The sequence below is a fragment of the Mustela nivalis genome (assembly GCF_964662115.1).
Source record: "Mustela nivalis genome assembly, chromosome: 17".
In the NCBI taxonomy this organism is placed as follows: domain Eukaryota; kingdom Metazoa; phylum Chordata; class Mammalia; order Carnivora; family Mustelidae; genus Mustela; species Mustela nivalis.
In genome coordinates this window covers 10,961,408-11,102,180 of record NC_139036.1, presented here as the reverse complement: position 1 = coordinate 11,102,180, position 140,773 = coordinate 10,961,408, and the positions used below count along the sequence as shown (strand labels likewise).

The window sequence follows — 140,773 nt, the reverse complement described above, 5'->3', positions numbered from 1 at the left end:
AATTACTTTTGATTTAAGTAACCACATGTCAGGTGTATCTACTGTATCCAACAGAGCGGGCAGAGGCAATCTGCCTGGAGATCACCTCCGTCCCAGGTCCTGAGAGAAACCCTAAGGAAAACCTTGTCTATATCCACTCTGCCTCCAGCATTTCCTTTCTGACACTTCTGTAAACAGATGGGGATTTTTTCCCCACACCAGGTGGTTCTGTAACACCAGCTGGGTGTCCTCAAGTGTGACTCAGTTCAAGTGTGACACTGTCCACCTTCACGTCCCACAGGTTAAGGGCTCAGTCCCATGAGACGGCACTCTCCACTTCAGATCCGGTGACCATGTAGTTGTCACCTTGCTCTGACCGACCAGCTGTAAACCGGAGATTCCGTGATCCCTTCCTTAGGTTTGATTGATTTGCTGGAGTGGCTCACAGAACTCAGAACAGTCTCCTTGCTAGGTCACCGGTTTATTACAAAGGATGTTGAAGGACACTCATGGTCGGCTGGATGAGGGCACCCCAGGGGGAGGTCCAAAATGGTCCCAAGCACAAGAGCTTCTGTCCCCTTGGACCTTGGGGTACAACACTTTCTGAACCCCATCCTTTTGAGCTTAATGGAGGCTTCCTTACACAGGTACAATTGGTTAAACCATTGGCTCTTGGTGATGGAACTCAATGTCAGGTCTATCTCCCCTCCCCAAGGTTGGGGTCAGGGGATATATAAGTTCCAACCCTCTCATCCTATAGCTGGTTCCCCTAGCAGCCAGCCGCCATCCTTAGCTTATCTGGGTTGGGTTTTGTGGAGGTTTTTTTTTTTAAGATTTTTTGTTTATTTCACAGAGAGAGAGAGAGATCACAAGTAGGCAGAAAGGCAGAGAGAAAGGGGGAAGCAGGCGCTCTGCTGAGCAGAGAGCCCAATGCGGGGCTCGATCCCAGGACCCTGGGATTATGACAAAGGCAGAGGCTTTAACCAACTGAGCCACCCAGGCACCCCTATCTGGGGTTTTTCAAAAAATCACGTCTTGAACAGAAACTCAGGTATGATTGAAAGAGGTTTGTATGAATAACCGAAGACATCTATTTCAGCTTTGTTGTTCTGAAGCCATTTCTGGAACGGAGGACGAAAACCAAAGATTGTAACAAAAGTTGCCTCTGTGGCTCTTATATGGGAAATGGTAAGGGTTTTAGGAGCCCTGTGCTGGGAACCGTGGACAAAGACCAATGTATATTTCTTGTGATAAATCACAGTATCACAGGGGCATAGAGAGAAGGCTGAGGAACCTTGACTCTTGCTTGTTGTCAAGAGAGAGAGCCACCCAGCCGAGGCAACCGGAGTGGAGAAGCCAGAGAGGAGGAGACAAGCCGGGGCTGTGGGGGCGTCCACGCAGCCTGTGCTTCGAGCCCCTCAAAAGCAGAGCCCACTTCCAGCAGTGACCTCCGTCCGTGTCCCTTCTCTTCGCTCTGCAGCCTCTGCCTTTTCCATATGATGGTATAAAGATAATTGAGGCGGGGCGCCTGGGTGGCTCAGTGGGTTAAAGCCTCTGCCTTTGGCTCAGGTCATGATCCCAGAGCCCTGGGATCGAGCCCCACATCGGGCTCTCTGCTCTACAGGGAGCCTGCTTCCCTCTCTCTCTCTCTCTCTGCCTGCCTCTCTGCCTACTTGTGATCTCTGTCAGGTAAATAAATAAAATCTTAAAAAAAAAAAAAAACTGAGGCAAGAGAGGGTGTAAAACAATTTGGATACTCAGAGGACCTCACTAAAACTACCGCACACACTCTCTATGATGGGAATCTTCCTGAAGGTGTGCAGTGTTTGTCCGCTCTCGTGCAAAACATACCTGGGCTCTTCGTCCTCAAATCACTCTGGATCTGCTGGAAAATAATGAACCTGAAAGTGTTGGCTTTTCCCGCTTTGAATCACGAGCACTGCCTCCTTGTGAAAGTGCGTTGTCTCGCCATGGGTGTCTGTGATCCCCAACCGCACAGCCAGCTGCCCACTTGGAGATGTGCAAAAGCCAGACACTGCCGTCAACTCACTTCCTGTTGTCCTGGTGGTACAGGGCCCCGTGGCCCCTACCCACAGGGTTGTACGTCTTCCCCCTGACAGAGGATGCTGTGATCAGGGACCACCCCTGTCCGATTGTGGAAGACTGTGGGTCTGTGAGATTAATGGCACAGCCCAGGAAGTTCAGAAAGCAGGAGCTGTTCCGTTTCCCCCGGTGGAAGTAATGAAAGCGAGTCAGTTGGACGTCAGTGTCAAGTAGGGGGTTTCTGATAAAACTAACAAGGATGTCTTCGAAGACATGAAAGAGATGGGAGCTACAGATGGGAGGTTTGGGCATTTTTTTTCTCAACAGAAAGCAGATTTATCTGTCAGCCCATGAAACTTCCACGTTTCTAGTCAGATTCAAGTCTTAGAATGGAGTGTTTTCGTGTCAGTGTCTGAAAAGAAGTTTTTTTTTTTTTTTTTAAAGATTTGATATATTTATTTGACAGAGAGAGACACAGCGAGAGAGAAAACACAAGCAGGGGGAGTGGGAGAGGGAGAAGCAGGCTTCCTGCTGAGCATCGGGAACCCGATGCGGGGCTCGGGGCTCAATCCCAGCACCTTGGGACCATGGCCCAAGCCGAAGGCAGACCTTTAACGACTGAGCACCACCCCCCAGGCACCCCTGAAACAAAGTTTTAACATGAGAGGAGAAATCTGGACTTGGGATGCTTTCTGCTGTCACTTTTAGGTGAGGTGGTGTCCTGCTAGTGGGGCCAGTGGCAGAGAGCTCTATTGGGGGCTTCCGCTCTCCTGCCGCAGGAAGGGCTCAGGCCCGCAGGTTTCGTCCTGGGCACACTCCCTCCTGCTGCCCATAAGTGGCAGCTTTCTCCCCCCGCCCCCGGCCTTCTTGCAGAGGCCTGAGACTGTTGCAATGGAAGAATTAGTTAACAGTGCTTGCTCATAATAGTCTATGCAGGTAAATGTGTAAGTGAATGCACACTTAAACACTATGGCTGGAATTGAAAATCGGTGCAGCATTCTATTTATTTTCTTAAGTAGGCTCCATGTATGGTGTGGGGCTCGAACTCACGACCCTGAGATTGAGAGCTGCGTGCTCCAAGAACTAAGCCCGCCAGGTGCCCTGGCGGACGCCTGGGTAACTCAGTGGCTTAAGCCTCTGCGTTTGGTTCAGGTCATGATCTCAGGGTCCTGGGATCAAGCCCCGAATCAGGCTCTCTGCTCAGCAGGGAGCCTGTTTCACTCCCCCCACCCCACCCTCTGCCTACCTCTCTGCCTATTTGTGATCTCTGTCTGTCAAATATTTTAAAAAATATATTTAAAAGAAAGAAAACAAGGGACCCCTGGGTGGCTCAGTGGGTTAAAGCCTCTGCTTTCAGCTTGGGTCATGATCCCCGGATCCTGGGATTGAGCCCCATATCGGGCTCTTTGCTCAGTGGAGAGCCCGCTTTCCCCTCTCTCTGCCTTCCTCTCTGCCTACTTGTGAACTCTGTCTGTCAAATAAATAAATAAAATCTTACAAAAGAAAAAAGGAAAGAAAGAAAACAAGTTGGCATGGCCTATCAAACGCCATGACTTCTGGAATAGTGGTAGCCACAAAACTGGCTTACAAACCCCCTTTCTCCTCAACACTAACACAAAAGAGACAGCTGCCACAAGTTTGGGCTCGGTAAAGGACAGCTCAGTAAAGGACGGCCTCAGTTAAGTGCTGCTAAGAGCTCCTGTCTCCGCAGAAGAGAGAGCAGTGTTATGGAAACACGCACAGGTTTCCAGTTCATGCCCATAAACTTCCCTTAATTTGGAGGAAGAGGGCTGGTGTCTTGGGTGAGATGACCACAGATCAGCAGCTTTCCCAGGCGTAGACCACAGCCTGCGAGAAAACGTGCACTGCCTTGTCTTTTCTGTTTCTCTGTGACGTGGTACCTAGAGCAGAGAGTTTGCATCTGTATGAAGGCAGAGCCCTCCACCTTCAGGAAGCAGATGTGTACCCAAGGACAGAGGGTGAAGGCCATGGGGAAATGGCCGAAGAGATAAAATTATGTATCAAATCCAAATGCGTAAAATCACAGAATTCTACTGGGGAACATAAAACATGATTACTTAGAGGAACATGACTGTCTTGATTAAACTTAATATACCAATCTAATTAAATTTTAATCTCAAATGAATTATGGAGGGGAGGAGGCATAATTAAGTGATTCTTAAGTTCATCCAGGTGAGGAAACATCAGAACAGCCAGAAAGTGTCTCAGGAAGGAGCTACGAATCAGAGCTAACTGTGGAACGTGCCTTTAGAATTCTAGGGGGAAATGGTATACAGCACCGTGATGAAACAAGTCTTGATCCACAACAGAATGTGTATGTCATAAGTTGTGACAGAGTAAAAAATAGCTCACAAATATTTATCTTTGATAGTCAGGAATCGTTAATTTCATTTTAATTATAACCTGCCAATCATTTTCTTCCTTAGACTGAAACACTTGTTTGCATATTTGACTTAAAAATCTAAGTGTTTTGGGGCACCTGGGTGGCTCAGTGGGTTAAAGCCTCTGCCTTTGGCCCAGGTCATGATCCCAAGGTCCTGGGATCGAGCCCCGAATCGGGCTCTCTTCTCAGCGGGGAGCCTGCTTCCTCCTCTCTCTCTGCCTGTCTCTCTGCCTCCTTGTGATCTCTGTCTGTTCAAATAAATAAATAAAGGGGCGCCTGGGCTGCTCAGTGGGTTAAGATGCTGCCTTCGGCTCAGATCGTGATCTCAGGGTCCTGGGATCGAGTCCCGCATCGGGCTCTCTGCTCTGCAGGGAGCCTGCTTCCTCCTCTCTCTCTCTCTCTGTCTGCCTGCCTCTCTGCCTGCTTGTGATCTCTCTCTGTCAAATAAATAAATAAAATTTTTTAAAAAATTAAAAAAATAAATAAATAAAATCTTTTTTAAAAAGAATCTAAGTGTTTTATAATAGTAGATCATCTATGTGGGAGTGTCATGTAGTGTTCTTTCCTGGCAAAAGCTTTATGTTTTTATATTTATTTTTATTTTCTCAAAAGCTGTGTATTGTTAGTTGATAATTCCAGTCTTTGTCCTCTTAATCTAGAAAAAGAATCTCCTGTTGGCATTTGAAGCAGCCGAAAGTGTAGGCATCAAACCCAGCCTGGTAAGTATCCTATTTTATATCCTTGTGAAACTTTGTTCTACCTGTAGGAGAAAGAACTTTATGCCATCTACTAAACAGTTTCTTACAGAACATTAAAATCCCTTTGCTAAAGATCTGTTACTCGTGATCCCTAATATAAAAATATTCATGGGACATCTGGGTGGCTCAGTCCGTTCAGCAGCTGACTCTTGATCTCAGCTTGGGTCTCTGTCTCATGGCTGTGAATTCAAGCCCTTGGTTGCACTGGGTGTGGAGCCTACTTAAAAAAAAAAAAAAATTTTTTTTTTAATTCAGTTAGTCTAACCACACATGATTTAGGGTTTTTTTCGAAGATTTCATTGTGGATAAATTTCATTTCTAGAAGCACAGTGGGATGAATTATTAAAGCCCTGTTGTTCAAGCCACCTAGAAATCTGGATAAAATGTAATTATAAAAATATCAACCCATAGCTGCGGTCTGAAGAAAGAATGGGAAGTGGCCAGATGTCAGAAATTCAAAGAGAAGTGGAAACCAGGGCCATGAAGCATAAACTAAGACTTTGGCAAGCCTCAGAAGTAGGTCTGGGAGTGCTGGTAGAGGGCTCATAACAAAATGGGTTCCTACCTAATGGGTATAGCTTTTATTTAATGTCCACACAGGAACAAGAGACGAGGCACTGAGTTCCCATAAACAAAACAATAGTACTGAGACCCTTACATAAACCCAAGGTCACAAAATTAGTTCTTCTTAGTGAAAGGGGAATTAAAAAACCTCTACCTGCCAGTCAAGGGAAATGATAAGGAAGCTTGGTTTCCACCTTCGTTTTGTGTGTGTGTGTCCAGAAAAAGGAAAATCTGCAAGAAAAGAAAACTGGGCCACATGAGGTTTGGAGTTCAAATTTATTTCTGTGCTCTAAGAAGCCCCTAACTTATACTAGCTGAGGCACAAAGCTTCTGGGCTAGTGGTACAATGGCCACTGAAAATACATTCACAATCCAAAATTACAAAACACTCAAGAAAATGATCTAGTTGTGCTAGTCAGCAGCTAGACCAGACAAGAAGATCATCTACCAGAATGTGGGATAATAAAATAATAAGAAAGAGACTGTAAAAGACTATGTTTAAACATACTAAGGAGGTAAAAGAGGGAATAAAAATCATAGGACTGTGATAATGTTAAGGAAAAAAAAAGATTTGTAAAAAGAATCAAATGAAACATCTAGAAATGAAAATTAGAAATTAAAAAAGCCCCAGTTGGATTGAAAACCTGATTAGATACAGCAGAAGAGAGAACTACTGAGCTGGAAAATAGAGCTAAGGAGATTATCCAGAACATGAAACAGACATTTAAAAAGTAGAAAATAGGAGCACCTGGGTGGCTCAGTGGGTTAAGCCTCTGCCTTTGGCTCAGGTCATGATCTCAGGGTCCTGGAATCGAGCCCCACATTGGGCTCTGTGCTCAGTAGAGAGCCTGCTTCCCTCTCTTTCTCTCTCTGCCTGCCTCTCTGCCTAGATGTGATCTCTGTGTGTCAAATAAATAAATAAAATCTTTAAAAAAAATTTTTTTAAGTGGAAAATAGGGGCACCTGGGTGACCTAATCATCAAGCGTCCACCTTTGACTCGGGTCATGATCCCGGGGTGCCAGCATCGAGCCCCACATCAAGCTCTCTGCTCAGCAGGAGGCCTGCTTCTCCCTCTCTCACTCCCTCTGCTTCTGTTCCCTCTCTCTCACTGTGTCTCTTTCTGTCAAATAAATAAAATATTTTTTAAATGAAACATATAATAGAGGAATTGTATTAGTATGTATTCAAATTCAAGAAATGGGGGCAAGGGGTGGGGGTTGTCTGGTTGGCTCAGTCTATTAAGCGTTCAGCTCTTGATTTTGCTCAGGTCATGATCTCAGGGTCATGAAATCCCTTCTGCCCTTATCCCTGCACACACACTCATGCACATGTGTGTTCTCTCTCTCTCTCTCTCAAAAAATAAATAAAATCTTTTTTAAAAAGACAAATTCAAGAAATGGAAAATCCAACTAACAGTTGCTTAAACCATAAAGCTGTTCATTTTATTTTTTAATGAGAAGTCCAGTAGTTGTTTCAGGATTGGTTCATTGCTCAATAGTGTAATCAAGGACCCCAGAGTATGTCTTGTTAACATTCCACCATCTTTAATCTGTTGACTCTTTGTCCCCATGTCCTCTGTGGTTGAACATGGCTGCCAAGCTCCAGACTTCACTCCCATCTGCAGGGCAGGAAGGAGAGGGAATGGATAGAACAAGTTCCTCATAGCTTTCCCCTTTGATAAGGAAATCAGAAGCCTTCCCAGAGTCCCTCGGGTAATTGGCAGTACTCTGTTACATGGCCACCCCAGCTGCAAGGGAATTTGAGAAAGTAAGCAATTTATATTCTCCTTTCATTTTAGTGGGAAGCCTACAAGGGATAGAGAGGTTGGCCATGACTATTAGATTAACCAATAGTGTCTGTTGCAAAGCTTAAGAGCATGGAAGATAAAATCAAGACAATTTCTAAGCCCCGTGGCCAGTGGGAATTCCAGAAGAGGGAAGAAAGAATGGAAGAGAGAGTATTTGAAGAAATGGTGCCTGAAATTTTTCCAGAAAGATTAAAGACCATAGATTCTTAATGAACCTCAAACATCATAACAGAACTGGAAAGAAAGAAAGTGAAGACAGAAAATCTATAAATAATTTCTACTAACCAGTAATAAAAAGACAACTTAGTAGAAATTTATCAAAGGCTAGAATACACAAACCATGAGTGGTTCATAAACATTTCAGATGTACAGTCTCATCAGTGATGGGGAAAATCCAAGCAAAGTCAGATTGAGACTCGGGTCTGTCATCCTCAGTGGATGTAGGGCATCTGAGGAATGAAAAAGCAAAAGTACAGCCATTCTAGAAACATCAGTACTATGAACAGCAGTAAACCAGTATGTTTTAAGCCAGAATGTTTAAATCAGTATGTTTAAACCAGTATGTTTAAACCAGAACAGTTTTCTAAAGAAATGCAAGTATATTTTTTCTTCAAATACTAAATGTAAATATTTCTCCAAAACTCACTCAAAATGAAAAAGAACCATACCCATTAATTAAATTGAATTCAGGGGTGCCTGGCTGGCTCAGTGGGTTGGGCCTCTGCCTTCAGCTCAGGTCATGATCCCCAGGTCCTGGGATCGAGCCCTGCATCAGGCTCTCTGCTCCAGTTGGGAGCCTGCTTCCCCACTCCCCCGCCTGCCTCTCTGCCTACTTGTGATCTCTGTGAAATAAATAAATAAAATCTTTTAAAATCAATTAATTAATTAATTAAAAATGTAATCATGTAGATGAAAAAATCCCAGTAAGGCTAAGATCTGTGAAACTTTTTTAAGAACCAGATGTCCCTATCATGTAAATAAGAGGTTAGAGGTGACATATATGTCTGGCCAAGATGGAGCAAAAGGGACCCCTTTTTACCTTCCCTTCCGAAATGCTGAACAGCTAACAAGTAACAACAGCTGATTATTTATTTATTTATTTATTTATTTATTTTAAGATTTTATTTATTTTTTGACAGACAGAGATCACAAGCAGGCAGAGAGGCAGGCAGAGAGAGAGAGAGAGAGAGAGAGGGAAGCAGGCCTCCTGCGGAGCAGAGAGCCTGATGCGGGGCTCGATCCCAGGACCCTGAGATCATGACCCGAGCCGAAGGCAGCAGCCCAAACCACTGAGCCACCCAGGAGCCCCTATTTATTTATTTTAAAGATTTTATTTATTTATTTGCTAGAGAGAGAGCACGCCCAAACAGGGAGAAAGCGGCAGGCAGAGGCGGAGGGAGAAGCAGGCTCCCCTGCTGAGCAGGGAGCCAGATGCAGGGCTTGATCCCAGGACCTTGGGATCATGGGATCATGACCCAAGCCCCAAAGGCAGATGCTTAACCTACTGAGCCACCCAGGCATCCGAGCAACAGATAATTAACGTAAGGAATCCAAGAAGAAAACGAGAATTTGTTAGATGATAGTACACACAGAATATGGTTTTCTTTGTAGTGCTACAGCTGACATTTGCTTCTTTTTTAAGTTGACATCTTTTCCCTACTTTGTATCTGACATAAGGCAGGAGTTAGTGCAGGCTAGGAATGAGATCATCTTGTTGAACTAATTGTTGGAACCGGCAGTTTCATTTTTACAGATGTCTGTGAGGAGATACTGACAAGCATAATAATTAATCTCAGAAGCATTTAGGGTTGTTTGTGAGCATTTTAACCAGTTTGTGCCATCAACAAAACAGAAGCTTCCCGCATTATGAAATTTGCTTTGCAGTATCTTGACGTGGATTGAAAAACAGTTCTTAATTACACATGATGCTTCCAAAATATACACAGTCAGGATTGGCAGCAGTCATAACCCCAGGTCTTTGGTCAAGATCTATTGTAAGATCAGTGAGGTGGGGCGGGGGTGGGGGGAGGGGAATCACTCACAGGTGTAGATCCAAATAAATACAGGTTTCTGGGGATAGCATATTAGCAAAGATGAGATTTTTTTTTTTTAAATGAAAGCTCGACCACGTTCTCCCAATTTTAGAACACATTCCTTCTCAGCCACAGTGTGACAGCGAAGTTTAGCCGACCATATCACAAGGGTGAGCAACTCCTCACTGAAGAGGTGAGAGGACAGGTGGCCATTGCTGGAAGGACAGCCAGCATGCGTGCGTGTCCCCTAAGGGTTGATGTGTCTGTATCCTGGAGAAGGGAAGGCCCTCATGCTGAGTCCGTAGACTGGGAGGGTGTTGCCTGTTGAGTAAGCCAATCGGACAGCCAGTACACACAGAGATCAGGACAGGGAGGTCTTTACCACTCAGGATTTTAGGAGGATATCAGAATGATTCCTTAGGCATAACTCAGCCTGCCCTGCAGTACAGATTTTATGAAGGGTACTTAGAGTTGATTTAATAGTATAAAAAATATTTGTTCATGTTTACATGCCCCAGGCATGTTCTTTTGTTGTAAGATTTTATTTGTTGATTGATTTAGAGAGAGAACACGTGAGCAGGGGGAGGGGAATTCCAAGAGAGAGGGAGAGAGAGAGAGAAGCAGGCTCCCCACTGAGTGCAGGGCCCAATGCAGGGCTCGGTCTCAGAATGCCTGAGCTGAAATTAGGAGTCGGACACCTCACCAACTGAGCCACCCAGGCACCCTCGGGCATTTTCCATGTGTTGACTCACTGCACCTGACAGATGCTCCTAAAGGGGGGGAAACTAAGGCAGGTGCGGTTCCATAAAAGGTCACACATTAGTGACTAGCAAAGGCAAGAGTTGATCAAGCAGGCAGGCCCTCTCCAGAGCTCCATTTTACCTCCTCCATGATCCTGTATCCAGGACAGCCATGCCCTCCTTTTGGGCTCTTCAGGCACGATAGCACTGTATAGCCCGTGCGGTGTTATACTCTGAAATATCTGATTGTAGGATTTATCTCCATCCCCCAAGACCATGAGCTCCCAAGGGCAAGAAGCCTTATCTTTTTTTTTTTCAATGATTCTTACTGTGATAAAATAGATATAATATGATCCAAGTGTCTGCCACTTGGTTAATACCACACTGTCCTGATTCATACAACTTGATAGATCGTGAAATCAAGTCTCAACTTTATTCTTTTTAGAATTTCTTTGGTTGTACCTTTGCTTTATAAATTTTAGAATTAGTTTGTCAATACCTACCTCCTTCCCCTTCCCCGGAAAAAAGCCCAGCTTGCTGGGATTTTGATTGGGATTGTTTTGTATCTATAGACCAGATTGGGAAGAATTGACATTTTGTCAATATTCTGTCTTCCAATCCATGAACATACAATAATCTCCATTTATTTAGAGCTTCTTGATTTCTTCCATCAGTGCTTTATGGTTTTCTGCATATAGTGTTTTACAAACAAGTTTTCTTATTTATATATATCATTGATATAGATGCATATATGTCCTTTTTAAAAATTTAATGCCATTTATATGGTTTGGCTTGGTTTCACATTTTAATTGTCCATTAATGGTATTATAATAGGAAAGTATTGACTGAGATCTTGCTAAACTTGCATATTAGTTCCAGTGGGTTTTTTGGTAAATTCTGGAGTGTTTTACATAGACAGTCATGTCATCTGCAAACAAAAACAAGTTTAGTCCTGCTCTTCCAATCTGTATGCCTTTTGTTTCTTTTTTTTTTTTTCTTAAGATTTTATTTATTTGAGAGAGAGAGCATGAGAGGGGAGGTCAGAGGGAGAAGCAAACCCCCTCTGAGCAGAGAGCCCAATGCGGGACTCAATCGAGGGACTCCAGGATCATGCCCTGAGCTGAAGGCAATCATTCAACCAACTGAGCCACCCAGGCGCCTGCTTTTGTTTCTTTTTCCTGCCTTATTGCATTAGCTAGAACTTTTTTTTTTTTAGATTTTATTTATTTATTTACTTGATACAGAGAGATCACAGTAGACAGAGAAGCAGGCAGAGAGAGAGAGAGAGGGAAGCAGGCTCCCTGCTGAGCAGAGAGCCTGATGCGGGACTCAATCCCAGGACCCTGAGATCATGACCTGAGCAGAAGGCAGCAGCTTAACCCACTGAGCCACCCAGGTGCCCTTAGCTAGAACTTCTGGTACAGTGTTGAGTAGGAAAGGTGAGAGAAGACATCCTTGCCTTGTTCTTTTCTTCTGATCTTAGTGGGAAAGTGCTCAGCCTGTCTCCATTAAGTATGAGGTCAACTTTTGGGTTTTGTGTGTATCTTTTATTAGGTAAAAGAAATACCCCTCTACTTTTCTAGGTTTTGAGTAGTTTTTATCATAAACAGTGGTTGAATTTTGTAAACAGCCATACCTCATTTATATTTCACTATCTTGAGTTTCACGGATACAAAGGATTTTTTTTTCTTTTTTAACAAACGGGGTTTTTTTGGTTGTTTTTTTTTTTTTTTTTTACAAAGTTTGTGGCAATCCTGCATCAACCAAGTCTGTCACCTCCATTTTGCCAACAGTATGTGCTCCTTTCTGTCTCCATATCACATTTTAGTAATTCTTGAAGTTATTGTTTAAAATTATATTTACCATTATTATGTTTGTAATGGTAATCAGTCATCAGTGATTACACCTTGCTAAAAGCTTAGATGATGGTTAGCATTTTTTTAGCAATAAAATATTTTTTTTTTATTTCTTTCCAGCGTAATAGTATTCATTGTTTTTGCACCACATCCAGTGCTCCATACAATCCGTCCCCTCTCTAATACCCACCACCTGGTACCCCGATCTCCCATCCCCCGCCCCTTCAAAATCCTCAGATTGTTTTTCAGAGTCCATAGTCTCTCATATCTTTTAATTAGAGAATGTGCAGTTGACCCTTGAACAGCACAGAAATTGGGAGCATCAACACCCCCATGCTGTCGAAAATCTCTGTATAACTGTTGGCTCCCCAGAAACTTTGCTAATATCCTCCTGTTGAGCAGAAGCTATACTGATAATATAAACAATCAAGTAACAGATATTTTATATGTTTTGTATTTTACATACTATATTCTTAAAGTGAGGTAGAGGAAAAATGTGTTTTAGAGAAAATCCACTGACAGTACCATAGTGTAGTTATCAAAAAATCCACACGTAAGTACATCCACAGGGCTCAAACTTGCATTGTGTGAGAGACCGATGTACATTGTTGCATTTTTTTAGATGCTGTTGCACACATATTAAGCTACAGTATAATGTAAACATAACTTCTATGCACTGGAAACTCAAAAATTCATTTGACTTGTTTATGCTGTGTTTGCTGTATTGTGGTGGTCTGGAACCAAACCCACAAATACCTTCATGGTACATGTGTAAATGCTTTTTCTGCATCTGTTGATACAATCATATGATTTTTCTTATTAGGTCTGATCATATGAATAACATTGATGGATATTAAACCTGTCTTGCATTCCTGATGTGAGCCCCACTTGATCATGATTCAGTTTGCTAGTATTTACTGTGTCTGTGTGGGTAGCTTTCTTATGTCCCATTTCTATCTGGTTTGGTATTAGGGCAATGCTGGCTTCACAGAATGAGTGAGGAAATGTGCCTCTCTTCTGTTTCCTGGAAAAGAATGCGTAGAACTGGTATTATTTCTTCCTTGAGCATTTGGCAGAATTTGCCAATGAAACCATCGGGGCCTGGTGCTTTTTATCTTGAAAGGTTTTCAGCTCCTGATTCAAATAAATGTCATGCATCCTCAAATTTTGGGTCAGGCAGCAGCCTCTCCCTTCTCTTGAAATGTGCTACAGTGTATCTTCAAACATGTTTGAATGTGATGTTGATAATGTACCAAAATAGTTTTAATGTTCTTATTGTCGGGTTCGGGCATATGAGGAGATAGTCTGAGCAGAGCTGTGAATATTGACCAGAATCCTGTGTCCTCTCTGAGATGGAAGACACATCCTTGTCAGTAGCAGGCTGGTCATGTTTTAGCACAACCAAGAAGCAAAACTTATAAAATATATTTAGGGGTCATGGAAACAAAATAAGTGGCCAGTGACAGGTCTCATTTCTGTCACCACCCAAGAACAGATGTGTTAAATAAGTTCAGGCTTGCTTTCCCACCACATCCCTGCTCCTGGATTTGCATCAGAGTACTTTCCTACTGTTCTCTCATGACCACAAAAGAATCCAAATTCAACTGCAAAATGAATTATTTCATACGCAGAGTGGCAGACATTTCAGGAACATTTGACTGTCTGCTTGCTAATCACCTGTGAAACTAAGGGAGAAAGAACAAAGAACAATGACAACAAACGGGTCTAACACTTAATTCTTAGAAGACAGCACTTGCAGGTTCAGTTGGTTCAAGGCTCTTGTGCTGGTCCCATTCGTGGGCATTCATCTCAAGCCATGAGTTCAGCAACACCCCACAAAGATGCGTAACACAAATTCTGTAACGTGAGGAAGTGAACACAGATGACACGTCACGTTGGATGTCCTGTTGGTTGTGGGATAGCTGTCCCTGGACTGTGCCCCTCGACTACTAGGACCACCAGCAATGCAGCACAGCAGCCTGTGCAATTGTGTGTGGAAAACGTTAGGCAGAAAAACACAGAGGGACACTGGAGGTGGGGGGAGGCTCCGCTGGTTGAGCGTCCAACTGTTGATTTCAGCTCAGGTCATGATCTCAGGATGCTGAGATCCAGCCCTGCATTGGGCTCCATGGTGGGCATGAAACCTGCTTGAGATTCTCCCTCTCCCTTTACTCCTCCCACCACCACCACCCCCAAAAAAATAATGAAATAAAAGCACATAGCATACAATAGTTCGTCCACGTGATGGAAGCAGGAAAACATAGGTGTACATTCCAGTATAACTTAGAAAAGCGGCCCTCGTTCTACGATAATGGAGTTATGGATGACTTACTCTTTACAGAACTTTTCTTAATGCTGCCGTGTTATTAAGATAAAAGGGGCAGGAAGTCATGTCTAATGTTTTTTAAATGGGACAGTATCTCAGGGTCCTGGGTGGCTCAGTCAGTTAAGCGTCTGCCTTCAGATTAGGTCATGATCCCAGAGTCCTGGGATCGAGTACCACATTGGACTCCCCACTCAGCAGGGAGCCTGCTTCTCCCTCTCCCACTGACCCTCCCTACCATGCTCTTTCTCATTATCGTTTTCTCTCTCAAATAAAATCTTTTAAAAAAATGTTTTTTAAGGGACAGTATCTCCTGATTAAATAGGAATAAAACTCTTTTTCTTTTAACTAATCCCATTTAACAAGATTGTCTACACTTTCTGTCTGAGCAGGTGGAGGAGGGTTTCTTGTTTTGTTTTTGTTTTTGTTTTAATTTTTTATTTGACAGACAGAGATCACAAGTAGGCAGAGAGGCAGGCAGAGAGAGAGAGGAGGAAGCAGGCTCCCTGCCAAGCAGAGATCCCGATGTGGGGCTCGATCCCAGGACCCTGAGATCATGACCTGAGCCAAAGGCAGAGGCTTTAACCCACTGAGCCATCCAGGCACCCCTGGAGGAGGGTTTCTGGGCAGCCCCCACCCCAACCTGGATCGGAGCACCTTACCTTTGTGGGAAGGGGGTGGGGGTCTGTGGTGTCCCCAGCATGACCTCGTCTTTTCTCGTGCAGGAGCTCAGTGAGATGCTGTACACAGACCGGCCTGACTGGCAGAGCGTGATGCAGTATGTGGCCCAGATCTACAAGTACTTCGAGACATAGAGCCAGAGGGCCAGAGAACAGCCGGCCCCCGGCCTGCAGCTGGTCCTCCAAGCACCTGGTCACTTTCCACCAGCTCGGCTACATCCACCGCCTGCCGCACTCCATCCGGGGGCCCAGTGCACAAACCAGAAACTGAACTGGATCCCACCACGCCCCCGCTTTAAGTCCAGATGCATTTGGAATGTGGGCCAGGGAAGCTCTGCTCCTCAGCCTTGGCCTTCCTCCTCCCAGCCCGGGCTCCGTCCACCAGAACCGGGTGGGCCATCTCCGGTCACATGGAGCGACTTCACCGGTGAGCGGCTGAGGTCTACCACCAACAGCACTTACAAAGTAGTCATCTTTTTTCTGAAAACCCAGGCTCCTGCCTTTAGAAAAACTCTGCCCTCGCCACCACCCACCCCGTCAAGTAAGAAAACACCCAACAAAATGCAAAAAGACCAACCTTCGCTCTTGCGCCCCCTGGCAATACAGGAGCCCTGCCTTTCTTGGGGAATGTGCTTGTGTGCTCGACAACAGTTGTGACACCTAGAACTTGATCACGCTTCTTAAATATTGCTGTCACCTATGGGAATCTGTGGATGGAGGAGCGGAGGTGTGAGAATCCCAGGCAGCCCCTGGGTGGCTGGCTGCGGTGTTCCCTCGGGGTGGCTCGCAGACAAGTATGCGTCTCTGTGCTTGCACGAGCTCACACTCAGAACACCCTCCCCACCCCCCCACCCCAGCTGAAAGGGAAATGTCAGCCACTGTCACCCCCTCCCTTTGTGTGTCGTCGTAGTCGCCCCCCCCCCAACTTAATCCCTATTCCCGTTCTCACACACACTTTGGTCCCCGGTGCCCACCCAGGTCCTCGTGTGTTTGCACGTGCAGCCCCAAGAGCTGTGTATGTCTGGGAATACCGGGCAGACGGCAAAGGTAAACGCTATTTCAGCTCCGCGCCTGGTTTTACTGCCTCATCGGGCCCTTCGGGAGGCAGGACCGAAGCAATCCCTGCGGGGTGGGCAGAGATGGCTCCAGGTCTGCGCGCCTGCTGTCGCCCTTAGAGGCAGCAGAGCTAACTGCGGGCGGGCGGGGGCGAGGGGAGCGCCCTGGGCAGGTGTTCTTGTTGGGCACTCGATGCGCATGACCTAGCGGGTGAGGATGCGGGTCCCCTGCGGCAGTCAGGTGACTCACCCCCGCCCACCACCTGCTGATGCGGGGGCCCCTCTCCCACAAAGGGCGTCGCTGACGGCAGGCGTGGAAGAGGCGTGGCTCAGCCCCTCCCTCCGGACCACCTCCAGCTCTGCGCAGGGTCCGGCGCTCCTCGGGGAGGGTTACTGACCCGCTTCTCGGTGGCCGGTGGTCAGAACCTCTCCGGGGAGCCGGTTCACAACGCACCCCCCGCCCTTGGCTGCCCCAGGAGAGGAGAGACCATCTTTGATCTCGCTCCCTAGCGCCGGGTGGTGAGCACAAGTTGCTGTTGAGCAGTTTGGGAAAGGTGACACCACCACCACCACCATCACCCCGCCCCCGGCAGTGGCTCCTTTGTTTCCACATGGGAGTCGGAAGAACAAATGTAGTTTACTCTTTCCTGATGCGCACACCCAAGTGGAAGGTGCTGCTTGTGTTGCTTCAGGCATCTGGCTTTTGTTGACCTCACTATGTGTCTTCATCACCCCCCAGCTTCTGCCCTGCTCTCCAGGGGGAGGTACCATCCAGAGGAGTGGTTGTGTTTGCTCTGGGATTATGGCAGGGCTGATGTGGGAGAGGAGAGGCCCTGGAAGTGCTTGGGGTACCTGGAGGGGGGTGTTCAGAGCTCTTGGCGCTCTGGCTTTGTGATTGCTGTGAACAAGTCAGATGATCCCGCTCTGGGCCAAGCACTGGCTACCCAGCGGTGGTGGTCCCCTTTCCCCTCGCCCTGTGCTGGAGCCTGCTCCCTTTAGGGGAAAAAGAACGAAAGAAATGTATAAAATAAAGGCTGTGTGCGATTTATTTTTATAACTCAAAGAATCTCCTTGACTACCATTTTCTTTGCGGGGGGGGGGGGGGCATGCTTCTGGAAGGGGAAGCATGTGTCCTGCTCACAGAAACAGGTGGTGTCGGGGTCCGATCTGGCCCTGCAGTCCTGGGAAAGGGACAGAAGATGGCTGGGCTGGGGGACCAGGCCTTCCGGCATTTGGGGGATCTGGGGGTGCTGGGCCACTGGATGGGGTTTTTAGATCTGTTTTTAGCTGGAGCACTGGGAGCACAAGGTGAATGTGGAAATTGGCTCAACAGAAAACAGGGTCCTGTCAGCCCATTGTGCCGTTTCCGGTTTTCTGTCCTGAGGCCTGTCGTAGCCACTTTTGTTCTTGTCTTCCTTCAGCCAGGAGTCACTCAAAGTGATGTGGTGGTTCTGCAATTCCCTTTTAAATATATATATATATATATATATATATATATATATATATATATATATACTGTTCTTCTAGAAAAGACAGATGCAAAACGCAAGACCCAGAAGCGTGGAGTTCTTTTAAAGACCTAGAGAGACATCCATGGTTCTCGTGTCACTGTGAGATCTTCCAAGGACGGGAGCTCTGCTCCCTTGGGCTCGCATTCTGAGGAACCTGGCAAATGCCCACTTCTCTCGTCCTATTCCCTTCTCACTTCAGAAATGAGGTTAGTCGCTGGTTTTTGTTCTTCATTCAGCTGTTGTCTGTAGCTTTTGTTGAGACCATCAGAAGCATCCCAAAGCGATTAGCATCTGGCGGTGACAGATAGCTGCGGGGTTCTCCTCCCTCAGAGGACCCCAGCTTCTCTGAAGCTCCCCCTTCCACTTCCCCATTGCGGGGGAAGGCAGGCGTCTCACTGGCCTGCGGAGAGAGAGGACCCGGGCCCTTCTTGGCACACCCATTTGCCAGATCCTGCAGGAGCTCCTCCAACTCCCAAGCTCGCCTGCCATTTTGAGATAGCCCCCGAGGACATGCAGTAAGGGACATAGAGCCTAGCTGCCTTTTTAAAAAATATTTTTAATAACCCCTTTGCCCAAGCTCCCTGGGGGTTTCACTTTTCTTGACCCAGGTTAGACTTTGGCTAAGTCTGGAACATCCTCTGTAGCTCCCTAATTTTAACTATGTTGGTGAATGTTGCCTTGTTTCTGCAAAGAACACGCCCAGCATCGTCAGGACATGACATGCCAACACGGATGTATTTAACTATTAACATGGACACCTATGATGTATGACTGTGCCATATTTCTAATAAATATATTTTGTTTCGGTCTGATTGTGAATTTTTCCCAGTGACATTGACTATTCCTCTTTTGTCAAAATGCCTAAGCCTCCATTCCAATTAGCACCTTCTTTTCTGATTCCTTGTTGGGCCGTGGTCCCCACTGAGCTGCTCTTGCCGGCGTTACTAGAAGTTTCTGCAAAGTACTGGGGTCCCAATGGCTTTTCTGCCTCCTCACATCTGCAGCCCTTCTTGCTGGGACTGTGGTCACTTGGGAAAGTGACCGTTCAGGGCCGACACAGGGCGCTGCAGAGTGTGCAGGTGAGCCCGGACTGGGCCTGGAAATTGCAGGTGTGGATGGCACCAAGATCAAGGAGGCAGAGTTCATATGAACCTGAACAGACTTGGGATGCCTTGTACGTTCAGACCCTGGAGCACTATGTGTGCCCATGGCTCTTCAGGCATCGTGGGAGGCCTCCATTCTCTGGTGTCTTAGGTGGCCACCCACCAGAGAGGGGAAGGGAGGCCACCCATCCTCACCCAAGAATCTTCACTTCTCCCTTCTCCAGAGGAAGTTCCACCATCCCTGGCCTTTGTCTCCCATCTTCTGAGAATAGCAGGCTCTGATAAGGACTTACCATGCATGGAGCCAGAACAGCAGCCACGACTCGTTTTCCTCCGTGGGCTCTCAGGGGATGGGAGAAGGTACCAGGTCCAACAGCTGATTACCGGCAGCCGCCTTCAGTGACTCAGTCTGCACACTACACACATGCACATGTGTGCACGCATGCACATATGAGCACACACACAGGCATTCGATGGCCAGCATCTCAGTGCTTGCAAACTGATCCCTCCCGGAGTTTGGGGCCCACCAGGAGGGTTCCCATTCTGTGAGACTGGACCCCTCTGAAGGAAGCACAGCCCCCAACACTCATGTCCTGTGCATTGACACAGCCCATGTGTGTGTCGAGTCGGGTATGAGGCAAGAGGCTCCATGCTGCCTGACACAGTGGCCTCTGCTGTCCCACAGTCGGTGGCCGGTGGTTCTCTGCAGCCGTGGAGACTGGGATCCGGCCTCACACAGCGGCCCCCTTCTCTGCTTCCAATGCTTCTGCTGTCTGTCACTCGGTCCCCCTTGACTCAGCTCCCTGAAAGCCAAGACACATCCTTATTTGCTCATGACACGTTAGCCTCTTGGGTAATTACCACAGGGTAAGTCATTTGATTTCATTGATTCATTGGTGGAAACCTCCAGCTGCCACGAACTCTCTCTTCAGTTTGGAATTCCTCCTTGAGCTCTGGGGGCCAGACGCCTCGGCACCCAGCTGGGTTTCAGTGCTAAGCCTGGTCTCACGAACAGTCCTTTCCAGCATTTTCCAACGTGATGGTAAAAATCCCAGAACTACAAATGGAAAGACCCTGGGGAGAAACTTGAAACCCGATCGAAGACCTTCGTCATTTTCCCTTCTTTGCTAGCGTTGTGTTTGTGACTGACAATGCGTTTCCAAGCAGAATCTAGCCTCCCCAGCTTCTCAAATGAATGCAGTCTCATTTAACCCGCCTGCCCTACCAAGATCCCAGTGAGGTCGTTCTAGATTATAAAAAATATGCCATAAAAGGATCTGGCCTGGACATCTCACAGGGCTGGCCGCAGAGCCCCGTGGCCGTTCCCACTTGTCCGAGTGGGTTACTGTTTATACCACTCCTTGTGCCATTACCCTTGTATCAGAAAAACAGAGCAAAACAGAGAGGGAACCTGGGAAAAGTTAGCCACACAGCGGCCCTGTACCACTGCACCTGACCTCACAAGGCGTGGCCACCTTTTGAAAAGCCTTGTCCTAGGGGTGCCTGGGTGGCTCAGTGGGTTAAGCCGCTGCCTTCAGCTCAGGTCATGATCCCAGGGTCCTGGGATCGAGCCCCGCATCGGGCTCTCTGCTCAGCGGGGAGCCTGCTTCCTCCTCTCTCTCTGCCTGCCTCTCTGCCTGCTTGTGATCTCTCTCTGTCAAATAAATAAATAAAATCTTAAAAAAAAAAAAAAGAAAAGAAAAAAAGAAAAGCCTTGTCCTAGAAGACACATCTAGCCAGAGAAGGAACCTTGCCTGAGAGGACACATCAAGGGCAGGACCAAAGCAGAGTCTCAGACCTCCTCAGGCCTCAAGGACCTGTTGCCAGGAACAGTCCTAGGCAGACCATCCCAGCTACAAGGATGCTCGTGGCTGAGGAAGAAGGAGCCACACTCCATCCTGGAGAGGCATGTTACACTCACGTGTAACTCCCACAAAGTCTAACATGTCTGTTTGGCCGGGGGTGGGGTGGGGGGAAGGTAAGGTTAAAAAAAAAAATGTGACTCTTGCCACCTGCAATTCCAGCAAGTGACTGTGTGGCCCAGAGCAAGTTTGAGGCACAGGACGGGTGTTGTTCCCTTCGACAGGCTCAGTTCCTGTGAACCTCCCTTGTAGGGGAGTCTCAGGACGGAATGCGACTTCAGTGTTCCAGGCTGTCTTGGCCTGCTTGCTGGTTTGTTTTGGATACAATATGGCCCTTGGATCAGCAAGCCGGCTGCTTCAGAAGATGCTCTCCTCCTCCCTGGAGGAAAAGGACCAGGTTGGGCTCATTTGAGAATTTATAGATGTTCAGATGGGATCTTCTCAAGGGTAACTTTGACAAAAAGAGATTTCCAAAATTTTTTTTTCATTAAAATTTTTTCTTTATTTTTTAGTCATCTCTACCCCCAACACGGGGCTCCAACTCACAACCCCAAGATTAAGAGTCACACGTTCTTCCGACTGAGCAAGCCAGGACCCCCTGAGATTTCTAACTTCTTTTTTTTTTTTTTTTAAGATTTTATTTACTTATTTGACAGAGAAAGAGAGGTCACAAGTAGACAGAGAGGCACGCAGAGAGAAAGGGGGAAGCAGACTCCCCACTGAGCAAGGAGCCCCAGTGTGGGGCTCAATCCCAGGACCCTGAGATCATGACCTGAGCCGAAGGCAGAGGCTTAACCTGCTGAGCTATCCCGGTGCCCCAGATTTCCAATTTCTTTTTTTTTTTTTTTAAGATTTTATTTATCTATTTGACAGAGAGAAATCATAAGTAGATGGAGAGGCAGGCAGAGAAAGAGAGAGGGAAGCAGGCTAGGCTCCCCGCAGAGCAGAGAGCCCGATGCGGGGCTCGATCCCAGGACCCTGAGATCATGACCCGAGCCAAAGGCAGCGGCTTAATTCACTGAGCCACCCAGGCGCCCCCAGATTTCCAATTTCTATGCTGACTTCAGATCCTACCCAAGAGCCGGCCCTCTCGAATTCAGGCCTTTCAGGCCCCAAGGAAGCATTTATTTTGTGTGTCTCTCTCCCACCCCCAACCTAAAGCTGGGGTCAAAGTCCTTTCTCTGGTGCTGAGCCCCTAACTTGCCTTTGCTACACCATCGTCTTAGTCTCCGATTGCTACTCTAACAAAACACCACAAACTTCGCGGCAGTTTTTCTCCCCACCACCGTCTTGTGTGTCCTCCCATCAACCAATGAAACCTCTCTGTACTTCCCAGTTATAATTACCAGCTGATTGGGGCCCTGGTTTCCATGGTGGATCCTTTCACGGGTCACTAATCAGCCTGTAGTTAGTGCCCATTGTTCAGGTGCCTGTCCCTGGCTAATCAGCCGGGGCCAGGCATCCTGTGGGACCTGCCTAAGAACGAGCCAATCCTTGTGCAGATGACAGCTGTCTCCCTCTAAATGCAAGCACACTGATTCCAAGGGCTTAGGACACCACTGAACGAATGAAATCCTAGGTCATTTTGCCAGGAGGAAACCGAGGCACAGAAGGTAAAATAACCTGCCGGAGATAGCTCAGGGAAGGCAAAATAAGAATTTGAACCCAAACGGTCGGCCCCAAACCCGGTACTTCCCATTCTTACTAGGTCCTCTGCCATCTGCCACCAGCCACAGGGAAGGAGGAGCGTCATGGGGAGCCCTGGTCCCTGGGAGGATGCGATTTAGTGCATCTGCTGTGATTCAATTATTTGAAAAGCAACAAAATATTTCCTGTCCCTTGAAGTTTAGAAATCAGCTCCTGTATGGAGATCTCACATGTTAAGATAACCAAAAAGAGTTTACGTATATATTTTTTCAATGGCGACAAGGATCACGTTTAAATTCAGGACGTCCACATTCAAAGACAGGTCAAAAGCCTTTTTCAGAACCCACCTCCAAACCCCCCCCCCCCCCCGGGTTCTAAACATTGACCAAAATGGGGTCTCCTGCCCCCGCCCAATCCACCTCTGGCAAAAGGGAACAGAGCAGTCTCCCGTGACCGGTCCTAGAAGAGGAGGGGGTCAACCTCCCTGACACAGGGTGCCCCACACCTGAACGGAACTGGAGCTCCGTGAGCCTCAAATATCAGGGGTCACTGAGAGGACACCACAACATGCCAACGTCATTGCACGAGGGGGCCTCAAGGGGGCATTCCTGGTGGCGACAGTGATACCTTCTGGCACCTTGGGATCTTCAAGAGATGTGTCCTCAGGGTTCCCTCTGAGCAGCCTGCCCAGAAGCAGGTAAGTGTGAGTGACGCCCATATTCACCGGGCAAGGTTTGAATGTGCACGGGACATCCCCTCTGTCCTCACAACCACCCGGGAGGTGGTTTCAGAGGCACCTGGAGGGGCCAGGCCATCTGCTTCCCACAGCTGCACCTTGCGGGGCTGAAATGCTGACACCAGATCGGCCTGAGGCCCACCACTGGCCGGCCTGAACCAAACACCGAAAACGGTGGAAACGAGCGAGATGCCTTCCAGGTGGTACTGGGGGGTCCAGGTGTGAAACGGCTCCTGCTGACCAGGGATCCCCTAGTTGGGGGAAGCTGGAGGGGCCTACCCCGGGGCAGCAGCTCTGCGGCCTGGGGCCGTCTGCCTTGCCCAGCCCACGCTGGCGGCCTATAGTAGCATCTCCATTTCCAGAGGGACAGTCCCCAGAGGGCAGTGCTGACAGGGGTATGTCCTTATTTGGGGATGGCTTTGCTCTTTTCCACAGGAATTGGAACAAAGTGGCACTTGGGGTTGTGTTTGTGTGTGGGCTCTGACCTCCAGCATCCCGGAGCTCCCGCCCTGAATTCTTTCTTGTCCAAGTTTTGGTGACTGCTTGTCCTTGAGTCCAGGAAAGAGGGAGGGAGGTCTACATGGAGTCCAGGAAAGAGGGAGGGAGGTCTACATGGGCTGATGGGCAATGAGCCACTGCCACCGTCATTTTGTACCCTTCTTTCCCAGGCAACAGGGCTCTGCGAGCCCCCATGACCCAGGCCAAGCGTCAGACCTCAGCCCCAGTGCAACTCTGCCTCCCACCTCCACGTCCCCAACACTCTCCCCCCACTGCCGCCTTGTCCCCTGGGATTCCTCCTGCTTAGTCTCCTCTAGGGGGTCCTCTTCCTTCCTGCCACTTCCTGCTTTAAAGTCAGCTTAATCCTGTCCGCAGGTGGGGAGTTAGAGCCTTGCAATGCTGCTTCTACTCCCCCACCAGCAGGGAAATGAGGCCCAGGGCATCTCAGGGCTGCGAGACTTTCAACAGAATTTCTTCTGCCAGGCCCCGGTGAAGGGCTGGGGCGGTCTGGTCTGTAGGCTGATGAGGGTCACCAGATAAATTACAGGGTCCACTCGGTGTCTTGCTTCCTCCCCCACCCAGATTGTATTTATTTATTTATTTGACAGAGAGGGAGAGCAGGGAGCCCTACGCCCCCACAATCTCAAGACCCTGAGGTCCCGACCTAAGCTGAAGGTAGATATTTAACCGACTGAGCCACCCAGGCATCCTTGCATTTTTTTTTTTTTTAAGTGATCTCTACTCCCCGCACATGGGGCTTGAGCTCACCACCCTGAGATCAAGAATCTCATGGTCTCCCAACAGAGCCAGCCAAGCACCCCCGGAGCTTTGCATTTTTATTGGCTCCGTGGACAACCCGAGGCCAGGCAGCGCTGAGGCCTAGGGGAAGCGGGGCCCCAAGCCACCTGGAGGAACTCCAAGCAAAGGAATCTCCCACCCAGAGTGAGCCAAACCAGAAGGAGCCCTGGTCCGCCGTGGGTGCCTGGCCTGTGTCCCTTCCTGGTGTTCAATGGGAAGGTTCGTTTCTGCTCATGCTGGTGCGAACCTAACTAGTAGCTGTGAACACCTGCATTTCCAGGCCGTCTAGCTTTTCCACCTGTCCCATCTCCTCCCCGGGAAGGAAAACGTACCACCCGGTCGCACAGCCACAGCCGCTCCTTGGAGGCGCCTTGTAAATGCCCAGTGGGCTTTTGGAGGCCACGTTCAGAATCAGTTTGGATGGCCTGACTCAGCAGGTCCAGCCAAAGCCTTGGACACAGCCTCCTGAGGCGGTGACAGTCACCTGAGTGATCCCTGCCCCTGCCCCTGTCCCTTACCTGTCTGACTCCTGCTCGCCGTAGGGTCCCCTGAATAAGGTAAGATCGCCTTCGAGAAGCATTCCCTCAACCCCGATTAAATCACATCCCCCTGGGGCGCCTGGGTGGCTCAGTGGGTTAAGCCTCTGCCTTCGGCTCAGGTCATGATCTCAGGGTCCTGGGATCGAGCCCCACATCGGGCTCTCTGCTCAGCGGGGAGCCTGCTTCCTCCTCTCTCTCTGTCTGCCTCTCTGTCTACTTGTCATCTCTCTGTCCAATAAATAAATAAAATCTTTAAAAACAAACAAATAAATAAGTAAAGCCTTTTTATAAATAAATCATGTTCCCCTGAAATAACTTCTCAGTGCAGCCTTCGTTTTTCATCTAGGATCACTGCCAGATGGACAGCAAATCCGGCCAGGGGGGTCATTTAGGGGTTCCTATCTGTACCTACCTCCCATGCACTACAAGGTATCCCAGGCACACTGGAGGGACAGGGAGCATCTGGGGGTGGGTAAGGGGCCAGCAGGTATGCACGGAAAGGTGGGAGGTAGAAGGTAAGGCAGGTCTCTCTAGGCTGGGGTGGGAGCCAGGAGAAGGCTGGGACAGCCGGCTGGACATAAGGGTAGGGAAAGACCGAGTTTCCCCAGCTACCTTTAATAAAGCCCTTTCTTCCTGAAGGGACTGAGTGAATTTGTTTAGACAAGATCAGGTGTATTTCAGTGCCCAGATATTTTCAATGAGTCTGAGCTTGAAATCCTTTAAGCCTGGGTTTTGGGCTCGTTCCCATAGCAAACCCACACAGCCCCTCAGGGTCTCAGAGCCAAATTTGAGGCCATGCCCTTCAAGACTGATTTGAGTTCTTTTATTTTGAAGGCTTCCGTGTTTCATTTGAAGTCTTGAAAATGCTTAGAATTCCACATTTCCCTCAGAACCCTCACCCATGATAGTTGTATATAAAAATGGTGCCTTTCCCCATAAAGACCTTCGAGTGAGTTTAACACGCCGGGCAGTTTCATCATCTCATCATGGAGATAAGCCCTGTGGTGCTGAGAACCCTGACCCCTGAGGACGGGAGCCCAGCTGGACAAGCACCAGGCCAAAAGGGTGAATCACGGATTGCCCAACAGCTGGCATTGGGAGACAGAAAATCAGGTGGTGCATTCGTAACTGACCTCAGAGCCCCTCTCAACACATTTCTGGAAAGGTTCTCCCTGGAGCGGTTCAAGCACGGCAATAGGGGAAACCAACACTGGGCTCCAAGAATGTGTGCTGGCCTTCTATTCCCAGACGGAGTCAGCCAGGAATCCACAAGAATGTCATCGTCCATGGCCACAGGCCCGGAGGATTCTCCTCCTGCTTCCTACAGTCTGCAAGACAATGGAAACTTGTTTCCCGGCAGAGAGCAGGCAAGGAGAGCCAGGGGATTTGGCAAACCTGGATCAGACCTGGCATCGAGCATCTTCTAGGTCCTGTTCACAAGTTAAATCAACACACGGCGGATCCTCCCCTTTTAGGCCCTGAGCGTGTCCTGCAACGTCAGAGAGGCAATGAGGTCCCCGCTGCTAGAAACCCCTGTGAGTGGCTTTGACACGTGGTACCCCTCATCATCATCACGTCCGTTGAAATGGAAAGTCCTCCTGCCACAAAACCCGAAGCTGAAAGATCCATTTCCTAGAGTTGTGTCGATGCTAGTAGTTTCAAGTGACCTTGTTGCAAAAACAGGTGTTTGGTCCAGAGAATACCAAAAGCACAAAGAAAATTAAAAAATCTCTTGACATCACAGAAAACATGTTTTACCGAAATTAACATCTTTTCAGTATTTTGTTGGGGTGCTGATGTATTGATGTATCAGTTAGGATTAAGTCAAGCTGCAGGGATATAGATCTGAAAAATACTATGTTGGACAAGATTTAGAAAAAAGAAAAAAAAAAAGCTTACTTATTTCTCACACACACACAAAAGACGTCCAGAGGTAGAAAGTCCAACAATGTTATAGCCATAAAATGATCAGGGACCCAGGCTCCTTTCCACTCTGACATCCCAGAGTGGATGGCATTTGTCCTCATGACTTAAAACGGCTGTCAGAGTTCCAGCCATCACAGCTGTATTCCAGGTGGGAGGATTAAGGAAGACTTGCCCTGTCCCCTTGAAGTCTTTCCAGAAAACCTATGAAACACGGTTTATTTCATCAGGCCAAATTTAGTCCCATGGCTATCCCTAATTGCAAAGGAGACTGGGAAATGTAGTATTTTAGGCAAAGAGTGGTTAAGACTGGCCAAAAATTGGGACCATGTTACAAAAGAATCAATATTGTGTGGGCCCCTAGAAGCCTCGTGACAATGTATATTCTTCTGCATCTTAAAGCTTAAGTCCCTGGGCATCCCTCAGTGGCTTAAAGCCTCTGCCTTTGGCTCAGGTCATGATCCCGGGGTCCTGGGATTGAGCCCCACATTGGACTCTCTGCTCAGAGGGGAGCCTGCTTCTCCCTCTCTCTCTGCCTGCTTGTGATCTCTGTCTGTCAAATAAATAAATAAAAAATAAAAAATAAAAAGGCTTAAGTCCCTGAATAGGTTCAATAACTTACTTTTACTTGGTTCAAAAATTAAAAAATATGAAAAGATGGAACAATGAAAACTCCCCCAACTACTCAGTATCTCCTCCCCTCTCCGTGCAAATGCGCACGGATAACCATGTTATCAGTTATTTTGTGTTCCTTTCCAGAGTGCCATGCGTGTACAGGCAAATGGAAATAGTATTGTATCTCCTCACCCACGCCCCACCCCTGCTTTTAACCCGAAAAGTGCATGCTCTGTGTATTGTTCTGTATCACGCTTTTTCTTTTCCCTTCCTATAGTGTCTGGAGACATTTCCCTGTAAATATGTGGAGAGCATTTCTCACTCTGTTTCTGCTGTCTGGTCCTCCATTGTACTGGGGCAGCATAAATTATTTACCTAGTTCCCACTCAGCCCTATGATCTATCCTCCAAACAGAGACACTTTTGAAAGTGAAAATGGGGTTCTCTGTGATTCGTTATATAGAACCAAAGGTGTACACTCTCCCAGGCAAACTGGGACATAGGGAACCCCCATAGGTGACGAAAAACATCGGGGTTGTCTCCAGTCTCTTGCAATCGATTACATCAATGCTGTGATTATTCATATATACGTGTACAGATAGGTTCATCTGCGTAAGTTTCAAACGTGTAATTTGTAGGGCCAAAGGGTACACGCATTTGTGCTTTGGACAGAAACTGCCAAATTGCCTCTGTAGGAACTGGGCGGGCTTCTCCCATCAGTAAAGGCGGAGGTGTCTCTTTAACCCAGGCTGGCGCACACAACAGGTTACGTATGAGATCTCGGGATTTTTGCCCATCTGATGGAGGAGAAGTGGTATCAGAATTTCATTTTAATTTGCATTATTATGAATGAGCCTGGCTGTGCTTTGAAATCCTATTTGCGTTTCTTTCTGTGAATTGTCTTCTCTTATCCTTTGCCCCCAAGTCTCACTGAGTGTTTAGAAATCCTATCTTGGAGATTTTTATATGTTAAAGAACAATGTTTGCAATTTGAGATGCTAATAGTTTCCCCCAGCTGGCCAGTTGTCTTTGGTGCTTTGTTTTTGCCAGGCAGAGTTTTAAAATTTTTTATCTTTTCTTTTGTGCCTTTCGGTTTTAAGTCAAAGCTTGAAAGTTCTTCCCTGGCACAAGGTTATAAAGGAGTGCTCCCACTGGGGCCCCTGGATGGCTTGCTGGGTTAAGCCTCTGCCTTCAGCTCAGGTCATGATCTCAGGGTCCTGGGATGGAGCCCCACACTGGGCTCTCTGCTTGGCAGGGAGCCTGCTTCCCCCTCTCTCTTTCTCTGCCTGCCTCTGCCTACTTGTGCTCTGTCAAATAAATAAATAAAATCTTAAAAAAAAAACAACACAAAGCAATCTTATCAATAGCCTAACTTCTAGAAACCCATAGACTCAGGTTCCTGGAATCCTAACATCACCCTCCCCTCTAAGGGATGTGGGGAACTAAGGCAGAAGGGAATGTAGATAAAATTACATATCCTTATAACCTGCAGCCCGCTGACAAATACTTGAGATAAGCAGAGTATAATATTCCTCCAGGAACTCCAAACCGCCTTTTTTTCTTTAAGATTTATTTTTTATTTTTATCTTTTTGAAAAGAGAGAGAAGGGGGTAGGAACAGGGGCAGAAGCAGAGGGAGACAGAGAATCTCAAGCAGACTCCCCACTGAACCCTGAGCCTGACAAGGGGCTCGATCTCCGGACACTGAGATCATGACCTTAGTGGAAATCAAGAGTCGGACGCTTAACTGACTGAGCCTCCCAGCCCCAGCCCCAACTGTCTTCTTGTCAATACCTTGCGAGAGAAAAAACACCTTAGCTTGATGGCGGCCAGGCCTCCAGGATCCTAGGAGTCTTCTGCGGCATCTGACAGTCCTTTTGGAAACCTCCCTTTGTCCTGTAAGGGCCTATTCAGCCAGAACGGCCCCACCCCGGTTGAACTGCCATTTTGTTGTAAAACTTAAATTAACTTTTCCCACCCCCCACCCCCAGGGGAACTTACTTAAAAGCAAGTCCAGGAAACCAGTCCCACGTAACAAAGTCCAAATACAAGGGTGGGTCTGGCCAGGTGGAGGTATTCAATCAGTGGGTGCCCATACTGTCTCCTAGCTACCAAGGGGTATGGGCCCCCACCCTTTGGGAGCCTTTTGGCGCCAATCCTAACCAAGGTGTGATAGGCTGGTTCAAATGTCTACTAGGGTAAATTGTAATTTAGTTGGTCGCCTAGCTAGCATCACTGTGGAGTTTCCTGTGTGTGTGTTACAATCTTATTGGCCACCTGTGTGTGTGGCCAGGCCCAACCACATGGCCTGTGCTCTATAAAAGTTAGTCTGGAAAGCAGGGAGGGGTCGTAGCCCTCTCTGTAAGAGGTGCGGCCCCGTCTGGCAAGTCTGGTTCCTGATGCTTGGCGCAAAATAAAGCTTTGCTTGACCTTCGCTTTGTATCAGTCTCACTCCTTTAATCAAAAACCCATTACTGGGGTACCCAATTTTGGGGGGACCCAACAGTCCTTACCTCCCCCAGCTCCAAAGTACATATTCAGTCACACTGCACACCCCCAGTGCACTCTTTCTGCCCACAGGGCCCTGTCCCCGTGCTTTAATAAAACCACCGTCTTTTGCACCAAAGACGTCTGTCTTGGCCATCAGCTCCAACATCAACACTTCAAACCACATCACTTGTAATCTCCTTTGCAAAAGTATAAAAACCAGGTAGATTTGAGGTAAAGCGTGGGAGGCAGGAGAACTCACTACCTTATCATTTGAGATAGCTGGGTGCGTTTGGCTCTGAATAAGCAGTAGTCCGGTGTTTGTTTTCTTTACTTCAGTGCTTTTCAGCCTCACATTTCTGAGCAACCCTGGATTCATCTGCAAATGTTCCCCAGGGCTCCTCTGTGCCAGGCAGAATGCCAGGTGCTGCACATACAAGAGTGAGTAAGGCAGACTCAGCTGGGGTCCTTTTGGAGTCAACCTTTTGGTAGGGGAGGCAGATGAGAAACAGAAGAATGTACAAGATAACATGTATTGATAAGCACCAGGAAGAAAAGCCGTGCAGAGGGAAAGAAATCTAGCGCCCCACTGGGGGCAGGTGCTCTCCTAGGAAGGTTCTTGGTAGAAAGATTCTTTGCGTAGGTGATAACATTTGAACAAATACCTGAAAGAGAGGTGAGGGAGCCATATGAAAATGGTTGGAAGAGTTTTGATGGGCTAGGGGGAACAGCACATGCAAAGGTCCCATGGCAGGAATATGCTAGCTGTGTTGGCTTGGGCCGGGGGGGAGGGGGGGTGCAGAGCTGTGTGTGTGTGTGTGTGTGTGTGTGTGTTGGGGACATAGCAGGAAGGCCAGTGTGTACAGCAAAATGGGTAAGATGGCTGGCTGGAAGAGATAGGTAAGAACCTCCCAGTCCTTATCACAAGTAATTGGAGGAGGTGCCTGGGTGGCTCAGTGGGTTAAAGCCTCTGCCTTCAGCTCAGGTCATGATCCCAGGGTTCTGGGATCGAGCCCCGCATTGGGTCCTCTGCTCAGCAGGAAGTCCGCTTCTCCCTCTCTCTCTGTCTGCCTATCTGCCTACTTGTGATCTCTATCAAATAAATAAATAAAATCTTTAAAACAACAAAAAAGAAGTAATCGGAGAGCTTTGAATAAAAGTGTAAAAAAATAAAAGGAAATAAAAGAATAAAATAAACCTGGCCAGGAGGTCCCTACAGCTCAGGTGAGAGGCGAGGGAGCTTAGGCAGGATGATAGCGGAAGCAGGGAGACCTGGAATAGGTTTCAGGCAGGGCAGATGCACTGGACTCAGATGCTGCCACTGAGAGAGAGGCATCAAGGATGACCCACGGAGGTGGGAACTCGGCCCTTGACCACCCCTGGCACCGGATGCTGAACTGGAGACTCGGGAGAAATTAGGAGGCAGGTTGGTTGGGAAAATGAGGTCAACAGGGAATATAGGGGTCCCGAGCCCAGGAGAAAAAAGAAAACCGTGGTTGCGTGGTTTCTGGGGTCCTCCGATGCACAACAGCCGGAGGGGCTGGAGGAATCACTGGGGGAGCCCCTGGGGGTAGAGGACTGAGAGCCCCAAAGGCTCTGGGTGCCGGGTCGGTTGGGGGGTTGGGGTGGGGGCGGGGCCTGGCATCTCCTAAGCTGGAGCGGCTAAGGAGTGACCACGTGACCGACGCTGCCCGCTGAGCTGGCAGGATGCGCCTGCGCACTGGCGCCAACATGGCCGGGGCACTGGCTGTGACGCGCCATGCGCTGCTGGTGGCTGTTCCAGACTGTGGGTGAGCGGGAAGGACACTGGCACCAGCGGAGACCCTTCTTTGGAGCGGGACAGAGAAAAGGTGAGATGGCTAGAAGGGCACGGTGGGGTCAGGGAGGGTTTTTTCTTTTCTTAATTTAGACAGGAGACCACACATCTCGATGCTCTTGGGGGACAAGTCCGGAGCAAGGGAAAATGTGGGGGTGCAGGGGGAATGGGGGCGGTGGCGGCGGCAGCGGGGCCCCAAGGGGCAAGACTGTGCCTGGGCGCAGGGCAGGCAGGGAAATCCCGCAGGCATTGGGCGGGAGCCAAGCTGTGGGGACACACGTGGTTATTCCACAGCTGATGCCAGGAGGGCAGGTGGAGGTGGGGAGTGGTTGACAGAGGAAACGTCTGGAAGCCTGCACGCAGTGGTGGGAGCAGAGGTTCTGGAGCCCGGTGGTGTGACTGAGGGGAGCGCACCGGGATGGCGGTGGCCCCAGTGGCCCAGGTGGCTGGGAGACAAAGAGGGGTGCGGAGGAGGCAGAGCCCATCTGGGAAGTGGGCAGAGTGGTCCGGAGATAAGCATGTGACCGCAGTAAGAAGGGGTGGAGGGTGCTATGGTCAGAAGCTCACTTTTCCGAGGGAAATGCTTCCTTGAAAAGGGGAGGGGAGGAATATCCCTAGGGAGTTCAGAGGGGAACTTGGTCAGCTTGGGTCCTCTGGGATGCAGGAGAAGGGAGAGGAAATTCGCCCCCTTCCAGTGGGAGCTGCAGGGCAGCAAGTGAGGGTGGGGAGCCGATGCCTCAGAAAAGAGGTCAATTTTCTGGCATTTTCTGGTGATACCATGAATTCCCCGGGGCCTGGGGAAAATTTGAGGGTCAGAAAGTAGTGGACATTCGGTTCATTTGACAGAATGTTTTGAGCCATGTGGAGATCACAACAGTGTGGACCATGAGATGGGAATGTACCTCAAATCTGGAGAGTCAGGAGCACTTTCCAGATAGGAGTCTGGAGTGGAATTCCCAGACAAGCCCAGGAGCACTGGGTGGATCCCAAGAGGAGCCTGGGCTATAACATCCATCACCAAAGAAGATACTGAACCATCTGCCCACCCCCTTCCAGCAGCATTACTCACTACAGCTGGAAGACAGGCATTCCAGCCAGCCAAGCCAGCCATGGAATATTACTCAGCCCCGAAAAAGGAAGGCAATCCTGACACACATTCCAACAGGGATGAACCTGGATGACATTGTGCAAAGTGAAATAAGCCAGTCAACAGAGGACAAGGACTGTTTGATTCCACAGATAAGAGACACCTGGAGTCATTCGATTCCTCCAGACAGAAAATCAAAGGGTGGTTGCTAGGGCTGGGGGGAGGGGAATGGGGAATTAGACAGTATCAGTTGGGGAAGATGAAGAAGCCCTGGAGATGGAGGATGGTGATGGTTGCGCAACATGCCAAATGGATTTAATGACCCTGAGCTCTGCACTCAGAAATGATTCACATGGGGCCCAGCGGTTTAAGTGTCTACCTTCAGCTCAGGTCATGATCCTGGGGTCCTGGGATGGAGCCTCACATTGGGCTCCCTGTTTGCCGGGAAACCTGTTTCTCCCTCTCCCACTCCCCCTGCTTGTGTTCCCTCTCTCTCCAATGAATGAATAAAAAGTAATAAAAAAAAAAAAGAAAGAAATGGTAAAAAAATAAATATTTTATTTATTTGACAGAGAGATCACAAGTAGGCAGAGAGGCAGGCAGAGAGAGAGAGGAAGAGAAGCAGGCCCCCTGCTGAGCAGAGAGCCAGATGGGGGGCTTGATCCCAGAACCCTGGGATCATGACCTGAGCTGAAGGCAGAGGCTTTAACCCACTGAGCCACCCAGGTGCCCCTTTGTTGTTTGTTTTTTTAAAGTCAGTTTGGGGAACCCAAGTCTACTTCATAGCACTGTGGCCACACATGAGATCAGAATCTGTCTCCTGGCCCCCAGGTCTCCATGAGGGGCTCTGGCCAGAGAGGAGGCATGAGGGCCCCCAGGGAATCCCTGGGTGGGGGGCTGCTGGTGGGTCCCTCTCAGAAAGGACCTTTGCTTACTCAGTGCCACACTGGATCTCACCCGGAGGCATCTCAATTCCCAAGGGTGGTGATTTGCATTGGGTGGAGCAGAGCCAAATGGGCAGTGAGCTTAGCTTGGGGCTCAGCAACAAGCCCACATTCTCACAAACAGCAGGCCCCAGCACTCTGATTATTTTCCTGACCTCAGACTCAAGAGCCAAATCTCAAAACTATCATTAAAATGTCCAGATTTTTTCATTCAGGGAAAATAGTGTCTGCCAAACTCCATAATATTCACCTGGAGTGTTCAGCTACAGCGCCTGCTGGGAACCTGACAAAGGAGTCTGAGCTCCCAGAGAATAGGGTCAAGAACAATCTGATTAACAGTAGAGGACACGCCCTGCCAGATATCAAAACATTCCATAAAGATGCCATACTTTTGTTTTTAAACATTTTATTTATTTGAGAGAGAGCACACTAGGTGGGGGAGGGGTAGAGGGTGAAGCAGATTCCCTGCTGAGCATGGAGCTGGATATGGGACTGGATCGGGGACCCAGGGATCATGATCTGAGCCCAAGGCAGACACTTAACCCACAGAGCCACCCAGGTGTCCCAAGATGCAGTACTTTAGAGTATCATACCACTGAGGGAGGAGGGGGGGAAATAGATTACATTAATCAGAGCAGTCCAGAACCTGCTTAAGGACATCCCTTAAGTACTTTAAGTACCTAAGTACTTAGGACGGGGAACATGGGATCTGAGCAAAAAGGTGTTTCCACCCATAGGGAGAAGATAGAAGAGGACCCGGCACCACAGTGGGGGTGGGCACCTCGCAGCTGGGGTAGGGGAGGGGAAAAAAAAAGCAAATTAGATTCTTTTTTTTTTTTTAAGATTTTATTCATTTATTTGACAGAAATCACAAGTAGGCAGAGAGGCAGGCAGAGAGAGAGAGAGAGGAGGAAGCAGGCTCCCCACTGAGCAGAGAGCCCGATGCTAGGCTTGATCCCAGAACCCTGGGATCATGACCTGAGCCGAAAGCAGAGGCTTTAACCCACTGAGCCACCCAGGTGGCTAGGCGCCCCTAGCAAATTAGATTCTTTTTTTTTTTTTTTTAAAGATTTTATTTATTTATTTGACAGAGAGAGATCACAGTAGACAGAGAGGCAGGCAGAGAGAGAGAGAGAGAGGGAAGCAGGCTCCCTGCTAAGCAGGGAGCCCGATGCGGGACTCGATCCCAGGACCCTGAGATCATGACCTGAGTCGAAGGCAGCGGCTTAACCCACTGAGCCACCCGGGTGCCCCGCAAATTAGATTCTTAACTGAGTAAGACACAAAAACCCAGAACCCATAAATGGAGAAACAGACTGACCCCTTTAACTACATAAAATGAAAAACTTCGAGTGCCTGGGTGGCTCAGTTGGTTAAGCATCTGCCTTCGGCTCAAGTCATGATTCCAGGGTCCTGGGATCAAGCCCCACATCGGGCTCCCGCTCAGCGGGGACCCTGCTTCTCCCTCTCCCTCTGCCTGCTGCTACCCCTACGTGTGCACACTCTCTGTCAAATAAATGTTTAAAAAAAATATGACAAAAGATGCCATTACCAAAAGTAAAAAGAGACTGAGAAGAAAAATTAACAGTTCATAGCAGGCAATACATAATGTTCACTACATAATAACTGATGTACAAAGAACCCCTAAAAATGGATAAGACAAACTGTCCAGTTGAAAAAACTAGATCTGCAGGCAGTTCATAGAAAAAAGTGCAGAATATGGGGCACCTGGGTGGCTCAGTGGGTTAAGCCGCTGCCTTCGGCTCAGGTCATGATCTCGGGGTCCTGGGATCGAGTCCTGAGTCGGGCTCTCTGCTCAGCAGGGAGCCTGCTTCCCTCTATCTCTCTCTCTGCCTGCCTCTCCATCTACTTGTGATCTCTCTCTGTCAAATAAATAAATAAAATCTTAAAAAAAAAAAGTGCAGAATATTAGTAAAAATCGGGGCACCTGAGTGGCTCAGTGGGTTAAGCCTCTGCCTTCGGCTCGGGTCACGGTCTCAGGGTCCTGGGATCAAGCCCCACATCAGGCTCCCTGCTCAGCGGGGAGCCTGCTTTCCCTCCCTCTCCGCCTGCCTCGCTGCCTACTTGTGATCTCTCTCTCTCTCTGTCAAATAAATAAAATCTTAAAAATATATATATTAGTAAAATTCACAGGAAACGACGTTACTAGAAAGCAAAAAATTGTAAGACAATGCAGTGATGATATATCCATTTACTTATCAGGCTGGAAGAAATAAAAAATTGATAATGTTTGATTTGGGCAAAATTACACAGAGATGGATACACAGGACCTTGGGACTGTGACCTGAGCCGAAGGGAGAGGCTTAACCCACTGAGCCACCCAGGCATCCCTACATGAACGTTTTTTAAAAATATTTTATTTATCTATTTGAGAGAGAGAGAAAGAGGGGTGGGAAAGAGAGTCTGAAGCAGACTGCACTGAGCACAGAGCCCAGTGCTGGTCTAGATCTTGGGACCTTGAAACCACCACCTGAGCCAATGCCAAGAGTCTGATGCTTAACCAGCTGAGCCACCCAGGTGCCCCTATATGACCCTCTTAATACAGTGTTCCCAGTTGTGGAAATTTACCCCACTTCTGCTCAGGAAGAGCTATAGACAAGGGTAATGGAAAAAATTGCTTCTCTCTCTCCCTCTGCCCCTCTCCCTGCTCATGCGCACTCTCCCTCTCTCCCTTCAGTCAATCAGTATGGAACAATAGGTACTAGAAGGACAAGGACACATTGTTCTCAGAGGAATGTCCGTAAGATACGGTGTTGAAAACAGGCTTCTTAAAGTATGGGTCTACTTTTGCTCTTCAGAAATCTGTGTTTATGTAAGTGCATATGCTCCATTTCACTAATCCCAGATCCCATGTCTTTTTCACATTGTAACAGGATATGTCATCACTGGTATCTCTGATTATGTCATACATGGCACATGTATGTATGTTTGTATGCACACACAAAAATCTCTGGAACAATACTCAAGACCCAGCTGGGGAAGGGTAGAATTCGGGAGGTTGGGAGAGGCGCTTTTACCATCTGAAACACTTCTGTAAATTTACCTCTGTGCTGAGAGCTTATGTCATTTTTGCAATCTATAAAACCAAAACATTAACAACAGACCCAGCAGACTTGGCCAGGGCCAGCACCACTAGATTTTATCCTGAGCCCACAGTTTTACCTTCCCACCCTGCACAACCTTTATGCTTAAGGGGTGGCAAGTCTGTTTCCATTATCTTCTCTTCCCCCAAACCCGAGCTGTCACTTCAGATGCCAGAAGAGCGGAGGGGGAGCCGAAGAGAGGCTGGAGCAGGTGCTGGCTCCCCTACTGTGTTCTCTTCTGCTTCCTACTATTTTCTGTGCTGGGCTCTGATTACTAGGAGGTGGGAGGGGCAAGAAACCTTAGAGGTCATTGGATGTAACCTTGTCATCTCAGGACTGAGGAAACAAAGGCACAGAGAGATGAAGCGGTGGTCCCGGTCCTTCCACAGAGCTGGCTGGCTCCATTCTAAGCTCTGGCGTCCCGGCATGCTTTGTCTTCCAAGAAGTTCTGTCTGAACGGCTGAGCCAAGAACTAAGATTTCCTTGACCCAAAACATCTCTAGCTATGAATTCCATAGGACTCTTTGCTGTAGGTTCCAGAAAAACATGGGCCAACGGTGGCTTATTCCTTAGGGACAGTTCTAGTTATAAGTTATAAGAACAGCTATAAGAACAAGAAAGCCAGAGAGAGTTGCTCTTGGGGTCAGTGGGGACGTTCAAAGAGGTGTTTGGGGACCCACGCTGTTTCATCCATCTTTGTCCCATCACCTTCATTGTGTTGGTTTCCACCTCCTATCTGTTACCTCATGATCACAACATAGCTGCCAAAGCTCAAGAAACACATTGGCATCCAAAGCAGGAAGGGAAGGAAGCGTTGGAAAGGGCATGGCCTACTCCCCTTGCATCCTATTGGCTAGAGTTAGTCATGTGACCACCCCTTAGGGCAATCGCTGGCAGAGGGGAAAGGGATCCTCTGATAGGCTTAGACCGGTCACGGCTCATCCTCTGAGGCGTGGCTGATTCTGCCAGACTGCGGATCTGCTGGCGACCCAGAAAGGGGGGTTATTGCAGCAGAGTTAGGGAGCAGCGCAGCAGACATCTCTTTTAAAATTCTTGGTAGTGATGGTACTGAGCGCTTGGCTTGAGGTAATGCCCACCCTTCTCCTGGGAGCATGAAGTAACTAACGGTTATAAATGGAGAATGAATAGCTCAAATATGCAGCGAAGAAACGATTAATGGATTCTAAAATTTCCTGAGCACTTTCAGCCTCCTCCCACCATGTGCTTCACAAACCGCACTGGTGAAAAATGACATTTTCCACCTGAGGTCTCTGAAGTCAGCTACAGACACAAGTGCCTCATTTCAGATAAAGGAACTGCAGAAGTCCCCAGAGACGGGATACAGGCTTGCAGCTTGAGCATTTGGTGGAAAATAGAACAAGCTTCCCAGAAGAAAGATTGAAGAGGCCGGAGGCTCACAGGTGACAGGAGGGAGACACGGTCAGCCTGCCTGGGGCCAGAATGGTGACTGTCAGCCTTATTCCTGGTCCTCCATGCCCTGAAGGAAAGGTGCTTAGGCTGGAAGGGTACCCAGTGCGCTGGTGCTGCACCCAGAGGAGAATGAGCAGAATTCGGCACAATTTGGGGGCCACGCAGGCAGGAAAGAAAAGAGGAGGGAAGTAGGGTGTCCAGATTCCATTTCCATGTTATCTCACCAGACATCTTATCCCTGGAGCCCAGTGCTTCAACCGCCCAGCTTTCCTAAGGGCCTGAGCCGGAAGTCACCCCGGGGGCAGCTCTTCGTCCTGTTCCAGAAGTCCTCCCTGGCATCCTTTCTGTGTAACCGGAGATCTGATCTCCTTAAAGTCCCCTGATATCAGAAAGAAACCACAGATCTAAGAAAACCTTCAGTGGCTTTTTCATTACTGAGGATCTGCAGGGAGATCTGTCTTTGCATGGGGCAGATGTGGGCATTGCCAGGAGGGCAGCCAGAATGCATATGAACCTAGTTTCAGAGACAGCTCTGCCACTCACCGGCTATGTGTGGTGGCTCTGGGCAAGGTCAGTCAGCCTCAGCCACTCACCTGTCTGCGTAGCAGCAAGTTACAAGCTATGGGGCTTGTTTTTGTGTATCTTCTTTGGAGAAGTGTCCGTTCAAATTCTTTGCCCATTTAAAAAAATTGGATTGTCATTTTGTCATTGAGTCGGAAAAGTTCTAGATTCTTGTAAATCAAATACATGATTTGCAAATATTTTCTCCCAATTTGAGGACTGTCTTTCACTGTCTTCATGATGCCCTTTGATGTACAAAAGTTTTAAATTTTGATGAAGTCCTGTTTATTTTTTATTTGGTTGCTTGGGCTTTTGGTGTCATATCTAAGAAATTGTTGCCTAATCCAAGGTCACCATATATATTTCTATGTTTTCTTCTAAATATTTTTATAGGTTTTGCCCTTATGTTTAGGCTTTGGATCCATTCCTTTATGTAGGGTATGAAGTAAGGGTCCAACTTCATTCTTTTGCATGCGGCTATCCAGTTGTCCCAGCACCATTTGTTAAAAAGGCCTTTCTTTTTTTTTTTTTTTAAGATTTTATTTTTATTTATTTGAAACAGAGAGAGAGAGAGAGATCACAAGTATGCAGAGAGGCAGAGGCAGGCATAGAGGAGAAAGCAGGCTCCTCGCTGAGCAGAGAGCCTGATGCGGGCCTCGATCTCAGGACCCTGAGATCATGACCTGAGCCGAAGGCAGAGGCTTAACCCACTGAGCCACCCAGGTGCCCTAAAAAGGCCTTTCTTTCCCCCGTTTATTGCGATGGGACCTTTGCTGAATATCAACTGACCATAAATGTAAGGGCTTATTTCTGGACTCTCAGTTCTATTCCAGCAATCTATATGTCTGCCTTTGTGCCAGAACCACCTGGTCTTGATTACTGTGGGTTTGCATTAAGATTTGAAATCAGGAAATATCAGTTCTCCAACTTTGCCTTTTTTCCCCCCAAAGATTGTTTTGGCTATTCCAGGTCCCTTGCATTTCCATATAAATTTTAGGATTAGCCTGTCAGTTTTTGCAAGGAAATCAGCAAGTATTTTGAAAGAGATTGTATTGAACATATAGATCAATTTGAGTAGTACTGCCATTTTAATCAGATTTTTTAAGTCTTCAGATCCATGAACATGGGATGTCTTTCCATTTACTTAGGCATTCGTCAGTTTCTTTCAGTAATGTTTTATAGTTTTCATTGTAAAGTCTTACACTTCTTTAGTTAATTTTATTCCTACAAATTTTATTCTTTTTTATGCTATTTTAAATGGAATTGTGCTATTTTTCTTAAGATTTATCTATTTATTTTTAGAGAGAGAGAGAGCAGGAGCAGGGGGTGGGCAACAGAGGGAGGGAATCTTTCAAGCAGACTCCCTGCTGAGTTGGGAGCCTGACTCAAGGCTTGATCCCACAACCCAGGAGATCATGACCTGAGCCAAAACCAAGAGTCAGACACATTTAACCGCCTGAACCACCCAGACACCTCAGTGTGTTCTTTTTTTTTTTTTTTTTTTTTTTTTTTTAAGATTTTATTTATTTTTGGGTGCCTGGGTGGCTCAGTGGGTTAAGCCACTGCCTTCGGCTCAGGTCATGATCTCAGGGTCCTGGGATCGAGTCCCGCATCGGGCTCTCTGCTCAGCAGGGAGCCTGCTTCCTCCTCTCTCTCTCTCTGCCTGCCTCTCTGCCTACTTGTGATGTCTCTCTGTCAAATAAATAAATAAAACCTTAAAAAAAAAAGATTTTATTTATTTTTTTATTTGACGGGCAGAGATCACAAGTAGGCAGAGAGGCAGGCAGAGAGAGAGAGGAGGAAGCAGGCTCCCTGCTAAGTAGAGAGCCCAGTGCGGGGCTCAATCCCAGGACTCCGGGATCATGACCTGAGCTAAAGGCAGAGGCTTTAACCCACTGAGGCACCCAGGAGCCCCTGGAATTGTGTTCTTAATTTCATTTTGGGGATTGTTCATTGCTATCAAATGAAAATACTGTTGGCTTTATATTTTTGATAAGATACCAACCTTGTATACTACAATGTTGCTAAACTCATTTATTTGTTCCAATAGTTGTTTTTGTTTTTTGTTTTTGTGGCTCTCTTAGAGTTTCTATATTCAAGGTAATGGCATTTGCGAATTGAGATATTTTTACTTCTTCCTTTTCAGTCTGGGTGCCTCTTATTTCTATTTATTTATTTTTTAAGTAAGTCACCCATGTCACCCAAGATCAAGAGACATGATCTACTGACCGGGCCAGCCAGGTGCTCCCCCCTCTCTTATTACTCCTTTTTATTTTTCTTTTTGCTTTACTGTCCTTCCTAGAACCACCAATGCAATGCTGAATTTAAGTGGCAGGAGTGAACATCCTGGTCTTGTTCCTGATCTTAGAGGGGAATCTTTCAATCTTTTACCATTAAATACACTATTGGCTATAAGTTTTCCAGAAATGGCTTTTATTATTTTGTTTATTTGTTTATTGAAAGAGAGGGCATGGGAGCGTGAGTGGAGAGTGGGGCCATAGGAGAGGAAGAGAGAGAATCTCAAGCAGATTCTGTGCTGAGTACAGAGCCAACACAGGGCTCAGTCTCACAACTCTGAGATAACAACCTAACCCAATACCAAGAGTTGGCCACTCAACTGTCTGAGCCACTGGGCACCCCTAGATGGCTTTTGGTAGATGGAAGAAGTTTTCTCCTATTTTTATTTTTTCATTCTGTTGATCGTTTCTTATCATGAAAGGTGTTAGATTTGCTTTTTCTGTATTTATCAATATGATCATGTGATTTTTGTCCTTTATTTTATTAGTAAGGTGTATTACACAGATTGATTTACTGTGTTAAACCAACCTTGCATTCCTTGGATGAATCCACTTATTCATGATGTATAATCCTTGCTATGTTGCTGGATTCAGTTGTGACTTGAGAATTTTTGTATCTGTATCCATAAGGCCAATTGGTTTGTAGTTTTCTTGTTATCCCTTTCTCTGGGGTAGTATCATCTCATAGAATGAGATGGGATGAATTTTGTGAAACTCCCTTTATAAAAGTTTGTCAGGATTTTTATCATTCTTCTTTAAATGTTTCATAGCACTTGCTAATGAAGCCATCTGTGCCTGGACTTTTCTTTGAGGAAAGGTTTTTTCATTACCAATTAAGTCTCTTTACTTGTTATAGATTTAGTCATATTTTTAAAATTTTTCTTGGGTGATTTTGGTGGTTTGCATTTTTCTAGGGATTTGTCTATTTCATGTAGGTTATCTTTTTTTTTTAAGATTTTATTTATTTATTTGACAGACAGAGATCACAAGTAGGCAGAGCAGCAGGCAGAGAGAGAGAGAGGAGGAAGCAGGCTCCCCGCTGAGCAGAGAGCCGAATGTGGGGCTCGATCCTAGGACCCTGGGATCGTGACCTGAGCTGAAGGCAGAGGCTTTAACCCACTGAGCCACCCAGGTGCCCCTCATGTAGATTATCTTATTTGTTCATACATAATCATTTACAGTATTACTGCATACTCCCCTTTATTTTTGTATAGTTGGTAATAATGTCTTTTTTTCATTCCTAACATTAGTAAATTTATCTCTCCACACACCCCTCCATGGATTTCCTGTGTTCATGAGAGTTTTAGAGTAGTATGTGATCTGAGACTTTTGCCCCGTGATAAACGACAGGGACGTTAGTTCCCTTATGGGTTTCAGTGTCATTGTGTGAGCAAGGGATGCTTGCAGTAGTGGCAGCCTTTTTGTGACCATGAGGCAATAAACCAAAGATGAAACACGGCAAAGCCAAAAGGCGGAGATAGTCTGGGTCTTTGACAACATCTCTAGGTACTGCACCTACCCTGGGGCCGTTCCAGATGGCACCTGATTCTCTTCTGGCATCTTGGGCAAGATGGAGTAGGAATGGGAGATAAGAGAATGGGAGTCGACCTCAGTTCACAGAGCATCACTTGGTTCACAAAATGTGAACCCTTCCACTTTGACCAATTAAAGACATATTTGGGTATCTAGGACTCTACTCCTAATTTATCCAAATGCTCCCATCACTGCAGTAGTTTCCAAGGAGTCTAGAAGCTACAGGTGGTCACCTGGCAGATGATTCCTCCTGCCCCTATATAGCCCAACCCCTGTAAGGTAGGTATTATTATCGCATCTTACACCTTAGAAACTGTGACTTAGGTTAATTAACTTGCCCAAGGTCAACCTCAGAGTTGGAAATCAAACCTGGGTTCTCTGCTGCCGAGACATGGGCTCTGTTCACCCCGGTTGCCTTAGAATTTAAACCTCGTGACTTCCTCAGACTCCACCTTTTCTCCTGTTTTCTCAACAATTGACTTTGCCATTACTGCAACCCTCAAGGACCAGTCCCAGAGTGAGTTCCAGACTGGGGTTAATGGAGTCAGGATAATTCAATACGTTTCCTGTGAACTTGGTGAAGAGAAGGGGGGTGGAGTGAAGGGCGCTGTGCTGGGTGGGGGCTGGGTAGGGAGAGGAAAGAGAAGAGGGAGGCTCCGCCGCTGGGTGTCCGGAGGTGGACACCAGTCATATGTAACACAGCAGGTTGCAACGCAGGTGGGGCTGGGACACAGCCGTGCATGGCGTGGGCACCCTTCCTGCTTGGGTGATTTGGAGAAAGTTTCCTGAAGGATGCTGGGCTCTAAAAAAGGGAACTGGGGATTCCAGGCACAGAAAATGCTGGAGCTGAGCCCAGGGCCTGGAGGCTGGAGGCAGTGTGGACGGGAAGCACTCACAGCGACTGGCTGGCGTCTGTTCTGCTGTCTCCTCTCCCTTTGCCAGCTCTCCAGCTACTGCGGCCAGATAACGCCCCAATCCATCATCCCTCTGCTCAGAGCACACCTCCCCTCCACCCCGGGGGCTGGTGCCCCATACTTCCAGGAGAACAACCTAGCACTCCATCCTTGATGCTGAAGCTTTCCCTGCTCAGGTAGTCTTCCTTTCTCCACTCTTCTGAGCGTGGCTGTTCCCGATCCAGCCTCTTGCCCCCACCCCTGACTCCTTCACCCTCCCCCACCCCCACTTGGATAAATAAGTCCCTTGATCTCTCCAAGGTTCCTGTTCACCATCTATGCAGTAACAGTAGTTTGTGTCAAGTGCTACCGGACGGCGGTGGGGGGGGGGGGTGCGGTGGAGAAGGTGGTATCAGATTTCCAACAGCCAGGGTATGGCATTTGCATGTTATGTTAATATTTTAACATAAAATCAAGGTTTTTGTGCTTTTGTTTTTTGTTTTTGTTTTTTTCATTATAGAAGTAATAAAACCTCCTGGAAAACAGGGGGGAAAAAAGAATCCTTTATAATAACCTCGCCCATCCAAGACACCTGTGAATACTTTGGGAAAATGTGTTGCCCAGTACAGAGACGGAAAGCACTGGTTATGACTGTTGGAGGCTGAGGGCCTTTGCTGTTGTTCCTATAGCTGTGCTGAGATGTAATTCACATACCATACAGTCCGCCCACTTAAAGTGCACAGATCAATGGTTTTTCAGTATATTCACAGAGCTGTGCCGCCATCACCACATTTAGAATATTTTCATCACCCCGAAAAGAATTTCTCCTCCCTTTATCAGTCACCTCCATGAAATGGCTAATGGAGGTGACTTGCTTATGATTATTTTGCAAGCATCTTTTCTGTTTCCTGACCATCTTTTTTAACGACCTTGTCTGGTGACTACTGGCAAAGGGTTTGGGGTCAGGGAATGGCAAGGCCAGCTATGTTCTAGAATGATTGTGTTGGTGGGACCCAGGGCAGAGGTGAGGGAGGGATGATGGGAACCACCTGTGAGGAGAAACCGGCTGGAGACAGGGCATTGGGGAGAGGAGACGGAAAGCTCTGGAAGCAGAATTGGTAACACAACTGATTTGGATGCAGGGAAGGATGAAGGAGGGTGAGGGCATCCTTCCTAGAGTGGAGAAGGTGGGTGGTGAGGTCAGTAACCGAGTCCCAGAAGGAGAGGGCACAGGTTTGGGGCAAAGATGAAGAGGAGCTTGATTTTGGACTTGCTGGATTTGGGGAGCTCAATAGTCTGCAGTGGGGTGCTCAGGCCTGGCACTCAGGTGGCACTTGGGGCCGGGGTAGGCTTGGGAGATATGGGTGTAAGGACCATGGGCGACACCTTGGGAGTCTGAGTTCAGCCAGGGTGGGCGTGAAGGGCAAAGAGAGGGCCTGGGGAACTGTGGCATGGGGGTGGGGTGGACGAAGGACTTGGACCATGCCGCCGCCGAGAGCGCAGAGGAACAGGTGAAGCTGGGGAGCCTGGCGGGTGCAGGGAAGGAGCGGCGCACAGCCGCACTGGTCCAGAGCCATACTTGCTGTCGGGGTTTCGCGACCCGAAGGGATGGGTCAGGTGGGAACGTCTGAGTTCGGGCCCCTCGTTCCCCCCACCCCGCCCGCTGTGGCATGTCGTCCACTTTGCAAGGCGGGCTCTGCCTGACCAGTTGCTCAGGGTTTGGGAGCGGGAGGCCCAAAAGCTTCAGGTCCTCAATGCGCCAGAGCTGTTGGTGGAACGGCTGGGGCGTGGTTGGGGGGACTGGCGGGTGCCCGGGGCGGAGTCGGGTCCCAGTCTCCTGGGCGATCCGGGCTCTGCTGGCGCTGCGCCGGTTGGCAGACAGTGCAACTGCTGGGGACACACCCACGGAGTTGGAGCCCAAGGGAAAGTTGGGGAACTTGACTTTGCCGGAGAGCGCCACCACACGACGCTTTGGGGACCACGGCCCTTGCCCCCGCGGGCGCTGCCGAGCCCCGCGTGGCCCCGCGCGGGGGCAGAGGGGTCCACGGCCCAGGAGAAGGGGCGGTGCTCCGCCGAGGGGTCCGAGACGGGCGGGGGCGCCGGCCAATGGGCGTCGCCGCCTCCCCGCGGTCCCGCCCCCGGAATCCCGGGTCCCGGCGCGCTAGCCTGGCAGGTCAGACGCGAGCGGCGGCCGCGTGGTGCGGGCGCTCCGGCCGTGCCCGGCGGGGCCCACGCGGCTGCCCCGCGCCCAGCGAGGCCCGGGTAGGCGACACAGGGGCTGGGTCGGCCCGGCCATGCCGCTGGAGGCAGAGGACGCGCTGTACGTGGCGCTGGAGCTGGCCATCGCCGCGCTGTCGGTGGCTGGCAATGTGCTGGTGTGCGCCGCGGTGGGCACGTCGAGCGCGCTGCAGACGCCCACCAACTACTTCCTGGTGTCGCTGGCCGCGGCGGACGTGGCGGTGGGGCTGTTCGCCATTCCCTTTGCCATCACCATCAGCCTGGGCTTCTGCACCGACTTCCACAGCTGCCTCTTCCTCGCCTGCTTCGTGCTCGTGCTCACGCAGAGTTCCATCTTCAGTCTCTTGGCCGTGGCCGTCGACAGGTATCTGGCCATCCGCGTCCCGCTCAGGTGAGGCGCACGGCGTCCCCGACCCGGGGCTCCGTCGAAGTCCCGCAGAGGAGCGCCAGCTCCAGGTCCCGGTTGCTGGGTGGCGTGCGCGGGGCGCTCCGAGCTCCGGTTCCCAGCCTGGAGGACGCCGGCCATTCCCAGAGACACGTGCGCCCGGGCTGCCCAGACCCTCTCGGTGCCCGGGGCCGGTTCCCCCGGATGCTCCCCCGGATGCACACGTGTTTTAAGGGGCTCTGCGTAGGGACGGCTCTAGGAGTTCTGCGGAGTGCGGTCTCCGGTCGCCGGCTCGCGGAGGAAACTTCGGGGAAAGCGCCACCCCCAGCGGGCAGTGGGGGGCCAGGGCGCAGGAGGTTCGGTGATGCTATCTTCTCCTCTGTGGCGAAAAAAAACGGTTTCCTCCCCCGAGCCGCCCGCAACCGAGGCTGGGGTCCAGAGCGCGCTCCCTGAATGCTGGAGGTCGGGAGGCCGGGGAGGTCCCAGGACGCTGGGACTTCGCATTGTCACAATGGACACTACTCAAGACCCAACTTAAGAATGCCAGAAAACGAGGGACAGGCCGACCCGGGAGTAGAGTGGGGTGGGAGGAGGACCCAGCTAACGCTAGGGAACGTTAGAAACATCCGTGCCTTCATGCTGAAGGGTGACCCAAATCACCTCCGGATGATTTTTTTTTTTTTTTTAAAGGTTTTATTTATTTATTTGACAGAGATCACAGGTAGGTAGAGAGGCAGGCAGGCAGAGAGAGAGGAAGGGAAGCAGGCTCCCTGCTGAGCAGAGAGCCCGATGCGGCTCCATCCCAGGACTCTGGGATCATGACCTGAGCCGAAGGCAGAGGCTTTAACCCACTGAGCCACCCAGGCGCCCCTGGATGCTCTTTCTTAGAGTCAGAGTGCTGCCGGGTTGGCCAGTACGCACAGCCTTAGAGCACATGCCCATTGTGTACCCTTGTTTACCTTCCACTGCCCTGTCCCAGCAGGCTGGGGAAGCGCCAGCAGGATTTCAGAAAACCTGAGGATTTATGGGTGGTCTCTTCTGCCCAGTGAAAAGATGTAGATTGGGCGGGGGGCAGTCAGCAAGGGATAGGTGTGTGGCAGGGGAGGGTGAGAAGCGCCCCATTGTAGCTGATGATGGAATTCAGTCAAGCACTTGAGAGCAGGAGTATCCAGGAACCTCAGGGCCGACTGATATTATTTACTGCCTACCCTGCCTGGGCCCTTTTGGCATTTCTGAGTTGGGTGAGTTTTGGGTCTCTTTGGTTTTGGAGCTGGGAAGGGAAACTGAGTCACGGGAGCAAGAGGGAAGGGAATGAATTTATTGGGTACCAACTGTGTGCCAAGTCTGAGAAGTGGTTTATATTATCCTTTTATTCTTTCATTTTTTTTTTTTTTTTAAGATTTTATTTATTTATTTGACAGACCGAGATCACCAGTAGGCAGAGAGGCAGGCAGGGAGAGGAGGGGAAGCAGGTTCTCTGCTGAGCAGAGAGCCCGATGGGGGGCTCGATCCCAGGACCCTGGGATCATGACCTGAGCCGAAGGCTGAGGCTTAACCCACTGAGCCACCCAGGTGCCCCTATTCTTTCATTCTTTAAAAAAAATTTTTTTTAAAGATTTTCTTTATTTTTGACAGAGAAAGAGAGAGCGGGAACACAAGCAGGGGGAGTGGGAGAGGGAGAAGCAGGCTCCCTGCCAAGTAGGGAGCCTGATATGGGCCTCGATCCCAGGACCCTGGGATCATGACCTGAGCTGAAGGCAGACGCTTAATGACTGAGCCACCCAGGTGCCCTTATCCTTTCATTCTTGCTGTAATTCAGAGAGTAGATACTGGTACCTGCGTCTTATAGATAAGAGGGGTGGTGGCTCTGGGAGATTAGTCTTGCTCAGGGTGATGCGTCTGGAATGAGTGTTGGAGCCAGGACTGGTGCTCAGAGTTGGCACCGTATTCCCGCTGTGCCATCAGGCTGTCTTACAGGGCTGTGTGCGGCATATGTGTTTGGGATGTGGCTAGAAAGCACATTGCCGTTTCCGGAAGCAGGATCTGTCTTCAGTCAGTTGGTGGTTGTAAGGGAAATGTGTTGGAGGGCATTGGCAGGGAGAAGGCTCCTAGAAGCCTTTTAAGTGGGCAGACATGTTGAACTTCGTAGTTGTGGGTTGTGTCCTGGGTCTCAGTGGGAACAGGAACCTCCTGCTCAGCTGTACTGGGGTCCGATCTGTGTTTCTGGGCCTTTCCACCTGCTGCTGCCCTTGGCATTGGACCAGGAGGCCTCATGCATCCCATTAGATGACAAAACCCTGACATTTCTGAGGCTTGGGACAGCATGGTACAGCCTCTTAGGAGTTCCCTTTCTGCCTCTTGGTCTTCATGTTGGTGACTTGATGGCCTTTGGGCCTGTTTGCATGCCGCAGGCAGTCAGTCACAGGCTCCCAGCCTGAGCTGCCCCTTTAACAGAAGCCCCTTGGCTTTGCTCCAGGCTAAGGCCCAGAGAGACCCCAGCTCACCAGGAGTTACTGGTAGAATCCCTTGTACCCCGCGGAGCAGGAAATTCCATAAAAGTTGAAATCTGTTAGTTCTTGTCCTGGTTTGTGTTGGGCGGGGACTTGCAAAAAAACGGGTGTGGGTGTGTTAAGGGGGAAGAAATGTGAACTGCAGGCCCCTAACTTCTCCTTTGCATTTGCCTAGGGCAGGAGGGGAGACGCAGGTGTAGGATGGAAGGAATGGTCAGTTGGGAGGAGAGCTCATCCCCTTCCTGCTCTCCTGGTAGGTCCACGAGAGTTCAGAGGTCTGGAAGAAGTGTGTGCCAGCAGCCTCATCTCCCGCCCCAGGAAGGTTCCGGCATCTGACCTGTCCCTGGCACCAGCCCCCACCCTGGTTGGGTGGAGAGTGTACAGGTTTTCAGGGCTCCTCTGAGTCCTGCGGGGAGGATCCCTCCGCTGTTAGCACTTCCTGCTTCTGGAGAGCAGGCCCAAAGGGATTACAGGGCCCTACTGGGCCCTACTGAGTCAGAATCTCCGGGGTGCGATGTAGGGGGGCAGATTCCAGTGGCAGGATCTTTGACTGCGGAACTGGCAAGTCCTCGGACTTGCCCTTGGTTCCACCCAGGTCATGGGTGTGGCAGGCTCTACCAGCCTCCCTGCCCCAGGGCTCTGAGTGCGAGGCCTGAGCCTGCCGTAAGCATAGCCCAGGGCCACAGAGATCCCAGGTCCCACCTGCCATCCAGTTGCCAAGGTGTTTAGTGACATCGCGGAGATCACAGTGCAGAGGGAAAGGGCAGCCCCAAGGTGATGCTGGGCACAAACATGACAACTTTGGTGGGACTTGAAAAGGAAGAGGTCTGCGCACACCAGGCACGGTTTCCCGGGCCTTCAGACTGAAGGGTGTCCACACACACAGGAAAGGCCACTTCCTCTAGTTCAAGTCCATGCAGTTCTGAGGCTGGCCCCAGCGGAGCCAACCTGGTGCAGTCATGGGGGGCAGCACACAGCTGAGCTGGGAGGGCAGGCTCCCCTGCTTGGGTGTATGTGGGGTGGTGTCTGCCCTCAGCTGCTCCCCCCACCCCTGCACTTCATCCTCTGGCCATTTCTGGCAGGAGCATTTCCTCCTCCCTAATCTAATCCTGTTCCCCTTGGGGCCACAGCCCCCGCTGAGCTGTGGGGGTGGGGGGGTGACTGTGATTCACTTCTGTCTGGGGGCCTTCCTGACCCTGCTCCAGGGGTGTTGAGTCTTGGCTAGTGGTTTTCCCAGCGGAGCTGAAGGAGGGTGTTTTCCTGGGTGTGCTCAGGGAAGGGGGCGTGGTGTGTCTGTCTGTTCTGACCCTAGACCCTGACCCTGGGGTCAGCCTCTGTTCCCTTTGCCACCTGGAGGCCTTTTCTCGGTGCCACCCATGGCCAGTTTGGGAGGTAGCTGTTGAAGATGTCTTAGCAAGACTGTGCCTTGGGTGACAGTGTGGCTGGCACTGAGCTGCCCTTAGCTGACTGAGCTGTAGGGTAGGAGCTGGCAGAGGATTCTGAGTGTTAGTGTTTTTGCAGAACCTTTTTTTTTTTAAAATGGACCTACAAATTCCATGGGAGACTCCTCTGCTGGTCTTTCCTTCTGTTGCTTCCAGAAGGCTGTGGGTTGAGTGGTGGCCCCCTGAAAGGTGTCCCAGAACCCGTGAACATTACCATGTGGGAAAGGAATGAATATTACTTTCCCTGAATCTTGAGAGGAGGACTTTTTCTTGGATTATCTCTCTGGTAGTCCCTAAACGCTGTTGCATCCTTAGAAGACCCACAGACCTACAGAGAGGGAGGACGAGGCCGTGAAGGCGGGGCCCGGACGGACGCAGCCATGGCGGAGGGATGCTGGGAGAAGCCGGCAGCAGCGGGAGAAGCCTGGGGTGGCTTGGGGCCTCTGGCGGGGAGGGAAGCCATCTGTAAGGGGAGGATGTCCTGAAATCCACTCTCTGCTCCCCTGTAGCCGTTCTCCAGAATGCTGCCAGACGGGGGGATTGGAGCCTTAAATCGGATCGCCTCGGCCCCCTGCCTGACGCCCTGCTGTGGTGCCTTGGAGTAAAATGTCAGAGTGGCCCCCGGGCCTCAGTGGCTCTGGCCACCCCGCTTGTCCCCTCCCTGCCTTACCCACCATAGTCCCACAGGGCGGCTTGTTTCCCTGCCTGGTGTGAAGAGGCTTCTCCTGGCCACTGACTGCATTTATCATGGACTCTAAAGCCCTGAAATAGGTCTTTACCTGGTCACAGCTGATGGTCTCTTTCTGCCCCGAGCATGAGCTCTTTGACTCCCGGGAGGGGCTTGTTCTTAAATTCCAGGCGGCAGTACTGGGCCCAGTGCCCAGCATGGGGGAGGCACCGGTATTTTGGGTGCACATGTGAGTGACCATGAAGAGTGTGTGTTGGGGGAGGGTCCCAGGTGGCAGATGCCGCTAATGGGCAGAGCTGTCTGGTGAAATGGTGTCAGAAAAAGGATGGTCCGATAAGTTTTAGTAGAAAAAAAGAGGGGAAGCCATCCTCTGAAGGGCTCTGATGGGTCTGATGGGAGGAGAGGCGCTCAGAAAGCCGGCAGGTGCCGTGGGTGAGGGCCCCTTCTGGGATAGCAGCACGCATAGTCCTGTGACCAGCCTCTTACCTACAGAAGGGAACACGGCTCTCAGGACTGGTGGGAAAGTCACCCGGGACTAGGGCAGAAGGACTTGGGTGCTCCTCTGCCATTGTGAACCCTCCTCAGCCCTGAGCTGTGATTTTTAAACCAGCGGCAGGTGCAACATTTGTCTGAGTCTGAGCCCATGTCCCCAGTTTGGCTATTGTGGACATTTGCTGCTAAAAGCATTCGGGTGCACGTGTCCCTTTGGATCACTACGTTTGTATCTTTGGGGAAATACCCAAATACCCTGGGTCGTAGGGTAGCCCTATTTTCAACTTTTTGAGGAACCTCCATGCTGTTTTCCAGAGTGTTTTCACCAGCTTGCATTCCCACCGTGTAGGAGGGTTCCCCTTTCTCCACATCCTTGCCAGCATCTGTCATTTCCTGACTTGTTAATTTTAGTCATTCTGACTGGTATCTCACTGTGGTTTTGATTTATATTTCCATGATGCCGAGTGATATAGAGCACTTTTTCACGTTTCTGTTGGCCATCTGGATGTCTTCTTCGCAGAAATGTCTGTTCATGTCCTCTGCCCATTTCTTGATTGGATTATTTGTTCTTTGGGTGTTGAGTTTGGTAAGTTCTTTATAGATTTGGACACTTGTCTTTTATCTGATTTTTCATTTGCAAATATCTTTTCCCATTCTGCTGGTTGTTACTTGGTTTTTATTTTATTTTATTTATTTATTTATTTGTCAGAGACAGAAGGAGAGCGAGCGAGCGAGCACAGGCAGACAGAGAGGCAGGCAAAGAGGCAGGCAGAAGCAGAGGGAGAAGCAGGCTCCCCGCCGAGCAAGGAAACCGATGTGGGACTCGATCCCAGGACCCTGGGATCATGACCTGAGCCGAAGGCAGCTGCTTAACCAACAGAGCCACCCAGGCGTCCCTGTTACTTGGTTTTTATCGACTGTTTCCTTTGCTGTGCTAAAGGTTTTTATCTTGATGAAGTCCCAGCAGTTCCTTTTTGCCCTTGCTTCCCTTGCCATTGGAGACATGTCTAGTAAGAAGTTGCTGTAGCCGAGGTCACAGAGGGTGCTCCTGAGTTCTGCTCCAGGATTTGGATGGATTCCTGTCTCCCATTTAGGTCCTTCATCCACTTTGAGTCTATTTTTGTGTGTGGTGTAAGGAAATGGTCCAGTTTCATTCTTCTGCCTGTGGCTGTCCAGTTTTCCCAACACCATTTGTTGAAGAGACTTTTTTCCATTGGACATTCTTTCCTGCTTTGTTGAAGATCAGTTGACCGTAGAGTTGAGGGTCCATTTCTCGGCTCTGTATTCTGTTCCATTGATCTCTGTGTCTTTTTTTATGCCAGTACCATGCTGTCTTGATGCTTATGGCCTCGTCACAGAGCTTGAAGTCCGGAGTTGCAATGCCCTCGCCTTTGGTTTTCTTTTTCAACATAGCTGTGGCTATTCGGGGTCCTTTCTGGTTCCATACAAGTTGTAGGATTATTGGTTCCAGCTCTGTGAAAAAAGGTGATGGTATTTTGATAGGGATTGCTCTGAATGTGTAGATTGCTCTAGGTAGTGTAGACATTTTCACAATATTTGTTCTTCCAGTCCATGAGCGTGGAACAAAATTTCCATTTCTTTGTGTCTTCCTCAATAAACCAACCAAAGAAGGAGAGGATCTGTGCTCAGAAAACTATCCAAAACGCTTGATCATTTCCTTATTTCCTCCTTTCTCTGTTCTTTCCTTCTGGGGTTTGTAACCCAAGTCTTCTTCCCATTCTCATGGAATTCCCCTCCTTGACTGATCTTGTCTCTTAATTAAAATTCTCTTGCATTCCAGTTTTCAACACTATAGCTTTTTAGTCTCCTCTGCCAGAATTCCTTGACTTTCCCTCCCTAGATTCCCTATTTTTTTTTTTAATTTGAGCATTCATATTTTTACTTTTGATTTGAGGTTAATTTTTGAGTTGCCTTTGAAAAACCTTTTTTCAGAAGGTTTTGGAGTCACGTAGTTCAGACTCCTTCACGTGGCACAAAGTATATGTCATCGGAACCTCTTCCCACCCCCCTCCTCTGTTGTGAGGTCTCACGCTGCAGCTTGGGGAGAGGGGAGAGGCCGAAGGGGGTCCAGAGACGAGAGGACAGTGACCGGAAGTGAGTGCAACAGCCCCCAAAGCTGGTCCACAGGCAATTTTCCCCTTGATTTCCGTTCCTCTCGTACATCCCATTCTGGTACCTGCAGGCTGCGGGGTTGGAGTCTCTCTTCCTGGCCCTCTCTGTTTCTGATGTAGGGCCCTGCCCCATCCTGATGATCCTGCCTGCCTTCTGCTTTCCAGAAACTCCTTAAAATCTCTGGTTTGTGGGTATCACCCTCCACTTCTATTTTTAGAATTGTTACAAATTATTTTCTGTCTGTGTTTCTCTACTGTCTTGTAAATGGGATTTTCTGAGAAGTGAAAATTAAGTGGAACCTGGAACTTGAAGGCCTCTGCCATCGGCTCGGATTGTGTCTTGTGTCTCGGCTTGCTGTCTTGGTTGGATGTTGGGCGTGAGGAGAAGGGAGGAGTCCGGGGTGACCTCGAGGTTCGTGGGCAGCTGGGTGGCCCCGACCCCCGACACGCAGGGGCTTTGGGAAAGCGCACAGGTTATGGTGGAGCGGTACAGGAGGCGGCTGAACGTGGAGCCTGGGGCGTGTGGGCCGGCAGCCCTTCCGCCTGGCTCTGGACCTGGCTCCTCTAGCTTTGTGTGGGGTCCCACCCGGTGCAGTTCCCCAGCCTCTGGCCGGGCAGCTGCCTCTGCAGGCTGTCTGCTTCGCTGAACAAATTCATGCTCTTCGTCTTGCTGAACCCCACCTTCTTTGGTTTAGTGACCGTTTTGCTCCAGTCCTAGTCCTGCCACCCACAGACTTCCTGGAGCAGCTTTCTGCAGATGACATCTCAATTTCCAATGCTCATTTCAATACCGCTATCAAACCTGCTCTTTTCTTCTAATTAAAAAATTGGGGGGAGGGACACCTGGGTGGCTCAGTCAGGGCGTCTGTCTTCGGCTCAGGTCATGATTCTGGAGTCCTGGGATCGAGCCCCGCATCGGGCTCCCTGCTCAGTGAGGAGTCTGCTTCTCCCTCTGTCCCTCCCCCCTGCTCATGCCCTCTCTCTCTCTCTCTCAGATAAATAAAATCTTCAGAAAAACTAAAGGAAAAGGTTTCCTATAAAATTTAAGTCAATAATTTTTTTAAAAGATTTTATTTATTTATTTGACAGAGAGAGATCACAAGTAGGCAGAGCAGCAGGCAGAGAGGAGGAACCAGGCTCCCTGCTGAGCAGAAAGCCTGATATGGGTCTCAGTCCCAGGACCCTGGGATCATGACCTGAGCCGAAGGCAGAGGCTTAACCCACTGAGCCACCCAGGCATCCTTAGTCAATAAATCTTTACTTAAGGAATTTTATATGTTACTCTTCCACTGCCAATCACCTAAATTCCTCCAAAGTCAGAATCATGATCTTCAAAATAGCCCCTTTTAGAAAGAGCTTTTGGGGCACCCGAGTGGCTCAGTCGGTTACGTGTCTGACTCTTCATTTTGGCTCAGGCCATAATGTCAGGGTCTTGGGATTGAGCCCCATGTTGGGCTCTGCCCCAAGTGTGGAGCCTTCTTGAGGTTCTTTCTCCTTCCCTCTGTGCCTCCCCCTGCTTGTGCATGTTCACCCGCTCTAATGAATGAATGAATGAATCTTTTGTTTAGTCCACGGTTGTCACTGTCAGTCCACAATTCTTTCACTTGGGCTGCTTTGATCTCCACTTGAAAATGGATGTACTTCAGAAATTCCCCACCTGTAACCTTTGGGACCCACTTTCTTGACTTCAGGGTCACGTTTAGGGTCAGAATAGATGGCTCTACCTGGTTCTCTATGTCAGACACTCCCTAGACTGTCACATCCTAGAACTGCACAGATTGTAGGGATCCACCAGTGCCTGGGGTTTAAACAGTGTGACTGTTAGGTCTTTCATGGTTTTAGATGATTGAAGTCCTGTAGTTCCTTCCCACGATCTAACACATAGTTCTGTGAATAGCGAGACCACATGCATTCTGTACGAGGCCTTTCCAGCGATGCAGGTCTCTGGAGAAGGCCCCATCAGGATAGACCTCAGCTGCTTTCTTTCTTTCTTTGTTATTTAACATAAAGAACTTTAAAGCTTTATTGAAAGATGTTACTGAACAGGTCCTGTCAGTTGCATTTTGCAACGCCCCCCCCCACCCGCGACCTTGGGTTTCTTAAATCCTTCCCCAGTCACTTCTCTTTGGTGCTATCAAGTCTACCATCTACTTTCCTGTCTGGTCTCTCCGCTTCCAGGCTTGCCCTCCTGGCCCTGTGGCGGTCTTTCTAAAACGAAAACCTGACTGCCCCTCCTTCCTTTACCTAATACTCCCAGTGCCTTACTATAAGTCCCAGTGCTCTCACTGGGTGAATACTGTCTACCTGATGTTATGTCCGTTTGGATCTGTCACGTGAGAAGGCGGGCCATCTCCATGTGTCCCACTGTTGGCGTGTCAGCTCTGATCACTTGGTTACAGCTGTGTCTGCCAGTGCTCGTCACTGTAAGTGTATGTTTTCCCAGCGATGACTCTTGCCGGAGTCCGTTATTACCATGTAAAATGGCAGTTTTCTTTCTCTTCATGCCATCTATATCAACTGGTATCCTTCATTTAAAAAAAAAAAAAAAAAGAGTTTTACCTTTTCTCTGCTCCATTATTTTTTAAAATATCAGAATGGACATTTTAATGGGATTTTATTTTCTTTCAATGGGTTCTAATCCTTTTGTGTTTTTCATTTTGATGCCCAAAATGAGCCAATGGGAGCCCACTCAAGTTCACTTCTAGAAGTGTTCCCCTCAGTTTTTTTTGAGCACTTCCGTACTTTTTGTCACAGAAAGGTTTTTCAAGCCCACATTGTATTTTCTGGCTTTGGAATCAGGCATTTCCCCGTGGAGCCCTGTTTCCTTTCAGTGAAAAATGGTATTTAGAAACCAAGATTTGGATCGGTGTCCTCACTGCCACCAGAGCGTCCTTTCTTCTAGGCCCTCACAGTGGAAGAAGTAGGAGATATTCCCTTTTTTGAATAATGAGTTGGAACTCTTGCTTACAGGAGAATGCCACCTAATTAATGTGTAGGAATGCTTGCGTTAAGCAAATCATTTGGCAACTAACGTAGTAATAACTCGTTCAGGCAAGAATCATCAATAGCTGCTCAAACTCATTGGTGAAAGTCTGATGAGGAGTGAGATACGTAGTCTCGAAGTATCTGTTCCAAGATAGCTGCTAATTACAACGGGACACATGGTTACAGTGGAGAAATCTGGCAGACGCCACTGTAATGAGGTGATCCAAGCTAACATCACCAGTAATGGGATGCACCGATGTTACGTGCCTCCTGACGTCCATATAGAGGCTGATGCTTTTGACAATTAATGTGCTATCTGTAGCAGTATGTTTCAACCCTAGCCATGGGAGGATACTTTATGGGGGTCCTTTTTTAATTCTTTGGTTTGGTTTCAGGCAGGGACCCCTTCTCTTGGGGGGCTCTTATTTCATTTGAAAAACAGAGTCTGGAGCCCAGCAACCACAGGCTGTCCCTGAGTCCTCACGGATACCTGAAAACCAAAATGTGAGAGTCCCCCAAAAAACAGCCTCCAAGGTGACCTCTGGGAGACCTGGTCCTGGTCCCCATCTTTAATCTCAGTGGGTTTGAATCACCATCAGACCACGGTAGACTGTCTTCTGGCCATAGGAAGCTGGTGGGGAGTACTGACAGCTCTCTTTTTGGCCACCTGCGTTCTTCCTCCATTTTTCTTGGGTTACTGCAAAGGACAACTGGGATTCTGTCCAGCCACCTGTACATTCAGCAGTGGGCATCTCCAACCCCTGGGTTCAGATATGTCCGAACCTGCTAGAGTAGATGACAGAGCTGCTTCCCACCCCGCCCCCTGCCCCAAGAGCCAGAGTTGCTGAGGGTCCTGGCCTCCTCCAGAGGGTAGGCTCTGGGGACCACCGCTGTCACCTGGCGGGTGGCCAGGCATTGTCCTTACATCGGGCTGCCCCCCACACTAGAGCTAGGACCGTCGCAGATGGTGGGGACAAGGCAGATAACCCTTCATATATTTACCGCAAATGGGCACCGAGGGACCTTCCTGCTCATAGACCTGAAGTTCATGTACACAGAACCAGATGGTGTCTACCCTTTTCGTGTAAGAATGGTTTTACGTGTTTCTCAGATGTTTGATAGAATTCGTAGGTGAAGTCAGCTGGGTCTTCAGTGTTCTTCGTGGGAAGCTTTAATGGCTATGGAATCTACGTCTTTAGTACAGACAGCGCCATTCGAATTCTCCCTTTTCGTTTGGTTCCGTGAGCAGGGAGATGGCCCTCTCTGAAGGTGGCCTCTCATGAACCAGGGGCTGAAGCCGAAGCAGGGCTCATTCCTGTGTCCCCTGCTCTGAACTTGGGAGGAGAGACCAGAGTCCCCCTCTCTCCTCCCAAGTTCAGACTCCTGCTGAGCACTCGTGTTCCTGGCCCACGGGGGGCGCTGTGGAGTCCGCCGTGAAGGAGGCAGAGGCTTGCCCTTAAGGTGGAAAGAGACACACATTACAGTGATGAGAGTTTTGGGGAAGGGGCGCCGTGGGGATCGCAGGGTCCCCAGGGAGCACGGCGCTGTCCTGCAGGACGATGAGTCTGGTTCCTTGTGAACCTCCATGATGGGAGCTCGTGCACGTGTCATGGGTGAAGAGTGGGGGATGCTGGTCCCCGTGCAGACTGCTTGGGTTCATCTGTGGTTCGGCCCTGGTGAAAGGGCTTGGGGTTGTGGGATACCCTTACAATTTTCAGCAGGAAAGGAAAGCTGTGTTGTAGGAGCCCAAAGGGGAACGAGGAGGAAGGAAAAAACCAGCAGTGCCTGCGTCTGGGCCTGCTTGCTCCGAAAGCCGCCCCTGGGCTGGGGCCAGGCTGGGGCCCCCCTGCGCACCACGCCCCGCTTTGTAACAGCTCCGACCAGCTCTCACCTGCCTCGTTCTGGCACTTCGCGGGCCTCGCTCTAATGCAGGTTTTGCCAGAACCTCCACTAGATTTGTTGGGTGCGTTTTTAATATTCATCGTGGTGGCCTCCAGCCCCACCAGGCTGCCTGCCCAGGCGCTCTCAGATGTTAGTGCTCTGGTTACATTTTGTAGGTTTTGAGGGGTCCGTTCTAACCCGACTTTGATTCACGTCCTGTTACTATTCATGGGCACTTTTAGAGAATACGAAGTTTTCCTGATAACGTATATACGTATACATGCTTGAAGGCAGAAATGTCTATATTACAGAGGAATGTAGTTTGCGAGCTGGACAGAATATAAAGGAAAAAGTCCCTAAACAAAGAGTAAACAATTTAAGAACCAATGACAACTCCATGCGCATCTCCCTAGAGCTGTGGGTCCATAAGGTGCTCCGAACACCTTCTCTCTGTGTTCAGAGCCCAGCAGTGTGGGGGATGGGTTCTGTAGTCACTTCTGTCCCCATTTCTCAGATGCCAGAGCGCAGACTCCGTACAGCCCGCAGCCAGTGCCCAGGGCAGTCGCTCGAGGGCATCGGCTGATCTCCACCCCCCCCTCCCCCCAGCCGGGAATCCTGATTTCCGAGGCCGAGAAGGCAGTGGCCTGGTCTGAGCAGAGGGCGGCCCAGTGCAGAGGGAGGAGACCCTGCCCCAGAAATAGGCCAGCCCTTGTTCTGCAGAACTTGGCGAATCTGCCTTGCATTATGTAACCTCAGTGGCCACACTGTTCCCTTTGTTGAGTCCCTCCGTGTGACCGATTTTCTGTCAATCTCCTTAGCTAATGAGCCCCTTCGAGGGAGAATGGGTGGGTCACAGCCCAGCCTCCCTCCCAGCAGAGCAGCATAGCCGCTTTCCAGAGCGTGGCCTTTCCCAGAACACGCCTTTTGTGTGGGAGAGAATCGCTCCTGCTTGTTTGGAATAATAAAGCTGCTCACGCTTCCTTCAGTTGTCGCTGCATTTTGCTGACACCTCCCACTTTTGGGGCCGATGTCCATCTTCCTTGGCCTTACTCTTGTGCTCGGTGCCCCCCACAGCCAGGCAGAGACTGGCATAGGGGCAGATGGAGGCAAAAACTTGACCCCTGCCTTTCAGGAATGCTTTGGGGACACACGCATGCACATGCACATGTTGAGGATGTTGTGGGAGACCCTGGTGTAGAGGGAGGAAAGCATGGGCTCCGCAGGCCGGAGGGGCCAGAGAACAGGCAGGCATTCTGGAAAATGAAGGGCCGCAATAGCTGAAGTAGGAGGGGAGAAGTCGGGAGGAGATCACTAGAAACTTCGTGAGATGCCAGGGAGCCCAGGGGTCATCCCTGGGAACATCCTGCCCAGGGCGGGGACACCTGTCGGCTCTCTCCAGCATCCCTGACGGTCTCCCCCCGGGGCCTGCACCCAGGCATGGGTCTCATGGACACCATGTGCCACGATGGCGCTGGAGCGCCTGTGCTAAACGTGCTTTTTTCTTTGGAGCCTTCTCGTGGGTCTGGCTGTTCCTCCGGCAGAGCAAAGGAAGTCTCCATGCTGCCATGCCCGGAGCCATGTGGCAGCTCCGGCGAGGGCAGACCTGTCCAGGGAAGAAAGAGAAGCCGTGGAGCCGTGGCTGGTTGCCCCCGAGGTGGGCCTGTGGCTGAGTGACTGGCAGAGGCGGGAGCCGGGACTGGTGAGACGAGCCATCTGGTCTCAAACTGGAAAATGACTACTTTTGGCAAAACCGGAGTCAGGTTAGATAGAGTTTGTGTCCTGACTGCAGTTCAGGGCAGCAGGCCAATAACAAGCTCTCTGAGCCTCGGTTGCCATGTCAGTAAACTGGAGAGGGTCCAGCTGTGACCTGAGAGCCACGGTCTGAGCATGATGGGTAGGCTGCCTGGAGGAGGTGTCAGCTCAGCAGCACAGGCTCAGTGTCAGGGCTGAGGGAGCAGGTCTGCAGGTGCAGGACTCCAGAACATTGCTCATGGGGTTCAAAGTCCGCCCGAGAGGGAAAGGATTTACCAGTTGGGGGAAATGAGGGAGGAAACCTTGTTTTAGATGAAGAAAGTTTTAAAGTGTTAAGTACTCAGGGCGCCCGGGTGGCCCAGTCTGTTGGGCATCTGCCTGCAGCTCAGGTCATGATCCCAGGGTCCTGGGATCAAGCCCCGCATTGGGCTCCCTGCTCAGTAGGGAGCTTGCTTCTCCCTCTCCTTCTGCTGGTCCCCCTGCTCATGCTCTGCCAAATAAATAAAAAATAAAATCCTCAGAAAAAAATTGCAAGTACTCTTGGTATATTAAAGATGAAACGGAGATGTGGCTTTACTCTCCACTTTAGCTGAGTATTTTAGGGCCTCAGAATAATTCCACAAATTCTCAACCCTGCAGTGCTCTGTACATTCCCTGACTGACTGGACCCAGTCCCGCCTCTTCTTCCCAAGCTCTCCATTCCCTGGGCCACTGCCAGATACCTGGGTCTTCTCTGACCTCTTCTCCGGACGTTCCCTCGGCCACCTGGCCTTGACTAAGGCGGCCCCCCAAGGACATGGTTTCCCTTATTTCTGCTTACACCTGGGACCTTGGGTGGGGACTTGGGCTCAAGTGCTTTTCTCTTGGGTCTCCCCACTGTCCTTTCCAGAATAGCATCCTGTTCCCTCCTGCAAAAGACATGAACCTTCGATGTTCCCCTCGTCCAGACACACTGCCCCGCACCCTTACTGCCCAGCCCGGGAATCTGCATCCTGGTCTACCTTCCTGTGCAACTTGCTGACTCCCCCTCGGCCTCACACTTGCACGGGTCAGCCTGCACCTCGTCCTAAACGGAGGCTGTTCTGTTACCCTGTCAAGACCACAGAGGCCGTCATCCCACCACATATTTCTAGCAAGCTCCTTTCTGCTCGGTGAGACCTCCAGCGCCCCCGTGCCCCGCCCCCGCAGAGGACAGCTTTTCTTCTGTGGCCGAGTGACCGCAGCTCTTAAAGGTGTTGTAGCCGCCCAGCCCTGCCCCTCCTGCCCTGGCCCTGTTCTCCTTCTTTCTGCCACAGCGGCATGTCCCTCCGCACGCACCCTGGGCCACATCCTCCAACCTCCCCAGATTCTCAGACGCTTTAATAGTTTCGCCTTTTTTCTACATCTTCTCTCTCGGGATCGTTGTCATTAGGATACTGACATCCATTGTCTTGCTCTTAATCCCCTCGATACTGTTTCAGTATAACGCATGCGCGTGTGGGATGGGACAAACCCTAGGAACCATCCTCCGTTCTCATCTTCCTACATCCAGTCCATTTTCAGGACCAGCTGGTTCTCCCTCAGAGGGCAGATCTGTTGGCACCGTCTTCGTTGTCACCTGATCCACGTCACCATTTTCTCTTGAATGAGCCACCAAGAGTTTCCTAACTGATCTGCGTTTCTTCTTGGTTCCCTAAAATTCAGTCTCCATACTGTGAACTTTACAAAACCTAAGTCAGCACCATTCCGTTGCTTAAAATACAACTTCAAGTTTCCCAGTGCACTTGGAGTATCAGAATCTAGATTCCTTCCCATGGCCTATGAGCCGGCCCCTGCCTTGTCTTAGGGGTCTTCCTTTCCCTTCTTTAGGAAAGGAAAATCCCTTCCTGTCTGCAAGTCTTTTTTTTTTTTTTTAAGATTTTTATTTATTTATTTGACAGAGAGAGATCACAAATAGGCAGAGAGGCAGGCAGAGAGAGAGGAGGAAGCAGGCTCCCTGCTGAGCAGAGAGTCCGATGCGGGGCTCGATCCCAGGACCCTGAGATCATGACCTGAGCCGAAGGCAGCGGCTTAACCCACTGAGCCACCCAGGCGCCCCCTGTCTGCAAGTCTTACCATGCTGCTCAGACTAGAATGCTCTCGTCCCCACTCTTCAAATTTTTTACTCCTTTTGCGTCTTGCTCTGCCCAAGAGGCCTTCCCCAGCATCCTCTGTCCAGAGCCTTCCTGTTTTCCCTCTGATCTGCTCCCTATTCATTTTGGTTTGGCCAAAATCCCCCTGATTTGTAATGACACGTTTGTGTGTCTACTTGTTGACTTTCTCCTTCGCTCGCTTTACAACCCAGGAGGGCTGTGATTATGTTTCCCGTGACTAGTGGAGCGCCCGGGCTGTAGGAAGGGCTCTGAGTGAGATAGTGAGCCAGGAGGGCAGAGAAGCTGTGTTTGGGGGCTCACAAAGGGGCGACCGGCTGCTCCCCAGATGGAATCATCTGCTTTATCTAAGTCCACGGAGCGTAAAAGTGGTTTTTCACATGTGCAGGATCCAGCGGTTCTGAGTTCAGATGTAGGTGGATTCCCGCTGTTGTTCTGGACTCTGGTGGGAAGCCCACCCGTCATCCCTCCATGTCCAGTGTCTAATGTTGCTTTAAAAAAAAAAAAGTCACGTAAAATAAGCCTCAGCATAGTGTGGTGCAGGGAGCACTGGCCTGGGAGTCCCGACCCAGCTTGGGTCTCTGGGTCTTACATTGCTTTGGTTCCTCAAAGCTTTGTATCTCTGTGTCCTCATTTGTAAAATAAGGGAGCTTTGATTAGGAGAGAGAAAACTCCCTTCCAAGTTGTATGCTTTTCGCTCTGGGATGAACGGTGGCTTAAGCAGTCAAGACATTTAATGATCTCTTGAACTTGAATGTGGAGCCATGATGGTTCTACGGTTGGTGCAGGGTTCAGAAAGGTGGTCAAAGACCCGGCCCTTTCCTTCCTTCTGCTTGGCTGTTGCTTTGTCTCCAGGCTAGCCCCTCATGGTCACTAGATGGTTGCCACAGCTCTAGGCATCAGGGCCTCCGACGGGAGCATCAAAAGCAGAAGGGGATGGGTGGCGAGAAGAGACTTCCTCATGGGTTCTCTCTCATTTTATCAAGAAGGAACATCTTTCCTGGAAGTACCCTACCATGCTTCCTTTCGTCTCATTGGCCAGAACCACCTCCTGTATCCACACCAGAGAACTTGCTTACACCAAATACGGTTCGCCCCGGCCCCACACTGGCCAGTATTCAAGTGCACACAATTAAATACAGCTGAATCCTGTGAACGACAGGACAGAAAGGGCAGGCTGTTGAAGCGGCCTCGTAGATCTGGATTCCTGTGACTCTAAGTGCTTGGCTTTGAGGGAGGCTGGCTGGGCCTCCTGACGCATTCTCCGACGGAGTGATGGGCAGCAGGAACATTTTCTTTTTAAAGGAATGGCTGTGTGTTCCCGAATGAGGGGGGGGGAAACAGAAAGGATTTAGAAATAGATGGATTTAGCGGCCCAGGGAAATTTAGCGAGCAGTGGAGTCCAGTGGGCCATTCGTAGTAAAGGCCCCACGACCGCGCTGCCCCTTGTGGAGAGCGGCTGTCACAGGGGGAGAAAGGATCAGGGGTAGCTGTCATGAGGCAAGATCTCTATGAGCTTCTGTAGCAATCTGGGTCCGTTCTCCTTCCAGTCCAGGCCCCTGGCCTTAGGTGTTCCTAGTAAGTGCTCTTCTTTTAAAGCCATTGGGTAACAAGTCAGATAACAAATAAGGAAGGCATTCATAATGACCAGATCATTAAGAACCTACCAGATATGCGCCAGGTCCTGGGGTACCAGTGCCAAAGGGACAAAGTGCCGGTCCTTGAGGTTGACCTTCTAGCGGAGGGGAAACCACCGGCATAGATAAATAAGCTCTGTGCCCGGTGTGTGTCTGGGGCCAGGGAGACGGAGTGAGTGGCCACCTGAGCCTGAGAGGTGATCCGGAAAGGCGGTGACCCTTCAAACAGGAACAGGTATTTATCCTCTGTGGAGAGTGGCGGGAGCCCTTGGGGAGCCCCGGCAGGCCCTGGCTGGGTGGGGCTGGGGCCGCGGGGTGCTGTGGGCCCGAGCAGAGTCTGGGCTTTCTACCTCAGGTGTGGGAAACTGGACACTGGAGAGGCAGGTCTTCAGGTAACATGTATCAAATTATTTCCCCGTTTTCTTCCCAGAGGTGTTAAGGAAAGATTTTCTCTCATTTACTCTGACAGTTATTAACAGCAAGCCTGATAGCTTTGCTATAAACCATATATGGACTAGTTTATGGGAAAATGTCTACATTACATTTCTCGCAATTTTTTTTTAAAGATTTTATTTATTTATTTGACAGAGATCACAAGTAGGCAGAGAGGCACGCAGAGAGAGAGAGGGAGAGAGAGAGGGAAGCAGGCTTCCTGCGGAGCAGAGCGCCCGATGCGGGGCTCGATCCCAGGACCCTGAGATCATGACCCGAGCCGAAGACAGCAGCCCAAACCACTGAGCCACCCAGGCGCCCCATTTCTCGCAATTTTTAACAAGATTCCAAGTTTCAAAACTACCAGAGTTACTTAATATTTGCTACAGTATTTTCCCATCTTTATCAGCTTCGCTGCTAGCAGAGAGAGGGACGTTGACAGATGTCTTCTTGTTCTCCGGCAGTTTCCAGAGCTGACTGTTGATACAGTCGGAGACAAACCTCTCTGTGTGTGGGGGAGGCCAGGATTCTTGCCCAGGGTGGCCCGGTAGTGCTGCTGGGCCCCTGGGGGCTCCGATGCTCACCTCCTCAGGCTTTTGTTCAAGTCTCATCAGATCGGTGAAACCTCCTTTGACTGACTTCTTGAGAACTCCAGTTCCTGTCAGTCCTGGTCTTCCATATCTGCTTTTTCTTTTTTCATTCTACACCTCTCCTGATAGCTCACTGTATAATTTACTAGCAGATTTGTGGTTTGGGATCTCTGGTCTCCCCCTACTAGAATGTAAGTGCTTTCTAAGCAGGGATCTTGGGTGTTCTGTTCGCTGGTGCGGCTAAGCACCTAGAACAGTGCCTTACAGAAGACCTAGACTCACAGCTCGGGATGTGGGTCGTTAGAAAGTGCCCCCCAAAGGGGCGCCTGGGTGGCTCAGTGGGTTAGGGCCTCTGCCTTAGGCTCAGGTCATGATCCCAGGGTCCTGGGATCCAGCCCTACATCGGGCTCTCTGTTCAGCGGGGAGCCTGCTTCCTCCTCTCTCTCTGACTGCCTCTCTGCCTACTTGTGATCTCTGCCTGTCAAATAAATAAATAAAACACTTTTAAAAACGCTATTAAAAAAGAAAGCGCCCCCGAAGACTTCACTTGTTCTCACTGACCAGGATCTGTCACTCAGCAGAGCTGAGCTAGGAATTCAAGGATGAAGCTCTGAGCTTGTCAGAGTGAAGTCTTTCATACCTATTTGGAGGTCTTCATGTTGGGGGTAAAAGGCTGCTGCCCTCTGAGGGCGGCCCTAAAGGTTGCTGGGATGAGGACCACAGAACAAAGCAGAGGTGGGGTCTCGGGCTCTGGCGACAGTTCTGTGCGCTGACGATAACGGGTGCCGTTCTTTTGAACAGATATAAGAGTCTGGTCACTGGGACTCGAGCGAGAAGAGTCATCGCTGTCCTCTGGGTCCTCGCCTTTGGCATCGGACTGACCCCGTTCCTGGGGTGGAACAGTAAGAACACTGCCGCCAACTGCACGGAGCCCTGGGATGGAGCCACAAATGCAAGCTGTTGCCTCGTGCGGTGCCTGTTTGAGAACGTGGTCCCCATGAGCTACATGGTGTACTTCAACTTCTTCGGGTGCGTCCTGCCCCCGCTGCTCATCATGTTGGTGATCTACATCTGGATCTTCCTGGAGGCCTGCAGGCAGCTGCAGCGCACGGAGCTGATGGACCACTCCAGGACGGTCATCCAGCGGGAGATCCACGCCGCCAAGTCCCTGGCCATGATCGTCGGGATCTTTGCTCTCTGCTGGCTGCCAGTACATGCCATCAACTGTGTCACCTTCTTTCAGCCAGCCAAGTCTAAGGCTAAGCCCAAGTGGGTAATGAACACGGCCATTCTCCTGTCACATGCCAACTCGGTGGTCAATCCCGTGGTCTATGCCTATCGGAACCGGGACTTCCGCTACACTTTTCACAAAATCATCTCCAGGTACATTCTCTGCCAGACGGATGTCCTCAAGAGCGGGAATGGGCAGGCAGGGGCACAGCCAGCCCTTGATGTGGGCCTATGACCTAGGGCCCGGCCTCTTCAAGAAGGCACACATTCTCAATAAACAAAGGGACGGGACCTCACTGGCTGATTCCTGTTTTTAAAGACAGTGACACTGTGTATGGGCACGGGCCACCTCTCTTTTGAGTGACCACATATCTAGCTAATATGCACGTTATTAGTTGGCTGCAAAGGTTCACAAATGTATTTCTGGTTCGTTCTGGCTGCTGTGTGGATGATGCCAATGGCCTGGATTGTAAAAGACTGTTTCGTTTTTAAGAGTCTGCGTCTTTTCATGGTAGAACATGAAACTATTTTACTGTAAAACACTGTGAACTGTTATAATACAAAATTTTTTTAATGTAGAGGCAGTGAAAGAGTAAGAGTTGAACATACTAAAAATAAATACTTGTTCCTAGGAAGGTGACCAGGAAAATTAAAAGTGTAATTCTTCAGTTAACAGACTTCTGTATTTATTTGGGGAAATGCTACTCTTGTGAATTCGTAAGTGGACTGTCAGTCTTTGGGAACATTGTTCTCCATGTACTGCACACCACCCTAGAGGAAGAACGGGGGTCATGCGATCCCTCCCCTCCCAGACAGCACCTGCCCCTTCTGCCCTTAGGTAGTCACGTGTATCCCCACCAGGCTGCAGTCTGGCCACGTCCCTGGAGCCCAAGTGTGAAAATGTGAATAAGTAAAAATCCTACATCCATGTACCTCTATTACAAGAGATAAAAATAAAACTTCACAACAAGTTTAGCATGCTGCACCCACATCCTTTCCCTTATTGTGAAGGCTGCTTAAAAGGAGAAGTTCATACCCAGCTCAAGTTTCCCAAGGAGCCGAGTCTTGACAGGTTTTATCTGCGGCAACAAAGGGCTCTCTCCCCCCACCCCCACCGTGCCACCCGCACCCTTTCCCATCCTGTGCTCGCCTGGCGCCGCACGTCTCCAGGGCCGGGCGTTCCCTGGGCTGTAAGATGTTTCTTCTGTTTGTTCGCGGCTGCATTTCCTTCTGCAGTAAACCCAGGAGAGCGAGGACACTGCAGATTTACGAGCCCCCGCGGAGCCAGAGCGTTCGTGGCCCTCCAGGCTCCCGCTCCGGCTGGGAACAGCTTTGCTAAGTCTCCTGGCTGCACGCGGTCTCATTTTCACTGTCACTGTCACAGCTCCTTCACTCTGTCCAGGTCCAATCGAGTTCCATTTCTCTCCTCTAAAACATGTCTCTTGGTAGTTCTCGGGCGTTTTTCTTCTTCAGACTGGAAGCCCCTAGTAGTTTCTGGGCTTCCTTCAGGGCGGGACGTTTAGCCCCTTCCTTCCTTTGGCCCGGTGCAGGGCTCTGCAGTGCAGGCAGAGCAAACCACCCCTTCCCTCGCCGACGGCACCGCCGTCTAAACAGTCAGTGCTTGCTCCGGCCCCGGCTCCGCAAACTGGCTGCAGCTCCCAGAAATGAGAGCTGTGGAGGCTTCTGGTATGCCTGCGCTTCTCCATGTCTCTGCTCTGCTCTGCTTTACTGCAGACAAACTCCTGGGTCCCGGGAAAGGGAGGAACACCCATCTAAACTTCACCTGACCAGTGTCGTTTACTATTCTAGCCTCTTAAAAATTACTAGGATTTCAGGGACTTAAGACTCTAACTGGGCGCCCGGGATGCTTAGCCGGTGAAGCGTCTGCCTTCAGCTCAGGTCATGATTCCCGGGTCCTGGGATTGAGTCCGAATTGGGCTGCCTGCTCGCCGGCTTCTCCCTCTGCCTGCCACCCCCCAGCTTGTGCCATCTCTCTCTTTCAAATAAATTAAAAAAAATTTTTTTTTAAACATCTAACTGCAGGCAGGACATGGTATTTAGCTTTGTTTGGGTCAGAGGCTTGCTTCGGCTAGGAAACTGACCCATGAGGCTCAGGTTTTTCAGGAGAAAATTGTAGGGCTTCAAAGCACACGCACATCCTGGCTTGCACCTCATAGTCTCTTGGCCGTGAGGGAACAGAGGCAGTGGCAAGAAGTCTCCAGAAGATCTATTTCACCTCTCTTCCGTGCGAAGCTTGGTAGGTTAAATGTGTTTCTGGGTGGGACTCCTGTTTTGAAAGATAACCATGCCTACAAGATAGCAGCGTCTATACCTTCTGTACTGCTTGTTTCTTCTTCACGAATAATAGGTCAGTCAGTTGCTTGTCAGAGACCTTTAGCTGTCGACAGGTTCCCATCACCTGACTAAGATAAATCGCCAGGAGATGCTTGCACTGGAACACAAGACAGAAACCTGTTAGACACGCATGGGCAGGGCTGACGCTGACCAGGACCGCTTGCTGCACTTACTGGGAAGGGAGTGGGGCTCAGACGTTACAGACTCACTGCCTAAAAAGTGCAGCTGAGGGGGACACGATGTGTTCCTTCTAGAAATCCGAGGGGATAAAGGAAGTTTTACTTTGCCTGTTGTTTTGGGACTGGCACAGGGTTTATAATCCACAGTGAGAACCAAGAGAGGCCCCTCCTCATCTTCCGCCCTGCTGCCTTCTTCCAGCCTTCAGAACACTCTTGACGGCGATGCTGAACATAACCTGATCTGCTGTGTTGCTCGGTGCTTCTCGCAGATGAGCTCATTGAAATCTGTCCGCCAGCCCATGAGGACAGGCCTCAGCCCCATTCTACCCACGCAAATAGTCTGTGGTCTCCCTTCACTGCGCACTGCCCTACGGGGGACGTGCTGGAGGGTAGTGGAACCCTCCCCTGTAGCAGCCTAGACACACCTCTGGGGACATGCGGGACCTTCTGTCACAGAACACTCTCAGCTTCAAATACTGAAGGGTCCGCAGGTCTGATCCTGGGTCTTCTCGGGCAGAGCACACCTATGACACACCAGCTGTGAAGCTGGTCTTTTAATGACGAGATGCGCAACCAGCCGCCCCCGTGCCCAGGATGTTTACCAGCTTAACTGTGAGAGAGAAAGGGGAAGCGTGGAGCAGGTACTGTAATTTTCCCTGGCAGGTCTTACAAAATAGCTACCTGCTCTCAGGTGGGTAGTGCTTTCTCCTCGGAAATAAGGAGTTACGGGAGTATGTCTTGCTCCTGCTTGACGTTCTGGGCGCCTGTGAAGTGGGCAAAAGTCTCCACGTGCTCTCCTGCCTCGCGTGCGAGGCCAGCATGGCTCACTGCCAGGCCGTCCGATGAGCAGTGGAAAGGAACACGTCATAGCTGCAGCAGGGGACACACAGACTCGCTAACGACCAGTTTAGCTTCTGTTTATATTGGGCTAATTCCCCAGAGCCAGCTTTTGAGATTACCTTGTTGCCCTCCCCAAAGCTTCATCTGTGACCTTTTAAATAAAACACTGGGTAACGGATATAGATCTAAAAATGACACTACATCTCCCAAAGAGATGACTATTTGCAAGCAAGGACAATCAGCCATTTGTTTCAATACATGGTAAAAGTGTCTGTTTTGGGGGCACCTGGTTGGCTCAGTGGGTTGAGCTGAGCGTCTGCCTTCCGCTCAGGTCATGATCTCGGGATCCTGGGATCAAGCCTTGCACTGGGCTCCCCGCTCAGCATGGAGCCCGCTTCCCCCCTGCCCTTCAACCCAGCTTTTGTGTGCGTGCGCTCTCTCTCTCTCTCTCTCCAATAAGTAAATAAAATCTTAAATTAAAAAAAATTTCCTCTTTTGTACAACTCTTAAGCTACACGGTAAGGGCCAAGAACTTGCTAATCTGCCCAGAAAGGGAAGAGCCTTCCCCTCCTCACCAGCAGGCTGTCACTCTTCCGCAGCACTGAGAAGGCAAAGGCAGGACACGAGCAGTAATGACAAGAAGCCAGACACGTGTATGTTTTACCAGAACTTCCAAGTACCTAGAAGGAAAAGGACAGATGAAATCAGACTCAGAGAGGTGTGCCGGACAACGGCTCCCTTCCCTTAAGTTTATCCATCTGAGGACTCCAGGTTGCCCTGCAAATCGCGCTGGGAACTGCAAAAATGTCTGACCCAAAAGGGGAGACCCCACTTCCCTGTGTGCAGACTCGGGGCTCTGCTGTATGAAGATAAAGCAAAACTGGAGTTTCAGACCAGCTAAACCTCCTGTATAAAGGGCCTTAGTCCTCTCCCTAGCGGTTTAGAGAGCCAGCTCCATGGGCTGCCTGGAGAGAGGAAGAGGAACCGGTCCCCTCCAAACTCTTTGCTGTTTCTTCACCTTTTGTATCTCACAGTAGGTGTGAGCGTTTCTAAAGCTTCCGCCACATACCCAAACCAAGTGTGAAAACCGGTGAGCAGTGCGGCAGGAACAGGAAGACGGGTGTTCAGAAGAAGGAAAGGGCTCTTAAAAAACATTTGAGAGCAGGGAGAACAAACAAAGCAAAGAATCTTGCAAAAGGGATGACTCAGCGGCCAGGGTGGACGTCTCCGAATGAGGCAAGCCTGGAACTGCCTATTCACCCGGCAGGATGGAAGGAGGATGCAGGTACTTGAGGGGCTGGTGAGAGGCCTAGTCCGGGAACAGACTACCTTGTTGGTAGTGGGGGGACAGAAGCAGACAGGGGTACAGGGAAATTATGATGTGTCTGTGGCATGAATGGACAAACCTTCTGGAGAAATCGCTCGTGGACATCTCTCCACCTCTAAGCAGCCCAAACCAAAAATGTCCAGGGCCTGAAGTGTATAATGAGTATCCAAGGAAGTAGAAACATCCTAAGGAATATTTTACCATGACCTGCCACTTAGGAATTTGCCCCACGGCTTTCAAATTAGTTTTAGGCTCTGAGATGGGGAGATTGAAATGAAAAGCCCAGGACCCCCCACCCCCCCACAAAAGAGTCAGCACTCCTGAAAATCTCCCCTCTTCCTCCCCAGCAAAGAATAAAGCCACTGGGAAGGCCACAACGGAAGACCAGAGTTCCAGCATTGTGTTTGTCAAAGTGATGACAGTCTGAAACCAGACTGTTTTCCACTTCATCCTGGGAAAAACCCAACATCCAGCAGTGATGTGAACAATTCTTGGGTCTCCGAACCATTACCAATGGATAAAATGTTAGATTCCTTCCTTTCCTCTACCTCTTCTCTCTAGGTGTAAATTTAAGCAGGCATAAGCCTCTGGAATTCTATAATGACTTGAATCATTGTCCGGCTTCTTCTTGTGGGTCTCCAATCCTTCAGAATACTCTGGACTGTGCCAAACCGATGCCAGGCGACTTAGGGAAGGGGAGAGAGTCTACAGAGGCTCCCTTGCCTGATCCTGTCAGGGGCTGGCTAAGACTAAAAGTACAATGTTCAACTGCCTGAGGCAGTAAACACTGTCCAGAGATAGTAAATTGTGAATTTGCTTCTTCCTTATCTAGCCATCGGATGACTAATGAACCCAGTAATCAGTCAAAAATCTGAGTTAGAAAGGATTACAACTGGAAATTGACCTCAGGGATCATCTAACTCAGTGGCTTCAGCCTTCAATGGAAAAATGCCCTCCCCTCCCAGAGCTGCCCCCGCTTCTGCCCCCACTTCTCCCATTCACAGTCTGCAAGGTTTATCCCCAGAAGGAGAGAGCTTTTAAAAAAGAAATATCTGGGTAATAGGAAACGGAAGCCGTGAGTAGACTCCTAGGAGCCTCCCTTGGGGGAAGTCAGCTGTGGTTCCAGCAGCTTCTAAGGAGTACGACCCACCTGGACGGTTGTCTGCTCACAAGCACAGTCTGTTTTACGGCTGCCGCCAGCCTCTCAGGAGCCATCCCAGTGCTCAGCTGTATGATCTGTTTTGCCCTGTGCTCGGTGCCTCTGAGAGATCATACATTGCTGCCCTATTAAATACTGGCTGGCTGTGTGACCTGCTTTAGCGGGGAAGATGGGTGTAGCCACGCGGAAACAAACTGGAACCGACCACATCCTCTTCCTCTCTGCTGTGAGACCCATAATACTCCAGAGAAGGGCTGCTGCGCTGATGCGGATCCCTGAGTAAAGACGTTCTGGAGTGGATGACAGTCAACTCGGAAAGGATGGGAAGCAGGACTGAGACATACAGCTTTGTTTCTGGAAGCCTTTGACATTTGGGAGTCATGGCTGCCCCCTCCTAACTTAGGTTCTCCTGACTGATGCATCCCTCTCTCTAGGTGACCCCAGAAATTCTACAGACAAGCAACTCAGGTGACAACAGCACAGTGACGACTCTGCTGTGTCTGGAAGACAGTAACAGTCCCATAGCGTGACCTACAGGAAGATGATCAGCTTGGGGGGGAGGGGGTCAGACAGTGTCTGACTCAACTTTTATCATCTCAGACAACCTCTTAAGCCAAATTTGGACTATCTTAATGTATGATGAGACCATTAAGGTTAATTTGAGAGTGTATATAAGAGTTCTACAGCCTCATTTAATTCAAAGTCCAAGCTGAAAGTCACAGTACTAGGAAGTTTGCGTTTTTATGACGAATAAAGCAATGTAATAGAATATAGGATGGGAATGATGAAAGTTAAACAAGTGGCAATCTTGGGAACAACAAAAAGTCAACAACAATTGAAATATTTCAAACAAAACCTTTTAAGATTTTAACTAATGACTAGATCTTAGAACTGGAGGGCAGTTAGAAGTCTGTTTGCACAGGTCAAGTGTTGTGCTAAAACTGGAATGAAGACAAAAAAATCTGAAACTAAAAGATGTGGGAAAAACTCAAGGGCCCTTCCTGTTCCGGGTATTTTAGCTCCCTAGAAACGCCAAATAAAAACACTAAGAGGTAAAATGGAAATACCTCGTCAGGTACAATATCATTTAATAGCTTTATTAATCTGGGAGTTCACCCTGACAAAATTCTAACAGGTAGCTTCTTTTACGTAAATGCAGTGTTAACTCCGGCACTCAACATTAACTACCCCATTTTCCTGAATGAAGAAACGGATGAAGACTTTGCCAGATGGGTTAAGTTACGCTACAATGTGGAACAGCCCGCTAATTCACTAAGCAAAGGCACCTATTTGCCCAAGGAGGCTTTGCTCCCTCTCTAGGAATTAATGGACATGGTCTTAGCTCTGAGAAGTTCATCGTAAATAAACCAGAATCCAAATGCTGAAAAACTTCCTATTTCCTCATTTTCAGCAAGACCTAGATGACATACTAGAGCTGATGGCTTCTTTACTCCTTCCAAGCCAGATACACACATACACAATTTTTAAAATATTTTATTTTCAAGTAATCTCTATACCCAACATGGACCTTGAACCTACAACCCCGAGATCAAGAGTCATGCCCTCTACCAACTGAGCCAGCCAGGTGCCCCCAGACTCAAAATTTTGGGAGAACACTGCCCGTATTTTTATTTCATTCACAAGATTCCCCTCCCTCAATCCCACAACACTTAGCCTTGTCTTATATAACTAGGCTGTGGTGCGGGGGAGTGGGAATGGGTTGGGGTGTGGCCCACTGTTCATAGATAGGCAGTGTGGGACAGCAGTTACAAACCCCAGCGGCCAGACATGAGTTTACTTTTTTGCATCTCAGTTTCCTGCAAGATAATACCTACTTGGGCTTGGAGGGTTGGGGAGGATTATCAACAACACATGGAAATCTGAGTCTCTCAGAGTCTCTGATAAGAGGCTATTACTTTACAGATCTACGCATATTAAATTCTAGAGGACAAAACTACAGTCCAGGTAGACAATCTGCCTGGAGCGTAGTCTGCCAGCAGCAGTTCTGAAAGAACACTGCTGGTAGATGAATCTGAGCATGCAGAAGGACCTCAAAATGCATTCTGGCTTTTGCTTGTAGGCAAGAGATAAGGAACAAGGTGGAAGTATCAACACAGCTTTTGGGAGAAAAGTGCCTGTTATCAACACAAGGAAGCAAAACTCAACTCCAAGCCATTAGACTTAAAAAACAGCTGCTCTGCGTCACTGCCGGTTCCATACATTGCTACCAGGTTGGGTTAGGAGGTCTTAGTTAGCTTATCTTCATTACTAATACACTGATTTTTCTGAAGTTGGGTCATTTGCTTTTATTAGCCAGGGTATACTGGGATTCTTGAAAACATTTGGTCGTCAGGGGTGTTTCCTTGTTGACCTGATCCCCACCTCTAGATTTCTACCTGGTAAACACGCCTCCCACTAGGTGATGAGATTAAGGTGACGGACTGTCGGTCCACGAGGTCCAAAGCCTGGACGGCGGATGAGCCAAAGATGAACTTCAGCCTGGGAAACAGAGAAGTTTTCACGTTAGACGCCCACTCCCAGTCACCATAGGAACTTAACCCAAGGGATCACCTTTGGCATTTAAAAAAAAAACTCATTTTAATTTGGGGAAAAAAGACAATACAGCAAAAACCCATATAATGTTAACCCCCCTAGAATGCTAACATGTTTATGGAAAAAGTCCCGTTTACACATCATACTGCTTCCTGTTCTTCCCAATTGCACTGGTTTCCTACCTGTTAATGTTTTTCTATCGTATTTGACAAAGTACACTGAATACGTATACACAGCACATGCGCATACACGCACCTGTGTGTGATCTTGTTTCATAAGTTTTAGAACACAAAGATATTTATTCACTGTGCTTTTGAAAATGATGCATGTTGACATATGTATTTTTAATTTCTGAGTAACATTCCACTGTGTGTAGATGTATTTTATTTTTTAAGAACGCTGATAGGCATTCCGTTTCTGTTCTACATTATAAATAATACTCAGTTATCCCTGTACATGTCCCTGATGCACTTAGGTGGGAATTCTTCCTGCTTATATTAGACTTGCTGAACCCTAGGATGTGTGCATTTTTCATCTTTTTTTTTTTTTTTAAAGATTTTATTTATTTATTTGACAGACAGAGATCACAATTAGGCAGAGAGGCAGGCAGAGAGAGAGGAAGGGAAGCAGGCTCTACTGAGCAGAGAACCTGATGCAGGACTCGATCCCAGGACCCAGGTATCATGCATGACCTGAGCAGAAGGCAGAGGCTTTAGCCCACTGAGCCAGCCAGGCGCCCCCATTTTTCAGCTTTCATAGGTGTTGCTAATAGCTTTCCACAGTGGGAACCACAGTCCCACCAGCACTTCATGAGTTCGAGTTTCCCCACATCCTAACCAATATGAGTATTATCAGACTTTCATGTTGAGCATCTGATGGGTAGTCATTTGTACTTTTTGTATTAGTAATAAAGGCTATCCACCTTTAAATGACAGATCAGAAAAAATCCCCCCAAAATGTGGGTAAATTCTTATGATAGGTGAGAAAGATTGGGTACAAAATTAGGTATTTAGAAACTCTCGATCATGTTTAAAAAAAGTTTTTTAAAAAAGATTATTTATGTGACAGAGAGACAGACAGCAAGGGAGGGAACACAAGCACGGGGAGTGGGAGAGGAAGAAGCAGGCTTCCCGCTGAGTAGGGAGCCCCTGGCGGGGCTCAATCCCAGGACCCTGAGATTATGAGCCGAAGGCAGACGCTTAACAACTAAGCCACCCAGGCACCCCATGTTAGAATTTTTTTTTTAAGAAAATCCATGATCTCTGGGACGCCTGGGTGGCTCAGTTGGTTAGGCAGCTGCCTTCAGCTCAGGTCGAGATCCCAGGGTCCTGGGATCGAGTCCCACATTGGGCTCCTTGCTCAGCAGGGAGCCTGCTTTTCCCTCTGCCTCTGCCTGCCTCTCTGTCTGCCTGTGCTCACTCTCTCTGACAAATAAATAAATAAATTCTTAAAAAAAAATGTTTAAAAAAAATCCATGATCTCAAAATAAAACCTTAAAAAAAGGCAAACACAAACTGTAACAGTGATTATCACTGGGTGGTATGATTGTTGATGCTTTTCATGTTTTATCTTCCAAGAACATTTTTTTTTTTTTTTTAGTATTTTATTTATTTGAGAGAGAAAGCATGAGTGAGAGGCAGAGTGAGAAGCAGGCTCCCTGCTGAGGAGGGAGCCTAATGCAGGATTCAATCCCAGGATCCTCAGATCCTGACCCAAGCTGAAGGCAGATGTTTAACTGACTGAGCCACCAGGTGCCCCAACCAAGAACATTTTTTTTTTTTTTAATAAGCAGGAGTTATTTTTATAAACTGGAAAATAAAATGGATGAGTTGAACTAAAATAGAAGATAATGTTTTAAACAACTCATGTGATCTGACACAAAACATGTAGAGCTACTATCTTCAAGATTAAAATGTTCACATTCTTCATTTTCCAACAATTTAGTCTCTTGATACAACAAATAATAGAATGGGAAGAATTTAAAATTTTTTCATTAAATTGGAAGATTATCTATGGGCAAAGAAAAATAAAATTTGGTCATAACTTTATCAATTAATCACGATTAACTTTAAAAATGAATCTAGTAAGAATTTTTATGCCTGTCTTTTAACTTTATAATTTATGGTGAACACCCTCCTGAGTATTTTTTTATTCACTCTTAATGGTTACAAAGAGTTCCACTATAGAGATGAATTATCTTGCTTCTCCCCCAACTCTGTGTTTAGATAATTAGTTTCTTAAATCTAATGTGAATCACTAGACTGTTTCCAGGTGGGTCTGTTTCTGTTTTTGCTACCATAAGCAATACTGCATGAATATACTCACTGTAAAATCTTGATGAACATGCATGAGCACTTCCTTGGGATACACTCTTATAAATGGAATTTGTGAACCAAAGAACATGTGCATGTTTTAAAGCTCCATGGCCTGTGGCCAGATTAGTTTCCAGTTGACACTTCTATCAGGAGGGTATCAATTACCCTTTTCTCCATGTTCTTGGCAACATCTGGGACATTCTTTTTTTTTTTTTAAAGATTTTATTTATTTGAGAGAATGAGAGAGAGTGAGAGTGCATCCACAGGAGGGAGGGGCAGAGGGAGAAGCAGGCTCCCTGCTCAGCAAAGAGCCCTATGTGGGACTCCATCCCAGGAGACTTGAATCATGTCCTGAGCACGCTTAACCCACTAAGCCACCCAGGCGCCCCCATCTGGGACATTCTTACCAACATCTTTTTTGTGGTAGCCAGTTTTAAAGATGGGAAGTTGTGTCATTATTTTAATTTGTATACTTATGATCACTAGGAAGATTTACCCTTTTCCCCAAAGTTTTTGCTAATTTACATTTTTATTATATTTGCCCATTTTCTTTGTTTTAGAAGTAATTTATTTTCTAATAATAATCGCTACAAAAAATTTAGTAGAGAAATGTTAAAACCTTTTGTAAATCTAAATTTTCTTTTCTTTCCTCTAAAATTATCACTGGCATAGGTTGGTGTATATCTTTCTAAACTATTAAACATTAGGTATACAAATGCATACACAATTAAATGTTACTCATTCCTAGGTAGGTTTCACTTTTTTGTTGTAGCTATATTTTTGAACTTTGTGTATGAGGGAAAATAATTTTTTTTTTAAAGATTTTATTTATTTATTTGACAGAGATCACAAGTAGGCAGAGAGGCAAGCAGAGAGAGAGGAGGAAGCAGGCTCCCCGCGGAACAGAGAGCCCAATGCGGGGCTCGATCCCAGGACCCTGGGATTATGACAAAGGCAGAGGCTTTAACCCACTGAGCCACCCAGGCACCCCTGAGGGAAAATAATTTTTAATCTCTTTAATAAAATACCTTTATTCTCTTGGATTTTAAACATTTCTATCATCTACAAATAATGGTAACTCTTTCCTTACAGATAGGCATGCTTCTAATTTCTTTTTCATGTGTCAGTATAACAACTACAACTACTAAAACAATTTTTTTGTTGTTGTTTTTTAAAAACTTATTTATTTATGAGAGAGAGTGCTAGCACGTGAGCAGGATGAGGGGCAGATGGAGAGGGAGACAAGCAGACTCCCCACCTAGTGGGGAGCCCAATGTGAAGCTCAATCCCAGGACCCCAGGATCATGACGCAATCTCAAATCAAGAGTCAGATGCTGAGCCAGGCAGCCCAACTTCAACAATGTTAAAAAAAAAAAAAGGGGGTGGGGGGAATAGGACAACACAAGAATACCTTGTATTATCAAGAATGGTATTGGCTTTGGACAGATTTTTAACAATGTCAAGAAAACATTGTTCTTAGTAAGAGTACTTTTAAAAATAAAGAGTTGGTGGGGCGCCTGGGTGGCTCAGTGGGTTGAGCCCCTGCCTTCGGTTCGGGTTGGGATCTCTGGGTCCTGGGATCGAGCCCTGCATTGGGCTCTCTGCTCAGCGGGGAACCTGCTTCCCCTTCTCTCTGCCTGCCTCTCTGTCTACTTGTGATCTCTGTCAAATAAATAAATAAAATCTTAAAAAAAAAGTTCTTAAAAATAAAGAGTTGGTGTTGAAAGGATCTGGCTTTTAAAACACATTAATGGGGACGCCTGGGTAGCTCAGTTGGTTAAGCAGCTGCCTTCGGCTCAGGTCATGATCCCAGCGTCCTGGGATCGAGTCCCACATCGGGCTCCTTGCTCAGCGGGGAGCCTGCTTCTCCCTCTGCCTCTGCCTGCCATTCTGTCTGCCTGTGCTCGCTCTCTCCCCCCCCCTCTGATAAATAAATGAATAAAATCTTAAAAAAATAAGATAAAATAAAACACATTAATGGTGGGTGCCTGGGTGGCTCAGTTGGTTGGGTATCTGCCTTCTGCTCAGGTCATTGATCTCAGGGTCCTGGGACATCCCTCATTGGGCTCCTTGCTCAGCAAGGAGCCTGTTTGTCTCTCTGCCTGACTCTCCCCCCACTTGTGCACGATCTCTCGTACACAAGATAAATAAAATCTTAAGAACAAAACAAAACACATTAATGGTTGGGGCATCTGGGTGGCTCAGTGGGTTAAGCATTCGACTCCTGATTTTGGCTCAGGTCATGATCTCAGGGTGATGGGATCCAGCCCTCTGTCGGACTCTGGACCCAGTAAGGAGCCTGCTTGGGATTCTCTTTCTCTCTCTCTGCCCCTCCCCCAGCTTTCTAAATAAGTAAGTAAATAAATAAGAATCTTAAAAAAAAAATTAAATAGAACATGTTAATGATTTTTTTAAAAAACCAACTATAACAGGATATATACTTACGATAATAGATGCTCGTCAGGAACTGTAAAACATGAATGGGAAGAAAGTTAATCATGTTAAACCAGTGGTCATAGACACAAAAATCACTGAAAGTCTATAACCAAAAAGATTTTTGTATAAGATGGTGAATTAAGTCTATGCATCTAACTTTACTCCTTCCAAATACTCCACTAAACAATAATAAAAGAATTTTTCTTTAAAAGCATAAGCTCCTCAGGATAAAAGGGCAGGAAGAAACAGCTAAGATATACTGGAAAATAATTTACAAGACCTGAGGAAACGGAATCCTAAGCTAGCAATGGAGAGAGCCAAACAACAATAAGCTCATTTATGCTCCAAAGTCCACTACCTTCTTTCCCCGAAAACCCTCAGAAATTGGTGACACCAGATAGCTTTGGAGGTGGAAATGAAGCTGGGGGCAGGGGGAGCGTGGCTAAAATAACACAAACTTTTAAAGTAAGTTTAAGGAGATAGAAGGTAAGTGATATAATGCTTTCAGATGTCTGAAGAAATATTATTTCCAACATATAATTCAATACCTAGCCAAGCTATCATTTAAGGGTGAGGTTGGAAAAAATGTTTTAGACATGTAAAGCTTCAAAAAGTATACTTCATGTACTCTTCTTCAGGAAGGTACTAGAGAATGTGCTGTATAAAATAAGATAGTAAACCCAGAAAAAGAAAACTGTAGGTATACTAAACATACTGCTCAACACAGGCAAAGGAATTCCTAGGATAATAAGGGTGAAGGAAGATCGCAGGAAATTAGCTAGGAGGGCAGTCAGTCCCTATTAGAACAAGTCTAGGTTCTAGGAGAGATTTCCACAGGAGAATGAAACTCATACAAAACATCTTAGTCATCTGAACATATGCGATAGAGATTTATTTATTTATTTTTAAGATTTTATCTATTTATTTGACAGAGAGAGAGATCACAAGTAGGCAGAGAGAGAGGGGGGAAGCAGGCTCCCCGCCAAGCAGAGAGCCCAATGCAGGGCCTGATCCCAGGACCCTGAGATCACAACCTGAGCCGAAGGCAAAGGCTTAACCCACTGAGCCACCCAGGTGCCCCTGCAGTAGAGATTTAGAATACGGGTAAAGAATTTGAGATTGAATTACAAAGACAACTAAACTTAGACATAGACAACTAAAGAAACCAGGGGGGTGGGGTGGAAGGGGAGGCATAGGGTGGCTGGATGATGGACATTGAGGAGGGTATGTGCTATGGTGAGTGTTGTGAATTGCATTAAGACTAATGATATATATATTTGAGAGAGAGACAGTGAGAGAGAGCATAAGTGAGGAGAAGGTCAGAGAGAGAAGCAGACTCCCCGTGGGGCTGGGAGCCTGATGCGGGACTCGATCCTGGTCCCAGGATCATGACCTGAGACGAAGGCAGTCGTCCAACCAACTGAGCCACCCAGGCGTCCCTGTACGTATATTTTTAAAAAAGAAAACTAAAACACATACAAACACAACCAGAAAAGTTGTAATTCTTGGGAAAACAAAAAGTTACACAGGAAAGGAAAAGTAAACATAGCTTCCTACGTGGCCCAGCTGTGATTTGCTATCACATCATCATACAAGCATAAACTCAGAATCTCAATCTAAAAATATTATCACTGAAGGATAGGGGATCAGGAATAGGTGTATCACTATGTACAACAAATATTTTAAAATAACAGGAGACGGTTCTGCTGGAAATAAACACCAATCAATGGCAGTGGTCCCTCTGCCTGAGCCATGAGCTAAGAGTGTGCAGTGTATGGATTAACCCATCCAGACAGAGCCCACTTTTGGCAACCACTGTTTCAGCTAACAAGACTGTTTTCTTCCCCTATCCTTTTTGGGGATCTGAACATATTTGAATACGTGGCTGGCCCAATCTTTTAAACATGCTTGTGTCAGTATGGACTACTTTTCTCAATCCTTTAAACACGGGACCTCAAGATAAACCCTTTCAAAGTGCAGTCCTTTTAAAACAAAAGCCATCCAAGTGAAAAAGCGGCAGTTTTGAGGTCTGCACTATTAAGTGGCCGTTTTTTTGTTTTGTTTTGTTTTGTTTTTAAAGATTTTACTTATTTGACAGAGAGAGAAATCACAAGCAGGCAGAGAAGCAGGCAGAGAGAGGAGGAAGCAGGCTCCCCGCTGAGCAGAGAGCCTGATGCGGGGCTCAATCCCAGGACGCTGGGATCATGACCTGAGCCGAAGGCAGAGGCTTTAACTCACTGAGCCACCCAGGCGCCCCTAAGTGGCCGTTTTTTACAGTGATTGAGTATTTCTAACTGGTCGATGCGTTTTGTTTAGAATTATCATCTAAAATCACCTGGGTGATTTTCGTAAGCAACAGTCACAGAGCATCCTCTGCTGGTCAGAGAAAAAAAAAAAAAAAACAGGTACTCTCACAATATCCCTATTCACTCCAATCTTTGCATATGCGTTTGCGTTTCGTGCTTCTGAAATATTTATCTGGCGTACACAGTGTACGCGAAGATTAAAGATTTGGAGGGGGGGAGAAAAAGACCGCAGGCAAGCTTAAAAATTCAAAACTTCGCCTCCCCTCCCGTCCCTTGAGCCCTCCTGGTCCGAGGCCCCTTCTCGCGGGTCTCACGGCAGCGCCCAGCCCTTCTCTCCCTGGGGCCCCGCCCGCCTACTGGGACCACTGCCTGCTCTCTACACAAATCCGGCTTTCCTTTTCTTGTTTTTCTTTTCTTTTTCTTTCTTTCTTTCCTTTTTTTTTTTTTTTTTTTTTTAACGAACTGGGGTTTGAGAATAGAGCCATAGGAGAAAAATGCCCGAAGAGGCCAGGACGAAGAGAGCAGAGAGCGGGGTCAGCGCTCCCAACCCGGCGCCCCGCAGGCCCAGCGAACTCCGCCCCTCGCCTCCCCACGGGCCTGGCCAGGTCCACCGCCCACAGCGCAGCTACGCACGCCCTCCGGCCCGTACTTCGCGCGTTCTCCTGCACCGCCGCGGCCATTTCGCTCAGGAGCTCCTCGACGACAGCGGGCAACGTGGCTCCGGGCAAGGCGACGGCCATGGCGTCCCAGGCACTTAGCCTCCCCGGAAAGCCCAGGAGGTGCGAGGCTCCGACGGCTCTGGGGAGAATTCCCGCCGTCGGCCGGGGGCGGGGCGAGGCGCAGGGACGTCGGCGCGCGTCACGCGCATGCGGGCAGCCACGACGCCGCCTCCTCCCATCTCGCGGCCCGACCAATCCGGCGGGCGCTCGGCGTTGGGGGCGGGCCGTCCTGGGACCCGGCCGGGCCTGCAGTGCGCCGAGGACGCCGCGCGAGCATGTACCGGCTCCTGAGCCCGAGCCTGGGCCGAGGCCTCCTGCGGGCCGCGGGGCGGCGGTGCCGGACCTGCTCGGCGCGCCTGCTCCCGGGGCCCGCGGGGGGCCGGGCGCCTGAGGTGGCGGTGCCGGCATTCCGAGTCGCGCCGCGCGGCGGAGGCCCGGGCCTGCTGCCGCTGCTGGCAGGTGAGGGGCGCGGGCCGGGCGGGGCCGGCCGGGCGGGGACCGGGGCGCAGGCCGGGCCCGGTGACCTCAGAGCCCCTTCCCGCAGCGCTCGCCTGGTTCTCGAGGCCCGCTGCGGCAGACGAGCAGGAGGAGCGGCAGGGAGCGGGTGGGGCCGCCGCCGAGGGCGCGGCGGACGAGACCGAGGCCGAGATCATCCAGCTGCTGAAGAGAGCCAAGGTGAGGCGGCCTTTGCGAGCGGGGCCCGTTCGTTGGCCCTGCGGGTACGCAGCGCTCGGTCCACCTTCCCGAACGCTGGATGGGGGACTCCGGGGGTAGACTTGCCCAGAATTCGATGGGTCATGGTTGGGGGTGGGGGGGCGGTGTTGGCATCCATCCAGGCTTGTCAGACTCCAGAGCCTGCAGTCAGACCGCTGCAGTCCCCAGTGCAGATGGAGGGGGCACCACGGGCATCGCTTTTTTATCCAAGCAAAATGAGCGGAAATGTAGTTGCTTTTGTCAGGGAGCCAGCAGGACCGAAGGGGCTGGCGTCGAGAAGCGGGCACGTATGTGGCGTCCAGAAAATGCACCTGAGTGTTGCTTGTGCACAGTTGGGTTCTGTTCTTTCGCTAAAGCCTTCCTCTTCTCCACGTTCTTTTCTATTTTGTCGTCCTCAGGTTATCTCCTGTCTGCCATCGGGCTTGCTGCCGCCTCAGTGCTAACGACATCCAAATTTATATTCCCCTGCTGCAGTGTGCTACTGACATGCCCTCTCCAGTTCGAGGCCTCACCTGCCTCTCACACCTGACTGTTGATCTCAGAAGCCTCCCCAGCACGTCCCTTCACCATCTTCCCCTTGCCACTGTCTACCCAGTTTTTCCCCTCTGGAAATCTCCTACTCAGTCTTAAAACTCGCGGGTACCTTATCACTGCCTCTCAGTACCCTTCCAGCCCAGCAACAGTTCCTCTTGCCACCAAATCCAGAGTATTTCTGGAATCCATCTGCCCTTTTCTCTGTGTCCTCTGCTGTCATCCTGGCCACATTGTCACAGCCTGCCGTCTGGTAGTTTTGCCTGCCCTGTTGCCACACTCTCCATGAAGCAGCGAGAAATGTAAACTGGGGGCCGCCTGGGTGGCTCCCTCCGTTAAGCCTCAAACTCCTGGTTTCAGCTCAGGTTATGATCTCAGGACTGTGAGTTCGAACCCCACTTCCAGCTCCCTACTCCATGGGGAGTCTGCTTGAGGACCCCCCCCCCCCCCGCCACCTGCACACTCTCTAAAAATAAATAAATCTTTAAAAAATTTTTAAGTCAGAAAACCAAAAATGTAAATTGGATCATACCACTTATTCGCCTAAACAATTTTGAGTGACTTCCCGCTGTATTTATGATAAAATCCAAACTTCTTAACTGTGGCCTGCACGGCCCTGCCTGCCTGACCTACCCCACCCCTGCCCTGTCCACCCATTTAGCAATAAGTCTCTGGCTCACCGAGTCTGCCCTTCACATATGTTTCCTTTTATCTCTTGAATGGTTCTGGAAAATCCTCTTCAGCCTGCTGGGCCTTTGTTCATCCCCTGCTCTCTGGGTCATTTTCCCCCCATGATTCCTGGTTGACTCTCATCCTTCCTGCCTCAGTATAAGTGTGACTTCCTCGGAGGGCTTCTCTGTCTCACATTTAGAGGGGACCCCTTATTATAATTCCCATTGCTTTTCTTCATAGTTTATATCATTAGTTATAATTAAGTTTATTTGTCCTGTAGGATTACCTTTAGAATGTAGGAGGGGAAAAAAGATGTCAGACAAGCAACTTCCTTAGAAAACGGTGCAGTAAATTACTCACATTCCTGGTGTCTGCATTTGTTGGCCAGAACTTTGTCGTGTGGCTGCAGATACATAGCTGCAAAGGAAGAGGATCTCCCTTTCACCGTTGTAGACATAAAGCCTGGTGCACAGCTGTAATTCAGTACATATTTGATGAATGAGTGGATAGCTGTCTTCTGTGTATTGGGATGTATGGCAGTACCCACTTCTGTGTGGTAGCACATACATCTGCTTTCTTTACATTTCGTTTTCTATTCCTTTCTTTGTTTTCTTTTTTCAGTTGAGCATCATGAAAGATGAGCCAGAAGAGGCTGAGCTGATTTTACATGACGCTCTTCGTCTCGCCTATCAGAGTGATAACAAGAAGGCCATCACTTACACTTACGATTTGGTAACTCTTCTAACCAGTCTGAGCCACTGATGGTGAAGGGTGGATGTAAGAGAAGGGTTGTTCGCTCTCCTGATTTACCCTCCTGACCTTCAGGGTGTTGTGAAGCTCTTTGGGTTTTGTTTTTACTACGTTCTCTTTTGGTTTCGATTTTTATTATATGACCCTTAGGTACTAACATTTTATTACCCTTCACTTACATGAAGTTTAAATCTCAGGCCAAAAATAAATGTCATTAGTATTTGTTTTTTTCCAGTGATGAATGGAGCCAAAGTTGGTTTATCATCCGCAAAGACTGTGCAACTATTTACACTCACACAATTGCTGTCCTTTGATTTTCGCAAATTAGTTAAATACCTTTTTCTTGGAACTTTCTTTTTTTCTTATTCAGAGGGTAAAAGCAAAAGGGAGTCATTAGCTTAGAAGTTTTGAAATAAGGATGCAGTGCTCTAAACTGAAAAACAATTTGTAATTTGCTTTCAGATGGCCAACTTAGCATTTATACGGGGTCAGCTTGAAAATGTAAGTAAATCACTTTGTGGTATTTTGAATTTGTGAAGGACTAGCTTCAAGGGAACTCTTATTAGGAAGGATTCAAGCTCAGCTGCTGTAACAAGGAGACCCCAAAATAGAGTGACTCAAATAAGAGGGTGTATTTCTTTAAATGCATCATTCCAGAGGTAGCGGTGCACTGAAGAACGGTAGGTACCTCTGTTCCATGAAGTGGTCCACAAGGTCGATTTCCTTATAATATGTGTTCTTGTCCACATGGGTGAGCTGGCTCACCCTTAGCCTCCAGGAAGGGGCAGGCAGGCAGCTTCCTTATAAAATAGGATTTAAAAAGTGTTCATGTTCCTTCTACCTGCACCCCTTGGCCAAGACTTCCTCATATGACCGTTCCAATTGCAAAGGAGGCTGACTTGTAAAAAAAATAACTGAATAGATGTTGTAATTAAGAGGATGGGAGAGTGAGTAATTCGGGGATAGCTTGCAGCTTCTGCCACAGTAGCTTTAGATGAAAAGTTAATATCTTTCTTCCTTTTTTTTTTTTTTTTTTTTAAAGATTTTATTTATTTATTTGACAGAGATGACGAGTAGGCAGATAGGCAGGCAGAGAGAGAGGAAGGGAAGCGGGCTTCCCACCAAGTAGAGGGCCTGATGTGTGGCTCGATCCCAGGACTCTGGGATCACGACCCAAGCCAAAGGCAGAGGCCTTAACCCACTGAGCCACCCAGGCGCCCCTAGATGAAAAGTTTGTTTCTGAAGTTGGTTTCTACTTCTCACAGGGTAGTTTTTACGGTTCCCAGAGGAGGTGGGGTCGTGGTGTTTTTGTTTTCTCATCACAAGGATATTTTTCTCTGCATATGAGTGTGTATATTGTTCTACAAGGGGATGTTGCATTAGACTAGTACTTAGAATCCAGGGTCCCAAGTAAAAGAAAAATCTTTTCCTTATGCTTCTAGGCGGAAAAACTTTTTAAAGCAACAATGAGTTACCTGCTTGGAGGGGGCATGCAACAGGTAAGGACGTTGCCTAGGACTGGGCCCTAGCGGAAGAGGTTTTCAAAATAGTTTTGCTTCCTGAAAACTCCACTTAGCCCCCAACATGTGCTTTGGTGAAAAAAGGTGGATTCCCCCCCCCCCCCCCCCCCGTCTTGGCCGTGTATAAAACTACCAGTCTTTCATTCATGCAAAAACATGGTTGCTGAGAAGTTCAGTTGCCTAATTCTTCCAGAAGGATAAAGACTAAAGCTTTTAGGCTAAAGTCGGTCTAGATGTTGATCAGAAATTATCCATATGGAAATTGAGCTTCTGTGAATTTTCTTCATTTCCTTTTTCCCCACAGGAAGACAATGCAATAATTGAAATCTCTCTAAAGCTGGCCAGTATCTATGCTGCTCAGAATAGGTAAGTAGAATCAGAATCTAGGTGTGGCAGCAGCCAGGGAGTTGGGCTATGAGCAGAGAACTTTCTAGGATATTGTATCATTTTCATTTAGTTTCCAGTTATCTGGATCTCAAAAAAACTGGGTGTCGCACTCAAAGTGTTCCCCCCACCCCATCCTTGAAGTCTTTAGTCTCCTAGTTTTGCCCCGCTGTTTCCAGTAGCCTGCTGAGTGGGGCAGACAGCCCTCCTTTGGCCACATTGTGACAAAGCTAATCAACTTTTCTGTTCCTGCTTGAACTGGGAAGGGAGGTTATAGTTAGAACTAGTTTAGCTCTTCCTAGGAGAGGAGGGAGCAGTGTAAAAGCCACTGGGGTAATGTACTTTGAAGGAACCATTTTTTGAATATAAGTATCAACAAACCAGGAGGGTAGATACATAGTTGGGTGATGAGGGACTTGATGTGGGAGTGTCTCAGTGGCTAGTCCAACGGGCAGTGTTTTTAAAGCATGTAAAGGCGATCAGGTGACGAGTTTTAAGAAGGGGAAAAACCTCGGAGTAGGGGAGTGAGCTCTCGATATGTAAGACAGGAAATTGGTCTTAATTTAAAAGTATTAGATGAATCTAAATTCTTGTAAAGAAGAATCTTCTGCTACACGGGAAAGGCTTTAGGAAAGAATTTGGATGTGTGCTCATTGTCCCAGGAACACTGATGAGTGAGGCCTGGTGCCTTTCATTCTCTTAAGGTGGGGTTCAAAGAAGAAATAATCTAGAGTGTAAGCGAAGAACTTCTAGAGAGTTATGTATCTTGGAGGGCATTTACGGGAAGACCTAAGAGGAGCTTTTAGGTTTTCAGTGCTGTGGTAGTTGTGCAGCACAGGTTTGGAATGCTATCAGACCTGATGCTGTAACAGGAGTGCTTGTTGAGACCAGGGTCCCTGGCGCTGGTCCCTGCTGTCCTGATCACCAGCTCCTTCTCTGTCAGTGGAACCTGCTTGTTGCCTGCATGTGCATGGACACTAGATGGGCTCGGACTTCGGATGGCCTTTGATTTCAAGTCTCTTGAGGAGCTTTGAGGTTGGCCCATGCCGGGGAGCAAAGCAGCTGGGATCAGTCTCTCTCGGAGGAGTCCTAGAACTGGAGGTCAATGGGGTATGAATTGGAATAAAAAGAAGCCCGAAGCTAATCACAGTGGAGAGTAAGAGGGATTCGTGGTCTCTGACAAGTGGAAGTAATGGCCCCTGATAATTAGTCTGTTGGTTACTCTGTACTCTTGTAGAAAGTATTTTTTCATTTAGAGACTGGAATATGTGTAATTCGACTTGGGGCTTAGGAAGGCTGATATTAGTAAGGGAATTATTTCTAGACATTTTGCTCTGACTAGAAACATCTAGTGGGCCGCCTCCCCCAGCTCCGAGTCCTGGCTGAATAGGGTCCCTCCTGCCAAAGTTTGGTCTGAAGAAGCTTCTGTTCTGGGAACAGAGTACAGCAGTGGGGTCATCGGTTCTCCCTGGCAAAGCACTAGAGGAGAAGGGGTGAGCTTTGGAGTGCCCGTCTGCTAAGAAACCAGAGCCACCACCAAAGGTGAGAACCGGGGCTGAGCGTCTGGATGCAGAAGAAATTTCTGTTGTATCCATGCATCTCTTTCTAGAAACTGGTGGTTGACGCTTGTTTTTCCGGAGTCCATCTGCCTAATGTTTAGGTGTTCTCTCCATTTGGTTGAGGGTCCCGGGCTGGATTCAGGCTCAGTACCTTCTAGTGCCATAGCCAGGAATTCCGTGTATATAAAAAAAGCTTCTAGTAAAGACCTAACAGCTTGGGAAGCTAATACACAAAGCTAATAAACCTGTTCAGAACTTACACAAGATCAGTAGTTAGCATCCTTAGGGCAGGTGGCCTGAGCCTCTGTTCCTATTAGCATTACTTTGAGTGAGTGTAAGGCCTTCCAAGTGGAGAGACGAACTCATGGTGGAAGCTACTGGTGCTGTCATTTATTAAGATGACAGCAGAGTTCTTAGCTTTTTGGGTCTTAAGCTAGGTTAAATGGGTGACTAAGAACTTCTACAAAATGGCAGACTGAGACTCCTTGGAAACTGCAAGCAGCATTCCCCCTCCCCATCTCACATTTCCTGTATTGCTAATGCTCACACCCAAGCCCGGAAAATGCGAATGAAAGAGGGGTTTGTGAAAAGGTGAACAGCCGACTGCTGATCTTTGCTTTACAGACAGGAATTTGCTCTTGCTGGCTATGAATTCTGCATTTCAACTCTAGAGGAAAAAATTGAAAGAGAAAAGGAATTAGCGGAAGACGTTTTGTCAGGTAGGGAAACCTGACTGTTTTCTGGGCGTTGCTTTTTGCCTCAGAGCTTTAACGCTGTAATAGAGGGACGTGTACCTGCATCGGGGGAGGGCAAGTTACCCATTTGGGGAATTAAGTGGCTTTTTTTAAGATCTCAGCAGAAGGTCTGAAATAAGATGTTTTATTTAAATAACTTGACCACTGATTACTTTTTAACCCTTTGGTGACATGTTCATAATTTACTTGTTGACTTGTATATAATCTCTGGAAAATTGGGGAGCAGAAAGGGAAGGTCTTTTTCTTTTCTCTTGGTTCAGCTACCAGTCGCAATGCTACTTATAATTACATTTTGGTCCCGGAAAGGTGAAGAGAAATTCAGGGTTTTTTGGTTTGTTTGTTTGTTTGTTTGGATGCCCAAGTGGCTCAGTCAGTTAAGCATCTGCTTTTGGCTCAGGTCCTGATCCCAGGGTCCTGGGGTCGAGTCCCACATCTGGCTTCTTGCTCAGCGGGGAGCCTACTTCTCCCTCTGCCTGTCGGTCCCCCTGCTTGTGCATTTGTGCTCTCTCGCTCGTGCTCGCTTGCTCTCTGACAAATAAAGAAAACCTTTGAAAAAAATCATTAAAAAAAAAAGATTTTATTTATTTATTTGAGAAACGGTGAGAGAGCGAGGTAGAGTACAAGCAGGGAGGAGAAGGAGAAGCAGACTCCTGCCGAGCAGGGAACCTGATGAGGGGCTCGATCCCGGGACCCTGGGACCATGACCCAAGCCAAAAGCAGACATTTATTTATTTATTTATTTATTTATTTATTTATTTATTTATTTTTTAAAGATTTATTTATTTGACAGAGAGAAATCACAAGTAGACAGAGAGGCAGCCAGAGAGAGAGAGAGAGGGAAGCAAGCTCCCTGCTGAGCAGAGAGCCCGATGCGGGACTCGATCCCAGGACCCTGAGATCATGACCTGAGCTGAAGGCAGCGACTTAATCCACTGAGCCACCCAGGCACCCCAAAAGCAGACATTTAAAAGACTGAGCCACCTAGGCACCCTGAGAAACTCAGGTTTTTGTAGTTCATCTTCATGATGAAGGGAAGAGCCTACAGAATGAGGTTAGGAACAGAATGGGGTGGGCAGGATGCTATCAGGTTTCTTTCTTTTTTTTTTTTAATATGATTTTATTTATCTATTTGACAAAGATCACAAGTAGGCAGAGAGGCAGGCGGAGAGAGAGGAAGGGGAGCAGGCTTCCCACTGAGCAGAGAGCCTGATGTGGGGCTCAGTCACAGGACCCTGGGATCATGACCTGAGCTGAAGGCAGCCACTTAACCAACTGAGCCACCCAGGCGCCCTCTATCACGTTTCTTAATATGGTGTGAAATACTGGCAATTGTCAGATTCAAAGTTCTTTTGGTAATGCTTACTTCCCATGTACTCTGTGCTGAGAACTAGCGAGATGCTAGAGAAACAGTGGTAAGCCCTTGTCCCCAAAGCAATACGTATGATTTGAAAGAGTTACCTGTACTCTTGTCTTCAGTTCTCTCTCTCTCTCTCCCTTTTTTTTGAGGGTTGTTTTTTTTTTTTAATTTTAGAGAGAGAACACCAGGGTCGGAGGGAGAGGGAGAGAGAGTCTCAAGTAGACCCCGTGCTGAGCCCAGAGCCTGATGCTGGACTCAGTCTCCTGACCCTGTGATCACGACCTGAGCTGAAACCAAGGTTCACATGCTTAACCAGCTGTGCTGCCCAGGCTCCCCTTTTCCAATCCTCTCTTGAGCATAAATGGGGCTTTCTCTTCTATCACTCTGCTGAGGCTGCCTTTATCAAGATCATGAGTTCTCAGTCCTTATCTTACCTGCTCTGCTTACTAGCAGCTCTGACTCCGGTCTTGGAAACACTTTATTCACTCGTCTTCTGGGACCTCTCACCAGACACTCACCTTCCCCTTTGCTACCTCTAAAGTTAGCAGACTTTGAGGCTCACACCCTAGGAGATAAATTTAGTCCTATACCTTTATTTATTTTTAATTTTGTTTTAAGGATTTTATTTATTTATCAGAGAGAGAGCACAAGCAGGGGGAACAGCAAGCAAAGGCAGAGGGAGAAGCAGGCTCCCTGCTGAGCAACAAGCCCCAGACCCTGGGATCATGACCTAAGCTGAAGGCAGCTGCTTAATTGACTGAGCCACCCAGGAGTCTAGTCCCATACCTTTAAGTATCAGTTACACGTCATCATCCCCAACTTACCCATGGACTACAGACATGAACTGGGTAAAATTGTCTCCTCGACATCTTGACCTGAATGGCTAGTGATCATTTCACAGTTAACATGTCTGAAATGGGTTTCTTGATTTTTCTTTTTCTTTTTTTAAAGATTTTATTTATTTTGGAGAGAGAGTGAGAGTGTGTGGGCAGGGGCCGAGAGAGAGAGAATCTCAAGCAGACTCCAAGCTGATCTTGGAGCCCAGTGTGGGACTCGATCTCACGACCCTGACTGAGATTGTGACCTGAGCTGAAACCAAGAGTCAGATGCTGAACTGAGCCACCCGGCCCCCTGGGTCTCTTAATATCTGCCACTTACAAACTTGCTTCTCTGCCAGTTAGCCCCTGCAGTAAATGACACCACCATTCACAAAGTTACGCTAGCCAAGAACCTGCAAATCACCTGTGATTCCTTCCTCATTCCTGATGGTGAGTCATCAAGTTCTGTTGGGTCATCCATCAAGGTGTATACATGTCAGAGTGCATCTTGTCCTCTCACCCTATGACTTTGGTCCAGGCCATGATTGTTTCTTGCCTGAACACCTGTAAAGTCTCCCCAGAGGGTTTCCTGCCTCCTTGCAGTCCCTCACACAGTCCATTATCCATGTAGCACGCAGTGATCTTTTAAACCTCAGTGCCTTTGAATCACCTTCGGGACTCCGTGTGGTCCTGTAAGGCTCTACATGGTATGACGCCTACCTCCTTCTACATCATCTACTGCTCTCCCACTTGCTCATTCCAGTTTGCACTGGTCTTTTCCCGGCTGTTCTGTACAAGCTTGTACATCTCTCAGGACCTTTTCACTTGTTCCCTCTCCCTAGCTTGCTCTCCCATATCTTTGCACTGCCAGCTCTCCTCATTCAGTTCGGGGGTCCCTCCTTGGGAGGCCTACTCTGACTAAAACAATGCTCTCTTTCCACCTATCCTTAACTTTTCTTCCTCACACTTGGAAGGAGTGTATGTGTGGCTATTGTGTGCTCATGTTTGTGTGGCCACTAAAAGTGTATTGTTGTTCCGAGTGTTTTTGTATTTGTCTTCCCTAGCAAATTTCATCTGTTTTGTTCACTGCTGAGTCTTTAGTACTAGAACAGTGCCTGGCACGCAATGGAGGCTCAGTAATTGTTGACTGTAAGAACAGAAGACCAGACAGACACCAAGGAGAGTTTCAGTGTGGTACGGAATTGCTTCAGGGAAACTCATGAAAGATGTAAAAACAAGTCTAGCTATCAAATAAGTCACTTTTGAACTACTCACACCCTTGCTGTCTTTCATTTGCAGCATTGACTCTAGACTGTTTCTTAAAAGTGACTCCGGAAATAATACCTGTGCAGTTAAGGAAATGTAGAAAAGCATTGGGAAGAAAATAATAAAAATGATCCATAATAATCCTAAGAAAGAACTACTGTTGATTATTTTATTGTGTGACTTTGCAGGCTTGTTTTCCCCTATGCTGTTTACATTCTAAGAAATAAATTAGGGATCATACTGTATATGCTTTTATTTTAAATTAGTAGTATATTGTGAAAACCTTTTTTTCCAGGCAGAGGAAGTCTTTTTGGAGAAAGCAAACTAACTTCAATTATAACTATGGTTGTTACATTTTACTAGTTAGACGATATAGAAAATGTGTTACGTTATTCTTAATCTTTATTTTTTCTAAAGAAATATATTCCCACTCAGTTTTATTTATTTATTTATTTTCTAAGATTTTATTTATTTATTTGATAGAGATCTCAAGGAGTCTGAGAGGCAGGCAGAAAGAGAGAGAGGAGGAAGCAGTCTTCCTGCTGAGAAGAGAGCCCGATACGGGGCTCGATCCCAGGACTCTGGGATCATGATCTGAGCCGAAGGCAGAGGCTTTAACCCATTGAGCCACCCAGGCGCCCCTATTTATTTATTTTTTTAAGATTGGTTTATTTATTTGAGAGAGTATACACATGCATGCGAATAGGGGCACGGGGCAGAGGAAGAGAGTCTCAAGCAGACTCCAAGCTGAGCCTGGAGCCAGGCATGGGGCCTGATCCCATGACCTGAGATCATCACCTGAGCTAAAACTAAGAGTCACTAAACCAACTGCACCATCCAGTGACTCCCTGCATTCTATTTTAACCAAACCAAATCCGTTATTGAATTCATATGCATTTTTATTTAAAGATTTTATTTATTTATTTGACAGAGATCACAAGGAGGCAGAGAGGCAGGCAGAGAGATAGGAGAAGCAGGCTCCCTGCTGAGCAGAGAGCCCGATGGGGGCTCGATCCCAGGACCCTGGGACCATGCCCTGAGCTGAAGGCAGAGGCTTAACCACTGAGCCACCCAGGTGCCCCGAATTCACGTGCTTTTAATTGACACAACTAAATCTATCCCCAAAGTGTTTAGTTCAGGTCGCATAAAAACTTGGTCTAGGGTTCTCATTTTGTTCCTCATGTTGTAAATATATATGTAATTACTGAAAAAAATTAAATGAAAACAACAGATTGCTAAACAGTATAATTAAGAGAAGCCTAACTTTTTCTTCTTTCTGTTTTTAAAAAATATTTTACCCATTTATTTGACAGACAGCGAAAGAGGGAACACAAGCAGGGGAGGGGGTAGGAGAGGGAGAAGCAGGCTCCCCACTGAGCAGGGGGCCTGATGTGGGGCTCGATCCCAGGATCCTCGGATCATGACCCAAGCCGAAGGCAGATGCCTAATGACTGAGCCATCCAGGCACCCCAGGGAGCCTAATTTTCTGGAATATGTAGATTAAATACAGATCTAGAGCAGGGATGCATGATACCAAAATGTAAACAGGTTGATAGATGGCCAGGGGATTTATGTCTTATTTGTGTTTTTCTGAATATTCTGTATTTCTTGGAACAAATTATTTTTTTTTTTTTTAAGATTTTATTTATTTATTTGACAGAAATCACAAGTAGATGGAGAGGCAGGCAGAGAGAGAGAGAGAGAGAGAGGGAAGCAGGCTCCCTGCCGAGCAGAGAGCCTGATGCGGGACTCGATCCCAGGACCCTGAAATCATGACCTGAGCCGAAGGCAGTGGCTCAACCCACTGAGCCACCCAGGCACCCCGGAACAAATTATTTTTTAAACTACTTTCTTACATTACCTGTATAAGAAGTCAAGGAGCATTAGAAGAATTAATTTAAAAATATGATTTCCTTGCCACCTGTCTTCCTGGCATCATTTTCAACTCTTAACCAATTTCTTCTGGTATTTTCCCTCATATTTCTAAATAACATAAAATTATTTGTTGATTTGTTACGTTTTTAGAATCTGGTAACTTACCGAAGAGTGAGGAGTTAGTGCGGTTTCGGTCGTGTCTTCGTTACTTCGAATCTATTAGTAGTGTTAGCTGTTGAGCCAAGTAATGTCACGTGATCGCATTTGCTATTATTTGTGACTGCTTCCTACAGAAGTCCGCAGTGTTTTTGTTGCTTGTTTTTTTAATAATTGCTCTGTTAACCGGAGTACTTGCTCTCGTTCGTTCCTAAGCTGCTCTGGGGCCCTGGGCTGCCTCTCAGTTGTCTGCAGCGTTCGGTCACGTTCCTGTTGTGGGCTTTGTCACTCGCCGCCCTTTTTCCACTGCTTGTCATCTCCCACAGCTTATGATCTCTGTCCTCTGCCTTGATTCATCTCTCTCTGTTTTTCCCTTGTGACTTTATATCTTTTTCATCCTTTAACTTTGATTTAGCGATGTTTTGGGGGAGAATAGGGACACGTGTGTGTGTGTTCAGTCTGGAACGGTGTATCTGCGTGGAGGTTAAGGGTTCTGTGACGACACGGGTGGTGTCCAGGTCTGTTCCTTAGGATGACGTCTCAGCACTGAGATTCCAGGTCAAAAGCGGCGCATTTTAAGGTTGTTGATGAATGTCGCAGAACTGCCCTTGAAAGGACTGTATTAATTGACATTTTCTGATCTGTGAATTTATTTGCTTGTGACTTTCGTCAAATTGAGTAATCCCTGTGTGTTTTTGATCCTCAGAATGGGAATAAGAGTAATCCTCTTGTAGGACTGGTAGGAATATTGAATGAGTTCGTATTGATGAAGGGCTGAGAAAATGCCTAGTATAGAGTAGCTGCTTGAGGGTTAACTGCTGTTAGTTTACATTACTGTGGTAAGGCCGTGTGCCCCTTCTCCCCAAAACTCACTGACTTTTATAACCTTCACCAGATTGGTGATGTGGCTGTGAAGCATTAACTAGCATTTCTTCGTTAAGCGATGAGGTTGATCATTTATCGGTACTGTTTGATAAGAATATTAACTCTATCCTGTCAGGTTGTTTCTTTTCCCTTGCTCATGTCTATAGAGTTCAGAGTTTAGGGATTTTTTTGTTTGTTTTAATTAAAAAGTGAAACTGACATTCATACAAGTGAGGGAATCATGAGACAGGCCCAACACCAACAGTACTTTCACAGCCTGGGTGTGTCTGACCCCAGTACCATTCCCCTTCTCACCACAGAGATACTGGTCTGCTGAAGCTTGTTGGTTTGTGCAGGTTTTTTTTTCAAAATTCATACAAATGGGGCCCCTGGGGTGGCTCAGGTGGTTAAGCATCTGACTCTTGGTTTCAGCTCAGGTCATGATCTTAGGGTCCTGGGGTCAGTCCCCAGACTGGGCTCCTGGCCCAGCCAGGAGTCTGCTGGAGATTCTCTCTCCCTGTCCCTCTGCCCATGCCCCACCACGCATGCACGCTCACTCTCTAAAACCAATCCGTCTTAAAAAAAAAATTGTATAAGTGAATCACACAGTATGACTTGCATTTGCCTTTGATCTTTTTGGAGTTAGATCTGAATTCATTTTTGTCTATTTTCTTTGCTTTTATTAATTTTAAATGACTACCTGGAGTTATTTACTTATTTTTTAAAAGATTTAATTTATTTATTTGACAGAGGGTGAGTGCACAAGCACAGGGAGCAGTAGGCAGAGGGAGAAGCAGGCTCCTCAATGAGCAGGGAGCCCAACGCAGGACTCGATCCCAGGACCCCAGGATCACAACCTAAGTCAAAGTCAGTTTCTTAACTGACTGAGCCACCCAGGTGCCCCTGCCTGGAGTTACTTAGAATAGCTAATCTAGGCAAGGTGTTCTAGAAGTCGAATAGAGGCAAGTGAGGCAGAAGTCCTGCCCTTCTGGAGCTTAATGCGTAGGATAATTTTCATGTTGAAATGAGAGAAATATTCGGCCAACTTTCCTTGTAGTCTTTTTTTTCTTTATTCCTAAACTGTGTTGACATAACATTGTAACACATCCGCAGTTAATCTTGGTATGATGTTGGTAACTACTTTCTTAAAGATGGTGATCTGTCAGCGTTATGTTTGTATTGTAAATTAGTATACGCTTGCGTTTCTTTTGGGGCTTTCCATTTGATTCATTCATCTGATGGTTCTTATAACAGGGTGCGATGTTTGAATTCTATGGTAGCATACGTTTCAGTTATATAGTAAACAGGTTTCACACATTTGCTCCCATTTTATTTTCACTTAGTCTTTAGCTGAATTTTCTTACGTAAAAAATCCCTAAAGTGCTTTGCATTACTAGATTTTCATTATCTTGTTGTTGTTTTTAAAGACTTTATTTGACAGAGAGAGAGAGCATAAGTAGGCAGAGAGGCAGGCAGAAGGAGAGGGAGAAGCAGACTCCCTGCTGAGCAAAGAGCCCACATAGAGCTCTGTCCCAGGATCCTGGGATCATGACATGAGCCAAAGGCAGATGCTTCACTGACTGAGCCACCCAGGCGCCCCCATAAGTTTTTTTTAAAGAAGCATTAATTTATTTGAGAGAGAGTAAGAGTGTGTGTATACGCATGTGGGAGAGGGGACAGAGGAAGAGACTCTCAGGCAGACTCCAGACTGAGTGTGGAATATGACGAGGGGCTTGATCTCATGATCCCGAGATCACGACCTGAGCCAGGGTCAAGAGTCGGAGGTTTAACTCACTGAGCCGCCCGTGCACCCCTCGAGCTCCGCTTCTGCATCTAGTTCTCTTGCTTTTCCCACCACATCTGCCGGTACTTCCTCTGCTGGAGTCCTAAACCCCTCAAGGTCATCTGTAGAACTGGAATCCATTTCTTCCTCTCATGTCTTCCTGTGAATGACTAGTGTTCTTGATGGCATCTAGAATGGTGAATCCTTTCTAGAGGGTCTTCAGTTTACTTTGCATAGATCCGTCAGAGGAGTCACTGTCTGTGCAGCTAGGGCCTTCTGAAGTCTGTTTCTTAAATAAAAAGACTTGAAAGTTGAAATGAGCCCTTGCTGCACAGGCCGCAGAGCGGGTGCTGTGTTAGCAGACCTGAACACAGTGGAAGTCTCACCATCCGTTGCCATCAGAGCTCTGGGTGACCCAGTGCCTTGTCAAGCAGCAGTAATATTTTTTAAAAAGATTTTATTTATTTATGTGAGAGAGAGAAAGAGACAGAGCATGAGAGGGGAGAGGGTCAGAGGGAGAAGCAGACTCCGCATGGAGCTGGGAGCCTGATGGGGAATTCGTTCCCGGGACTCCAGAATCATGACGTGAGCTGAAGGCAGTCGCCTAACCAACTGAGCCACCCAGGCGCCCAAGAAGCAGTAATATTTTGAAAGGAATCTTTCTTCTGAGCAGTAGGTCTCAACAGTGGACATAAAATATCCAGTAAATTGGGGCACCTGGGTGGCTTAGTGGGTTAAGCCTCTGCCTTCAGCGCAGGTCATGATCTCAAGATCCTGGGATCAAGCCCCGCATCAGGCGCTCTGCTCAGCGGGGAGCCTGCTTCCTCCTCTCTCTCTCTGCCTACTTGTGATCTCTATCAAATAAATAAAATCTTTAAAAAAATTAAAAAGTCCAATAAATTGTGTTGTAAACAGACGTGCTGTCATCCAGGCTTTGTTCCCTTTCTAGAACGTGGACAGAGTAGACTTCGCATAACTCTTAAGGGTTGCGGGGCGCTCGGAATGGCCCGCAGCGTCAGCTTCACTTGAAGTCACCAGCTGCGTCAGCCCTGGGCAGGAGAGTCGCCCTCCCCTCTGACGCTCTGAAGCCAGGCGCTGGCTGCTCTCCAGCCGTGACAGTCCTAGGTGGTATCTCCACCAACAGAAAGCGGTTTTGTCTGTGTTGAGAGTCTTTTACTTAGTGTGGTTGATTAGTGTAGCCTAGTAGCTTGATGAGGGTCTGGAATCTTCTGGAGAACTTGCTGCAGCCTCTCCATCAGCACGTGCTGCTTCAGCCTGCCTATCTATGGTATGCAGACGATGCGGTTCCTCAGTCCTCCTGAACCAGCCTCTGCCAGCTTCAGCCTGTCCCGCTGCTTCCTCACCTCCCAGCTTTGCCCTAGCTGAAGGGAGTCAGGGCCTTGCTCTGGGTTAGGCTTCGGCTGAAGGGGGTGTCGGGGCTAGGTTGGCCTTCTCTCCAGACCGCATCATATCATCCGTCTGTTCCCTGTAAGGCTTTCTCATGTCCTTCTAGAACCTTCCCTTTGTGTTCATGGCTTGGCTCACTGGTGCAAGAGGCCTAGCCGTCTGCTCGTCTCAGCTTCTGGGATGCTCAGTCATTTCTAGCTTTTGATTTCAAGTGAGAGACATGCGACTCTTTGTTAGGGGCTGTGGTAGGATTATTAATTGGCCTGATTCCAGTATTATTGTGTCTCAGGGAAGAGGGAGGCCCAAGGAGAGAGAGAGATGCAAAACCATATGGGCCAGATCTCTTTTGGAGGTGATTCTCTGGCAACTTTTTTCTTCTTTCCTTGATCAGTACTCATATTTAAATTTCTTCTATTTTTCTTGACTTGATTTCAGTTACATGAGAACACAGCATTACTAAACATGTATGTATGTATGTATTTGACAGAGAGAGAGCGAGAGAGACATTGAGAGAGGGAATACAAGCAGGGGGAGTGGCAGACAGAGGCAGAGAGAGGAGCAGGCGTCCCTCTGAGCAGGGAGCCCGATGTGGGGCTCGATCTTAGGACCCCGGGATCATGACCTGAGCTGAAGGCAGATACTCAATGACTGAGCCACTCAGGCCCCCAGCATTAATAAATAGCTTGAATAGGGGTGCCTGGCTGGCTAGGTCAGTAGGGCATGCAAGTCTTGATCATAGGGTCAAGTTCAAGCTTCGTGTTGGGTGTGGAGCCTACTTTAAAAATATAAATAAAAATAAGTATCTTGAATAAATGAGCGCATGGATGACAGATGTTTGGAGATCTATATTTTCTTTAAAGAAACTTTATGGAATTATGTTTTTAAAGCATAACCGACCGTTATCTGTTAGGACATCATACTTCTTTCCCAATTCCTAATTTCATGGATTTATTTCATTTTTTCAAGACATTTTTCTTTTTCATTGACTCCTTTCTTCTCCTTTCCTTGAGCTGAAAGTTTCATTCATTTTCATGTTTTATTTTTTATTTATTTATTTTTTAAAAAGACTTTATTTATTTATTTGACAGAGAGAGTGAGCACAGGCAGACAGAGCGGGAGGCAGAGAGAGAAGCAGGCTCCCTGCTGAGCACGGAGCCCGATTTGGGACTCGATCCCAGGACGCTGGGCTCATGACCTGAGCCGAAGGCAGCTGCTTAACCAACTGAGCCACCCAGGCGTCCCTCCCATTTTCATATTTAAATAATCATAACACTTCTGGAAAATGGAGCTATTTTTGGTCTATACATACTTGGTGTCATGAATGCTTGAGGTCTGGAGCCTGAGTTTGAATTCTGGATTTTCCTTTTCTTCACAGTGTGACTGCAGACAAGTTACGTAACTACTATTTTCTTGGTTTCCTCATCCACAGAGCAGGAGTAAGAGCAGAACCTATGTCCGCCTTATAGAGTTGTCAGGGGAGTTCAGTGCCGCAGGATGGCAGCTGACATTCATTAAGTACTCTGTGTACTTGCCTGGAATGTGGTGTCTTCATCATCTGTCATATGCCTTGGCTTTTCATGTGTGTTTACCTCTCTCAATTCATATAGGACCTTCCTGACTATTCGGTTTTTCCTTGGTTTCTTTCTCCTGCTTGGTTTGGGTTGTTTTTTGCTCCTTTTCTGGTTTCTTAAGTGGAAGATCTGGTTGTTGGTTCAAATCTTTCTTTTCTGATACGGGCATTTACAGCTTTAAATTTCCCTCCACTGCTTTAGCTGTATCCTCTAAATTTTGATATGTTGTGTTTTCGTTTTCATTTATCTCAGTGTATTTTCTAATTTTTCATGTGATTTCTTATTTGATTCTTAGGATATTTTGGAGTGTGTTGATTAATTTTAGCATATTTATGAATTAACAATATTCCCTAACCCTAAGTTCATGCCATTGTGATCAGAAAACATGGTTTATATGATTTCAGTCAATTTATTTTTTAAGATTTTAAAATTTATTTGAAAGAGCTCATGAATGGGGGTGAGGGGGAGGTGGGCAGAGGGAGACGGGGAAGCAGACTCCCAGCTGATCAGGAAGCTGGATGTGGAGTGGGATCCCAGGGTGCCAGGATCATGACCTGAGTCAAAGGCAGACACCCAACTGACTGAGCCACCCAGGTGCCCTGATTTCAGTCCTTTAAAATTTACTGGGACTTATTTTAGGGTATAGTATTTGGTTTGTCCTGCAGACTGTGGCATGTGCATTAGAGAGAAAGGTGTATTCCTTTGTTGTTGGGTGGAATGTTCTATATATGTCGGATAGATGTATTTGGTTTAAAGTATTGTTCAACTCTCATATCCTTGCTGATTTTGTCTAGTTCTAGACAAGATAATTTGGCTTTATGCATTTTTTCTTCCCAAATGTTTTTATGCTATTTAAATAGTCCTAGATATGTATCTTCATTGTGAGTTATTCCTTCATTAGAAAAATGATTTTAAGTCATTTTGTTCTCAGTGTGTCTTTTGTAGAAGTCTGTGTTGGGATTTTTAAAAACCTAGTCTGAATATCATTGTCTTGTCCACAAAACCTCAAAGCCTATTTAAAATTAGTATTGGATATTTGTATAATTTTTTTGCACTGAAAAAAGTGCTTTCCAGGAGCACCCCAGTGGCTCAGTTGGTTAAGCGTCTGCCTTCAGCTCAGGTCATGATCCCAGGGTCCTGGAATCAAGACCCATGTAGGGCTCCCTGCTCTGTGGGGAGTCTGCCTCTCCCTCTGCCTGCTTCTCCCGACTTGTGCTCTCTCTCTCATATAAATAAATAAAATCTTTAAAAAAAAAAACACTTTCCATCTTTGTTACTTTTTTTGTTCTCAGTTCTTTCTTTCTTTCTTTCTTTTTTTTTAAGATTTTATTTATTTATTTGACAATGAGAGAGAAAGCATAAGCAGGGAGAAGCAGGCAGAGGGAGAGGCAGATTCCCCACTGAGCAGGGAGCCCAACATGGGGCTTGATTCCAGGACCCTGGGATCATGACCTGAGCTGAAGGCAGACGCTTGACTGAGCCGCCAAGCGCCCTTCTCAGTTCCCTCCTAAAGGGACTTTTTCGTCACTAAACTTTCACTTAACAACTTGGAGGGAAGGTATACGTAGTGTTTTCTGTTGCTTCTGTAAGATGAGATGAGGACGATGAAACATTCTGGTGCCTTTTCCTGCTTGGTTTTTCTCTCCGATCTGGAACTCTCGGCTCACTAGGGTTTATTGGAGAGAACCTTGGAGCCGCTCATTTGCCTTCTTCTGGAGATAGCTGCTTTGTCACGCCGGGTTGCTTTGTAGCAGTTGGTGGCTTTGTCACCATGAGGTTAGGGGGCTTAGTCTCTTTAGTCTCTTTTCTAAGATCCAGTTCAGTGCGCTTCCAAATACATCTTTGTGAACCAGGTGTGCTCTTTTATTTGGCCGTGTCCGTCACTGGAATAGCCAGTCTTCTCTGACCCTCATACTCATCCTCTCCTTCCATTTCTGGGGCTGTATTTTGGGAATTTCTCCAGTGTATAATCCATTCTACCCTCTCATCTTCAGAAAAGTTAGTTCCATGCCTTCTGATTTTTTTTTTTAAGATTTCAAGCAAAACCGAAGTGTAGTGACTAGCAGTTACTTGTGTACCTTCCCCCTCGGCTTTGTCAAACCTAAATAGTTGCCGTCTGTGCTTTGGAGCTTTTTTCGAGCAGTAAACCCTGGTGTACTCCCACTTGGTGTAAATACGGTGCTGAATTTGGTGTTTTTTTATTTTAATTTGTTTTTGATCTTTATCATTCTTAGGCCTGTTTATTACATTTGTATATATCAGTAAACAGCATGCAGTGGGGCCAGTATGTTTTTAAGCTTTTTGAAAAATACATTTTATTTACTTATTTGAGAGAGAGAGAGAGAGCAAGTATGCATGAGTATGGCAGAGGGAGAGGGAGAAGCAGAATCCCCACTGAGCAGGGAGCCCGACGTGAGGCTCGATCCCAGGACCCCAAGATCTTGACCTGAGCCGAAGGCAGATACTTCACCCAGTGAGCCACCCAGGTGCCCCAATGTGGTGTTAAACTTTATGCAAATGGTATCAGATTATGCACTTGTTTCTCCAGTTTCTCATTCAACATTATTTTGTTGAGATTTAACTATGGTGATACTTAAAGCATCAGTTTTCCTTAACAAAGGCCTGTTTCCTTGCCCAACCACATGTCTGCTGGGTTGTGCCTGTCTAGAAGAGTGACTCCCTCTACTTACTTGGTCTACTGAGCTGTAAGGAGGGATACAGGCTCCCGGTGGCCCTGGTGGCTCCATTCCCTGCAACTGTGGTCTGGGATCCCTCTGGGTGCGTGTCTTATGGGTCTCCTGTAGATGGACATGAAGGTTCTTCCCATTTTACTCTGGAAAATAATAGCTCCTGGAACCTTCTCGGCCCCGTATCTCTCTGCAGACATGTGAGCTCCTCCCTATGGAATGTACCTGAGCGTGCACTTGCTGGCGTGCATACACTAGATATTTCCAAGTTTCTTCTCCGTGTGGTTTTACCGGTTAACATTTTCACCAGCGGTGGGTTCATGTTGTTGCTCTGGGTTTTTGTTGTTGTTAGACTTTATTTTTTGATGATCTGGTGGGTGTGATGTGGAATTTCATTGGGGTTTCAGTGTTTTTTGTTTTTTGTGTTTTTTTTTTTTTAATTTATTTGTTTGACAGAGAGAGATCACAAGTAGGCAGAGCAGCAGGCTCCCTGCTGAGCAGAGAGCCCCATGTGGGGCTCGATCCCAGGACCCTGAGATCATGACCTGAGCCGAAGGCAGAGGCTTAACCCCCTGAGCCACCCAGACGCCCCTTCGTGTTTTTTTTTATTGCTAATGAGATATGGAACATCTGTTAGTACTTTATTGACCATGCAGGTCTCCTGCTCTGAAAATTGTTTCTTTATATCCTTCGCTTATTTTCTTTTGAAGAGTTGTCTTTTTCCTAATGTATTTGAACAAAATAGAAACACTTCTGTTTTGTAGGTTATGTATCTCTTTGTGTCCTTGTCTTTTCGCTTGAGGTCAGTTCATGTACAGAGATTAAACTTTGAATGTTAATAGAATCTTTTAACATTTTCCTTTATATTATAGTTTGTGCCTTTTGTGTCTTGAATAAAATACAAGGTTAGAAAGATGGTCCTTTCTAAGTATTAGGCTTTGTACACTTAGTCTTTATGTAGAATTTTTATTAACATATAATGTTATTTGTTCCAGGGATTCAGGTCTATGGTTCGTCAGTCTCACACAATTCACAGCGCTCACCACAGCACATTCCCTCCCCAGTGTCCATCCTCCAGCACCCCCATCCCTCCCGCACCACTCCGCTCCAGCAACCCTCAGTAACCCTCAGTTTGTTTCCTGAGATTAAGAGTCTCTTATGGGTTGTCTTTACCTGGAATTTTTAATATCATGTGAAGTGGTGTGAGGATCCTTCATGGACAGGGTTATAGCTCAGGACCTTTTTTTTTTTTTTTTTTTAAAGATTTTATTTATTTATTTGACACAGAGAGACACAGCAAGAGAGAGGAACACAAGCAGGGGGAGTGGGAGAGGGGGAAGCAGGCTTCTTGCCAAGCAAGGAGCCTGATGTGGGGCTCGATCCCAGGACCCTGGGATCACGACCTGAGCCAAAGGCAGACGCTTAACGACTGAGCCACCCAGGCGCCTCGGCTCAGGACTGTCTTATCAGTCATCCTCTTCTCACGCTCTGGGATGACATTTGTGTGTTGAGTTTTCATAGATTCAGGGAGTGCCAGTGTTGCTGAATTCTGTTGTTAAAGTTAATTTTTGGTTTAATTTTTTTCTTTTCTATCTTTAGTTCAGTACCTTTATGTTTTTAATTTTCTTTCAATTTGTTCGTCCATTCATCCTTCCAAAAATAAATATTTTTAAGTGCCTGAGACGTGCCGTCCATGTTCCTGGGCTTGGCGAGACAGCTGTGCGTGAAAGGAAGTCGCTACCTCACGGAGCTCAGTTTCTGGTGCAGGAAAAACGTACCGTAAACTCTCCCGCAAAGCCATAGCCTGTCCAAAGTGCGTGCTACGGAGACCACATGTGTGTGGGGGGACGTGTGTGCAGGGAGCGTGTAGTGGGCTCAGCCAAGGCCTCGGTGGTGAGAGACGTGAAGGATGGAGGGCATTAGCCAAGTGGCTGTCTCTACAGGAAGAAAACTCTAGGCAAAGGAGGTACACATGCAGGGCTCCGTGGTGGGTCATACTGGCCATGTCAGTAATTACTCAAAACCTGCTTCATTTACGGTCTCGGATTAGTCGATTATCTACAATTCTAGAGGGTGAGGCTCCTTTTTTATCGCCTGCTGGTTTTTGTTTGTTGTGACTTTCCACGCTTACTCTGTTTGGATAATAAATTCATCTGAGGTGGGTTTTAGCTGGAAGGTGAGAGTCAGGAATGGTTTTGTTTATTCCAGGCTTGCAGGTCCAGGCCGAAGTGGATGGTTGGAGGTAGACATCAAGCTCTGCGGCTCAGGCCTGTGACTAGACATTTCCATGGTTGTGCTTTTCCCTTCGAGATCCCAGGCTGGCCCCGGGCAAGTTCTTGTAGTCCCCGGCGGGGGCAGGGTGTGGGGAGGGCGCACGATGCCCACGACAGTCACTCTGGTTTTATCCAAGGGGCTTCAGGTCTCATTCTCTGATCAAAGTTGAAGAACTCCGTTCTGGATGACAGAGACGCTCAGGCCACCCCCACAAAACCAGCGCCGATGGGGCTTTTGTGGCGTCAAGTCCCGCACTTTCTACTCTGGGTTTTAGTTTACTCCTAGTGTTTGGCCCTTGGGAATTCCTTCTCCTGGGAGCTGAGCTGTGCGTGTAAAAGGATAGAATTGATGGTGCTTTTGAAGCAGAACGGTTTTCAGATCATCGGTTGTTATTACTGGAACCAAAAGCCTCTGTTCGGAACCAGTATCTTAGCACATTCCTTTTTGGTCTGCATTTATATAAGTCTGTATTTGATATACTGATACATTAAAAACACTGACCGATTCTCATATTCCTGGAATAAGTGCTGCTTGGTCACTTCCTTTATGTACATGACAGTGCCAGTTGCTAATATATATATATTTTTTTTTTCAGTTGCTAATATTTTGAGTAAAAATTTCTGTGCTGAATCTTGTTTATTTCATAGACAGGTTTGAGGTAGCTTCTCTTTTTTTTCCTCTGGTTAGAAATAATTTGTGGAAAAGAATTACTTTACATAAGTTTGAAGAAATAAATACGACCACCCTCTCAGATTCAGATAATCTTTGGGGGAGGCTCTGTCTGAACATCCCCAGTGTCCTTCTCAGCTGTTACTATCTGATTTGTTCTTGACTAATTCTAGCAGTTTTTATAGTAATATTTTAAGAAACTATATTTTAAATGTTACTGTTTAGAAAAGGAACTTTTTATTTTTTTTATCAAAGCTGGGAAGTTTTCTCTTAATTTGGCAGTATGCTAAAGGTTTTCTGTGGAGCCTTTTTATTTCTCCCTTGTTTTTAGAGAAGTAGATTCTCTAAAAATTTTCATTTTTCATATGATTGTGTGATATGAATTTGAAATGCATTTTTCTTTTTTTTTTTTTTAATATTTTATTTATTTATTTGACAGAGATCACAAGTAGGCAGAGAGGCAGGCAGGGAGAGAGGAGGAAGCAGGCTCCCCACTGCGGGGCTCGATCCCAGGACCCTGGGATCATGACCTGAGCCGAAGGCAGAGGCTTTAACCCACTGAGCCACCCAGGCACCCCTGAAATGCATTTTTCTTAACAATGAAAAAATACTACAGCTAAAATCTAACTACATTAATTATTTCTAAAAATCTTTACTGTCTTTTTTCCCTTTTGGTTAATTTCCATTGCTGATAACAGTAGTGATGATTTTCCACTAGAATTACCTGTCATTTTATCATACTTTTTTTTTTAAAGATTTTATCCATTTATTCAACACAGAGAGAAAGATTACAAGTAGACAGAGAGTGAGGGGGAAGCAGGTTCCCCGCTGAGCAGTGAGCCTGATGCGGGGCTCAATCCCAGTACCCTGAGATCATGACCCAAGCCGAAGGCAGAGACTTAACCCACTGAGCCACCCAGGTGCCCCTATCATACTTTCTAATTACAAAATACAAACAGGACTTTCAAAAAATATTGGAATATTGAAAGAGAATTAATAGAAATCCCAGAAATAGGAGTTGGCAGTCATTTTTGATGCCTAGAATTTCCAGAATTGGAATAATTATACATTGTTTTGTGATATTTTGAGGGTATGGCAAAAAGGTTTTGTCTTTAAATGTTCTCGAAGAACGTGTGTTTTAGTTCTGAGTCTTCTGTTACAGATTACTTACTTCTTGGACCTTTGTACTTGAAGGGAACACAGATTTATCTCATTCCTCTCATTTTCAACCGCCTTTTTTTGTTAGATTATTTTGCAGTGTTGTTAATGTTAAACTGCCCCTTGATTATATAAGCTTTTGCTCAGCATTTTTGCTCATAGTTAGATCTTGGTTTCAGTGTTCCTCCTGGTGGAGAAATACGGGATCTTTCCATGCGGTAGCTGGTGCCATCCTGTCTGCTTTTCTGTATTTATCCATACATTTGTGTATACTTTTGATATTTACACAAATATCTTTTCTCTTTTTTGCACGTTTATTTGTAAGGCAATCTATTTAAAACTATCCCTAGTTTGATTTTAAGAAGATGAATATATTCTTTTTGTATATAATTAAGTCAGAGCAAGTAACTTCAGATTTCTGCTCTGCATTGTTTCTTACCTTTTACCTAGTGACAACGTGTCAGCAGCTGTCTACATCCACCCCAGTGAAACCGGCCTATTTAAACTCTCTGAAGTCATGGTCATCCTGTTAGACCTGGTTCCCTGCTCCTCTTTAAATTCTGTCTGCCTTTTGCACGTTTTCTGAAGCTTTGAGTGGCGGGGCCGGGGAGGAACGGGGTCGCATGTGAATTTGCTGGCAAGTGAAGCCGGCTGACCATCATTGGTTAGGTGTGTCACAGCTTCCAGAGTTTATCTGTGGGGACCCTTTCTGTGGCGTTTCCCTGCGGTCCAGGTCATCACATGTCCACGTCCACCAGCTCTCCTGGGTCTTCGCTTGTGCGCCTTGTTGCGGCTGGAGTCTGTGCTCAAGGTCTGTTGTGCTCCGTTCATGTGGCTTAGGCATTTGACGCTTGTTGCCTGTGAGACGTTGTGTTGTCAATACTATAATTTTCCAGAAGTGCTGTCTCATTGCCGTCTTTCTTCTTCAAAAGATGGATTAACTGTTCTTCCGGTTGCCTTGTGACTTTCTAGTTCATGATTCTGAGCGTTCTCTGGTCTCTTACCAAGCATTGCCTTTTTTGCACCTGAAAACGCTTTCATCTGTCTTATCCTTTCTTTGTCTTTCACTAATTCTTGGGATTTATCTTTACCTGTTTCTAGTAAATACAGTTTTGACCTGAAAATAACGCTCTGTACCTTGATGTTCAAGGTTTTACTTAAAATGTGGGAGGGGACCGGGGGGCGGGGGGGGCTGACTGGCCCTGTCGCTGAAGTGCAGTTCCTGATCTGGGGCTTGTGAGCTCGTGCCCCACGGTGGGTGTAGTAAATCTTTAAAGGAAAAACGTGAGGAAAAATTTGACATTTAATTGGATATTGCAGTATTGTGATTTGATAACAGTCAGATGACCAAATCTATTTCCTTTTTTTTTTTTTTTAAGATTTTGTTTATTTATTTGGCAGACAGAAATCACAAGTAGGCAGAGAGGCAGGCAGAGAGAGAGAGGAGGAGGCAGCCTCTCTGCTGAGCAGAGAGCCTGATGCGGGGCTCGATCCCACACCCTGGGATCATGACCTGAGCTGAAGGCAGAGGCTTTAACCACAGAACCACCCAGGCACCCCAGACCAAATCTATTTCTTATCTATACTTGGTCTTTGTCTGCAGTTCTCGGCTCAGAGCTCCCCAGACCCCTGGAATTTCTCGGGCTGAGAGTGATTAAGGTGTCTTTTGTTACATTAACGAGGAGACTTTGGGCCATCTCCGAAGGACAGCTGTCAAGAGAAGGACAGCTGTCAAGAGATTGGGTCCTGTAAATTAGAAGGTTGCTGGTCAGTCCCACCCTGGCCTGGGCGGAGGGGGACTGGGAGGGTCGTAGCTTTAGTCAGTCCCGAATGTTTAGTCACTGAATCAGTTATGCCCACGTAATGGAGCCTCGAAAACCCCGAGATCCTGGGACAGTTGGTGCTCTCGGAGAGGGCATAGAAGCTTTGCGCCCCTTCCCACACACCTTATGCTGTACGCCCCTTACATCTGGCTGTTTCGAATTATATCCTTTTATAATAAACAGTAACCCAGGAAGCAGAATGTTCTGAGTTCTGTGAGCTGATCTAGCAAATGAACGTAACTGAAGGAGGGAGGCCCAGGCAGCTCTGCCATACGGTCCGTCGGCCGGGACCAGGACTCGCAGTTGGCATCCTGGTTTGGAGGGGTTGAACTGGAAGCTCCATTGCGTGGCCAGCTGCTGGCAGAAGCACGGGGCTTGTGACTGGTGTCTGATGGGGGAAGGGGGGCCAGCCGGTGGGACTAAACCCTCCACCTGTGGCATCCGATGCGATCTGCGTAACAGTGTCCCAGTCGGTGAATTCTTACACTCTGTGCTATGTCAGAGAGTGGCTTCTCTGTGTGGGGACGCCCCATGTACCGCCACCACACAGTCTGAAATTACATCAGGGAAACTGTTCAGATAGATGTTCATCCCCCTGTATAACAAAGGGAAGGTCAGAGGTACTTCTTAAACGACAGGACACAGTCCATGGGTCCCGTACCGTGAAAATACTCGTGGGCCTTGGTAACAAGCAAGAGTCGGAAGCAGCTCGGCTGGACCTCTGCCTCACTTTCCCTGTTGTGCTCGTGTCATATGCCGGCACTGCTCTTCTCTCCTCCTCAGTGCAAGAGAAGGCCAGCACCCACCTCCTCCTCGGCATGTGCTTGGACACCTATGCGCGCTACCTTCTGTTCTCCAAGCAGCCGTCACAGGCACAGAGGATGTATGAAAAGGCTTTGCAGATTTCTGAAGAAATGCTGGGAGAAAGACACCCACAGGTAAGGGAGGAGAGTGGGGAGAGGAGCGTAAAACAGCGCTGTCAGTGTCCTGGTCTGAGATGCCACAGTGGGGACGGAGTCTCAGTGAATGGTCCTAGCCATTTCCCGTCCACGTGCCCCAGGCCCTCCCTTTGCCCCCCCCCCCCCCCCCCCCCGGCTGCCTGCTTCGGAAGGACCCGAGGGCTGCTGACAGGCTCAGCGGAGTGTGCACCTGACTCTTGATCTTGAGGTAGAGTTTGAGTCCCAGGTTGGGTGCACAGACAACTTTCAAAAAAAAAAAAAAACCCAAAAATTTAAAAAAGAAAGCATCTGAGACCTTGCATCATTTACTGGGTCCGTCCAGAGCCTTCTGTATGTGTATCCGTTTACATAGCGGAGCAGCTTGTCCCCACAGTAGGTTTAACCAGGCACCCCGGGCTTCCAGGCCTCAGGCCACCCAGCGCAGTGTTTTGGAATCTGAATCTCAGTGGGAATCTTAGGAGGAACAGGTTGGCACATGGAGGTTCTTGCCTCCCTCACCCGACAGGTAAGCTGCCAGGGGACATGGGGGGATAAAGGGGAGGGAGACCGCATTAAAAAGTCAAAGCCACTGACACAGAATATAGCCACACCGTGCAGCGCTCTCGGTTAGAACCGAGACCGCACTGAACTGAAATCTGTGTTTCTTCTCCATCAAACTGAGTTCTTAGAGGTGAGAACTAGATCGCTTATCTGAGATGCTCGGTAGCCCCCAGAAGGACACACATTTTAACCCACCTGAACATGTCCCAGGCTAGGGGCGGTGGGCGAGTCAAGGTATTGGGCTATGACTTGTGCTCAGGAAGGGGACTTAGGTGACAGAGTGCCCTTCATGGAATAGCACTGCGGAGGAAGAAGACAAATCTGCAGTTCAGATCACAAGTGCTAGAACTGAGGCTTAAATCATGGACTTCAGGCGCTGAGGTGGGTCTGCCATTCCTAGTGTCAAAATTCTTAAATGTTGACTTAAGAGTTTTAAGATTCAAAACCCTTAAAGGAGATCTTCCTAAAACCCATAATCTATGTATTTCTTCTTCTCGGTGAGTCTCAAGAGTCACCCGCAGGAATGACATTGTAAGACAGCGCCGAAGGCTAGCTTCTCAGGACGGCAAACCTTAAATGAGATTGTTTATAGCTGCTGCTTGCGGTTTTATTTTTGTGTGTGTGCTTCTAATTTGGTTATTAGATTAAGTAATATGCATCCTGTTCCCAAGTTTCTAGACTTCTGTCATTTTCCAGAGTCAAACGGATGCCGTGTGCTGTACGGTGTAAACAGTGAGCGGATGCGGCTTGTTCAAGGCCGATGCTCTTCACCTGCAGGCTGCTAGGAACACGGAATCTTAAGCGTAGATTCAGTTCACCAAACTCCAGATTGATCTGTGTAGCTACTTGTTTTAACTGCCCCGTTTTCTGTTGCGCACAGACCATCGTGCTGATGAGTGACCTGGCAACCACCCTGGACGCGCAGGGCCGCTTCGACGAGGCCTGTGCGTACGTGCAGAGGGCGTCCGACCTGGCCCGGCAGATCGAGCACCCCGAGCTGCACATGCTGCTCAGTAACCTGGCCGCCATCCTCATGCACCGAGGTAGGGCGCCCGGCGTGAGAGCAGGGGGGTCCCCGGAGGTAGGACTTTGCGAGAGGGCTTCAGGGAGGCCAGGGGCGGTCCGGAAGCTCCGGAACGAGGGGGCTGGTCGGAGGTCCCAGAGAGGATGTGTTTGCTTCCAGTGGCGCTGTATGTGGCCTCCAGCGTTCCCGGTGAGCTGCGGGAAGCTCAGGCTAAGGGTGGGGGGGGCCCTGCTCCGCCACTGGCAGGACGGGCAGGCAGGGGAGCCCCAGCAGGAAAGGATGTCGTGCCCTCCCGGGGCTCCTGTGTGGCCGCTGGTGCCCACGCTGCGGAGCCTTGCAGAATCACTCTGAAAAACCTGCATTTCTCTCCTCTCTTCTCTCTGGGTCATTTAGAACGATATGCACAAGCAAGAGAGATCTACCAGGAGGCGCTAAAGCAAGCGGAGCTGAAAAGAGACGAGGTTTCTATACAGCACATCAGGGAAGAGCTGGCTGAGCTGTCGAGAAAAAGTAGACCTTTAACTTAATTTTACGAAGCGCGAGATCCCTTTTTGTTGTAGGGAATTTTCAGCAACAGCGATTATTCCGGTCTCAGTGATACCCAAATCAGTGGCTTAGATCCTTTCTCCTTGATATTCAAGTTTTGTCAGTGTGGCTGTGGTGAAGGACAAGTTGTATACACTGCCACTTTGTGTTTTTAAAGGAAAAACAACTCTCACCCCTGGCTGGTTTTGCCTCTAAGGACAGATGTCAAGTGATGCTTTCAGTCGTGACCTCGGAGAGGGGCCAGGCGCGTGGGTCTTGGGGGCACCGCGAATGGCGAGGAGCCGGGCCGCCGTCGGCTGGGCGTGCGGGGGCGGGGGGTCAGCCAGCATCCGCGTCCTGTGATTCCGACCCATTGATTCCCTCCCCTGTCTTTCGTTTTATCGCTCGGGCAGATCAGAGTGACCTGTCTCGTGGCGAAGGGGGATTGTGGTGAGTTATTTTCCTTCTCCCTTTCATGAAGCCCATTGTGGGGTGTAACGCGTAGTGGAGCAAAAGTCTCGTCTTGGTTTGCACCGGCGTCCAGCATGACGTTTGGAAGTAGGAGTTTTAGGCCCTTGGAAGTATGCCCATTTAATGATAAATAAAAGTGAACTGTGTGTTTTTATATCTGGTTACGTACGACCGTGAGGAAGGCGAACAAGGAGTGACGTGGACTCTTCTCACAGCTGGTGGAGCACTCCACTGCCTGTGCAGCCTCGGGCCCTGCACCTGCCCAGGCTGCAGCCCCCGGCCTCAGGGTAGGGCCTTACACGTGTGACCTGTTAAACCTCCCCCCACCCCCCAGCGATTCCGACAGGCACTGCTGGTGCAGTAGCAGGATCACTGACCTGGTCCTGATCCTGGCCTTTCGTATCTGCGTCTGTAAAGCAGGGGACCGAGGAGATTTTCCTGCGGCTGTGGGAGAACGTACCCGGTCAGAGGACCGTAGGTGTACAGACTACTGTGTGGAAAGAGCCTTACCCTGCTGCCGCAGAGTGCGCACAGTTGAAACCTGCGGGCTAGGGAGCTGGGTGTGTTCACCGCCCAAGGCTCGCAGGGAGCCCTTCGCCCAGGGGAAAGGCGATTTTTGTAGGTGCTGCGAAGGAGCAGTTGTTGGTAAGCCTCTGCGGATGGGGGTGTGAGTGGGAATGATTAAACAGATATTTTTGTTTCCTGTGTACATATTGGAAGAATCCTTTCATAATAAACTAGAGACTCTACAACAATGCTCTATGTATTCCGTAATCTTTGAATTTCTCACGAGAACGAACTTACTAGAGTCAGGAAAACAAACTAGAAACCTTGAGGTCCAAATCCTCGGGGACTAGACTAAAACTAGAATTTTATATTTTTTTATATTTATATTTTATTATATTTGCTGATGTCAGTTTCTTCCTGCTTTCTGGTAAGCTCATCTCTTACCACCCAGCTAGCTCCTTTGTTCCGGTCTAATGAGAAACAGAGTATCAATCAGATGGTCAGTGAAACCCAGGCTGAATTTATTGGTTGGTTGAGTTTTGAAAAATAAGTATCACCTACTCACCGTCTGCAATGAGAATGTTTCTACCTTTTCACAATGGCAGGGGTTACTGAAAGTTAGGTTTGTCGCTCCAGGTTTTATTTAAGAATTTTTGATTCTCCACAAGGATTCAGCTCATAGTCCCGTCCCGGTGCTGGAAAAACTGTAGGTGTCCCTAGACAGGCTCGTCATGTGGGTATTTCCAAGGAAGTTCATTCGCACTGTTGTAAAACAGGATAGCAAACCAGGAGGACCGACCCCTTGGCTGACCCGTCTGCACTCAAAAGTGAGTTGTTAAAAACAGTGGAGTTTAAGTGTCTGAACTATGTCACCAGTGTTTTCAGGGCATAAATATTCTAAAATGGAACCAGCATACCAAAATTAAAGCACTGTGAAACTCCTGGTCACAAGCACGCGCTGGAAGCCCGGCTGTCAGGACACCGCCCTCTGCGGCACCGGGAAGACCTCCGTGGCTGCGGGGCGCTGCCTGCTCGTGCGGAAGGAGGCAGCTTCGGACCACTGAGCTCCCAGCCCGCAGAGTGTCCTGCCTGGGTTCACAGCCAACATCCGCCAGTGCTTGGTCCCTCTCGGGCCGTCCCGATCCTGCCGCGGTGGACGGCCACCCTCCCAGAGGGTTTGCTCCGTTAGGTAAGCCACGTGCGAGTTCTGTCCTTTCCGTGTTCTGCCCTAAGAAATGGTCCCTCCGCGCCGTGGCCGCAGGAGTGGTAACACGTTTGCACTGAGCAGGGGGGCGTGAGGGGTCCTCGAGTGCGATTGCGGAAGTAAAAAGGCTCTCAGGCGACATGTTGGCAAAAGCCATTCTGATTTGGAGTAGCTCAGGACCTTCAGGGTCCTGCAAAAATAGTCATCACCATCATGTCTTTTGGGTGTGCCGGCACTATAAATGAACGATACCTAAAATAGGAACTGGTACGTAGAAAGTTTACTGTTTTCCATTCACATGAACATTTATGCGTTTGTGTAACAGAGCAGTACCAACTTTCCAAGTGAACAGGATCACTGACCCCGCTCAAGTTTAGCGTGAGACCTGAAGTCTCCAGGAGTAGAACAGCAACAGGAGTGAAGGCTGAACTTCAGACACACACGAACTTGTGGCCTTTGTTAATTAACCGTGTGGGCAAGGTCCTGAGCCAGTGCCCGCATTACCCAATTAGGGACCAGACCCCAGTGCTAAGGGCCCTGCGAGAGTCTCGGGCAGGCCGGGAGGCACGCAGACAGTGGTTATCGTACACCTGCTTTCTCTAGAGTCCCGAGTACTTCTGTTAAACGTTTAGATCAATTTAGTCCATAAAGTGCTAATTTGTATCCTCTGCAGAGACCTCAGTCTCCCCCCCCCCCCTTTCTCATCTTCAGTGGTGTCCCTCCGGAACGGTCTCTTTCCTCTTGCTCCAGAAGGATGCTTCAAGGCTCTGCTTAAGTTGGATGGAGAAAAAAAATCTCAATTCAACAAGCAATTATTAAGGATGAAACTGACCCTCTAGTACCATAGTTAGTTTAAAATTCACTCCTTGAGATTCAGTGAAATGACACAGCACACCTGACAGACGAACATTCGGCACGGTTGTTACCTTCCCAACTCAGCCGATACTGAGCAACCTAAAGACAAGATACTAGTAGTTCCTTTGAAACCTGAGACATCAAGAGCCTTAAATCACACGTGATCTGTGTAGCTATGGACAGGGTAGTCAGATTTATTTCAAAACAAAAGCTCTGTTGGGCTGCATCAGATGCAGAAGGAAAAGTATATTTAGGGGTGTGGCTACGTCACCAGTGTGCATAACAGTGAGGGATGCCTCAAATAAGCCTTTTTTTTTTAAACTTTAAAAACGGAACTATAACATACCCATGCAGTAATATTTTTTCAGTGCTACTAATTAAAAAAAATTAAAGCCTGCATTGGAAATCTACAGTATGGCAGAATTTTGTTTCTCTTACCTTTGACCCTAATAACGTAATGTACAGATTTCACGACAGGGTCTGTGTTAAAAATCTAAACATTTCCACAAGATCTGAAACATCACCGGAAATCTGAATTTGGAGGAGACAAAACTGGATAAAAGTACAATGCCCGTGACAGCCAACGTTATGTAACTGGGCTGTATGAGGTCATTTAGAAGGCAAGGGTTAAAAAGATAGGTGTGGAGTCTGTTTTTTAAAATCCCCCCCCAAAGTTGATGCGCTGATTTGAACATAAGTACACCAGATACTACAGCAAGGGGAAACACTGCAAAAAAGGTCATCTATTTACAGAAGAGTGATTTAAAGACATTATGGTTTTCTTTACAAACAGATGTAGGAACAGGAATTGTCCACTTCTTAAAAACTCTACATCTTAGCCCTCCACTATTCGAATCCACCGAAGTGCCTGTATCCAAGGCAGCCCCCCCGCCCCTCCCCCAGTCTGACTCTCCAAATACATTTCCATCATTTCTTCATCGTCCGTGGTCCAGGCTCTCCTGAAAAGTCTCTGGGCACGAGTCAGAGGAGGACATGTTTGTGACCCTCCATTAAAAACAAAACCACCCCAAAAGAGAGCCCCCCCACCCCACTCCTCGGCGCCACCGAGCCCGCCTTCCCCGTGCTCAGTCATCACTGTCCGACAGCGTCTCGTACTGCGCAGACAGCAGTGGTGCCGGCTCCCGCTCCCAGAGCCGGTTCTGCGGGTGTGGGGCCGCCTGGGCCGCTGACGCGGGGGCGCACGCGATGGGCGTGGGCGGGGTGCTGCTGAGCATCCGCATGGTCAGGGGGTTGTACGGGAACTGAGTTGAGCCTGAGGGGAGAGAGAGAAACAGTTTTCAGTGTCGTGAGGACAGCCGCTGTCCCATACCGCGTCACAGAAGACAATCATCCTACCGACGGTCTAATGACACCAACAGCACATGAAACAACGTGGAAGGGCCTGGGAGGCTCCCTCAGTGAGAATCTAGAAAGGACGCTTGGCCTGAGGACCAGCAGCAGCTTAGCACTGCGGAGCCCAGGCACAGATGCTCGGCCGGGGTTCTAAGGGAAGACTTGGATCGGGGCATTTCTGTGGAGAATCCCAAGTAGAAGTACCGCCTTTTAAGCTTCAGCGTCTACATCGAGAACGTGCAGACTCTTAGAGGTAAAGGCAGGAGTGTAGGGCTGAGGACGATGGTCCGGGGGCGGCAGGCAGGTGCCATCTGCTGGCTCTCACTGGGTGGATTTAGCAGGTCCGAGACCTGGAAGGGGGCATGTGACCCCAGCAAGAGCACTGCTGCCTTCTGCCACCACCTAGATTGTTCCACTGTCCCCGGAAAGCCTTTTACAACAGCTTAAGAAACTCTAAAAATGGAAAGCCTACCATTTTTATCAAGTCATTCGTTTCACGACTTAATTCCTTCTCTGAGAGAGATGGGAGGCCGATCACTGATTTAGCTGAGACGTTTTCAAACCAGTACACACTCTGAGTGCGATGTGACAAGTTCATCAAGCAAAGGCCATCAATTATGTGGATATAGTGTCCACATGAAATTTATATACTAATATGTTAAGGGGGAGCACATTTCAGATTTTTTTCCCACTGGTATGTATTTAACGTCTAAAAAAAGATGGCTTGTAATTCCGTGAAACCCTTAAATCTATACCAAATACCCCAGGTTTGCCTGTTCCCTTTCAGGACTACCATTACTGTGGTTATCAGGTTTGGAAAAAAAAGCTTCAAGCAAGCAAGTACAAAATGGAAAACATTAGTAAATATCCTAGATGATTGTTTTTCATCAGTCATATAAATGTGAGCTGACAAGAGAGGATGGCTTTTTTTTTTTTTTTTTTTTTTTTTCAGTATTTCCCTAAGACCCGGCTCTAAGAATGTCTACATGGAGGCTCCAGGTGACAAGTGGGAGCAGCCCATTGTGCTCAGGTTGGTTCCGGGAGGAACTGAAATCCCAGATGCCCCGGTCTACCCAGAGCCGCTGCGGCATGCTGTGACATGCGACATGCTGCACCTTGCAACATGCAACAGCCGCGAGGGGGACTGGCCAGTCCTCACAGCTCTTCCTTATTTCTGGTAATCAGACCTTGCATTCTTTCAATTCTCAAGATTCTATACGTTCAGTTTCTGTTTTGTAAAGTGGAACCTACTGGTACGGTAGCCTCCAAAGTTTCTGATTTTACAAGAAGTACTAGCCAAGGCTTGGATAAGGTCACCTGAAGCCGCCTTTGCTAGCAGCGAGTTCCTCACCTGTTGAAGAGGGCCTGTCTTCCCAGGCCCACCCTGGCGTCTGCCTGTGGTAATCCCCTTCTGAGTGTACAGAGGAGACAGAGGAGGGCCTCTCAGTTCCTAAGTAGCCTTGCCCAGGGATGGGAGACTTAGATTTCCTGCTGTTTGACTTGCTGATCAGCTTTGGTTTGCAAACTCCTCCTAAAAGTGAAATAAATTAACTATTGACACAGAGTAATTATGTTCTCAACTTAAAAACCTACCAAAAGGCTGGTTACATAATGCTAAGAGAAGGAAGCAAGATGGTAGGTAGCACGAAGAATCTCGATCCTAGGACTCCATGAAGTTAAAAAATGATTATTTAAAAGCCAGAATCTACCTTGTAACAGCTAAGGCAAAGGTGTTATATCCTCGTGCCATCAACTTAAAAACATGTAACCAAGGAAACAAAATTCCTGGGATGTCATTTCTTTCCTGGCCTTGGAGCACAGAAACAGGAAATTAGAGCAGCCCGACAAAAACCTGAAATCCTCACAGCTTCGCTGCCTATCAGTTTAGAGAGAAGCAGAGGAGTTCATGTGACACCCAAGGAAATCTTATGCCAAAAGAAAAAAAGTGTCGAACAGAAGCCCCTTTGTGGCACTGCTGGACCTCAGCAGCAGCTTGCCGGCCCCTCCTGTCCCAGGCTGTTTCTAGAAGTTCACAGGAGTAGGACGCCCTCTCTTGAACAAGACGTTAAAAAGATCTGTGAAGAGATCGGAGCCCAGGTGATGGCCCCGGCAGAACTACTTCCCCCTGCCCCCTGCAGCACACACGAAAAGATGTGTGGAATGCCTTCCAGAACTATCTGCAGAGAAGACGTGCAGGTCTGCGCCGTAAGGAAGAGAACATCCCAGGACCAGGGGAAAAGGTGCTGCGGACACAGGGGAGAGACTGTAGCCTGTGTGGAGCCAGTTTCCGAACGGGGCTCAGCACACCTGCAGGAACCAAACGGGTGAGGTGAAAAGCTCAGGCGACAACACACAACGAGGATGAGAACAGACACGACGCAGAGGGTCACTGCACAAAGGGAAAGCGAAACACGGTAAAGCAACAGAAGGAGATCGAGATGATGAAAAATCATTAGAAGGTACCAGATGGGACGGAGACGAGCCGGCAAACGTGTTAGTTGTGTTTTTGAACTGCGAAGCCCAATAAGTGACAAGAGTGGAACGTTTCCGTGAGTGGAGAATCAGCCGGCAGCCGCAGACGGCCTCGCTGTGTGCAGGAAAACCTGACCCAGAACGACCACTAACATATCAGTTAACATCGAGAGTGAGGAAGAGAGGATTCTTCAGGCAGATAAACCGTCACCAGCTCCAAAGGAGGGCACCCGAACCTTCTTTCTCACACCACTGATGCCAGGAGAGAAATGTCATGTCCGCGGGATGGTGTGAGGAACGTGCCGTGCTGTCATTTCAAATGCAGCGGCGGCCGGAAGGCATGTTTTGAGTGTGAGCGGCCTGGGAGCGCAGCCCCCTCTGTGAGGAAAAGGTGCAACAGCCATACCACATGCCACCAAAGAGGATCACACAACCACAATCACAACATCACAACCTTCAAGTACACGCACATGTCAGTCAGTACAAATCCAGAGCTAAGGCCAGAAGGACCACGCTCCTCTTTCAGAGCAGGAAATGATCCAGGTCGTCCCCAAGTTAATATACGTAGGTTAAACAAACAAACAAACAAAAAACCTCTGATCTCTTTGATCTTCTTAACCTTAGAGCTTTCGCTTGATGTAACAAGGAAAAAACTTGTAAACTAAAATGGAAATACTTAGACCTGCAGGTAAATTTTTAAGCACAGCAGAGATCAGTTCTCAATTGAGAAAAAGGGGTTTAAAGGAAGCTTAGAATCAGGTTTTCTGTGTGCGCGCTTCCACCAAGATGTGTGAATGATCTCACGGTAATGTCTGTCTGTCCTTTTATCTGTCTATACTGAGACACTTATAGAATGATGCTTCTCAGAAAAGAACACTAGCATTTTCTGGGTGATGTGATCTGAAGTTTTTTTTTTTCCTTTTTCTTTACTCTTTATTCTGTGGCTTAAAATTCTTTTATGCTGAGCCTATCGCTGTTTTTTTTTTTTTTTTAATTCAAAAGCAGAATATGAAACTGCATTTGTATCATAATTAAAATGTGTCAATCCAGATAAGAATTAGATGCAAACAAAAATAACACCCAACCCTGAATGGTGACGTTTTGCATAAAAATTTCCATCCTTTGAAAGTTTCTGTACGTTACTAAAATGAGTGGATAAACAAACGTTTCTGTAAGGAACTAAACCCTGAGAAGTGACTCGAAAAGCATATAAAATGAAGTCTCTCGGTGAAGCAATACAACCTGGAAATCAACAAGCTTTTTCTTGGGAGAGGCAAGCAGGAGAGCCCAACAGTGGAAACTTTACCTGAATGAGGCGACGGGTCCCTTTCCTCTCTCCTCGTCTCACTGCTGGTCACCACAGAGGTGTTGGCCCCGCCAGGCACCACACCCACAGGCTGGGTCAGGACTACCCCGTGCTCCTCCGCCTTGTCATCAAAGCTTCCCATGAGCGCCTTCCTGATAATGTCCTCCAGGCCCAGATTACTGGCAGGATCAGCGAAAGAGTGACCTCTAGAGCTAACCGAGCCTGGAGAGAGACAAGCGCAGCATTCCTGCGTGGTTCTGAATGGCGGAGCAAGAAGCGAAAGCCTCCGGAGGGAACACAGTGCGTGGCCTGCAGCTCCACTGAGGCCCACGCACAGGCCCGGCCACCCTCCGAGAAGAGCCCCGGGGAATCTATTTCTTTGAGCTGAACCCATCAGTCGCTCACTTTCATTACTCCAACATTTCCTCTTTTCAGCTCTAGTTTCTACGCTTTTCTTGAATGGTTTTGATTCTCTTTGTCCCTTTCTCTTGCCAGCAAGTGTTTACTGAATCTCAATCCCTTTTTTTTTTTTTTTTAAGATTTTATTTGACAGAGATCACAAGTAGGCAGAGAGGCAGGCACAGAGGGCGGGAAGCAGGCTCCCGGGCTGAGCAGAGAGCCCGATGTGGGGCTCCATCCCAGGACTCTGAGATCCACGACCTGAGCCGAAGGCAGATGCTTAACCCACTGAGCCACCCAGGCACCCCTCAATCCCTTTTTATTGCTACCATCTTTGTCCCCTCCCTGACTAAATGACAGGATTTCATTCACTCCTGTATCCTGGAGCAGGCCCCGCTGTGCAGTAGGTTGGTGACACGGTCTGCCGAGGCCTGCCTGGGTGGCAACCCCGCTGCGCCCCTTACCTGATGAGGTGACCGCCGGCAGGTTGAAGATCTCCGTCCCCGGCTGGGCGGCCGCTGTATGTGAACAAACATTCGAGTTAGTGGAGGCGCAGCGACCACACGTGTCAAGAGAGAGTGTCTCACACCCTCCCATAAAATTCACCTTTTTATTCTCCACGATCACAACCTTATTTTTCACCAGTTAAGTGAAAACAAAGGGAAAGAAGTAATTTTTAAAAAAAAGAAACTCTGGCAAAGAACTGGAGGAGGCAGGAAGATGGCAAGAGGGGCAGCAGAGTCAGAGGCAGAAAGGGACGCTGCGCTGCCGCAGAAACCCGAGGCGAGGAGGCCAGCGTGCTGGGAAGACACCTGGACCTGAGGTGACTCTGGCCAAGGCCAGCCGGTCTGAGGCGGCCTGACCTCAGACCCTGCAGGGAAGAGCACCAAAGTGACTGTGGGTTTCCCAACAGTTTCCGTGGGTCACTGTGGACTACTGTCACGTTCCCGGGACGAGCCCGTGATCTGTCTGTCACTGGCGCAGTCTGACAACAGGCAGGCAGCCTGGGAACAACACAGAAAGCACAGAAACGGGAGGAATCTCGGAACACAAACGGTGTTTTCATCCCAACCTCTGACTTGATGCTGAGAACTGGGAAGAGAGAGAAGCCTGCAGGGAGCAGGTGGGCAGCCAAGCAAGCGGTCCCAGGGAAGGATGTGACGTTGGTGACCCGTCTGCAGCAGGACGGACCCTGCCCTGGAGAGGAGACCGGGCTCTGGAGACGGGAGTTATGTGTGCCTCGAAACGAACTTTCTTAGTCAGGGAAGCTTTAAATTGGCAACAGGAAGAGGAGAGAAATCTCCAGGAAGACCTTACAAAATCAGGATTGTCTCCCTACTATGGGTCAGGTGACACTTAGGCAAAGAAACCGAACCTGAAAAAATATAGTGATAGACACAGCCTCGCAGTCCTCATGGAAGTTTCTGAACTAGGGCTCGTTCATTCGTTGGACAGGTATTTAATGAACAATTATCTGGTTGAATCGTAATAAAATCACCTTCTTACTGATCAAAATGGTCAGATAAAGACAATTTCACATTTTCAGCCCATGAGGATACGAAGATCCTGTGCTTAAAATGCTAAAATCCTTGACCTCCGGAGTTCACGGTTCAGCGTGGTTCCCCAAGGCCATCATAATAGAATCCCCTCGTTGCCTCAGTAATGGTGCTAGGGTCCTGGGGCCTGCAGTCCAGGGCCTGTGATAATATCAAAGTGTGGGGATCCCTGCTTAAAGAGATGGGCGAGCTCGTGAGGGAACAGGACACCTGCTCAGAAATGAGCAGAGGAGAGTGGCATGTGTGAGCTGTTTGGGAGGCAGACTCGATGAGGTATACGGGGTACGATGCCCAGAGTGCGACAGTGGAGCCACCGTGGAGGTAAGCGTGGCGGGGGTGGAGGTAAGCGTGGCGGGGGTGGGGGTAGGGCGTGGGGTGACAGACTTTTCCACGTGGACAGGTGGACTGTTACAATATCAGACATTTCAGAAGCCAGATACCCGAGGAGACATGAAGTCTGCAAAGGTACGTAAGTAAAACTCAGTAGAAAATGCTGAAGTCCAGATACAAGTTTGGGAGTTCTCAGCACACGGTTGAAACTCCCAGAGTGATGACATGATTCAGGGATTTTATCGCGTGAGCAGAACATTGGGAAACCAGCATCCGAGGGCCAGTCAAAGCAAGACTGAGTGGCTGAAGAGACATAACACATGGCCGGAGAAGTAGAGGAAAAAAACACAGGAGAATGCAGTATCTGAAAGGCAAGAGAAGAGAATATTTCTGGAAGAGAAAATGGGTCAAGCATACGGATTTTGAAGAATAAAGTCACCAGGCACACTGAACTGAGAGACGGACTTGAAACCAAGTGGTCTCGGCTGCTGACAGCTTGGATGTCTCCGTTCTGTTTCTCCAGGACGACTGAATGTGCCCTGGGGACCCATCGGCCCGCTGGACCCTACATACAATTCCTTAACTGTCCCGTTCCACGCTTGAAAACATTTCTGGCAGCCAAAACAGTCCTCCAGCAATTTGTTCCTACTTGTTCCTACTGATACATTTATCGCGTGTGAAAGTGACATGCTCGTGTCATTACACATTTCCAGAGTAGAGACCATCTGTCATTCTGCACGCGCCCGGCACAGGACCCACCTCAGTGACTGACTGCGGGATGACCGAGCGAGAGAGCTACTGCCTGAGGACATGGGAAACAGGTGACAGAAGTATAAAGGAGGCTACTTCAAGTCACGTGGCATTTGCCTGTCAAGAATCTTTTTCCCCTAGGGGCGCCTGGGTGGCTCAGTGGGTTAAAGCCTCTGCCTTCGGCTCAGGTCATGATCCCAGGGTCCTGGGATCGAGCCCCGCATCGGGCTCTCTGCTCAGCAGGGAGCCTGCTTCCTCCCCTCTCTCTCTCTGTCTGCCTTTCTGCCTACTTGTGATCTCTCTGTCAAATAAATAAAATCTTTAAAAAAAAAAAAAAAAAAAAGAATCTTTTTCCCACTAAAATGGCCAGACCCGGACTAGAGAGGCAGAGTGCAGGCCGCGAGGCAGCGAGGCAGAAACAGTTCGAAACTGTGCTCGGGCAGGCTCCTTGGATCCGACGGCGAGCACGCCACATGTTTGTTAGTGACATTTGAGCCACTGTAAGTAACAGATGAAACCAGTGATGAGATGGGGAAATGCTGTAATGATTTTTTTTTTTAAAGGAAAGGATATCGGCAAGACCAACAGCAATGCCGGCCGGTATTTGAAAATGTTTTCTTTGAGACAGTTTGCTGCCCCTTCAAAAGAGACTGTTCACAAACAACAGCCAACCCTGGGCTTGTCCTTTCTTCTCTTGGATCCACCTTTATTGATCACAAAGGGTCAGATCCAGACGTACAGCCACCTGGCAGTCTGGGGCTCCCAGCCCACACTGTCCTGTGACAGGGGCAGGAGGCAAGCCGGTGCAGAGCACAGAAACAGAGCAGACGGGGGGACGACCCAGATTCGGCAACTGTCGCTGCCATCCCTGATGCGCTTAAGATGATGGAGAAGCGGGCCCGAGCGAGTGAGTGCCGAGGAACAGAGCGCGGATTAGCGTCCGGGGCACGCGTGCATTCTGCCCCAGAGGGAAGGTCTGTGGGCCACAGAGCTGCGTCCTACCCAGGAGTACCCAGCACGCAGGCGGTGACACTGCCAGCACAGAGCCGCCGGAAGGCTGCTGGCACACAGGACCTGGACCACAGCCTGAGACACACTCGCCAGGCGACCTGCCCCGCTTCCTAGATGCCTGCATTTCCTCATCTGCACACCAGACACCGCTACACTGCAGGGTATAGGGCTGTCCTGAGGATGGAAGGAGCTTATACGTGCTTACAAGTCCCTAGCGCTGTTTCTCTCTATAGGACTCGAGCTGTTTGCCACCATTGTGACTATTACTGTGTCCCTGCGTGGTGGACGGATCACGGCTGCAGATGAGTGCTGGATGACTCAACCGAGATCCAGAAAGGCTGTGCCAGGGCAGCAAAGGTGACTGCACAGCACAAGCAGACTGCCTCGGCCTGTACGTGGGTGGGGAGCGACAAAGGTACAGCAAGGGAACAGTCTGGCTCAACGGCAGCACATTAGAAGAGACCTTGATATATATTCTGGTACTAAGTACACTACAGCCTAACTGTGTACTAGTTACCAGAACCCCTCATAGAGTCTTAGAGTCCCTTAATACTAAAGGATGCACTTGGGGGAGATCATACCACCCTAACACACAACCTACTGAAAGGCGGAGCTGTATCAGGTGGTTCTCTGTGGAGAGCACGAGCTGGGGACAAGCACGGGATGAACCGCGGACGAAATGGGATGTTTCCAGAGGGAAGACTTGAAGGACATGACTTGTCTTCAAATGGCGGAGGAGAGGTCATGCAGAGGAGGCCCAAATGGATAAAACTAAGACCAGTGGTAAAAAAAAAAACAAAAACAAAAAACTGTGGAGAGCGAATCTGCCCCCCAAAAGAGAAGTTTCCCAGGCCCCGCACATGTTCAGAGAGAAAATGGGCAGCTTCAGCAACAGCACATTCCTGCTGTCTAGCAGGCAACCCACGAATGGGCAATCGAAGAAATTAAGATCAAATGCCGCTGGAGCCTGCAAACTCAAGGATGCAAAAGAGGCCAACACCAGAGAGAGCATTATCAATGCAGGTTTTATTTTGGGATTCATGAAAGAAATCCCACTTACCCATATCAGAGTCACCTCCACCAGAGGAGTTCAACTTACGAAAAATCTCCTGCTTCTTTGATTTAACCATGGGAGACGTGTTTTCAAGCTTGGTGAAGAAGGAAGGCAAGTAGCTTATACTCCCTGGCGAGCGGGAATCATTCCTGTGGGGACATAGTCGTGTCTATCGTTAGATCTGTTTTGTCATGTGCCCCTAACCTCGGGGACTTCCATAGTGTTTGGGAAAACGACCACTTCCCCATCTCGTGTGTGTGGTGACAGCCCCACATCGTATTTCAGGACACAAACACATGAGCACTTGCATAAAAACAGGACAGGAATGGAGATAATCTAGAACAGAGATTCTTAACAAAGGCGGAATAAGCAGCAAATGATGTTAAAAGGAAAACTTAGAAACAGCCCACCCGCCGCCATCTGCCCAACAGCACGGACACTGGCCTATAAGCAAGCGCCACTTGCCTATAGAACAGCGAGCCCGTACCTAAGCAATCAAAGCTTGTGGACGTGGACAGGAGAGCTACAACGCTGAAGTAAAACCGCCTCCATTAGAATCATTTCAAGCCTCCCACTAGAGGAGCTGTTTCATATAAAAGATTTCACAATCCATTCGCAACTTCCTACACTAACACATTTTAAGCAAGCTTTTTCTTTAACAGCTCAAGGCCACCAGTGAGTGGTCTAGCTAGAGCCGGAGATGACAGCCACGAACAGGTGGAAGGCTGCTGATGACCTCATCTGGTCCTGTGGATTCATTCAAATTCAGGGATTCCTACTACACGTCAGGAGAGACAAATACGCGACAGAAAAATAAGGAAAATGTGGCCCTGTCTGCAAAAAACTCACAGACTTAAGGAAAAACATGTAAACGTATAATTAAAAGTAACATCATCCCCTTTCCAACAATGCATTTTCTTCATTTCATTGAAAGGTACCAACACCTATCTTCCTGCTCTGAATACGTACACTGCGGAAACAGCTCAGAACCCATGGGAAGAAATGCACCAACTGTGCAGTGAGACCCTCCCTCTTTATCTGACCACAGGCAAATCCTGTACTGACCTTTCCAAATATTGCGGGTGCCAGACGCCAAGGAAACCACATACATGGGACTGAAAGGCATTACAGGGACAGCAAGTGGTGGACAAACAGAAGAGTAAGGGTGGAAAGGCAGAAACGAGGCATGGCAAGAAGCTGCTCAGAGGAACTCAGATGCCAACCTAATCACTTGGAGCTTGAGTCCACGAGTTTTGGATAAAGTGCTCTAGGGGAAGTGGACCAGGTCAGGGCCAGATCAAAGGCTGCTAATCCAGAGAGGAATAAAAATCGAAGAATTCACAGGGGTCAGCTTAGGAACAGGTAAGAAAAAACATGGGAAGCAGTTACTTCCTCTCATGTACAGTCCACAAGTCTTGGTACGTCCCAAGCACTCAGACTGTGGTTGGACCACGTGGACAAAAAAGGTTTTTTAAAAAAACAGATCTACAAAGTCTTAAATTTCAAGAAGAATAATGACCAATTTTTTCCCCCACAACCTATTTATAAATATCAGTTTTTCATTAAAATCCAGTAGCACTAGATCACCAGGAAAACAGAGACTAGAGGATCCTTCAGGACTCCTACCCTGACACACAAGCGTAAGGGAGAAGAGGCATAAAACACCGCCTATGCATGCGTGCACACACACACACACGCACGAGCTGCTGGCCGGAAGCAAAGCGGGTCTCTCACCTCTGTTCTGTGGGCTCGGCTCCTCTCTGAGACAGTAGCAGCATGCTATCCTGTTTCTCATGCACAACTGGAACCTGGGGCGGGGAGATGGGCTCGTAGGACTCGGAAGGGACGTGACTCCTCTCCGGGGATTTTCCAGGCCTGATATTGTACCACAGAAAGTATTAGATTGTGCTCCTACGGCCCATCTATGAATTACTCGGAACAGAAACTAATTCATTCATTATTCCGGAGAAGGAATAAAAGTTGTTAATTTATATCAGAAAAAAGTTGCCTGAGGTTTTCACTACATATGCCCAGTTACCAGAAAGTCTGCTGCCACTGCTTTATAGTCAAACCAGGACAGTCAAGCTCTGCCAGGAGGTCAGGACCACTACAGGGCTTTGGCACCAGATCCTGCCATCCCGCCCTTGGCTGCTACTCCGGTGAGCCCTGCAGCCTTTCACTGCTTACCGGGTCTTTCCCCCATTAAAGGAGAAAGGACTGGAGTACCAGACTGAACCCTGAATGCTTGTCAGGGGAGTCCAGAGAGGCTCGAGTTATGCCCTTGTAGGGCTGAGTGGTTCTTTGCAGGTCAATGGTCTTTCTCTGGCTACCATGTTGGTAAGAACAATGTGAAAGACACACAGTGTTCAGACCAAAAAAAGGGTTTGGCTCAGTGATTATACACTTAAGAGGCACCTGTGACCTTTGAATATAATTTTATTTGGGTATATGCCCTGCCACCTGCTTTCCTGATCGACCCCATCCAATTTTTATAGGTGCCCATTTCTAACCATTTTTCTTCAAGTTCTTTGGTGGTTACCTCTAAAATTCTAAAAAATCTTACATTTTTCTTGATTTATCAAACTTGAAATAGTATTTATCACCTCCCTCCATGGAAAGATGAAGACTCTGACTTTTGTTGAATGGACATTAAAATGATATAATACCAATTGCCCAGACAGTGAATATTCTAAGAATATACAGAGGGAAAACCCTCATTTGTATTTCCCAAGGCATGAAGGTAAATCAATCTTAGGTGTGAGTAATGGATCCCTTACCTTAAAGGGGATCTGTAGAGAGTAACAGTTAAACATTGTTTTACTCTTGGGAAATATACATAAAGTTTGAAATAAAAACCATACCTTCCCCTGGCTTTGTCCACAAGATTTTCTGGAGAAACCCTTGACCCTGGTCTTTGATGGTGGACAGACTGAGACTGGGATTCTGGGCTATAACGGTTTGATGTTTTAGTCCGCACAGGTGTGGAGACCAGAGCAGATGGCGAATTTTGGAATGTAGAAGTGGGAGGCTGCTGGGGAGGCTGTGAGGAAACTTGATTTCTAGCAAAATCTTGTGTGATAATTTGCTGTGAATGAAAAAAGAAGGAGTTGGTTAAATCTGTTGAGGATGTACGTGACAAATAATGTAGCATAAAAAACCTGGACATCTTTTTTATGATTCCCTCTCTGTGAAATATGCCTTCTGCATTGACCAAAAAAGGAAAAATTAATGAACAACTTACACAGATGTGATCAGCAAGTGTGATCAGGCGGTGGGTCCTGGGCACCTGGCCCACCCCGTCAGCCTGTGAGGAGGCAGGCAGCTGCTGTTGTGGGGACAGCGGTTCCTGCTGGGGTCGGTAGTGATGTAATGGTCCTTCATACTGTCTGGTGGCTTCACCTAAAGGAGGACAGACAGATGTCTTACTCAGGGATGCCCCGGCCTTTCACTCATCAAAGACTGAACATGACTCAGAGGAGCGCATGCGAGGGGTGTGATGCCCATCTCTATCCAGAATTCCTGACTCTAATCTCGAAAGGAAAACTACGACGGACTGACAGAGATCAGAACTAGTACAGAATGCCCTGTGAAAGTGTTAAGAGGGGAAACAAAATATCAACTATTTCCTGTATCATTAGATGTAAACAAGGAGTAATCAATCAAAGCTTAAAACCAACTTTCCAGGGGCACCTGGGTGGCCCAGTGGGTTAAAGCCTCTGCCTTCGGCTCAGGTCATGATCCCGGAGTCCTGGGATCGAGCCCCGTATCGGGCTCTCTCTGCTCAGCGGGGAGCCTGCTTCCTCCTCTCTCTCTGCCTGCCTCTCTGCCTACTTGTGATTGCTGTCTGTCAAATAAATAAATAAAATCTTTAAAAAATAAAAAAATTTTAAAAATAAAACCAACTTTCCATTAGTGCAGTTTTGCACATCTCTAAAGCAGACTCCTATAAAGATTACTCTAAACCAAAACAAACAAAACCAAGTCTTCGGTCACATGGTCCAGACAGATCATCAGAACCAAACACCAGGTGCAGATACGAAAACAGGTCAGCCGGTGGGGTGCAGATACGAAAACAGGTCAGCCGGTGGCTAAAAACTACAGACCTTCCGCTTGGTTTGCCTTGGCCACGTCTTGCTGATAGGCCTGCAGCTTCTCCTGGGGCGGCGCAGGGGAGCTAGCAGGGCTGATCACCTCAATAGCATCGCCGGCGGCTTCATACCGATGAGAAGATACTTTAAGAAAAGTAAAGAATCTCATTTTAAAACGAATCCCGTGAAAAGTCGCAGAAGTCCAAACTCTTCAAACCTATTCACATATTTTTGGTTTTTGTTCTCTGAAACGTTCAGCAGTAAAAACCAAGCACCCCTCAAGGCACTGGTATCAGCGGTCTGCGAGTCTTCCTCAGGCTCCTAGTCTCTATATGGAGTAGGATTTTCTGGAACTGTGTGGCCTCTAGGACCCTGAGGTGAGGCGGGCTAGGGAATGGCCTGCAGCATTCTCCCGGAAGCTGAAGAGCACTGCCACGAGAAGGACACTCCTCAGAGGAGGCTGAACGAATCAGAGAGTGGATGTCCACAGCTCACCATTTCCAGTGACTAAAATTCTGGGGGACACTCAGCTGTCAGAAAAACTGTCGGGTACCCGACTGCTTCATTACAATGATGACTTTAAAGCTACAGATGAAGTAACATTATATAATAATTTTCAGAAATCATCGGATTACTGCAGACAAAAAGTATTACTCCAAATGGTTTTTCAGCACTGTTACACTGTGGAAAAACACAGAAATGGCAGGAGATGTCCAAAAAGAAGTAAACTCACCCCCCTAGCAGAAAGGAAGTCCACATCAGGGAAGGCCCCTCTAAGCGGAAGTTCCCAGGAAACCCGACTGCAGGCCGATGCAGTGGAGGGCAGGGACATGCAACCTCCTGACTTTAGAGTGTACTCTGCTTCTACAGGCTGCAGAGTCTGGGGAGACTGCCAGCGGCCCAAAGGGTCCCTGTACGACTGGCTGGATCGGCAAGTGTCATCGATCAGTGGATCCTGCATGCAGGTCTAGAAGCCTGGAATGAGCTGTGACCAGGCTCCCACCCAGATCCTCCAGGACCCAACTAACAGCCCTGTCTTCCCACCACTTCACCAGGCCACACAAGTTGTAATTCGCTGGGGTCTAGTATACTCAGGAGGTCAGGAACCTGGTGACTGGGACAGAAATGATCTCTCAGGAACTAAAATAACTATTTTCAAAGTAACTCAGACCACTTCCGACTTCGGTATCCACTGGCATTCATGACCAGCACGCTAAACCTCAGCACAACCAACATACAGTCACTAGGAAGTCTGAGGCTAACCTGTGTTCACCTTCAGGGGGAGGGAGGCCCTAAAGGGAAAAACTGGAAACCACACTGAGTAACAGTGAACAGCTATGGACTTCGTGCATGTCACTTAGTGGTAAAAACGACAGCCCCACTCAGAACAGACGACAAACCTATTTTCAGGCCTTCAGACTCCTAGAGTTGGTCCGGTTTGTGATGTCAGCTGAAAGTGGCTGCTAGTCAGACTAGAGCCGTGTGCCCCAGCATCCAGTAAGCCACAGGCTGGGTGGGTCACCAGGTGTGCTGGTGACCTCCCTCCGGGCCTGCTCCTGCAACGACATCCTCCCCAGCTAGCACAGTCTGCACCTGTATTATCTGTTCTGCAGATGTTCACGCTCCCAGACGAACAGAAGTTTACTGTCTATACAGCAGACTACCCACCTGCACCCTTCTTTCCAAAAAACTCAGCCATGGGGTAGGTATTTACCAAAATAAGTTACAAGTAGGCCCGGGGGTAAAAAGAATTATGCGTTGCATGCTAATGCGTAAGAAATCTCCAACTCTCCTCAATTTCATTAATAAACACCAACAGAGAGATGCCCACATACGGTTAAATCACTTCAAGGATTAGCGGATACTTGCTTAAATACCCGATTCTTCCTTCAGGAATTCCACACAGAATTTAGGCAGTTGTTAATTCTGAAGGAACTCTTCCAGCATTTTACAGTAGATTTGTGAACTCTTACGGACTCACAGGGCAGACATCAAAATGACTAACGAACTTGCAATGGTAGAGGGCAAACTGGTGGTCACCAGATGGGAGCTGGGGGAAATCGGGGACGGGGTGAAGGGTACACTTATGACAATGCGTACCAAGTCATGTACCGAAGTGCCCAATGACTACGTTACACACCTGAAGCTAACACGACACTCTATGTTAACTATACTGGAATTAAAATAAAATTTAAAAAGTTAAAAAAAAAAAAAAAGAATTGCATGAAAACAGTTTTAGAAAATGAGCACAGAATAGGACATATGCATAAAGAAGGAATAAAAAGGACCAATACATGTACAGAAAAAATTTTTTAAAGAACCACCTTGCAGAAAAGAAGTACCGTAAATACCAGTCACCAGTAATACAGTGATCTTGCTTTTTAAAAATCTGTGTCTTAGAAAATGCTTACGAGGCTTTGGTAGCCCCTCTGACCTTCCAGATGCCCAAAATTGACCACGAGCTCTGCCCTGTCTACTTTGCAATTTTACCTCCATAAAGGACACAGTGTTCACGGGAAATACTTTGACAGGCATACTTAAGAAACTGAAGTTTAAACAGTCATGACAAAGAGCAGAAGAGACATTTTTGCACTACTAACCCATAAAACCTTTCCATTACATTTACCCGCAGATCAGGATTTTCTTTATGTCATATTGTTCTGCTTTACCTACGGAATAAAGTAATTCTTTACTCAGATAGCACATTGCAAAACTCCGATGGAGATACATACAGCTACTAGAAGAGTCTGAACTTTGAGAGCCACGTTCCCTCGCATCCTTGTCCGAGGCAATCTGCCGGGTGATGATCACGTCTATGAAGTTAGCTGCAGTAATGGTAGTCTTCCCTCGGGTCCTTAGCTCTTCCTCATATCTGGACTTTGGAGGCGGCCCTTTCTCGTTCCCAGCCTCAGAGTAAACTACTGAGGAATGGGGCTGGGGCTTGCCACTTGGAAAGGCTGCAGGAGTGTACAGACACTGAACGGGTCTCTTCTCCGCCTCCAGGCTTTTCTGCTCTAGCTGCTGCTGCTCACTAACTGCTGCTGACCTGCTCCTCAAATTTTCTTCTAACCTGGAAGCTTCATGCTTACTCTCTTTAGTTTTGGAAACCTCCATCTGGGGGGCAGAGGCTGCGGCGTCCACAAGGGCAGCCAGGGCATCTGCAGCGGTGCTGTAGCGGGAGGCCGGCAGGCCTTGGCTTATTGATGGGCCCCCGGCGGGCAGCGGCCTGCGAACAGAAGCAAACCACACACAAGTCCATGAAAGGCAGGCTCTACGGGGGGCGTGCTAGGGCGGCGGAAGGACCAGCTGCAACGACAAAACGCGTCGGGCGGGCAGTGGGTGACCAAACCGCGGCGGTCACGCACTTACAGGTGTGCGGCAGATGCCGGAGACCGCTCTTCTCAGCCGAAACGCACACGGGGCACTTACATGATTCGGAGCTGAGCGCTTGGATCCAAGGGTGTAATGACGCTGGTTCCATTGGTTCCCTGGAACACGCTGGGTCTTTGCTGCAACATGGTCTCCTGGGCTCTCACCGAAGGGGACGGGGAGCGGACATATCCATGACTGCCGGGTCGGCCTGGCTGCTCTGAGCCTGTGAAGGCCCAAACAAGAAATAAAAAAGCAGAAGAGAAAGAAGAAAAGACAAGCCATAAGGAAGAAGCTAGAGTCAGCGACGTCCAGGGGCTGTTCATTTCCTCATTTTCCTAAACAGGAAAAGAAGCCTGATCCCCTGCTTTTTGGCCTTCTGATAAATATGTTCCCTGAGAGTTTCTTAATGAAGATGTAATAAAACCATACCCTTAACTCGAAACAAAAACATCAACTATCATTTACTGTCACTTCCATTTATGCCACAAGGGTCCACCTTGATTCCTGAAACAAAGTAACGCCAGCAGCCACACAGAGCGGATCCTCCCACAGCAGGGGCTGAGTACAGGCTCCGCCCGCACGTGGACCTTGGTGTTGAAAACCAGAGTACAGTACCATACACGGATTTCCCTGACACTTTTCTCCTCTCTTGCGTCCTTTACCGGAAGAACACAGCACACGATACACAGAACGTACGAAACCCGGGTCAGCGCTTCCTGTTCCTGGTAAGGCTTCCGGTCAACAGGGAGCTGTCAACAGTTACTCTAGTCAGATGTTCCAGTGGGGGCGTGGGGGCGGGTCAGCACCCGAACCCCTGAGCTGTGCAAGGGTCAGCTGCCCTCACGCCAATCAGACAAGCTCATCTCAGATTCTTCTCAGATTCTCAGATTCTTCCTTAGACCCGGGTGTGCAGATGATTTCCAGAACCCCGATCGGTGCAGCCGTCTGAGTATCATGACGCCAGCAGCACACTGTCGCCAGCCCGGGGTCTGAGCAGTTGCATCCCTGCTCTGCTCCCCCTCTGCCCGGCTCCATGAAGGGTCTCTCTTCGCAAGTGCCCCCCAGAGGCTCAGCTCCACAACCTACACTCGCCAACAGCTGACACAGTTTTGTCCACTGGCCTCAGCTGCCCCACAGCAAAGCCACAGCTCGGACTCGGTCAGCACTGCTCACTGGGAAGATCTCACACTCCTTGTCCGCCCCCTCTGTCCTGTGTCCTCAGAAGAGCTGGCCGCTTGCACACTCGCCCCTACTACCCCAGCCCGGACCACCTGGTGCAAGCTTCTCAGCCATTTTCTCCCTTCCAAGCAAATAACCGCTGATAGAAGCATTTCTGTGTTTCTAGAAGAGGAGCTACTATCTACATTTCGTACCTCCGCAATGACTGTCCCTACTTACACTGCCGCTGACGATGCTGAGAGCTGTGTTTCTTCAGACTCAGCAACAGAATGTTTGTCAACTTTTTTAAATGTCTGATGGAGAAAATGGTATCGTATCATCTGGAATCTGCATATTATTCATTAATGGGATCACGAGCATTTTTAAAATACAGTTCCTACCTGGGCTTTAATTACATCAGTGTCCGTGTTTTTACACGCTTGACATATAAGCAGCATTAGGACGCCCCCTCACAACTCACTGAAGCCTTCCCTGTGGTCACTCAGCAGTATGTCTTACTATACACAGACACTACGTTATAGCTCAATGTCTCCAGGCTTTGCAACCACTGATTTATTTAACATAAATCCTTGGGAATGATGTTTCTGGGTCAAATACGAAGACCAGCTCTGGGCCCCTGCTCTGTACTGCCACCACTTTGATGTCAAGGTTTGCCCCCTATGAGAGTGAGCATGACAGCCTGCCCGCCCCGTGCCCTTCAGTTCCACACGCACCTCTCTGACCGAGTCTCTGGTCCTGTGCCTACCCCTCTGGCGCCCCTGCAATACCGCCCACAGACTGACCCACCCTCTCCCCACACGGCACCGTCTGGAAATCGCAGCCAAGCCAGAGTCGCGACCCTTGCAGGGGACTCCTAGGCCACCACGTCCAGCCTGTCTTTCCTCCTAAGGACCAAATCTGTCTGTCCGGCAACACGGACACAAGAAGTGCTCTCCTTTCACTGAAGGAACAGAATACAAAAGACAAATCTACCACATGTCAGAATAAATGTTCCAGAGACACATCCAAGTATGTCTCACAGGGTAACTCCTTCCCTAATGTGCAGACCTGGCTTGCGTCTCGGCCCATCCTGCCCCCCGCCCCCAACCTCGAGCTACCACATCACCATCACTTCCCTCCCACCCTGCCCGGCAGCAACTGCAGACACAGCCTCCCTTTCCTCCTGGTGCCAGTACACGCCCCTCTAGGGCTCCAACCCACCTCCAGCCCCTCTTGTGCAAATGCCCCTCGGCACGGCACCAGCCTCCTTGCCAAGTGGCAGCACAGGTTAATTCCCAATGTCACCCGACCTTCTCTCTGTACGGCATCTTCCTCAGACTCTAGCCCCACAATACATCGGGTGTCTGTGGCTGGGACCCCCTGCTCGGCCTGCTTTTAGCTTTACTGAGCTCTGCGCCTGGTATCTTCAGCCCCAATTGTAACCAACTGCCGGGGCCAAATCAAAACGCCGCCTTCCTCAGGAAAACCTCAGTTTCCTGTTCAAAATTCATGTGCTGCACTTTCACTTGTACGTCACTTAAGGTGTGAGATTACTTTCCGTCTCCCGATTCCTGCCTCTAGGATCAGCTCGCTGCCCTGCCCTGCAACAGGAGGCCGGACGCCCAGTCCCACTGATGACCAAGGGGTGTCTGCAGAATGAGCAACGGCACGCTGCTCACCTGACCGAAGGTAGAGGTCCGAGGACGCAGCCGCAGCGATCCGCTCCCGCTCCTTCTCCCGTTCCCGCTCCCGTTCCCGCTCCCGCTCAGCACTCGCTGCCGCTGCGAGGTGCGTCGAGTGTCCTGTAAAACACAGAAGTCTTCAACTTAAAGACAAGAACACTGACCTGTCAGGTACAAACAGCTGTTAGATTTTTAGTGTCTAGAGACGTTTCAAAATGCTTCAAACCTAAGACGGAGACCATTTGTTAAAGAGTCTTGGATTGTCGACTGACACATAACACAAGCTTTTGGGATATTTCTGGTGTATCCGGTGAGGGATGGCATGTGAGAACTACACGAAACCTTATGTGGAAAACAGCAGAGCAGGGGCACCTGGGTAGCTCAGTCGGCCGCTCCTGATTTCTGCTCGGGTCGTGATCTCAGGGCAGTGGGCTCGAGCCCTATTTCAGGCTCCAACCTCAAGCCAAGTGTGCTGGAGGTTCTCTCTCTCCCTTTGCTCTTTCCCCTGTGCACTCTCTCTTGCTCGCTCTAAAATAAATAAATCTTAAAAACAAAAAACAAGGGGCGCCTGGGTGGCTCAGTGGGTTAAGCCGCTGCCTTCAGCTCAGGTCATGATCTCGGGGTCCTGGGATCGAGTCCCGCATCGGGCTTTCTGCTCAGCAGGGAGCCTGCTTCCTCCTCTCTCTCTCTCTGCCTGCCTCTATGCCTACTTGTGATCTCTGTCAAATAAATAAATAAAAAGTCTTTAAAAAAACAAAACAAAAAAACAACAAGAAACCTCAACAGACCAAATGGGGAAAAGTGCCCCAATCTGTTACCTGGAGACATAGACGCGGAGTTGTATGGCCTGGGCGGGAAGGTAATCTGCGTTCCAGGAATATAAGTGATTCTGTCCATGGGAGGAGTGCTTGTTCCCCCTGGATGAGGCACTAAAATCGCTGGAGGCATGTTGGTCAGGTCAATGATTCCTGCTCAGGAGACAAACACAATAAAAGATGTTAAATGTCAGTCTGTCTCAAGACACAGAACTGTACATGGCTTTTTAAAATCGTTTCTCTCTACAACCCAGTGATACTCTGTGTATGGTGTAAATACAAATGGCTAAGATGATCATAATTTTGTAAGGCTATGAAACCCTGTACACCCTACGAGTTAACAAAAAGCAAGACAGGTTACTGAGAGAGACAGCAAACTGCAGACAGTTTGGTTATGTCAGTGCTCACCAAAATGCCCTGCCTTGAGGTACTGCTTTGCCTCCGGGGGCTAACAGCTACAGAGGCAAGGACAGGGCTGCCTTTCCTTTCGTTCCATCATTCACTCAGCAAGTACTCACGGATACTCAGCAGACCTAACACCATCTAAGAAGCCCAAGCACAAAAAACGCACCCCTTGTTGCTGGGTACGGGAGGCCCAACTGCTGCTCCCGTGGGGAGAGGCCTCTGGCCACATCCGGGCGCAGGTTCACTTGCATCTGCTGTGAGGTAATGTAGTCGTTGAGGATTGTCTGTCTGGTGTTCTCCATTGCATAAAGCTGGTACTGACTGGGGTAAGCTGGGGTTGGGGAGAGCTGTCTCTGAAACAGGTAAGCAGCAGCTGCTGGTGGAGAGAACGAGAGAAACGCATTTAGTTCGGTCCAGGACAAAGTCATTCGCTAAGTATCGCCCGCAGAAAGAGCTGGGGCCCCTGCTGCCAGGCTAATATGCAGGTACAGCTTTTAGCATGGGTGGGGGTTACAGAGAGTGAGGGCAACTCATGTTAGATCCTGACACATCAGGTATGAGTAGACGTGCTCTAACATCAGACATAACAGCAAAGGGGAGAGAAACCAGATACAGGACGAATGTGAACGTTTTCACCGGTAGGAAAGAAGCTAAGGAACTTCTCAAGCAGCTGCACTTTCGGTCTTTACCACATAACTTAATTATCATTTCACCTACATCTCTAAGAGCTGCATTTGAAAATCACATTAGTGGGGCGCCTCGGTGGCTCAGTGGGTTAAGCTTCTGCCTTCGGCTCAGGTCATGATCCCAGGGTCCTGGGATCGAGCCCCACATCGGGCTGTCTGCTCAGCGGGGAACCTGCTTCCCTTCCTCTCTCTGCCTGCCTCTCTGCCTACTTGTGATCTCTGTCTGTCAAATAAATAAATAAAATCTTTAAAATAAAAACCAAAAAACCAAACAAACAAAAAAGAAGATCACATTATTTGTGCAGTACTGATCATTCAACACAACCAAATGGAAATACATGTGAACATACTTTGTGACAAATAATGGCTTTCCTGGGGGCTGAAAATGATTAGTCTCTAAGCATTTAATTAATGCAAAGATTAGCAAACTTATTCTGTAAAAGGCCAGATAGTAAATATCTTACGCTTTGTGGACGATATGGTCACTTCGCCTACTCAACTCTGCCACAGTAGCATGAAAGCTGCCACAGACAAAACACTCACAAACGTGTGCCTGTGTTCTAATAAAACTTTATTCACACAAATAGGCAGCTGCAGGATTTGGCCCCCTGGCCATAATTTGACAAGCTGGGTTAGAGCATGACATGAGCTGCTAAGAAGGGGTAGGTATGTCTGTTAAAAAGAAGTCTCTCTGCTCAAAACATTAAAATTCACCTCAAGCTCAAAAATAACAATAAAACTGCTATAAAATGAAGGAATAGCATAAGCACTACGTTAAAATCACACATTCAAACTCGAGTGAATATATATATATTCATTCCCCTAGAAAAACAAGTTTTCTAGAATGTTTGCTTTTCCTTTCTTCATCCAGAACTCCCAGCAGGGTAAGTCTGTCAGTGGACTCTGTGGGAACTTCTGCCTCAGTTTTGGGAGAAAGTCCCTGAAGAACTATGTGCAGACCCCTCTGACACCTAATGTGCGCAAGCAACAGACAATTTGATGCCATTGATATAACCTCCAACAGACGAAAGGTTTTCCACAGGTCCTCGTTTCTATAAACTGAACAACTCTTTGAAATCTCGGCATACTGCTAATGAAAACCTCCTCCCTGAGGACCAAGGTAAAACACGGTGTTCTGTGTCCCAATTTCAAGTTGGAGAATGTAACAAACAAGCAGGTTGGGATGGGGAAGAGGTACGAGCAGAAAACACGCCATCTGAGGAGGGCTCAGCGGGTGAGAGGAACAGGGACGAAGACGGGAGAACGGGGCAGCTGGCACACGGCTGGGTCAAGTCGGCCAGTGACGTGTAGAAGGGGCTCCTTTCTCTTTGGAGAACCCGCCACCCCGCGCCCAGCAGACTGCTCTTGAGAAAACCTACAGACTCCTGCACCTCCAACAAGCACATCTATCTACAGTCAGAGGGGTGTGTATACCCAGAAGTTCCTTCCAGCTCTACCTGCTACCGTGATTACGTAACTTAATGAAGTAATCTGGAGGTTGTTGAGAAAAGAAAGAAAAGAATGGTTTCTCTGGAAACTAAATCGACTGCTTTGGAAAGACAATATATGTAGCTCACTCAGGTATGATGAAGCGGTTGTGAAAAGACAGGGAAAAAAACCTGCAAGGATTCTGTATTTAAACTACTTTGAAGTGGCTTTAAAGTCTAGCTTCACAGGGCGCCTTGGTGGCTCAGTCATTAAGGGTCTGCTTTCTGCTAGGTCATGAACCCAGGGTCCTGGGATCAAGTCCCACATCTGGCTCCTGCTCGGTGGGGAGCCTGCTTCTCCCTCTCCTATCCCCCTGCTTGTCTTTCCTCTCTTGCTATCTCTGTCAAATAAATAAATAAAATCATAAAAAAAAAAATTCTAGCTTCACTTAAAAAAAGGAAACCTGAAAGGAAATGTATCACTTATGTAACAAAGACAAGGAGAGATTTCATCAGTAGACCCTGACCATACATCAGAACACTGGGAAATTAATATCTACATGGTAAATTTAATCTTTAAAGTATGTCTGTATTATTTAAAAATAATTCTCCACACTGACCCACTTTTGCAATCAGCTTAACCGAATGCCATACTTATTTTTTTCCTCAGTTCTCTAATGGGTGCTAGTAATATTCTGTTTCTTAATTTTGAACTGGTAGCATGAGGGTGTATAGTGTGTGTGAGTTCAGTGGGCTGCACACTAATGATATATGTAACAGTCTGCATGTTACACTTTAATAAACAGTCTGGAAGGTCACACAGGAACATTCTTTCTTTGCCATAATCATAACCCCACCCTATGCTTACCAGGATCCAGAGCCCTGTGAAACGGCATGGCGGGATCCAAGTGTGTGGGCAGATGGCTCCGATAAACCTCGCCTGTGGCGCTGCCCCTGTGGTGGGGATCAAACGGACTGTGGCTGACGACGGGGTCTACACCAGGTACCGGAGACTTCGCTGGTATACTTTCCCTCTGGGTGGGGGTCAGGGTCGATTTTCTTTCATGATTGGTAGACTTGCTAGAGGAAATCGTAACTGGGGGAAAAAAAGCCAAAGCCACAACTTAAGAAACTTGGGAAGGAAGATTTTACAGCTGACCCTTGAACAGCACAGGGGTTAGAGGCGTTTACCCCTCCACATGGTCAAAAACCACACGTGTAATCTTTGACTCGCCTGAAACAGCCTACTATTGACCCAGAAGACTTCCCAAGAACAGAAACAGTCAATTAGCACCTGTTTTGTATGTTACATATATTATATCCTCTATGCTTGTAATAAAGTAAGCTAAAGGAAAGAAGATGTTACAAAAACTGTAAGAGAGGGGTGCCTGGGTGGCTCAGCAGGTTGAGCATCCAACTTTTGATTTTAGATCAGGTCATGATCTCAGAGTTGGGAGATTGAACTCAGCACTGGGCTCCATGCTCAGTGGGGAATCTGCTTCTCTCTCTCTCTCTCCCCTGCTCTGTCCCTTCCCCTGCTCATGTGTGCTCTAAAAATAAATAAATCTTTTTAAAAAAAAGGAAAGAAAAAGAAAAACTGTAAGAGAAAAATACATCTATAGCTCTGTACTATATTTATAAAATATAGCAACAACAGGGGCGCCTGGGTGGCTCAGTGGGTTAAGCCGCTGCCTTCGGCTCAGGTCATGATCTCAGGGTCCTGGGATCGAGTCCCGCATCAGGCTCTTTGCTCAGTGGGGAGCCTGCTTCTCTCTCTCTCTCTCTCTCTCTCTGACTGTCTCTCTGCCTACCTGTGATCTGTCTCTGTCAAATAAATAAATAAAATCTTTAAAAATATATATATAGCAACAACAAAAACCCACCTTAAGTGGG

At 48.0% G+C, this 140,773-nt stretch overlaps 5 protein-coding genes and 2 long non-coding RNA genes across 63 annotated transcripts in view; 4 read left to right on the top strand and 3 right to left on the bottom strand.

Moving 5' to 3' along the window:
• The window catches only part of LOC309851052, a 22,288-nt gene extending 6,435 nt beyond the window's left edge, over positions 1 to 15,853 (bottom strand). Inside the window, exon 1 of the long non-coding RNA XR_014304601.1 lies at positions 15,766 to 15,853. This is a non-coding gene — a long non-coding RNA (uncharacterized lncRNA). The remainder of the gene's footprint in view (positions 1 to 15,765) is intronic.
• The window catches only part of SPECC1 (sperm antigen with calponin homology and coiled-coil domains 1), a 280,480-nt gene extending 261,919 nt beyond the window's left edge, over positions 1 to 18,561 (top strand). For 4 of the 8 annotated variants that reach the window (XM_082705725.1, XM_082705730.1, XM_082705728.1 and 1 more), the window contains one exon: positions 5,086 to 5,256. In XM_082705725.1, coding sequence (XP_082561851.1) covers positions 5,086 to 5,241 — 156 coding nt within the window. In that variant the 3' untranslated portion in view covers positions 5,242 to 5,256. Of the gene's footprint in view, positions 1 to 5,085; positions 5,257 to 15,233; positions 17,307 to 17,770 lie in introns of those variants that run through there. The other 4 variants (XM_082705732.1, XM_082705731.1, XM_082705733.1 and 1 more) reach the window with 2 other exon arrangements.
• Positions 18,562 to 45,786: 27,225 nt separating this feature from the next.
• On the top strand, positions 45,787 to 66,822 carry ADORA2B (adenosine A2b receptor). Its single transcript, XM_082705780.1, has 2 exons — positions 45,787 to 46,255; positions 65,721 to 66,822. The coding sequence occupies exons 1-2, from the start codon at positions 45,921 to 45,923 to the stop codon at positions 66,382 to 66,384; spliced, it is 999 nt and encodes a 332-aa protein (XP_082561906.1). The 5' UTR covers positions 45,787 to 45,920; the 3' UTR covers positions 66,385 to 66,822.
• Positions 66,823 to 67,120: 298 nt separating this feature from the next.
• ZSWIM7 (zinc finger SWIM-type containing 7) lies at positions 67,121 to 82,474 on the bottom strand (the record flags this gene model as incomplete). The annotated part of the gene is made up of 4 exons (XM_082708519.1): positions 67,121 to 68,601; positions 70,099 to 70,203; positions 74,406 to 74,508; positions 82,269 to 82,474. Coding segments are annotated over 4 exons (540 nt in total), but the record flags the coding sequence as incomplete, so codon positions are not given.
• LOC309851057 lies at positions 70,217 to 73,398 on the top strand. The gene is made up of 2 exons (XR_014304607.1): positions 70,217 to 70,808; positions 72,444 to 73,398. It is a non-coding gene; the product is annotated as an uncharacterized lncRNA (long non-coding RNA).
• An 81-nt stretch (positions 82,475 to 82,555) lies between the features above and the next one.
• On the top strand, positions 82,556 to 113,205 carry TTC19 (tetratricopeptide repeat domain 19). The gene is made up of 10 exons (XM_082705777.1): positions 82,556 to 82,797; positions 82,883 to 83,013; positions 84,877 to 84,987; positions 85,468 to 85,506; positions 86,448 to 86,504; positions 86,830 to 86,891; positions 89,093 to 89,187; positions 109,715 to 109,869; positions 111,311 to 111,473; positions 111,848 to 113,205. Exons 1-10 carry the CDS (start codon positions 82,614 to 82,616, stop codon positions 111,979 to 111,981), a joined length of 1,131 nt encoding a protein of 376 aa, XP_082561903.1. The 5' UTR covers positions 82,556 to 82,613; the 3' UTR covers positions 111,982 to 113,205.
• A 1,975-nt stretch (positions 113,206 to 115,180) lies between these two features.
• NCOR1 (nuclear receptor corepressor 1) overlaps positions 115,181 to 140,773 on the bottom strand; it is a 154,052-nt gene continuing 128,459 nt past the window's right edge. For 17 of the 50 annotated variants that reach the window (XM_082705704.1, XM_082705663.1, XM_082705683.1 and 14 more), the window contains 15 exons: positions 139,749 to 139,976; positions 136,934 to 137,143; positions 136,366 to 136,515; positions 135,545 to 135,667; positions 132,765 to 132,930; positions 132,068 to 132,561; positions 129,351 to 129,479; positions 128,489 to 128,646; positions 128,109 to 128,332; positions 126,982 to 127,122; positions 125,254 to 125,396; positions 121,011 to 121,064; positions 120,148 to 120,369; positions 117,721 to 117,900; positions 115,181 to 116,289 (listed from right to left, as the gene is read on the bottom strand). In XM_082705704.1, coding sequence (XP_082561830.1) covers positions 116,102 to 116,289; positions 117,721 to 117,900; positions 120,148 to 120,369; positions 121,011 to 121,064; positions 125,254 to 125,396; positions 126,982 to 127,122; positions 128,109 to 128,332; positions 128,489 to 128,646; positions 129,351 to 129,479; positions 132,068 to 132,561; positions 132,765 to 132,930; positions 135,545 to 135,667; positions 136,366 to 136,515; positions 136,934 to 137,143; positions 139,749 to 139,976 — 2,810 coding nt within the window. In that variant the 3' untranslated portion in view covers positions 115,181 to 116,101. The remainder of the gene's footprint in view (positions 116,290 to 117,720; positions 117,901 to 120,147; positions 120,370 to 121,010; positions 121,065 to 125,253; positions 125,397 to 126,981; positions 127,123 to 128,108; positions 128,333 to 128,488; positions 128,647 to 129,350; positions 129,480 to 132,067; positions 132,562 to 132,764; positions 132,931 to 135,544; positions 135,668 to 136,365; positions 136,516 to 136,933; positions 137,144 to 139,748; positions 139,977 to 140,773) is intronic. The other 33 variants (XM_082705682.1, XM_082705672.1, XM_082705662.1 and 30 more) reach the window with 10 other exon arrangements.

Excerpts from the sequence above, each read along its gene's own strand:
- ADORA2B (XM_082705780.1), top strand. The coding sequence starts at position 45,921 with ATGCCGCTGGAGGCAGAGGACGCGCTGTACGTGGCGCTGGAGCTGGCC. Across the intron at positions 46,256-65,720 it reads GCCATCCGCGTCCCGCTCAG|ATATAAGAGTCTGGTCACTG; the intron begins GTGAGGCGCACG and ends TCTTTTGAACAG.
- TTC19 (XM_082705777.1), top strand. The coding sequence starts at position 82,614 with ATGTACCGGCTCCTGAGCCCGAGCCTGGGCCGAGGCCTCCTGCGGGCC. Across the intron at positions 82,798-82,882 it reads CCTGCTGCCGCTGCTGGCAG|CGCTCGCCTGGTTCTCGAGG; the intron begins GTGAGGGGCGCG and ends CCCTTCCCGCAG. Across the intron at positions 83,014-84,876 it reads AGCTGCTGAAGAGAGCCAAG|TTGAGCATCATGAAAGATGA; the intron begins GTGAGGCGGCCT and ends TTCTTTTTTCAG.